Raw genomic sequence first — 144,179 nt, forward strand, 5'->3', positions numbered from 1 at the left:
CTAACTCTGCAGAAACGTTTGTATGTAGTATTAAGAAAATACGCAAAATGTTCTCCAATGGTTAATTTAAGGTTTCAGCCATATAACCGTAAGCTAACTTTCCTCAGTATTTTATTTACACGGAAGAATAATTCCCTTTCAGGCTAACCCAATTAGCCGGTCAGGATTAGCATGGGTCGGTCAGCGGGAGCGTGAAACTGTCCCACACACTTCCACTAATGACACAGCGGACTGCGACGCATGAGCGGGGCTTCCGGCGCCCTGAGCCTCGGCGTGTGCTCGCAGGGTTTAATCCTCCAGCGCTCATGTGGCTCCCGCTGGGACAGCGCTCACACAGACTCTTGCTAATTAGGCAAAGATGCCGTTTTCCGTGGAGAACCAGCACAAGGTCTTCATCTCTAGAGGGATTTTACTCGTTGAATGTAAATCTAAAGCTGTTTTTTTTTTCCCGAAAATTAATTTAGAGGTTTCAAGTGTAAAACTGGCTCTTGGCTCGAGGATAATATCCTTGTAATTTCCAGTGTGATTTGTTATTCCATATAAACTTAGCAAATGCAAAAAAAGTTTATTGTCCGAAAAAAGAAAACAACAGACACTCGCTCAGCCAGGGCCAGTAAATAAACTGGTCTCTAGATTTGAAGTAATTGACGGTGTTCTCCACCAAAATAGAGCGATCCTGTTGAACTCAATTTACTCAGGAAATCTCTAGAATAAACAAAGGAGGAAAGGCAAACAAACAGAAGGAGCCGAACGCCAGTCCACCGTCAAACATCCACCAATCAGAGCTCAGACCCGAAGCCTGACCGTCCTGGACGCTTGCTTGCTGTAAAACACCACAGACTGACCAACGAGTTTCTATTAGTAAAGCAAACAGGCTAATCCGTACGCTACTTTAGCTTTACTGCATGAAGCCCTGAACACTCTTAGAAGAAAAGGTTCTATATAGAACCTTAAAATGTTCTATCAGCGCTACGTATTTGGAACCCCTAAAAGGTTCTATACACTCTTAAAAAAGGGTTCCTCTGGGTTCTATATAGAACCCTGGGGTTCCATACTTGGCCAATAAAACCTTTTACCAAAAAAATGGTGGAGTTCCATATATGAAGCGGGGGATGAAACCATTTCTGGTTCTAAATAGAACCATTTCTTCTGAGAGTGCATGCTTTAATCCAATATTAGCACATGAACTTTAGTTTTCTATGCTTCAACGGGCTAGTCAATCTCATAATTAATACCTTTTTCCAACAAAAAAATAAGCATCACTGAACTTACCTAAAGGTGCTGTATGTAATGTTTTCACTCTACTAAAGCACAAAAAATGCCATAATATGTCTGCATTTATTGATCGAACATCCTAAGTTGCCAATTTGCCAATTTTCATAGTCCAATATGGTCGTTCCTGTTGCGTGAGCTCAAACTGGCAACCCGTGTGAGTGTCGAGTCTGTGGAGGCGGGAGAAACGACGCTCTCCGACATTTTTTATTGGACTGCAGTACCTGTTTCATCCACTAGTTGTCATTCTTACAGACTGCACCTTTAAGCTGGACTGTGACTTTATTTTCTTTTAGAAACAAACTTTTTCGCAGTATTTTCCTGTTATCACTGTAAAGCTGCTTTAAAAACAATCTGTATTGTATCCATATAAAAAGCGCTATATAAATAAAGATGTTTAAGATGCAAAATTTTGTTTTTTGCATTTGAAAATTAAGCATATTTTTGGGCATTCAAAATTCCCTCCAAATTCTCTTGCAGTTGACAGGTTTCTGAGATTAACCCAACAATCCTTGAGAAAAATAGTTCTAATGACATTTTTCAAACATTCCCAGTAGGTTATGAAAATGAATGTTCTATGAACTTCAATTAAAAGATTTTTTTCTTTGTTAAAGGAACATTATTGTATTATTCTTCAAACATTATGGGAATGTTACTTTTGAATGTTCTCGGAATGTTCTGAAACGAGTAGTTACATTTAAAAAACGGAACATTTCCCAAAAAACATTCCATGAACGATGCATGAATAATACTTTTGTGCTGAGAACATTACTAAAGACCAGAACACTTTGAATGAACTCACTATTAAAGTTACTGGAAGAACGTTTGTTCGTAACTTGCCTGAACGTTCCCTGTTCGCTGGATAAGGTCTTTATATTGTCCTTCAGGATTTAAAGCTTCTATTTAAGGACATCAGGCCGCGAGGAACGTGTTGTTGTGACTGTCACATGTCGTTCTCTCGACCCTTAATGAAGAGAGACATGTTTGCTAACTGACCTGGAAAACGAAAGAAAGGATTGAATCAGTGAGAGTATGAAGTGAAACGAGGCTACAACAAACTTAAACATTCTGGAATTGGGAAACACGCTCATTATATAAGACGTTTTAGACATGACGTCTCTCCTCTAGGATTCGACATCAAGGACTTAAACATCTGTGTTTCGTCCTTAATCAGAGCTCAGAATCTGTCAGAGACTCTGAAGAGCATCAAAAGGTCAATGTTTAAACGTCAGATTATAGCTAAAGTTACCTAGATCCATTCGTTTAGAAAACTGCATTTTAAGTGGGTTTTTCACTGAACCGTTTATGATCTTTCTCTGGTAAGAAAGTTTTTTTACTTGGTTTTACATGTAACTAACTTCACAGTTCCTCTACTAATACTATACTAATACTCCAATGAGAGTTAGGTGTTACTCATAGTCAACATAATGTGTTAAATTAAAGGGACCATCAAAATAAAGTGAAACGATATCCTCCCAGCCATGATTTCCTCATTTCATGAGGCGAGCGGCTCTCAATTCCACCGGACAAATCTCTTCAATGGTTATGGTTGTGTTCTGCATTCCTCGCTTTGATCCCGAAGTCTCTGCCAGATTCCTGGCGTGTGGAGAGCAATGGGAGGAGCGGGAGGAATATAAGACACAATACTGGGCCTGTGAGACGGCACCATCTCATATGAGTCGGATTCGATCAGAACAGGCCAGTTGTGTTGCACCAACATGTTTTGACTTGCCTTTTAGTTTAAACATCTAAAAGTACTTAAAATGTACTTTACATTTCCCAACATTAAACATTCCTATATTTTACTTATATAAATGTTCTATATTTTAGTTCAGTTATGTTTTTTTTATTTAATATTTTGTATTTTTAGGGGATTTTATGGTATTAACTTATATTTATGCATTAGTTCTAAATAATCAATTTATTCACTTTTTGTGTATGGGCCTTATACGGTCATAAATCTTGAATGCGTTCAGCTAGTTTGGTCGCTTTTTGAAGTTGCTTGGCAGATTATTTCTGTTGTGAAAAAAGTTTTAAAAAGTGAACTTTAAAAAAAAGTTGTAAAATTGTACGTTTGTTGTTATTAAACATGAACAAAAATACAATTTTCTTTTTTTAGAGTATGAAATACTCTAAACCTGTGAGAAAATCAAAGCCATAAATCTAAACAAGCTGTGCTCCAAATTTGAAGTTGGTATCTAAAAAAAAAAGAGCTTTTAGTCAGATTTAGTTTTGGCGCATTACTAGAAATTTGCATTTATTTTCAATGCTCTCGTTTTTGACCACACAAACTCGTTTAATTAGGGTGATTTTTACAGAAAACAAGACTTTATATATTCAGTCCATGTTGTTCTCCAGTAAACTCCATAAAATCATCATTTCTTTCACAGTGTTTTTGTTTTTTAACTCTATTCTGTTTATGTCTGCTGTCTCTCTCAGACTCTTCTGGTGTTTCTGACATTAACTCGTATCCTCGACCCGACACACAATCCCAGCAGGCCGTTGGGCTTCCTTGTGTCTCTTTCTTTTAAAGTCAACATAAAATCACTCCATAAATGAATCCTAAAATACCTAAAACTCATGCAGTGAGTCATTTCTCCTCATTTTGCGGCATATAAGATGAAGTGAATGCGTTTAAACAATAATTCAGTTCTCCTGATGCGAGTTAAAATGTCACACGAACCAGAATATCAGTCCCATAATGACTGGAAATATATGGCAAGCTGTAAAACGCTGTCATAACTGTATTTTGAAAGTGTGTGTTTATTGTTGAAGACAGATCTGAGGCGTGTGAGAGTGTTTAATGCACTGAATGTGTCAGGCTTGATAAATCTGCGCTGGTTTATATGATGAATGGAAGGTAAAGCTGGAATTGCTGAAATGCTTCTTTCAAACATTTTTCAGGTCTTGACGTCCACAAATAAACTTTCCCGCAGGATCTGAGCTTCTCTTGTTAGACAGTGTGTGTATGTTGAGTAAATTCCAGGCTGTGATTTAAAGGGCTCTGATGAAATTGAGCTCTGGGTGGAATAGCAGTATGGTTCCGGTTTGAGGATTGCTCCTGATGCATCATGGGTCGCTGTCGGCTTCTTCGTTCCCCACGTGTGTTAATGACGGATTATTGATTTCATGTAAATCATGAATATAAACAGGCTAGATAACTCGCCCAGTTATTCACACTGGGATCCATAATCAATACTTTTGATCACACTATTGACATTTGAGCGCTTCGAGTTTGCCGTCCCGCTCGGCTAATTAGCTTTTAAATTGCTTTGAGTGTAAATTTACATAATGTGTATTTATCAGATGCTGATAAATTGATGATGATTTCAAGGCCCCTGAATAAGCAGGTGTGTTCAAAAACTATGACGAAATTCACATTTAGGAGATTATGAACATTTCAAAACTGAAATGGACCGCTACACTGAATCAGGGATTTTTATGACATCACCGATTCTCAACCCATCTGTCCAATCAAATGCCCTCTATGTAAAACTCCGCCCACACATTAATATGAGTCGGAGTGTGGTTTCGTTTGCTCAAACGCTCCAGTTTTATGCCGTTGTCCAACTGTGCGTTGGTTAAGTATAACTAAATACTAAACGCTATTGGCTGTTTGAAAAGAGGGAGGAGCCATTCAATATATCCTGCCTGTTTCAGTGGAAATGACGTCTGTGCAAACAAACACACACTTCAGTGGATTTTAAAAGAGTCGGTCCGTGGTTAACACAAACCAGCACTAACACTAACTGGACCTGCAGGGAAACCCACCGCTGGAAACTGGGGAAGTTGGTTGTGTGTTCAGAGTACAGTGAGCTGAAGTGTGAAGGTCTGATGATTGTGTTCGTGTCGTCAAGACAAAACCCTGAACAAATGTCCTCATCGCAGGAGAAGAGACACGGCAAATGGTTTATCAGAGGAAGACGAGCTCAGAGCAGCTGTGAGAGACACAAGCGTGAAGAACGACAGCATCCATGAGGAATGAGTCGCACACACACATCGCGGTGAAGGAGGAGGAACCTAGAGAGAGAGAGAGAGTGTGTATTTAGGTCAGAACAGATCCACGAGTATTGAGGCGAGACGCTGAACGGCTTCACGATCACATTACTCACTCCAAACCTGCATGACTATCGCCTGCGGAACAGTCTGTGTTTTATGGTTTAGACAATGTTGTTTTTACCTCATAATATCTTACATTCGCTCCATGTTGTTGTCATTCACTCTCTTTCACAAGCAGAAACGGACTTCACACACACACACACCTGGAAGGAAGGATGATTCACAGAAATAAAACAGCAGACAAGTTCAGATGGACATGAGGAGAAATAAACGATGACTCTGAAGCTTCTGTGGGCAGATCTTGATCTCATTCATTCACAGCAGATTTCAGTTGTTACCCACATTAGTCACACACACTCATCAAACGCAGAGCGCAGACCTGTATCAAACCACATCACACACACACACACATCTCTAACATCAACACAATCAGAACGCATTTTTCCCGTCAGCCCATATTTTCCTAGTTTACGGGGATGAGTCCTCACATCACAATGCATGACATCACCTGGGGAGTCAAGAAGTCATCCTGGTTCTCCGTGGATACGAGTGTTTGATTGACAGCTGCTCCCTCCTCCACATCTGAGCATGGGAAAATGTCTGTTTCTCATTTTAAATGTTACTCTTCTTTTTTTTTTTAGAAAAGCAAAAGCAAGAGCCCTGTGTGGAAAGTGTGAGACGTGCCAAGGAGAAGAAAGTTGCTATACACATGCCCTAAAACTGTCAGAACAAATACTCAGTTCACCTTAGAAACTGCTTAGTAACATCCTAGCAACAACTCAGAACTCCAAATCAACCTCTCAGAGCACTCTAGGAACACCTTTGCAACCAATTACCCTAGAAACTGCTTGGCAACATCCTGGCAACAACTCAGAAGACCCAAGCAACGTCCCAGAACACTCTAAGAACAGCGTAGCAACACCCTGGCAACCAATGATCATAGAAACTGCTTAGCAACACCCTGACAACAACTCAGAACACCCAAGCTACCCCCTCAGAACACTCTATGGACAGCATAGCAACACCCTAGCAACAGCTTAGCAACATCCTGACAACAACTCAGAGCATACTTGAGAACTGCCAGGACTCTTTAAGAACTGCATAGCAATGCCCGAGCAACCAGTCAAAACACCCTAAAAAGTGCTTAGCAACATCATAGCAACAACTCAGAACTCCAAATCAACCTCCCAGAGCACTCTAGGAATACCTTAGCAACCAATAACCATAGAAGCTGCTTAGCAACATCCTGGCAACAACTCAGAAGACCCAAGCAACGTCCCAGAACACTCTAAGAACAGCATAGCAACACCCTAGCAACCAATGATCATAAAAAACTGCTTAGCAACACCCTGACAACAACTCAGAACACCCAAGATACCCTTTCAGAACACTCCATGGACAGCATAGCAACACCCTAGCAACCAATGACCCTAGTAACAGCTTAGCAACATCCTGACAACAACTCGGTGCATACTTGAGAACTGCCAGGACTGTTTAACTGCATAGCAACGCCCGAGCAACCAGTCAAAACACCCTAAAAGTGCTTAGCAACATCCTGGCAACAACTCAGAACACCCTAACAACCTTGAAAAAGCATAATCAGAGGTCATGCTAATAATAAACATTCAGAAAATACTGTTTGCTAGAGTCACTAAACTGAGAAGCGACCCACAGACTTTAGCTTGGATTCAGAATTCAATCATTTATAAATCATATTTTTAATTAGATTTTATGTCTATTTTTTTTTTTCATTTTCTTTTTAGGTCAAATTGTAATAATTTCATGTTTTTGTCATTTAAAAAATATGTCTCTATACGATTTACTCATTTTAATTTATCAGTTTTAGTTAAACAATAATAACCCTGCACAGTACTGTTGTAATATTCATACTCATCATGTGAAGCACTGGAGGACTTTAATCTTAGATATTCAAGAGCCTCTTTGGAGAGAGTTTTCCAGAGCACTTGAACCTTTAACCCTCCATTTTATTCCTAGGATCCCCTCACCCGATCCCCTGCGGGTTCAAAGCCACGTGAACCCTGGGCCGGCAGGGTCAAAGGTCACGCTCCACAGGGCAGCAGCATCCATAGACGTTTAACAGCTCAATCAGAGAGCCAGACTCAAAGAGATTATAAATTACTGTGAGGTGTGACGTATTAGAGATGGTAAAATACTATGTTACTATGATAGTGCTGAAGGATACTCTAAAATTTTGCATAAACATTGGACTTAAAAAAAAAAAAAAAAAGGAAAATGGAATTTAAATTACGACAACCACAATAGAATGATCTCAATGCAAGTTCTCACAGCATGATTCATGACTCACGAAAAGTTATTACCCAGTCACCTCTGGGGCAAACGCGCAGGACCGGTTTCTGAAAGATTCACCTCAGGAAAACCAAACGAACACAGTTTTAAGATGTCCGACACGATGAAGCTTTGATTTATGCTTTCAGAAAAAATTCTCTCAGTGTTAAAGGTTGAGCATTTTCTCTGAGCTGAACACAAACACGTTTTACAGCAGTGTGCGTCACAAAGCGTCATTCCCAACATGCTCTACCTTTGAAAACAACTTAAAATCTTGACGTTTTGAACCCTAAATGTGAAGAATGTTGTTTCTCACTCACAAGCACCACTTATAGTACAATATGTTCAAGCTAAAACTGTGTGATTCAAACGCATGCAGATATTATATGCCATTCAATATGGAATTAACAGCAGTTTTAGTCAAAAGTGGAGAGTTGATTGAATTAGAGCTGCTGTTATTTCTCTCACTGTTCTGCTGACTTTACAGAGCAAACAAGCAAACAATTAAACCCACAAAACACACTCTCCTCGGCTCACGGAGTGTGTTCAAGACATTTCACACTCACTGCTCGCTTATCAACACAACTAACAGACTTACTCAGGAGCGAACAGTCCCAGTTGAACATGTTATTGCTTTTTAATTGCAGGCTTTCAATCAATATTCAGTGGAATGATTTGAGACATTAATGAGATCTCACTGGAACAGTGTTTCTCACACAGCCGTATTTCCCTCCTTTAGTGTTCACAGAGTGCATTCTGGGACAGCTTTAATAGCCACATGACTTGATGGATGTGTGTTGGAAGAATTACTCCATACATCACTGTAATAGAGTCCGTCGAGACTTTGACTGCCGACAATTAAACGCTAAAAGCCCCACAAACGAACCGCTTCTGGGAAACACAGACAGTCTTTAGTTACTGCTGAGGGTCAATTAGCCAGTGCTAATGAAATAATCAGACACAACCGGGTCTTAAACCATTCTTAGAATGAAGGAAGTTGTGATGAACCTAAGCATATAAATAACATGCATTAAAACATTTCACCAAACTAAAGTTGAATGTAAAATTCAACAGTTGGCTTTATCTTTCTGTTCAGAAGACCATAGAAAAACACTTTCTATGGTCAAAACCATAGTCAAAACACTTTTACAACTACATAGAAACACCCTAGCAACCAGTCAAATCCCCTTTGCAATCACATAGCAACATCCTAGCAACCATTCAAAACTCTTGCATCCATATAGCAACACCCATAGCAGCAAGTCAAACACTTTTGGAGCCACATAGCAACACCCTAGCAACCAGTCAAAACACCTTTTCAATCACACAACAATGTTTTAGCAACCACTCAAATCACTTTTGCATCCACATAGCAAAACCCTAGCAGTAAGTCAAAACACATTTGGAGCAACATAGCAACACCCTAGCAACCAGTCAAAACACCTTTTCAGCCACATAACAACGGTTTAGCAACCACTCAAATCACTTTTGCATCCACATAGCAACACCTTAGCAGTAAGTCAAAACACATTTGGAGCAACATAGCAACACCCTAGCAACCAGTCAAAACACATTTGCAACCACCAGAACACTCTAATAACCACATAGCAACACCCTAGTAACCAGTCAAAGGACCTTTACAACCACATAGCAACACCCTAGCAACCAGTCAAAACATATTTGCTGCCACATAGCAACACCCCAGCAACTAGATAAAACACTTTTTGCAATCTCCAGAACAAACGAAACATCTTGTTAGTATACGGGTTGATGCGTGGTTGCTAGAATGTTCTGGTGGTTGCAAAGGTGTTTTGACTTTAACTCATTTGCACGAGAATGTAAATTACCTGCATAAGAATTTTTCAACAAAAGTTTGGATCTGAGTGTAGAATGCAGCAGCTGATTTCACTGTTAAAGTATAAGTATCAATCAGCTGGCAGTAAATAATGACCCGAGTGTCTTCTGTATGGGCTCTATATGAGGGCGGCATCACGTCGAGGTCAGCGAGAGCAGCGCTAGTGCACTCCTGCTGAATGAAGGCCCTGTTCCTTTAAAATAAACGTTTACACAGGGCGACACGAGGATTTATGAAGCTTATTTATCATTTATTTTCTTTGAGGGAGGAAAGAAAAGAAACACGACACCTCTTCCAGACTGATTAACCTCAAAACTGTAGGTTAACAACTTCATGACCAGTCAAATGTATATTTGACCGTGGGGAGAGAGCACTGCAGGAATGGAAGTGGACGGTGTGTGTGTGTGTGTACAACGAGATTATTGCCTGGATTCATCATGTCGTACAGCACACAGGAGTCTAGACCACAAACTATTACACTAGACGCTTATTTCCACTCTAGCGTGAATCATTAAACACACACAGAGTGGGTTATTGATTCGCTTTCCTGTGTGCTCAGATACGGGTGTTAAAAATCACAAATGAGACGTCATTCAGTTGTTCATCAGCAATGAGACTGAATGGAGAAACACTCAGATGTTTCTTCTGAGAGAAAGAGCTCTGTAATCTGTGTCTCCTCTCGTTTCAGAAGAGATTCTCCAGCAGACGGTGCTCAGATTTGTCAAAGTCATGATATCAATATTAATTCAGACATTTCTCATCAAATTATCTAATCCACATTAATTGTTAGCTCTGTATTCTATACTTTTTATGGGGAATTTTAGGAGAAATAAAGATTTATGAAAAAGAAACCTTAAAGCAATGAAATGTACATACACATGCGCACACACACACACACACACACACACACAACGTCCTCCTGTGTTCTGCTGGCCTTATATGGACTCGGTGATGTGGAGCGGTGGATATCTGATCTACAACAGCAGATGGAAAGCAGTCGCTAATCATGAACTTACAGGAGAAGGGAAAAGAAGCTGAGTGAAACAGAGGCATGTCCTCAACTCAGCACATGGAAACACCCTAGCAACCAGTCAAAATATCTTTGCAATCACCAGAACATTCTAGCAACCACATTTTGTCCGTGTTTGAGTGCTATAACCGGGCCCCCAGTGCTTCTACCAACCCAGAAAACATGAAAAGTGAAACCTAGTAACTTTGTTCTGGTGAGCCTTTCTCTACAAGCATGTCAAAAAAAAAAGGCAATCAGATTTCGCTCTCCTTCTGATGTATGAAGAGGATCTAATTACATCTGCATGTTTATAAGATTACCGGCCTTTAATCTGCACGCTTATAATATTAACGGCCCTTAATCTGCACGCTTATAATATTACCGGCCCTTAATCTGGACGTTTATAATATTACCGGCCCTTAATCTGAATTTTCATAATATTACCGGCCCTTAATCTGCACGCTTATAATATTACCGGCCCTTAATCTGAATTTTCATTATATTACCGGCCCTTAATCTGCACGATTATAATATTAACGGCTCTTAATCTGCACGAGTATAATATTAACGGCCCTTAATCTGCACGATTATAATATTAACGGCCCTTAATCTGCACGATTATAATATTACCGGCCCTTAATCTGCACACTTATAATATTAACAGCCCTTAATCTGCACAATTATAATATTAACGGCCCTTAATCTGCACGATTATAATATTAACAGCCCTTAATCTGCACAATTATAATATTAACGGCCCTTAATCTGCACGATTATAATATTAACGGCCCTTAATCTGCACGATTATAATATTACCGGCCCTTAATCTGCACGATTATAATATTACCGGCCCTTAATCTGCACAATTATAATATTAACAGCCCTTAATCTGCACACTTATAATATTACCGGCCCTTAATCTGCACAATTATAATATTACCGGCCCTTAATCTGCACACTTATAATATTACCGGCCCTTATTCTGCACAATTATAATATTACCGGCCCTTAATCTGCACGATTATAATATTACCGGCCCTTAATCTGCACGCTTATAATATTACCGGCCCTTAATCTGCACGATTATAATATTACCGGCCCTTAATCTGCACGATTATAATATTACCGGCCCTTAATCTGCACAATTATAATATTAACAGCCCTTAATCTGCACACTTATAATATTACCGGCCCTTAATCTGCACAATTATAATATTACCGGCCCTTAATCTGCACACTTATAATATTACCGGCCCTTATTCTGCACAATTATAATATTACCGGCCCTTAATCTGCACGATTATAATATTACCGGCCCTTAATCTGCACAATTATAATATTACCGGCCCTTAATCTGCACGTTCATAATATTACCGGCCCTTAATCTGCACGTTCATAATATTACCGGCCCTTAATCTGCACGTTTATAATATTACCGGCCCTTAATCTGCACGTTTATAATATTACCGGCCCTTAATCTGCACAATTATAATATTACCGGCCCTTAATCTGCACAATTATAATATTACCGGCCCTTAATCTGCACGTTTATAATATTACCGGCCCTTAATCTGCACGTTTATAATATTAGCGGCCCTTAATCTGCACGTTTATAATATTACCGGCCCTTAATCTGCACGTTTATAATATTACCGGCCCTTAATCTGCATGTTTATAATATTACCGGCCCTTAATCTGTAAGTTTATAATATTACCGGCCCTTAATCTGCATGATTATAATATTACCGGCCCTTAATCTGCACAATTATAATATTACCGGCCCTTAATCTGTACGTTTATAATATTAGCGGCCCTTAATCTGCACAATTATAATATTACCGGCCCTTAATCTGCACAATTATAATATTACCGGCCCTTAATCTGCACAATTATAATATTACCGGCCCTTAATCTGCATGATTATAATATTACCGGCTCTTAATCTGCACGTTTATAATATTACCGGCCCTTAATCTGCACAATTATAATATTACCGGCCCTTAATCTGTACGTTTATAATATTAGCGGCCCTTAATCTGCACGATTATAATATTACCGGCCCTTAATCTGCACAATTATAATATTACCGGCCCTTAATCTGTACGTTTATAATATTAGCGGCCCTTAATCTGCACGTTTATAATATTACCGGCCCTTAATCTGCACAATTATAATATTACCGGCCCTTAATCTGTACGTTTATAATATTAGCGGCCCTTAATCTGCATGTTTATAATATTACCGGCCCTTAATCTGCACGTTTATAATATTACCGGCCCTTAATCTGTACGTTTATAATATTAGCGGCCCTTAATCTGCATGTTTATAATATTACCGGCCCTTAATCTGGACGTTTATAATATTACCGGCCCTTAATCTGCACAATTATAATATTACCGGCCCTTAATCTGTACGTTTATAATATTAGCGGCCCTTAATCTGCATGTTTATAATATTACCGGCCCTTAATCTGCACGTTTATAACATTACCGGCCCTTAATCTGGACGTTTATAATATTACCGGCCCTTAATCTGCACGTTTATAATATTACCGGCCCTTAATCTGGACGTTTATAATATTACCGGCCCTTAATCTGTACGTTTATAATATTAGCGGCCCTTAATCTGCATGTTTATAATATTACCGGCCCTTAATCTGCACGTTTATAATATTACCGGCTCTTAATCTGCACAATTATAATATTACCGGCCCTTAATCTGCACGTTTATAATATTACCGGCCCTTAATCTGCATGATTATAATATTACCGGCCCTTAATCTGCACGTTTATAATATTACCGGCCCTTAATCTGCATGATTATAATATTACCGGCTCTTAATCTGCACGTTTATAATGTTAGCGGCCCTTAATCTGCACAATTATAATATTACCGGCCCTTAATCTGTACGTTTATAATATTAGCGGCCCTTAATCTGGACGTTTATAACATTACCGGCCCTTAATCTGCACAATTATAATATTACCGGCCCTTAATCTGTACGTTTATAATATTAGCGGCCCTTAATCTGCACAATTATAATATTACCGGCCCTTAATCTGTACGTTTATAATATTAGCGGCCCTTAATCTGCATGTTTATAATATTACCGGCCCTTAATCTGCACGTTTATAACATTACCGGCCCTTAATCTGGACGTTTATAATATTACCGGCCCTTAATCTGTACGTTTATAATATTAGCGGCCCTTAATCTGCATGTTTATAATATTACCGGCCCTTAATCTGCACGTTTATAATATTACCGGCTCTTAATCTGCACAATTATAATATTACCGGCCCTTAATCTGCACGTTTATAATATTACCGGCCCTTAATCTGCATGATTATAATATTACCGGCCCTTAATCTGCACGTTTATAATATTACCGGCCCTTAATCTGCATGATTATAATATTACCGGCTCTTAATCTGCACGTTTATAATGTTAGCGGCCCTTAATCTGCATGATTATAATATTACCGGCCCTTAATCTGCACGCTTATAATGTTAGCGGCCCTTAATCTGCAAGTTTACACACACCAGCCGACATTCGGTTCTGCGAGTGCCATTCAGAAACGTGTAAAAGTGAAGCTCTCCCTGAGTCTCTCCACTCGCTGCTGGTTACTCCTGATTCTGGATCAGTGTTGTTATTGCCGGAATCTCTGAAGCTTATTTGCATTTAAAGCAACACACACACAAATAGGCGTGTTTTTGCTCACACCCAAAAAGGGGCAAATTTGAAGAGCTATAATAAATGATCTGGTATTTTGAGCAGAAATTTCACACACAGATTCTGGGGAAACCGTAGATTTATATTACATCTTATAAAAAAGGGGCATAATATGTCACACACAGATAAAGTGCAAGTCTTCTCGTATTTTAGTCAAACTATGGTGATTTTTTTGATTTCATCTGGTCTATAACTTACCTCCACTCCAATCCACAGCCTCCACTCAACAATCCACGTAATTTATGTGCTTGTTTGGATGTATTTTGCTCCCCACAGCAGAAAGTGTTCACTGTAGTCCTGAACTCGCATCAAACTGACAGAAAATGATCTGCAGATGTGCTGAATCTTCACAATATCTGCACACGAGACAGTCTGATGTGTGTGAGACGCAGCTGAAGAACACCGGCTGACGGAAAAATCAAGCGAGAAAGAAACAGCAGGCAATAATAAGCAAAGCAAAAAAACTCAAACAAAATAAGAAAAGCTAAAAAGTACTATTATTCAGCAATGAACAAAGTAAAGTTTTATGTTACAAAAGATTATATTTCAAATAAATGCTGTTCTTTTGAACTTTCAATTCATCAAAGAATCCTTAGAAATAAAATGTATCAGTTTCCAAAGAAACATGAACTGTTTTCAACACTGATAATAATCATAAATGTTTCTTGAATATCAGAGTGATTTCTGAAGGGTCATGACACTGAAGACTGGAGTAATGATGCTGAAAATTCAGCTTTGATCACAGGAATAAATTACACAAATTACACTGGAGTAATATTTCACAGTTTTACTGTATTTTTGTCACTCACGTGTGTGTTGGTTTATCTGGACATCTGGAGCCTGTCTGAGACAAAAGGAGAAATGGGGAACAATGAAGACATTTGTAAGCAGTTTTAATATTTTATGCACAACATTTTGAGATCATGATAAAGAAATGATCATTTTATAAGCTTTTATTTTAGTTTAATTGAGGTCCTATAAATGCGTTATTAATATTTTGAATTAATTTTTATTTGTATATTTTCCATTTTTTACTTTAATTTTAGCTCAAGTTTTAGTAATTTTGTTGTGTTCTCATTTTATTTCAGTTTTTGTTTTAGTGATTTTACTACATCAAGTTGAAGTAAATTACATTGAGATATGCTGGAAAAAATAAGTTTTTTACATTTTACTTTATTCCAGTTAATGTTTATTATTACTAATATATATATATAATTCAATATTATTTATCATTGTTATTTGTATTAGTATATATTTCTGTATTATTATTTAATATTATTATTATTATAATTACATTATAATTACTATCATGTATTTATTATTTTTATAATTCTATTTTTAATTTTATTATCATTTTTCATAATTATTTTATTTATCATTATTATTATTTAATATACATTTTATGATGGTATTTTAATGAGGTTTTTTTTTAATTATTAATCTTTATTTTAAGTAACACATTTTTTTTATTTCTTTTTTTAGTGTGTGTGAACTCCACCAGGCCTGCTGTGATCTGTGAGCTCAGCAGGTCCCGCTGTGTGTGTGTCGGGGCCACAGGCTCCAGACTCGTGACAGCTGGCCCTCGAAGCGTCGGGTCAGGAGCCCACAGGAGCCCACAGCACTCGGCTCTTAATCCTCATCAGATTCATCAGATTAACCCAACCCCTGCTCTCTATTTACACAACATACGGCCTCTCCATGCACACACACACATTGAAAAACTGCTGTTCTGTGCCTGAAGGCAAACGCTCAGATCTTTGGAGGAATCATGTTGTTTATAACACGTTTACGACGGCCCCTGTGACCCTATAAAGCCTGCTGTATCATAATTAATACGCACATTTCTAAACGACCACACAATCCACCACATCTTCTGTCGTCTCATCTGTATGTTTAGATTATATCACTCCAGCAAGACTTAAGACGCAAACTCTGATCAACATCACCAATGCTTCACTCTCTCACTGTCAGATCACGACATTGTTCAAATGAACACATTTTTCGCCAATCTTGTATATGTGCATAACTTCGATCAGATCACTCTAGATTATAATGTGGACTGCTTTGAAACGATGTGTGTTGTGAAAAGTGCAATGGAAATAAATGTGAATTGGATATTTGTACTGGAAAACAAGACAAATTTTTTTTTTGTTCTATATACAACACGATTCCTTCACAATGCAGTTTAATGTGGTGTTTAGAGCTTGTGTGGTTCGTCTGTGTCGTTCCCGAGCGCAGGAATGCTGATCCGCTGTTCTGCAGGATTACAGCGGTTATTGGCTCTGCTAAGTGGATTCTGGTGTGTCCTGTAAGTGTTTCCAGGTGCTGGTGTTTGGAAGTCCTTCAGCGAACAGTGTTTTACTGTACGCGCCGCCATTCTCTCGCTCGTGTGATCATGTGTTCTCCATTTCTCTACTGGACACGCGTGTATGAATGAAACGCTTTCAGAGCCACCAGCCGTCCGGTTATTTGTCCAGAAAGAGCCAATGATCTTATCCAATAAAGAGTAAAAAATATGTACCGCACTGCTGAGGCATGCAGGGTTAACACGTGATATTCATCATTTAAAGCTGAAATACACTTTTCCAGAGAGGCTGAAAGAAAGTCCTATTGGCGTGAAGCCTATATACACTGCAAAATATATGTTTAGGGAAGAGATCTGATAAAGATGTGAATGTTCGTCTCTCAGGAGACTTCAGGAATCATGCGATTATCCAAACTGGTGCAATTCATTCTGACTCAGTTTAGCTGGACAGCGTTCTCCACATGTTTCTCTTCTATAAGATACAGTGTCTTATAGATGTAATGAAACGTGAATCACCCAGATAGCAAACTGACATTGAATCAACGTGGAAATATGACATCGAAACAACGTTGATCTGACATTGTTTTGCTCATCGAATTAACGTTGAACCAACGTCAGACGCGTCATTCTTTCAAAACTAACGGAAAATCAACTTGAAATCAACGCGTTGTTTCAACGTTATAAGCAAACCAATTTTCGATTTTCATTTAGCTTTGAAGAATGCCGCGTCTGACGTTGGTTCAACGTTAATTCGATGAGCAAAATCAACGATGTTTCAATGTCATGAGAGACGTCGTTTCCACGTTGATTCAATGTCAGTTTGCTGTCTGGACAGAGAAACATAAACTCTCGTCCTCCTGATCGACAGCTTCTGTCTGACACGGTCCTGCCGGGGGGAAAAAATCATGCTTTTGTAAATCATTATGACAACGCAAAGTCGAAATGATGACATACTAAGTCATAACTATGAGATGAAAAGTCAAAATATGACTTAAAAAGTTGAAATTATGACAGTCAATCAAATTATTTCATAAGAAAATCTCTGAGAACACCGAGGTAAAATCACTGTAGAGCATACTGTCGTTTATTTAACATGATGTTGCATGGAGGCTGACTGGTCATTGCAAACACAAACGTCTTAAACCAAAAATAACATTTATTTTATATGACTTTCCTCAGCGTTTCCAGAGAGTTCAGCTGGTGTTTTTATATCCGTCACGGGTTTATCTTTAATGAGATTAATCTCTTGCATCACACAGGCTGGGTTTGATTTCTGCGCTCCTGCCAAACACATTTTGATATTTCTGTAATTCATGGGAAGATCATTTGTTCCTTAATCGGAGATTTTTCATCTAAAGCACAATAAAGCAACAGAAAAATGTTTCTCATTTCCACACAGGGACACAATCTTAATAGTTTCCTGGTAACATTCGTGATACTGTACAATAAAAGGAAGCTATTTTTAGATGTCGTCCTGGAGAATTGATGTTTTTGGCATCAGACACCAAAGAAACACTATTTTCTCAGTCTAAAGACAAATAAATGAACCCGATGTCAATTCATTTCAGCCTCTTTAACCTCCACTCAAAACCATCATACGACACCAGATAACGCCTGTTGTCATAAATCACTGAATTATTTCATGCAACAGCGAGAACATGTTATTTATATTGGTTGAGCTGAGAGAGTACTACAGAAAAAGGAAGAAAGACAGGAGAGATAAAGAAAAACAAACAGGAGAGTCTGTGGCTGTTGATCTGGGATAATGGTGTTTGTTGATATTCGGAGCGTTTGGCAGCGAAGCTCGAAGAAACAAGAGCGTGAAGTTTGATTCAGAACTCATCTGGAAAATATTACGACAGTGCGATTCAAGAGCAACACACGCGCACACACACACACACTTCAGTCCTGTATCGAGATCAGACGGATAATTGACACTGACCATCACACACACACACATATATAGCAGATGGGCTTCAGCATGAGGTCACAAACAAATCCCAACATGTTTGATGAGGGATGAGATCTGAAAATCACTTTTTACCCTGAGATCATTATGATCTGTATATACAGTCTCACAAGGGCACAAAACACACCACACACACACACACACACACTATTGAAGCTCAGGAAGCCAGGGTGGGAAAAACAACTGAAACAGACGAGTGTTATTTCCTGAGGTTCAAAGTGAGAGAAAATGACTGACACACACACTCTCACTCACTGAAACACTCACTCACTCACTCACTCACTGAAACACACACTAAAAACACTCACCACTCACTCACACAGACACTCACTAAAACACACACTCACTCACTCACTCACTCACACAGACACTCACTAAAACACACACTCACTCACTCACTAACTCACTGAAACACTCACTCACTCACACACTCAAACACTGAAACTCACTCACACTCACTCACTCACTCACTGAAACACACACTAAAAACACTCACCACTCACTCACTCACTCACTCACTCACTCACTGAAACACACACTAAAAACACTCACCACTCACTCACTCACTCACACACACACACACACTGAAACACTCACTCACTGAAACACACACTCACTGAAACACTCACTCACTCACTGAAACACACACTCACTCACTCACACACTCACACTCACTGAAACACTCACTCACTGAAACACACACTCACTCACTCACTCACTCACACTCACTGAAACACTCACTAAAACACCCACTCACTGAAACACACACTCACTCACTCACTGAAACACACACTCACTCACTCACTCACTGAAACACACACTCACTTACTCACTTACTCACTCACTCACACTCACTGAAACACTCACTCACTGAAACACACACACTCACTCACTCACTCACTCACTCACACTCACTGAAACACTCACTAAAACACTCACTCACTGAAACACACACACTCACTCACTCACTCACTCACTCACTCACACTCACTGAAACACTCACTAAAACACCCACTCACTGAAACACACACTCACTCACTCACTGAAACACACACTCACTCACTCACTGAAACACACACTCACTCACTTACTCACTTACTCACTCACTCACACTCACTGAAACACTCACTCACTGAAACACACACACTCACTCACTCACTCACTCACACTCACTGAAACACTCACTAAAACACTCACTCACTGAAACACACACACTCACTCACTCACTCACACTCACTGAAACACTCACTAAAACACTCACTCACTGAAACACACACACTCACTCACTCACTCACTCACACTCACTGAAACACTCACTAAAACACTCACTCACTGAAACACACACTCACTTACTCACTTACTCACTCACTCACACTCATTGAAACACTCACTAAAACACCCACTCACTGAAACACACACTCACTCACTCACTGAAACACACACTCACTCACTCACTGAAACACACACTCACTTACTCACTCACTCACTCACACTCACTGAAACACTCACTCACTGAAACACACACACTCACTCACTCACTCACTCACACTCACTGAAACACTCACTCACTGAAACACACACACTCACTCACTCACTCACTCACACTCACTGAAACACTCACTAAAACACTCACTCACTGAAACACACACTCACTCACTCACTCACTCACTCACACTCACTGAAACACTCACTAAAACACTCACTCACTGAAACACACACACTCACTCACTCACTCACACTCACTGAAACACTCACTAAAACACTCACTCACTGAAACACACACTCACTCACTCACACTCACTGAAACACTCACTAAAACACACACTCACTCACTCGCTGAAACACACACTCACTTACTCACTTACTCACTCACTCACACTCACTGAAACACTCACTCACTGAAACACACACACTCACTCACTCACACTCACTGAAACACTCACTCACTGAAACACACACACTCACTCACTCACACTCACTGAAACACAAACTCACTGAAACACTCACTCACTCACTGAAACACACACTCACTGAAACACTCACTGAAACACACACTCACTCACTAAAGTATTGTCTAATTTGGTAATATTAGGCTTTTTTTGAAAATCAGCACAACCCAATGTGCTCTGGTTGTGATTCAGTGGGTCTGAGGTGTGTCAGCATTGTGTGTGTAGGCCGTCAGATATTTACACACGAGTCTGCACTTCCGTCTCACACACACAGTGGATGATGACATCACTGGGTGGCAGATCAGGCCCTGACAACAGCAGGTCACACACACACACAGAACGGGGACCGGGGATTAAACTCTCCATCTGTGGATCACTGGAGCTCGACCTGCAGGGCAACAAACGACATGCATTATTAATGTTTTCACTCAAAGGTCTGTGTTCTCATTACATGTATATGACATTTGGGTTAAACAGATATAACAACATTTTACTCATTCTTTTATCATCATATTGGATGCAGATGTCATCAGCTCATATTTATAGAGAAAATGTAAGAAATAATAATAATCACAAATCACATGACAAAAAATCTGTAAGAAAAAAAAGCATTTTATTTTGAAAGTGTATAAGTTCAAAAGAAAATTCTACATTAAGTGTTTTGAAAGTTCAAAAGTCTAAATTTCAAAAAAGATCAAAACTGTTTTTTAAATTTTATAAAGTTCAAAAATCCTAAATAACGTTTGAAAATTTGAATGTTCAAATTATGTTTAAAAATGTGAAAGTTCAAAAGAAAATTCTACGTTTTAAAATGTTCAAAAATTTTAAATTTCATTACATTTGAAAATGTAAAAGTTATAAAGTTCTAAATTTCATAACGTTTGAAAATTTGAATGTTCAAACAGTGTTTGATAACTTGAAAGAACAAAAATTCTAAATTGAAAAAACTTTTGAAAGTTTAAATTTTAAAAATTCCTAAATGTCATAACATTTGAAAATTTGAATATTCAAAACAATATTTAAAACTTTAAATGTTCAAAACAACATTTGAAAGTGTAAAAGCTCAAATGAACACCTGGACATTCAAAAAACAGTTTTGAAAAGTAATAACCCAGGCGAACCTAAACTAAAATCCTCTCAAATGTTGCTTTAAATAAAACCAGACTTTCAAGCACATGTCCACATGTCTGGAGAGAAAGGTTTGTAGCGGTAGTGTTAATAGTGAAAGCTAGCTAGCGTGCGAGCGGCCGTAATGCTGCTAATCCCCGGCCCGGCTGGCATGAGGAGGGCAGCAGGGGCACTAATGTGTCTTTCACACACTCTCTGACCCGCTGGGTCTCTTAGACCATGAAAAGAGCCATCCGGTCAGTGACTGAGCCCTGCGCTCAGCATCAACACTTCCTACTCAATATCAAAGAAACATTAACAAGCGAGTATAAAAAGATTTATTCGGACACAGAGTTTCTATAATGCCCTAGTGGACACCTATAACACCATATAAACAGCATAGCAACACCCTAGCAACCAACTAAAATACCCTACTGGCAACACCATAGTAAATGCACAGCAACGCCCTAGCAACCACTTTAAATTACCCTAGTGAACACCTAGAATAACATAGTAACTGCATAGTAACTCCCTGACAACAGCCCAAGATAGCCTAGTAGCCACCTAGCTTTGCAACTGCATGGTAAATCCCTAGCTCCCACTCAAAATATCATAGTCACCATCTAGAACACCATATTACCTGCATAGGAACTCCCCTAGCAACCATGTAAAATATCCCAGAGGCCACCTAGAACACCATAGTACCTGCATAGGAACTCCCCTAGCAACCACCTAAAATATCCCAGAGACCACCTAGAACACCATAGTACCTGCATAGGAACTCCCCTAGCAACCACCTAAAATATCCCAGAGGCCACCTAGAACACCATAGTACCTGCATAGGAACTCCCCTAGCAACATGGCTTTGCAAGCTCCCACTCAAAATATCATAGTGACCATCTAGAACACCATAGTACCTGCATAGGAACTCCCCTAGCAACCACCTAAAATATCCCAGAGACCACCTAGAACACCATAGTTACTGCATAGCAACTCCCTAGCAACATGGCTTTGCAAGCTCCCACTCAAAATATCATAATGACCATCTAGTACCTGCATAGGAACTCTCCTAGCAACCAACTAAAATTTCCCAGAGGCCACCTAGAACACCATAGTAACTGCATAGCAACTCCCAGCAACCACCTAAAATACCATAGTGAACATCTAGAATACCATAGTTACTGCACATCACCTTCCTAGCAACCAACCAAAATATCCCAGAGACCACCTAGAACACCTTAGTTACTGCATAGCAACTCCTTAGCAACAAATTAAATACCACAGTGACCACCTAGGACGCCATATTAACTACATTGCATCTCCCTAGCAACAAACCAAAATAGCGTAGTAGTCACCTAGAACATCATAGCTTTGCAACTGCATGGTAAATCCCTACTGGCCATACTGCATAGCAACTCCCGCGCAACCACCCAAAATACCCAAGTGGCCAACATAGTAACTCTGCATAGCAACTCCCTAGCAACCACCCAAAATACTCGAGTGAACACCATAGTAACTGCATAACAACTCCCTAGCAACCACCCCAAATACACTCAAAAGCTCTCCCATTTCCTTTATTACATGCATGATGATCTGATTTCTGAAGGCCGTCTGGATTCCTGGAGCGTCAGCATTCCTCCTCCCGCTATTAAAGAGAGGAATGGATTAGCGAAGGCAATAATCTATTAGCAGCCGTGGGCATCAGTAAATCCCCACATGAAAGAGCCCGATGTTCCCGTCTAACGCGCTGTGACAGCAGTATAATGGAGGAACTAAACAAATCCCTGTCGTCTTTTTCGGGGCTTCAGAGATGTGTGGCTGAAGCTCCAGCTATTTGTCTTGAACAGCGAAGGATTTGTACATCCTTATCAAAACTCCCGCAGTTAAACGTGTTCTGTGTGAGCGGGAGGAATGTGCAGACGATATATGATGCTTTTACAGTAGGATGGAAGATGCGTTTAAAGTGTGTTTAAAGCTGGCACAGATACACTCTCCAGCTCTGTGTTTATGAATTATCAAGGCCAAGTAAATATTCCTGCTCAGGTTTATATACATTAATGCACTCGCGCTCATCCGTCAGTCAGATCTGAGAACGGGGAGTTTAAAACATCAGGATACATTAGGCTTGTGTGTTTGAAACTTTTCGGCTACACAGCACCATCCTACTGTAGGCAAAGTGGAGTTTTGTGTATTATATCTAAACATTCTTAAATCAAGATACATTTACTTTATATTCGCTTTATATTCATACTATATACAGTAAAGGTAATTGCATTTTAGCTTTAATTTAATTCAAAAGTGCATTAAGTCCAAGTGCATTAAATAAGGTTAACAGATACAACGTTTGATTTGAAAAATGAATTAGTAAAACATAATATTACGATTAACAAATACTGTGAACATCGGCAGAATAAATGAGGATAAATCTGTCAAACGAGCTTACTTTGCCTCATAAGTTTCATGTTTTGAGTTACAGACTGTAAACAGAAATAAAAAATGCTGTCAAATCGAATAATCGCGATTAATCGCATCTAACATAAAAGTTTGGAAATATTTTGTAAATATATAGTGTGTGTGTATATATATATTGTGTACATTACATACATTATATTCAATGTGTATCACGATTATTCGATTTGACGGAATCGAATAATCCTGATTAATCACATGTATCGTAAACGTTGGTAAATATATAAAGTGTGTGTAAACACGCACTCACAAACTTTGTTAGATGCGATTGATCACGATTATTCGATTCGACAGAATCGAATAATCGTGATAAATCACATCTAACGTAAGTGTCGGTAAATATATAATATATCTGTGTTAGCACACACACACACACAAACTTTATATTAGATGTGATTAATCGCGATTATTCGATTTGCCAGCTCTAGTAAACATCCATTGCACACAGGGCTGAGTGTGAAGCCCCACCTCCTCATTTACATACAGCTACAGTTTGAGAAGATCAAGTGTTCAACGCGACTGTTTTTAACTGTTGTAAAAAATGTTTTAGTTGTTTGTATTAAATACCAGGGAATTTGTGTCTCGCTCCCACAGATGCTCCCGGTCCTCTGAGCGTCCGACACGACTCAGGCTTTGATACCGTATCATGTGTTCAGGAAATTAAAATCAGAGGCTGGACAGGAATCAATGCGTCGACCTTATCGACAGTGAGCTGAACAAATATTCCCATAATTCAATTTGAGTCGGTCCACAGCTGAGAATCTGGCCCGTGAAAACAACAGAGGTTAATCAAACAGAGCCGGGCCACATGGAGCGAGCAGGAGGCGGGAGATAGCGCTGCTGTGCGTGGTGCTGGTCTGCAAATGACTGGAAACAGAGGAAAAATGTGAATGTTTTATATTGAGATCATTATATTGACACACAAACACTTTTTTTTTTTTTTACCTGTTTAGGACTTTCTCAAAGAGTTAGTCACGTTTATCTCAAGCATGAACTCGTCACTCTCCACTCCACATTCCCATCATGCTTTGCTATCCAGGTGCGAAACTGAAGGTACTAATTTAACCAGCTGACCAAAGCATTCCAGGTGAGCTTCCCATCAGCCCCAGCTGCTCCCGCACGTGAACACCAGGAAACACACACACACGGACATCATTTCATTCACAATAACATGATCAGTTCATCACCAGGGTCTGGAATAAACCACAACAACACTGTTTTTCTTGATTGCAATGATCATAATCCATCTTACCATTCACACCACATTCCTGTACAGGCCTACTGCATCCTGCTGAAAGCTCAAAATAAATTAATAATAGATATACAATTTTAAAGTCCCCGTGAACCGGAAGTTGCAAACGATTTTTCTCCAGTGCTGTGACGTATTTCCAAGTGAAACGGAATATTGAACAGAGGGCAGGGTTTTACTCTAGCGCTCCTCCTCTCCATCTCTCTCTCATAGCAAACTAACGGTTTGAGGGGAGTGGTTAAGCGTTTCCCCACCCAAACTGTGAAACCTACGTCATCAGAAAAAGAAACCATTCCAGACCGGAAGTAACTTTTCAGATTTTGATTAAAGATTACTAAGGTAAAACATTTTTTAATATATATTCACTTGCACGGATTAATTGTTCACCACAAGACTAGTAATATGCGCTAACAAAGTAAAGGTTCAATTTTGATTTCACGGGGACTTTAAACTAAACTAAAACCATTTTGCAGTGTTGAAAACAGCTTGACTGAAAGCCAATGTGAATGTCACTCACTACCAACTAGAAATGCGGGGAAATATAATAATTACAGATAACGTACCTGGTCACTCGATGATTATCTATCTGAACATTAAAATGACACGCCACAAACTATTTGCACAGATTATACATTAATTTTACTGAAATATCTCGAGGGGTATTAAAATATCCAGTATGTAAGGATAATAAACGTGTGTGTGACTCGTGAGCACTTCTGCCTGTCGGAGCAGTTTGTGTTTCAGCGCGTGATTGATGACGCTTCACCCCGTCAAAGGAAGGGTTACGGATCGCGGCAAACAACCGAAAATTATTTCCGTATGGACCGCCATGCTCAGCTCGAGTCTTACATGTTCTCATGTTTACTGCAGCTGACATTCATTTACTCTCTCTCTGGAATGTGAAGGAGAAAACATTAATTTACATCATGTGACGTGAAGAGCTCGCGGTTCACTCTATGGGTTCACTGCCCCCTGGTGGCGACTCGTGTTACTGCATGTACATATCCAGAAAAATTAATATCGACACACACTTGCATTTCAAATTCTTGTTTCATTCTGTTGAATGAAATACCTGATAAAACTATAAAGCGTCCATATATTTACAGAAATCCTTATAAATGTGGTCCCCCCGCCCCCAATCCTATGCAACAATTTCCCAATAAAAAACATCCAAAATGAACATATTTCATTTTATTACGACGATCAGCATTAGTACAGTGCTGTAAATCCATTACATTGATACATTCTCAATTACATGTTTACTATAGCACCAAAGATGAGGATTTCATTATAAAAAAACACTGGATTACTGTATTGAAAATATCTTTGGGCAACGAGTGGAAAACAAGCTTCGTTTTTTTCATTCCACCAAGATGCAAAACGTCAATCTTCACACTTCAAGTATGAATATTAAAAATACACATTTCACAAAGCTGAACTGTTAATATACAGGTGTAAATAACGTCTACACGACTCTTGGCACACAGTGCATCATATAGTCCTTTAACTTCTGATACAGACCTTATATAGTTCAGTTGTCTATCAACACAATGATAGTCAAAGGTGTGTTAGCTGCTCGTAGATGATCCGTTATAGGCTAAAACCGGCTCAATATCCTTCAACTTATATTAGCATACATTACATAACCAAGCAGACTTTGGTTGAAAGCGGAAAGTCTACTTAAGCATTTAAAATACTAATTCTCAGGTATTTACATACAGTAAAGAAGCATCCAAGTCAAACTAACCGTCCAGCTGGAGGTTAAAGGTCGATTCAGTAGTAAAAACAGCACCGTTACACACTGTAAACCTTGTTAATGACACAAGAAAATGATCAATATTTCATAATACGCGTTCCTGTCATGACGTAACATCACGTATGTACATTTAATTACAGAATAAATATTGTCAAACATAAATAAGGTACAAATGCATGATTATGAGAGGTAGGGTTATGCCATTTTAATTCGATCTACTTTAATCTTCCCTTCTAATAAAACTTCAGTGAAGCTCGTCTGAGCACTAAAAGCACTAAATCTGGCCCATTTAATGTGTCAAATTATGGAATTATATCTGAATGAGGATGGTTATAGAGTCTCCTAACTTGTCTATTAGTTATTAAACGAACCCAGCTGGTTTATTTAATTATTGCTTCGCATTGTTCTGTTATCAATCAGATTACTAACCGATTAAAAAAAGCAAAAGCACATGCTTGATCAGTTTGCTTTCAGCACCGTAAATGATGTCAGCATACTATTAAATATAATTAAAAACTATCATATATTAACTAGGACAATCTTTTACATTTTCAGGCATTTTACATTAAAGACGATCGTCAAGATGAGGAGATTTCAGTAGTGCTAGTCTGCAATGTTTTCTGGATCAAATGTAGAAAACATTCAATTATTTATATTTTCATATCAAGCTGATTGCTGTCGTCAGGCTCCGTTTCTCTTAAACGACTCGTTAACAGTGTGTGTCACATGCAGTAGTAGTTCATATCCATCTGGACAAACGGCACATACTGAATTATAAAATATTTAGAAATTGTTCATAAATCCCTTTACGTCAAAACTCTGCCCAAATAAAGGATTTGAACGTTTGCTACAACCAAAAAAATAAAGATACGCGCTCTTACACTATCGTTGCAACCAAACAATCACAATTTGGTTCAACGTGATCTTGACTGACCAGATCATTAAATAACAAATCAGTTCTGCATCCTGCATCCTGGTTCTGGGAGAAACTCACTTATTTGGTTCTCTCGATACTTTTGGGACGTTGAAATGCTTTGCGAAGGCTTACCGTAGCTGCCAGACGTTAAAGAGAGACGCATAGTGAACGCATTCACGAGAACACGAAGGACAAAGTCATGTTGATGTTTCTCTCACTGGATTTCGACAGAAAGTCCAGTATGAGGATGAGGAAGACATTTCCCACAGAAGCCCCCGCAGCGCCCGTAGATTCTGCTGCCGTCCTGCGAGACGCGGGAAAGAAACAATACAATAAAGATTATTAAATCCCTGCATACATCAACAACAATCATTTTAGTCAAAATGGCTATCAAATGCAATCACTTGTAATATGATTAAATTGCTTATCATTTTTAACCAATAGATGGCGCTGTTACCAAACTGATTTTGTGCATTATCTTGGCATCATGACATCACCATTTGAGAATGGTTTGCAAGTTTTTGTTGTCATGGTCTGAAGAAAATCTGAGTCGAATTTGGTTAAAATCAGACAAACACTCATACAGCATTTTACAACAAATTCAAAATGGACAATATGGGAAAATTGTGTATTACTTGACTCGGTATGCTGGCGTGAATAAAAAAAAACAACAACCAAAAAAACAGTTTTATGATTTTTGCCCAAACTGTTAAGAAGTTATGAGGAGAAGAATATTGTAGAAGTTAATATCTCCTGACCAGTCGGTGGCGCTGTGCTGAAACTCATGTATCCTCAGGTTATGCTTGTGATGACATGTACCAATATTCGTCTCAATATGCCAAAGAGTGGCGCAGATACAGCATTACGGTCATTTTGACGTGCTCATCATTCACATGTTATTCAAGAACGGTTTGGTTTATCAAAAAGCATTTAATAACTTCAGGACGGTCTAAAGATGATGCCATCTTTGGTGACAAATCAGACAAATCGTAAGGGATTTTTTTTGTGTGGAAAATTTAAAATGGCCCTTCCAGTTCAAAAGTTATTATATTAAACGCAAACTATAATCACAAACTCCGACAGTAGGTGGCGCTAGAGGGATTGAGTCAGAGACTCCAAATTTGCTGTGGTTAATGTTCAGTCTGTCCTCTCGACATAGACTCAGGAGCGTGAAAAGAAGAAGAAGAGGAAGATGACGACCATCTATAACAATAGTCCCGTGTTTGATAAAGTCATGTGGTTTCTCACCTCTGAGCGGTGAACTTTGAGTGTGACGTAGTTGCCTTGAGAAACCCATTTAGTGGATTCTGCGACCTTCAGTCCCGTTCCACTGAGATTTATACTGAACTGACCCTAACCAATCAGAGAAGAAGAGACAATTAACACAAACATTCGCTGACCATTTCACTTCTGTTACAGGATGTACACTACTGATCAATTAAAAAATGTATTAATATCCCCACTGATAAACCCCCCGCCAAATCCAGCATAAGCTGGTCGGCTGGGTTTAGCTGGTCTCTCAGGCTGGTTTCAAAGGGGTTTTGGACACTTTCTTCGCTGGTCAAGCTACGAGACCAGCTTAAAACCAGCTAAAACCAGCTTGGCCAGCCTGGAGGCCAGCTTAAACCAGCTCTGCCAGCCTGGAGGCCAGCTTAAACCAGCTAAAACCAGCTTGGCCAGCCTGTGAGACCAGCTTAAACCAGCTTGAACCAGCTTGGCCAGCCTGGAAACTAGCTTAAACCAGTTTGGCCAGCCTGGAGACCAGCTTAAACGAACTAAAACCACCTGGAGGCCAGCTTAAACCAGGTAAAACCAGCTTGGCCAGCCTGGAGACCAGCTTAAACCAGGTAAAACCAGCTTGGCCAGCCTGGAGACCAGCTTAAACCAGCTAAAACCAGCTTGGCCAGCCTGGAGACCAGCTTAAACCAGCATATACAACCTGGTTTCAGCAGTGTAATTAATGCTTTCCGGCTTAGGCTGGTTGACTGGTTTAAGATGGTCAAGTGGCTTCTAAAACCAGCCTGCTAAACCAGATGGAAGATCAGCTAAGGCCAACCAGCTTTTTTTTAGGGGGGTTTATTCATCAAGGACGCATTAAATTGATCAAAAATGGCATTAAAGACATTTATAATGTTAAAAGATTCTATTTCGACCTAAATATGACTGCTTTCAACATTGATAATAATCACAATTTTTTTTTATTACTGTATTTCTTATGTCTATTTTTAACTATGTTTTACTGTAGCACTTTGAGATTTGGTGTCAAATGTAAAGTGCCTTACAAATAAAATGTATTATTATTATTATTATTATTATAAATGTTTCATGAGCATCAGATCGTCATATTAGAGTGATTTCTGAAGGATCATGCGACACTGAAGACTGTAGTAATGATGCTAAAAATTCAGCTTTGATCAGAGAAATAAATTACACTTTATTATATATTCACACAGAGAACAGCAGATTTACACTGGAGTAATATTTCAGATTTTTTCCTGTATGTTTTGGAGCAGAAGAGACTCTTAACATCAGTGTTCTCCCACAGAGCTCGTCGATTAGCCAGTGGATCTCTAGCGCTGTACCTGAGGACATTTAGCGGCGCTGTAACAGTCTCCAGCGGACGCGAACGGCACCGCGCGACCAAACAGCGTCTGACTGAACCTCACGTCAGCCGCTGAAACACCGTAAACACAATCAGAAGTTAAACACAATCAAAACACAATCAGTTTACTGTTATACTGTAATATTTATTTATCTATCCACATATGATTTTTCATGTTATCTGTTTAATGTTAGCTTTGACTGCATGTGTGTGTGTGTATGGTACAGGTAACGCACTGATGATGCGCAGGGTGGGCAGATGGAGCCGCACGCGCTGGAACACGGTGTAACCGGCCGAAGCGTAGTCGTTCCTGCACTCGCAGTCCTGCCGTCGGCTGCCGTTATACGGGCACTCGAACGGGTTCTGGAGCCTGAGGAGAAACGGGAATACATCTGTTTCCTCAGTGGACAAGAGTTTGGAGCAATTAATTCAATCAATCAACTTTATTTCAGACACAAAGGTCCATAGAGACAACACAGTACAGATATTTAAATAAATAAATAACAATACAAACAGTTAAAAACAGTAAAAAAAATAAAATAATAATAAATAAATAAATTTTAGATGTTTAAATGTGGTCTTATTTGAACAGAAATACTGTAAAAATGATGTAAATCATCTGTTTTCTATGTGAATATACAATGAATTATGATTCATTATTGTATTATTGATTATTTTGATTATTAGTTTTAATTAAAATGATATTTTATTTTGAGCCAGGGCTGCAGTGTGTTCAGTGCTCAGTGTTTCTCAGGTGTGTTTACCTGTACCCGTACACCTCTGAGTAGTTGTCGGTCTGGCCGCTGCGCAGCGTCACGTACTCCTTCGGGAAAGCGCTGTGCATCTCGGCACAATAAACGCGCAGGATCTTGGAGCGAACTGTGATGTGATGTTCTCCGTCTCTCCTGACGCCTCCCTTCACCTGGAGCTGCCGGCAGCTGGAGTGGTGTTCACCTGAGCAACACACACACACACACACACACACAGGTAAGCTCACAGAGTATCCACGAGTGTGAAGCTGCGTCTGCCTCAAACTCACAGTCGGTCTGCCTGCAGGTGGCGCTGGACTCACACACACACAGTAGACTGTAGACTAGACTGACTTATACACACACACACTCACAGTCGGCCTGCCTGCAGGTGGCGCTGGACTCGGGCCGGCTGGACGATGAGCAGGTCTCAGCGCCGACACACTCCACCTTCCTCCGCATTACTCCAGCGCCGCACGTCTGAGAGCACTGAGACACAACACACACACGTCAGGCACATAGCACACAGAGAGCGAGCTTGTGTATTGCATTATAATATTTGTGTTACTCCCAAAAAAGTAACTAGTTGCGTTACTTGGTTACTTTCTATGGAACTTTTCTATGGTTACTTTTTATGAAAAATAATGCGTTACAATATTGCGTTACTTAGTTCCTTTTTATGAAAAGTAATGAGTAACATTACTTTTCCGATACTTTTTCTCACCTGTGCTTTTTTAAAACAACAAGAAAAGTCCTGTTTTTGGCAAATGTTAAGGTCGTTTCACCTCAAGTTAATAGAAAAAGTAATTGATTACGTAACTCAAGTTAGTTCAAAAAGTAATCTGATTATGTAACTGCAATCTGATTATGTAACTCAAGTTTCTTGAAAAAGTAATCTGATTACGTAACTCAAGTTACTTAGTAATCTGATTACGTAACTCAAATTACTTGAAAAAGCAATCTGATTATGTAACTGTAATCTGATTACATAACTCAAGTTTCTTAGTAATCTGATTACGTAACTCAAGTTACTTGAAAAAGCAATCTGATTATGTAACTGTAATCTGATTACGTAACTCAAGTTACTTAGTAATCTGATTACGTAACTCAAGTTACTTGAAAAAGCAATCTGATTATGTAACTGTAATCTGATTACGTAACTCAAGTTTCTTAGTAATCTGATTACGTAACTCAAGTTACTTGAAAAAGCAATCTGATTATGTAACTGTAATCTGATTACGTAACTCAAGTTTCTTAGTAATCTGATTACGTAACTCAAGTTACTTGAAAAAGCAATCTGATTATGTAACTGTAATCTGATTACGTAACTCAAGTTTCTTAGTAATCTGATTACGTAACTCAAATTACTTGAAAAAGCAATCTGATTATGTAACTGTAATCTGATTACGTAACTCAAGTTACTTAGTAATCTGATTACGTAACTCAAGTTACTTGAAAAAGCAATCTGATTATGTAACTGTAATCTGATTACGTAACTGAATAATCTGATTACGTAACTCAAGTTACTTAGTAATCTGATTATGTAACTCAAGTTTCATGAAAAACTAATCTGATCACGTAACTCAAGTTACTTGTTGGCCCTCACCTGACTCCAGGGGCCGGCGCTCCAGGCTCCAGCTGATGGACAGGCTGGGAGTCGACAGGGTCTGCTGTCGATCGGCCGGCGCTCGCTACACTGAGAGAATGACTGCAGGTCAGACGTCAGCTGGAGGTCAGAGGTCACGGCAGAGCAACGAACCGCCCGGCGCTGGAGTCCAGAGCCGCAGCTCACCGAACACTGAACACACATCAAACACCCTCATCATACAAAAGCACTATAATGCGTAAGTGTTACCATGAATTTTTACAATTATTTGTATTACAATTATTTTATTAAATAATTAATTAATTAATTAAATATTATTATTTAACTAACTTTATTAACTAATTATTAACTAATTCAGATTTCTTTTATTTATTTATGTGAATTGCAGCAGCAAATGAAGGATTTCATTAATTTAATATCTATTATTTAAATTTTATGTGACTTTGACGGAAATGAAGGAAGTCCATTACTTTAATTTTTATTTATTTATTTATTATTTGTTGTGCGTTTTGTGTGAAATTGAGTAATTTTAACATGTATTTATTATTTTATTTTATATGAATCAGAGCAGAAAGAGAAGGGATTTAATTAATCATTTATTTATTTTATTATTTATTTAAAACAATTAAGTGGAATTTGAACAAGTGAAGCTTTTTATTTATTTGAGGGACAAATTTCATTATTTATTTATTATTTAATTTTTTTATTATGTATTTATTAATATTTTTAAATTTCCTTATTTTTATAAATATGAATGTATTAATTTTTTTCTGTGAAATGGCACAACAAGTAGTAAATTAATTCATGGATGTATTTTTTTATGAATATGAATTTGAACAGCAAGTGACGAAATGTATTTATTCTAATATTTATTCATTTTTTATGTACTTGTATGGGAAAAGCAAGTAAAGAAATTGCATTATTTTAATATATTTTTATGTTTTTTTGTGACGGAGGTATTTCAGTTATTCATTTATTTTACTTCTTTTTTTGTGAATTTATTTAATATGAATCTGAAAACTGTCATCATACATCAACATTTGTGGTCACTACATTATTGCCACACTTCCCTTTGATAGTTCATGATTTTGCTCTGATGTCAGAATCAGTGTGACTGAAGCATGAGAAGCTCAGGCTGATGCTGTGATTGACACACACACACACACACACCTGACTCCAGGCTGCAGTGACCCACACGTGCTGACAGGTGGCGCTGTGACAAGGCTCGTATGTGTGAGGTTTGGCTGAGACGTCACACAAATGATCAGGAACCACGCTCATCCCTCCGTCCAGACAAATCACTGACCTGGACCTCATGCCTCGTCCACAGGTGGCGTTACACTGGAGACACACACACACACTCATATTATTATTATATTATTTGATCTGTCAGTCAAACAGATAGTCCCGCCTACAACTCTGTTGATTGGTTAAGAAGGCAGAACTCTAAAATGAATAATTGCCATAGTAAATCATCTGCTGGTATTTAAGGAAGGATGAAGTGTTGAGATCCTCCAGACGAGGGCGCTGTTGCACCATCACAGCTCACACACACACACACACACACACACATAAACAGCAGAAACATCACTCAGCTGTGTTATATCTGAGCCTGTCTGAAGTCTGAGCTGTTGTTCTGGAGATGATCTTATCCCACAAGCCCTCAGCCGAGGGTCACGGTCACATCTCCTGAGCTAGGATCAGCGAGATCAGGCAAACAGCCTTTCTTTCCTTACACACATTTTTACAATACTTTCCCTCTGATTTCGAGTGAAGTGGGACTTTTATTCTTGATTTTCTTTGATCTTTCTATACACTGAAAAGAATGTGGAAACAATTTTCACACTGCACACATAGTGTTTTAAATTTAAAAATTTGTATAAAAGCATCTTTATATATATATATATATGTGTGTGTGTGTGTGTGTAATAAAAAAAGAAAATAAAAAATGTTTTTAAATTTTAAAAACATGTAATAATAATAATAATAATAAATAAATATTACATGAACAAACAAACAAACAAACAAATAAATAAATCTTGATCTGCTCAGGCTGGGAAATCCCCTTATCAGCATGAGTGTAACGTGTGTGTGACTGTGTGTGTTACTCACGTCCCGCCACTCATGAGCCATCCAGCTGTGTGTGTGACACCCGGCGAGGAAGCAGGAGCGGATTGACACGGGACGCACACGCTTGTCACACAGGTCATCCCTGACCTGACCTCTGACCTTTAACCTGCAGAAGACCTCGCGGGACTGAACGCCAGCGCCACAGCTCACCGAACACTGCACACACACACACAAGCGCATGATTACGAGACGTCTGTGTTACAGCACTGGTGTAGTGTGTGTGTGTGTGTTCTTCCTCTGAGAGGTCATGATTGCTTCCAGACGTGGGGAATGACGGGGTTAAACTGGACGACCCATGTGACCCAACACCTCAGCCAATCAGAACACTGGGTGGATTCACTACATCTGGGGTGCGTTTCCCAAAAGCATCGCTGGCCAACATGATCGTAATCTTCACTGAACTCTGCTGCCCAGTCGGCCACGGGAAACTATTGCACTCACTGCCATTAATCAGATTAGAAAACTCACAGATTGTGTCTAGTATTTGACAAGGGGAAAAAAATGCGTTTAGAAAATATTAAAATATAATATATTTATTGGAAAAATATGTGTTTTTAAAATGGAATAATACGGAAAGACCAAAGAATAATTAAAATAAATAAAACCATCTCGAGATTAAAGTCAATATAATGCGAGATTAAATTCGTTAAATTATGAGAGAAACAGTCAAAATGCAATATCGAGAATAAACTCATTACATTTAGAGAATAAAGTCGTGTTTAAAAACGTAAATTTTGTTACAGTTTTATTTAGCATTTTTAGAAAAGTTTAAATTTAGAAAAAAACTGTTAAATTTCGAGAAAATAAAACGTTGAGAATAAAGTCGTTTGAGAAAAAAAATGCGTTCAATTTCGAGAAAAAAAAAAGTAGAACTAAAATGTAGAGAATGCTGATGGAGGACATGATGGATCACTTAGTTTAGACTTCTATAACCGGGTCTGTTCGTTCTTGGACTACTGAAAAACTTTTGATATGACATACAGCACTATTGCAGATATTTATTTATCATTGCTCGGCTTCCGTAGGAAAAATCCTTAGTTTTTGTATAAAAATATATTTTATGCCAGTAAAACACATGTATAACAACAACAACAACAAAAAACATATAAAATAAACTGTATTGAATTGTTTTCTGACAAACAGGAAGTGAGGTCACGCACCGCTCTCCACTGATTGGCTCTCCAGCTGGGGCAGGGTCCCGCCCTGCAGGCCTTCTGTGTTCTGGGCCGGTTCTGATGTGCGCAGGCCTCGTCCTCCATCTGGGTCTGATTCTGGTCCACACACACGATCTGTCGCTCTTTTATTCCCTTCCCACAGGACACCGAACACTAGAGAGAGAGAGAGAGAGAGAGAGAGAGAGAGAGAGCATCAACAACAGTGTGCAACAATTCATACCTCATTCATGTCTTTTTCCCAGGCGATGGGAACCACAAGCCACCGTGTTCTGCAAGCGATGGGCTTAAACTCAGACCAGCGAAACCATCAACACTCATCTGGAACCAATAACACAGAACATTCTGCAGAGGAACAGAGGAGACATCCAAATCCGGACATGAGGCACTACGAGACTCACATCTGGGAAACGACATGCATTAAAGATTCAATTAAATTTAATTAAATAATTAAATTAAATTAAAATTGAAACAACGTTAGGTAAAATCAAATAAATATAATTTTTACATTTTTAAATAAATATAAGACAGCTTATTACTGGCACTTGTGTACAAGTACTGTATGTTCATTCACTAATAATAAAAAATAAAATATAAAATGCCAAATGAAACAAATGCAAAATAAAAAACAATAAGGCATGACATAATATTGATAATTTTGGTATAAAAGCATCTGTGTAAAAGTTCTGTGTTCATGATCTCCTAATAAATAAAATAAAAATAAATTAATATAGATATAAAAAATAAATAAATATAATCCTGAATGCAATTAGGCGACCGTAAAATAAAATAAAATAAAATAAAATAATTGTATGAAGCCTATTTTTTGAGTCCTTAAATAGTTTATATTAATATATATTAAATAAATATATAAAATGTACAATAATAATATATTACATATTTATGTAGTTTATAAGAGTGTGTGAAGCAGGGCGGGGCCGAGAGCTGTGGGAACGGAGCGAGTGTTAATGAAACACCGCACTCTAGTCCCACGGAGGAGCTCAGGAAGGACAAAAGCAGAGAATCGTCAGGCAAGGACGAGAGAGGACTAGATATTATTTTATTAGGAGGACTGGTTTTACTTTTCAATTTGAAATTAATATGAGCTGGATCTTCTTCAGTTGCCAGTTTGGACTTCAACAAAAGATCCCAGTATCTGTTTCCACGTCATGGAGAATAAAAGAAACAGGTCTGAGCAGCACTAAAGAACATCCACACACACACACACACACACACACATCATAAACAAGGTCATTACAAAGGTATTTTAAACACAGGGCTGCAGTCTGCCAGCAGCACAACACATCAAAGACCACACAGATAAGTGAGCAACCATCAGATACACACACACACACACACACACAGAGTAATGGGCTCGGGTAAACCACTCCTCAAAACTCCTAAAGGAAAATAGGAGGAGAAACGGGGAAGAAGGAGAGACGGCTGAGAACAGTTAGTAGTTACTCAGCTTTATGAGGACACACAACTGAAGGATGATCTTCATCTTCATCAGAGGACAGAAGAGAGAGAAACAGGAGAAAAGAGGAGATACGGAAGAATCAGGAGGAGGGAGGAGAAACAGGAGAAATGGAGGTAAAGATGAAGATGTTTACTGCAGAAACACAGCATGATACACACACTGATCTGCAGTCACACTTCTAATGCATGAATGTGTGTTTATTTCTCATCATCTGACTTTACTGAGGCTTTACTGAACCCGAAAGTTTATTTAAAAAAAAAAAAATACATATATATATATACATATATACAATTTTTTTTTAATTTATCCTAATTTAAATGATTATTTTTTTAGAATAAGATTTGTTGCCTTTAAAACTTAATTTGTTATATCTAGATTTAGATATAGATATATTATATATTTGTATTATATATGAAGAGTTCAGATGCAAAAGCCTCTAAATGCCATTTGAAATGTTCTTCTTTAATGATGATTTTTATCAAACTTGTATATTTAAGTTCAGTAATTTCACTTAAATGGCAATGATAATTACCTATTAATTGTTATTTAAGTGAAATTACTGAACTTAAATATACAAGTTTGATAAAAATCATCATTAAAGAAGAACATTTCAAATGGCATTTAGAGGCTTTTGCATCTGAACTCTTCATATGTTTTTATTTGTTCAGACAGGAAACAAAAATGTGCTTGTCAGGCGTATCAGAGTAAATAATGTCAGACTGTTTATTACTCAGACACCAAAAAATGCATGAGGTCCATAACCAGATCCATGTGTGTTTGAACTCAGATTTGTGGAAACGAGTGTTTTCTGTGGATGTATCATCAGTTCTGCTCACCGTTCCCCTCAGAGAAACTCGTCTGTCTCAACAGTCACTCATTACTTTTGTGAACAGAACATTTCTCAAAAGTTCAAACAATCTACAATAAATGTATTTTCCATATATATATATATATATGAAGAGTTCAGATGCAAAAGCCTCTAAGTGCCATTTGAAATTTTCTTCTAAAATGGTCATTTTTATCAAGCTTGCATATTTAAGTTCAGTAATTTCACTTAAATGACATTTAATAGGTAATCTTCATTGCCATTTAAGTGAAATTACTGAACTTAAATATACAAGCTTGATAAAAATGACCATTCTAGAAGAAAATTTCAAATGGCACTTAGAGGCTTTTGCATCTGAACTCTTCATATATATTGCAGTGTATATAGAATCATTTTGTTTAATTTTTTACTTAAATTGTATTAAATTAATACACATTTCATTTAATTAAAAATATATTTACATTAATATGAAATGACATTAAATATAAATTAAATATTGACATTTTATAAATTAAAAATGAAATCGAATAATCTAATTTGTTGATTTTAAATGTAATTAAATCAATAATAACGAGTGATCAGAAACGGCATCATGTCATTATTAAACAGACTCGTGTAAGATAACGCAGATACTGACGACACTGAACAGATCAGATTCATACACAGATCAGATTAAGCACGTGATGTGTGAAGTGTTTCCAGGACTGGTTTAGATCTGAAGTGCTGACGTCACGGTGAGTTCAACAAAAGAGTTCACAAAGTGTCAAGAGCTCACCATGATTATAAATGGATATTGAAGAGCATATTTCAGCACACTTCTCATAGCTGAGATTCATTCCCGTTGCAAAGCACATGAGGATCAAGGGTCTGCATATGAAAACCACATGAGAGGATCAGACTCTTCAAAGATCTCAGTAAACGTGAAGCCGACGTTCACCACACACACACACACACACACTGATCATCATAAACACACGCTCTGTCTGAGAAGTGAACGTGAGACGACAGCTGGTGAGATCTGCACATCAGTAAATCACCACACACACACACACAAGAGGAGAACGGACACACTGCGATGAAACTCTGTAAACTCGAACTCACAAAAACTTACACTCCTGTAAACACGTCTGAACTATCATTATAGAATTCATACAACACCTTTTTGAAAACAATAATTCATGGAGTTCATGGAGAAATGTTTGAGGAAAACCTTTCAGTGTCACCGTTACATCAAATTCCACATAATAAAATAACATAATCCTTGAAATTATATAAATCAGTGATTTATATATTAAATAAAAATCATTAATTAAATATTTAACTATCTAAAATATTATTTAAACATTTATATTATTTAAAAAATGTAATAATATACAAATAATTTCTTTTTTTTTACATTTTATTGTAAAAAATTATTATAATATAAATAAAATATAAATTATACATTTGATATATTCTATCTCTATTTATATAGAATATTATATTATATAAAATAAAATAATTTGCATAAGTATATATATATATATATACTATTTTGATATATATATATATATTACAAATATATTTATAATTTCTTAAATTATTTAATTTTAAACATTTATTATAATACTGGTACATAAATTATAATCTATAGAGAATGGAAAATAATGTTTACAAATTCGTATTCAATGACATTATATATGGGTTTTTTTTCTATTTTGTTATAATTTATTATTTAAATATTTCATTTGAAATATAATTTTAAATAATAATAATTTATTATTATTATATGTCTTTAAAGCTCAGGTGAAGCTGCTCTTATATCTTATTTGTATGTGTGTTTCGGGAGTGAGTTGAAGTCAAAAACCCATGACTTTAATACGTCATGAACTCATTTCTCCATCAGCAAGGTTTTGTGTGTGTGTGTGTGTGTGTGTGTTTACTCCTTCAGACATGAAGTGCTGCGTTTGTTCAACCATATTTGGCCCTGGAGTGAATCTGTGTATCTTGAACTCATCACATATTTAGAGTCCAGACCGGAATAGTTTATGCTTCAAGGATACGTCTAAATGAGTCCAGAGTGAATCTTCCTCATATTCTGCAGCCATTATAGGAAACACAATATATCCAGACACGTTGAGTCAGTCCAGTATTTCAAATAGCTTGCCATATTTATATTCTCGTATTAAAATGATCAACTGATTCCTAAACAAAAAGCCAACAATCATTTTTATACTATTGAAGTATTTGCAGTCTTTGACTCGTTTTGTGTGATTGAATCTGATGGTATAGTTTAATCATTCCACACAGCCGCGGATGAATCACTGACTCAGATAAATCATGACTCGGATGAATCATGACTCAGATGGATCACGACTCAGATGGATCATGACTCAGATAAATCACTGGCTCAGATGAATCACTGACTCAGATATATCACTGGCTCAGATAAATCTCTGACTCAGATGAATCATGACTCAGATGAATCACTGACTCAGATAAATCATGACTCGGATGAATCATGACTCAGATGGATCACGACTCAGATGGATCATGACTCAGATAAATCACTGGCTCAGATAAATCTCTGACTCAGATGAATCATGACTCAGATGAATCACTGACTCATATGAATCATGACTCAGATAAATCATAACTCAGAAGAGTGTGAACGATTGATATGGACAGATCTGGGATGCTTTTCTTTACCATTTGGGATCCAGACGAGAGCAGGACTGGACCGGGACTAAACCACATGAATCTTCAGTTCTAGACAGGTTTACAGTTGTTAACCACTTAAACAACATGTTTTCAACGAAAATATTGTTCAAATATATCACATTCCAGTGTATAAATGATCTTTCAGTGAGATGTTGTTCGGCTGCAGTACCGAACGCTTCCACTAGAGGAAACTCGTCTCATTCATTTCCAATGAGTCATTTCTGACTGCAAGGAGCACAAGTGTGACTATTTTTTTTACAGGACCATTAAACCTGTTCAAATCATGTCCATGATATGTGTGTGTTCACAAAGAAAGTGCCAAAACCTTAAAGTTTTGGACCGTTCTGATGAAGAAAAAAATTCAAGAAAAATCGATTTTTCTGTCTAAACTGCCGAAGACCTGCTGAGGGTGAAGTGAAACCAGTCGACTGAGCTCTACTACATGAACTTTGGCTTAATTTGAGCTGAAGACCAGTACTAATCTAGACTAAACCTTAGAAACTCTTCAGATTCAGATTCAAACAAAGAAGAGAAACATTAAAACATCTTCATCAGATTCTCATCTTCTGTCCATCAGAAACTGAACCAGTGAGAGTCTCGTCTCAGAAAGCTTCAGGAGAATCACAACTAAATACTTCCAGATCCTCCCCCCCCCCCCTCTCTCTCTCTCTCTCTCACACACACACACACACACAGCTGAGTTTTCTTTTCAACACTCAAGGAGAATCACAACTAAACACTTCCAGATCCTCCTCTCTCTCTCTCACACGCACGCACACACACACTCTCACTCACTCTCATTCACACTCTCACTCTTACCCACACACCCTCACTCACACTCACTCACACTCACTCACACTCACACTCTCTCACTCACTCTCTCACTCACACTCACTCACACTCACTCACACACTCACTTACTCACTCACCCTCTCACTCACTCGTTCATGCATGCACGTTCGCTCACACACACCTGAGGATTCACTGCAACAACGGAGGAGAATCACAACTAAACACTTCCAGATCCCTCTCGCTCACACACACACACACACACATTATTACTGTGGGTAATTATTGAGGGTAATTTATGCTGACTGAAAACTCTTTCGACACTCAGACAGGAAACAGGTCACGTTAGCATCTCACACACACACACACACACACACACACACACCGCCTCTCTTCCTCTCGGTCTCTCTCAGGTTCTGCTGAAATAATAACCTGAGAACAAGAACTTTAAATGAACAATTATCCTTCAGCTTACAGTGCAGATGCTCACTCGAAGCGGACACATTTAAAATGCTATCTCTATTAAAAAGAGTTTGTTCGTATTAATATGTAGGTATAAAGCTTGACAAAAGATTTGTGTTTAATGTACATATTAATAACTTGTAGAAAGAACATCGCTAAATGTGATCTTATTGCACACTTTTAGGGAAATGACCTTCTCATATTTCTATATGTAGTTCTTGCACTAGATCTGCAACTTAAAGTCCAGAGGGATTGTCTTATTAATAGACTGGTGTGTGTGTTTGTTATGTTGTTCTCTTGTGAAACTTTGTCTTGTAATATTTCTATGAGATCTTTCTGGTTTATATAAAGGCATAATTAAACATTAAATCACATCCAGATGACCACAGATGGAAGGTAAACTGCATAAGAACATCCATATGTTTCTGTACTGAGTTCAAGATTAAAACACAGAGTTTAATTTGTGGGTGAATAAAACTGTTTTTATTTACCGTTTGCTCGTCATGTTTAGTGGTTTACATGAGCTTTACTGCGTAATAAAACACTGGCGACGCTGGATCCTCGACAAGAGCGCAACTAACACCGAGAGTGCTTTCTGGTGAGTGTTCATATAGAAAATACACTGAAAACATTTTTTTTAATCTTTTATTATTTACATTATTTACCTAGAATTACAATTGTAAAATTGATTTAAAAACTAAACTGATGTGCTGTGTTGTGTGAATCACTTCTGCATGTTTTCTTCATATCTCAGTTCTTAAATCAATGGTCAATCTTTTGTTTGGGGAACATATTCAATATTAACTTTTGCCTCAATAAACTCCTAATTTATTGATTATTAATAGTTAATAAGGTCATTGTAGTTGTTAAGTTTAGGTTATAAGAGATGTAGAAAATGGTCATGCAGAATAATGCATTATTATGCGCTTTATGATTAATAAACAACTAATATCATAGTAATATGCAAGACAATAAGCAAATAGTGAGAATTGGACCCTAAACTAAAGTTTTACCAAATGAATATTTCATTAATTGTATTTCATGAGGTAAGTTACCATGTTTTACCATAATAAGAAACTGCATTATAACACTGCAATATAACTAACAGTTATTTTTGAGGTTCAGTTCAACAATACTCGAATCACACTCATAAATCCCACATGGAAAACATCATCTGAACATAATTTGAAACTTCGGGCCGACAGATTTCGGAAAATCTCCTATTATTCGAGGGTTCTGAAGTTATGATTTATGAGGGACGAGAAACAACTTTCCTCACACACACATCAACGGATTAAACGATGGAATAATGACTCATAATGCAGAGAATGTTTGCAATAATCAGAGAACTGAAACTGGTGTTTAGAGAACACTTATCGCTGTGTGTGTGTGTGTCTGTACTGTAAAAAAATATTTTCAAGATTTGTTATCACAACATATTTTCTTTTGTCAAATCAACTTTATAATAATTTATTTAGTTGAGATAACTTATTATTTTGAGTTTCTGATGATTAAATTAATCTCCTTCATTGTATTAACTCACTTTTTCAAGTTCAATGAACTTAAAATTAAGGCAACCAGGTTACTTACTTTTTTAAGTTAAACCATCAATATTTTTTTACAGTGTGTGAGAGAGGAAATGAGTGTGTGATTGTGTGAGAGTGTGTGTGTGTGTGAGATATTCTCTCATAAACACTATTAATATCTTCAGTAATTGTTCTTCTCTGTCTTGATGTGAGAATGTTTCGATGTGTGTGACAGAAACACAGAGGAAGATCATCATGTTTCTGCAGTGTAACGAGTTCATCATTAAAACACTTGGATTTTAATCGGTTATTTGTTCGACTGAAACTCGATGCAACACAATTGTGGATGTTTGTTTGTCATTTAAAACTGATGGGACACTTTTGCAGCGAGACTGAAATATGAAGATGCTTTTAAGTGCAACGCAAACCCGTCCTGAGGCTGTTCGTCTGTTCTGACTCGATGAGTAACATTAGCTTTTCTTAATGCATGATGCTATTAAAATAAAATTAGGTGAAAGATCAAATATGCTTGTTTTGAATAAGATTGCATTTTATATATTGCATAAATATATTTTCATATCATTCAGATCCCTTTTAATTTGAATTCAAGATTTGTTCATTTTTTGTTTTTATTTTATTTATTTATTTTATTTTTAATTTAATGTATATATAAAGTTTTTATCACTTTTATTTCAGTTGTAGTTTTAGTTATATTTATACATCAAGTTAAAAATTAGAAGTTTTGCTTTTAGTTTTAGTTTTATTTTATTTAAAGCAACACGTTTTTTAGGCTTTTAGTTTTAGTTTCAGTTAACTACAATAACCCAGATATATATTATATATTTTTATATTAAAATGCAAAAAAAATACATGATTGTTGCAAATGTACGATTATTAAGCACATTAAACTCCACATAAACAGCATTTTGATTATTCATTTTTGAATGATGAAGCATTTATGAGCTTATATTAATTAAGAGTCTGACTGCAGAATTATTATTTACTTATAATAAACTAGAGAGCAACAAGTTAAATAAAAATGGTGAATGACTTTACATTGATTGACAGCAGTTATACACTCATACACACATTAACTGTTCAGATGTGACTGATTCCCAACAGACTAAGAGACAACACAAGTGTTCACAACCTTAATGTATTTTAATCATTTTTACAGTGTGAAATAGTTGTGGAACAAACTGAGCGGGAACAGATCATGTGAAAAACAAAAACATACATCATGTGCGACGATGAGAAGATTCATAAGCCGAGAGAAAGAAACGAGAACATGATGAGCCGAAACAGGGGAAGAATAAGAGACGAATGCCAGAGAGATATCATCAGTGGATCAGAGGAGGAACGCATTATAAAAATTCAGATAAATATACAGTTATTTCATGGTTCATCATTTAACAAAACAAAACATGTCAAATCTGCAGCACTGAATCTCCTGATGTAAACTAATAAATAAAACCAACAGAAATCCTTCAAACATATATAGAAATGGCCAACGGTGACCAAACATATGGCATGAAAGAGGTATTTGTGTTCTGAATCTGAGATAATAAAGAATAGTGTGATGTGTCAGACGGAAATTAATTCACACTCAAGTGTACGTTTTCCCGTCCGGCCCGAAAGTGTCCTCGAGATTAAAGCACATCAATGAAAGTCCATTCCTTCCAGATTTATCGTCATTAATAGTGGATTATAAGAGCTAAAATGCTCTCAAGGTTTAGTTTGCAGAGACCGACTGCAACCAACAACGCTTAACACGCACATTATGAGTTCAAAATATTGATACAACAATATTGGGTAACACTTTACAGTCACATTAGTTAATGCATTAAGAACTAACAATGAGCAATACATCTTTATAGCATTTAGTAACCATAATTTTAGGTCATCAAAATGTTTATGTTCATGTTAGTTCACACTGCATTAATTCATGTTACCAAAATGACAAAATTTATTTCAATGTTTTAATTTGATTTGATATTTTATGTAAATAAATTATATTTATGCAGTAGTTATAATCCATTTATTCACGCTTTGAGCCATAAAGTCGTGTTGATATCTCAAAAAATGAGCTTTCAGTCAGATGTTGTTTTGGCCGCAGTACCGAACGCTTCCACTAGGAAATTCGTTTCCCATTAATGTTTCATTGCACTCATTTCTGACAATTTTTTTCGGGAATTATCAAAACATCCCAATTATTTATTATTCTTTTTTTTGCGTGTGTATTCACAAAACTTTTACCAAATTTCGTACCATTGCGATGAAGTAAAAAAATTCTAAAAACATAACATTAGACAAAACAATGAAGTAGACAGTAATTAGTGATTCAATCCTTATTAGCACCAGATCTCAGTGTTCATACCTGAAGATGAGCAGGTGGAGATAAACGAGTACACTGAGTCGAACAACCGTGCAACTTCACAGAACGAGGCTGACATCTTTGGTCGTTTAATTTTATTATATTTCTACGGAGACCCACACATGACATGCGTGAACATTAGTTTTAGTATATAGTATATCGTGGCCATAAATTAACACAATAAAGGAACGAATTATTAAAGTGTGCTGATATATTAGTACCGTAGGAACGGTTTAAGTAAATTTAATTTAATATTTTGTTCCCTTGTTTTATTTTAAAATAACGAGGGAACGAATTATATTGTGAGCATGATTCACTTAAAACAAGGGAATTAGTAAATATGTTTGTCCGCATGTCATGTGCAGGGCTTCGTACATTTCTGCTTACTTTTCTTAATATTTTTTTTGCAAGTGCATTCGAGACGAAGACTGAACGATGAGGTATTTCTTTCATTTGTCAAGTTTTCCTTGAGTGTTTCAGTCCACGTCGTAGTATCGCAACATTTGTCAAACCGCTATCTAAACATTGATATGTTTATATCCACTGCAAAAATATCAAGCTATTTGAAAAATGACGGCAGGTTGTGTTTAATATTTTAAAAACTAATTTCACATCACAAACTAAAAACACTGACAAAAAAATTATTTTCCTCTGTACAAGTCGACGTCAGACCACGAGCACCAGTTTAAAATTATTAAATAATATAGATATATATAACCGAACTTAAAAATACTCATTCTGTACAAAGATACAAATATAATATACAATAAATGGCTGCTGGGTAATTGTCATAATAATAATTAAAATATTAAACTCTTATACACAAATATACACTTGTGTTTTTAGATTACAGAACCTAAGACTAACTCAAACTCGAGTTTTCATACGAATAAAATCGCACGAATGGTTCGTGTTTTTCTGACAATGCAATGTCAAAAATAACGTTCTTCCTCAGCGTTTCTGTCTCGTTTTCCAGTTTCTTAAATCAAGACACATTTACTGGAGAATAACAATGATTTAGGATATCAATGTTTCAATATTTGAACTGGAACACAAGACAAAAAAAAAAAGAGGAAGAACATACTTGTTTTGCGGTGTAATTTTTAAAAATGCTCAAACCTGTGTGTGTTTTAATGAGTTCCTGTGAAATCTGCCAGTGTGGCCTAAAGATTCAGTCTGACTTTCATTATAAACAGAGAGTAAACGGCTGAGGTTTGCTGTTTCTGAACCAAGCTCAAACGGTACGAACGCAACCTTTAAAGGGGTCCTATAATGCTCCCTATTACAATATAGGTGCAAAACAGATCGTTTTTTTTATAGCATGATAGAATTGTATTTTTTGAGAGTGAGCACCGTTTTGTGTGTGGGCTCTTTAAATGCAAATGAGCTGCTGCTCCCGGTGCAGGGGGCGGAGCTTCAACAGCCCGTTGTGAGCAGAGACATATAGAGCCCTTTGATGCGAGGCGGGTTTATGTCTTATTTTAGGGTTTGTGATGTCACTAACCCGGGAGGAAGTTTGTGTAGTCCCTATCAGTCATTTGTTGTAGTCCTTAAAAAGTGATTTCACTTGCTTTAGTCCTCATTTGTAAGTCGCTTTGGACAAAGGCGTCAGCTAAATGAATAAATGTAAATGAAACATAATGAACCACCCTTTAACCGGTGATGATTCTGTGGGACAGGAGGGACACACACACATGCACGCACACACACACACACACACACAGAGCTGCTATCGTACCGGCTTCCACGGGCGTCTGAGCCACAGCGAGCCGGGACAGGGCTGGCCGTTGCACTGCTCCACATCCAGAGGTTTCTCCAGAATATCACAATTCTGCTCGCTCAATCGCTGACCGTTCGGACGCTGGCAAACCACCAGTCGAGTCCGCAAACCGCCACCACACGAGCTTGTGCACTACAGCAGAGGGAGGATATCACATTATTATTATTATTAAAAATAAATATGAAAAAATAATCTTATTATATAATAATTAATAATTTTTTTTAAATATGATTATTGTCATTATTATTACTATTATAATAAACATTATTTTTCAAAATAATTATTTTAAAATAAATTTAAATATACAGTTATAATAATAAATAAAATAATATTATTTAAAATGTATTATTGTTATTAATATTACATTACTATAATATTATCATTCAAAATAATAATTATACTATAAATACAAATTATACATATACTATTTAATACATATAATAATAATAATATAATTATAAATAATTGGAATACTAAATACAAATTCATTTAAAATAATAGTTATTAAATAAAGGAAAAATATATAAATAATAAATATAATATATCTAAATATAGTTTTATAAATATAATAATTATTATTCGTATTATTCTAGTGAATTCAATATTTCATATTTATAATTATTATTTATTTTGTCTCGTTGAGGATTATAAAATAATACACAATAGACAATAAAATAACTGTATTATAAATAACTAATAATATTTATCATTAGTACTATATTATTATACTATTATTGTTATAAAATAATACAAATAATAATAATTAAATATTGATTGAGTTGTTTATTTAAGTGTCAAATACCTTTTATGGTGCCCAGCCCTCATGGGCTTATTAAACACAACAGCTTCACACATATCACCAAAATAGCCACGTGATTTAAGACAGAATCTCCAATATAGTATAACTAAACCACAAAAATAAGTATACATACAAGTAGAGATGACATACAGGAAATCATACGGGATACAGAACACTTTGCCGTAAACACCAGGCTTTTTCTATAAATTTTGTCAAAGCAAAAACATGATTAAATAAATAATAATAACAATTATTACTTGTCTATATTTAGACTTTTTGGTAGTGAATTAATAATACTTCATATTTACAATCAATATTTATCTTGACTTTAATTAATAAAATAATTATTTAGTTACAATTATTATTATTCAAAATTAATATAAATAATTTATTTATATATATATATTATTTTTTAATTTATTTATTTATTTATTTTTTACCTCACTAGCTACTTCAGCTGGGCGGGATTTTAATTGTTAATCATATTAAGATGAAGTCAGGATCCCCTTACATGAATATGATTTAATTAGAGTTAATTTGACTCCTCATCATTATCTTCATCAGTGAGTCTCACCTCTCCCCAGACGCCGTAGTTCCAGTGAGGACAGGGTCCCGAGTTGCAGCTCTTCGATTGGTCGGGTTTGACCCTCTCATCGCAGTGATTGGTGCTTCGGCCATCAGCGTCCTGACAGACCACGACCCGTCGCTGAGATCCGCCTTCACACGTGCTGGAACACTGAACACACACACACACACACCTGTCTGAGCAATGCACCACTAAACCAAACCACAGTTTGAATGCCCATTCAACACATTTACTCTCAAAGTCACATTCATGTAACACGGAAACCCAGTGATGCGTCATTGATTGTGTACTATATTAGAGTGAATCTGTACCTGTAAATATACTGTTCATTAATAAACTCTCTTCGGCTCATTTTCTCACATCAATCCCAGCGGGAGGTCGACGTCACGTGACTTTCTGCATAAACTCATGTTCCTACAGCAATTTACCGTCTCTTTACAGCCTGCATTATCTTCATATGTTCAGACAAACAACACTAATAAAACCCTCACACTGTGAGTAACACACACACACATTCTGGATCTCATCCAGTCCCAGCATGCATCTGGGCTTTGGCAGCGGATCAAAGCAAATGGGCACATGTGCTAATGAAGTGAACTGAAGTCAGACGACACAAACTCTGGTGATGAGCTGAAACGTGAATGCAAACGAACAGGATGGACACACGCTCCTCGCGCCAGCTGTTCTGCAGGAAAACCACTGACATTAATGAGGACCGTGATGTGTGTGTTGCCCTCACCGCTCCCCACGGGCCGGTCCTCCACTGGTTCTCTGCGGGGACGTTCCAGCTGTGGCTGCCGGGGTCGGGGGGAAAGTAGGGCTGGTTGTTGGGCCAGTGGTAGGAGGATTGGCAGGGCGCTGACACACACTCCTGCTCAGTGCTGGGACGCTCGTCCGGTGCACAGAACGAATCGTCCACCTGATGGTGATGGTTCATACACACAACCCGCCGCGTGGACCGACCCACACCACACGACACCGAACACTGGGGAGCACACACACCAACCAGATTTAAAACGATGGCATGGATGATTGGATGGATGGGTGGATGTGTGTGTGTGTGTCTCACCGGTGTCCACTCTCCGTCCCTCCACTGTCCACAAGGACTGAAACACACAGTAGAGTCTGCGGGTCGAGGCAGGAGCGAACAGGACGAGTCTTCAGCAACTCCACCCTGAGCATCTCTACAGCTGACGTAACGCTCACGCCGGCCCTCGCCACACGACACGGAGCACTGAACACACACAAACACACACATTTGATACATCAGGCTTTTATAGTCTGAAAGTAAGGGGTGATGTATCTCAGAATAAACCCGAGATACAAGGTCCTCATCAGCCTGAAGGAGTTTATTATGAGAACACACACACACACACATGCACACCTGAAGGGGTTTATTCTGAGATAACAACCGGCTGGATGTACATTAACGGACACTTTCCACATCAGTAAATAATTAAGACACGAAATATTGGTCTGAGTTTGAATATTTTAGGTCTTTAGGGCTTCGCGGAGAGAGCAGTTTCAGCGGCGAGATCAAACTAGACGGACGTTTAAGAGATCCGGTATACACAGTCATAACACTGATTGCAGCATTTCAACGCATACATGACGAGATAAGAGATTAAACTGTTTTAAAATTACATTCTTATATTCCAACAGTGTACAAAACAATAGTCACAAATTGGCAGCAGCTGTGTGTGTGTGTGTGTGTTACTCACAGTCGTCCATGACCCGTATCTCCACTGTGTGTGCCGTTGACCCGGTTCTGCTGGTCTTGGTGTGTTAAACACTGATGCTGAGCGAGGACAAACCGACAACTCACAGTCCTACACACACACACACACACACGTATGTCAGATTAATATGTAATAGATTAGGTTGTTCGTTATACGTAAACTAAGTCAAAAGTTTGTAAAAAAATCCCAAGGCTGCATTTATTTGATCAAAGCTACAGTGACTACTTGTTTCTTCTGCAGAAGAAACTTATTTCAAAGACATTGACATTCATAATTATTCCCATCTTTTGCCCCGGTGTGGATGCTGTGTTTGATCACCTGACTGTCTCGAGGTCTGGCGGCCGCGTTACACTCCCTGTCGTCCAGCGTCTCACGGTACGCTCCCGACACACACCTCACCGCACGCATCTGATAGCCCTGACCACAGCTCACCGTACACTGCAAAACACCACATCACACACTCCAAGCACTGGAAAATGAACTGATCGATAAAAGTGCATCTATCCATGATAAAAGTGCATCTGTCATAATAAAAGTGCATCTATCCATTATAAAAGTGCATCTGTCATAATAAAAGTGCATCTATCCGTCATAAAAGTGCATCTGTCCATAATAAAAGTGCATCTATCATCATAAAAGTTCATCTGTCCATCATAAAAGTGCATCTATCCATCATAAAAGTGCATCTATCATAATAAAAGTGCATCTATCCATCATAAAAGTGCATCTGTCCATCATAAAAGTGCATCTGTCCATGATAAAAGTGCATCTATCCATCATAAACGTGCATCTATCATCATAAAAGTGCATCTATCCATCATAAAAGTGCATCTGTCCATCATAAAAGTGAATCTATCCATCATAAAAGTGCATCTATCATAATAAAAGTGCATATATCCATGATAAAAGTGCATCTATCCATCATAAACGTGCATCTATCATAATAAAAGTGCATCTATCCATCATAAAAGTGCATCTATCATCATAAAAGTGAATCTATCCATGATAAAAGTGCATCTATCATCATAAAAGTGCATCTATCATAATAAAAGTGCATATATCCATCATAAACGTGCATCTGTCCATGATAAAAGTGCATCTATCCATAATAAAAGTGCATCTATAATAATAAAAGTGCATCTATCCATCATAAAAGTGCATCTGTCCATGATAAAAGTGCATCTATCCATCATAAACGTGCATCTATAATAATAAAAGTGCATCTATCCATCATAAAAGTGCATCTATCATAATAAAAGTGCATCTATCCATCATAAAAGTGCATCTATCCATCATAAAAGTGCATCTATCCATCATAAAACTTCAAAAACAGAAACGGCCATTCACTGCCATTATATAGCTTGGAAGACCCAGGAATTTTTTTTATATAACTCTGATTGTATTTGTCTGAAAGAGTGTCATATACACCTAAGATGATTTGAGGGAGAGGGGCTAATTTTCATTTTGAAGTGAACTAATCTTTGATCAAACACACGCGACAGAGCGAGCTGGTGTGTTTCTCACCGGACTCCAGCCTCCGGTCTGCCAGGACGCACATTCGGGACGCTCACAGACGCCCAGCGCCGAGGGTTTGGTGTTCGGGTCACAGCGCTGCTCACGCAGCTGCTCGTCTCCCAGAATGCACTGCACCTGCCGGTGTCGCACGCCCTTCCCACACGTCGCCAGACACTGACGGGATAGAAGTAACGCTTCAATATAATATTTTTTAAAAAGCTTTTATAGGATTCATTTGTTCTTGTTCCAGAAGCGTTTCACTTGGATATACGGCACAGTAGAGGAGAAAAGACGAGCACATCATCTGTTGATGTTTGAAAAGTGTGGTAGGAGTTCTTGGTGTCAGTACCTCACTCCACGGGCTTGCGCTCCAGTCGGGACAGGGCACGTCACTGCAGGGTTCACTCACGACTCTCTGATCATCACACTCTCGCTCCGCCAGCCGCCGGCCCAGATTGTTCATACAGAACGCCTGTCTCGTCCGAACGCCTCGTCCACAGCTCCTCGAGCACTGCGAACACAATCACAACATGTTACACAGAATCAGGAGAAACACCACATGCGAATCCACAGATCCTTGTGTTAAAGTGATCCTCCAAAAATTCATGATCGCCATGAAAAAGACTATAGATTCATGTAAAATTAGGTGGAAATAACTAAAAGTAAATATAAATAGTACCTCACATTATTTGTACTTATTGTAAGTAGTATTTATTGCTATTTGTATTTGATGTAAATATCCTCTGCGATGGTAATGTGTTTTCTACTTTGTTTTTATGACTCTTAACTGTTTTTCAAGGTGTTGATTGAATTGAATGGAAACTAATGGGGGGGGGGGGGGGGCAATTTGACCCCACCACACAAGACATAACAAAATGTGTACAGCCTTTCCAAAACACATCGAACCTTCAGTCTTCAGTCTCACTTCCAGCTGTAGGTTTGTAACTAATTTGCATAATGTAAGCCTCTGGTCTTGATTGGCTAGACTGGGCCATCTGACCAATCAGAGCAGAGCAGCTCTCAGAAAGGCGGGTCTTAAAGAGACTGAATCCTTGATCGATCACTTTCAGACACAGAGAGAAAAGAGCTGATGTTGCAGTGGAGATTGAGGAAATTTGACCTTGAATGCATTTTGTAGGAGAATCGAAAACAAAAGGAGCAACATTTGAAACTGCATCGGGGCACTTTAATAAGTCAGAGTATGATCTGTGTGTCACCTGAGACCAGGCGCTGTATTGCCAGCTCTTGAGCAGACAGTCTCCGTGACAGGCCTCTCGAGTCTGTGGTTTGGGCAGGTCTGCGCAGGCACGGCTCTCCACACGCTCACTCAGACTCTTGCTCTGACTGTAGCGCATACACAACACGTCCAGCGTACGGGAGCCCGGACCACACTTACTGGAGCAGTCGCTGCGGCCCGCCACGTGCCACCTGAGGACCACAGAGAAACCTGCTCAAACGTCGTCCCACAGACATCAGTGCTTCGGGTTCTTCGCTTTTCTGTTGTGTTCACCGTTTTAGCCAAGAAACCCAAAAGGTTTATTTGCATTATTTGCATGTCACACTCTCCCAGCTAATTAGGTGCTGAGACCAATGTATCAAATCAAAAAGGTCTTCAATAATCTTATTTACAACTTCAAGAAATCATTTTTTACACTGGAAATGATGTGTGATTATATTGAATGTAAAAGCTCGATGACGATGGAGAATATTGTGATGTGATGAAACTCTCAAATTCACAGAATATGGATGCACGTTGCCATCATATTTCAAAAGGATTACACAATATTTTAGCTGAAGATGAGATGCAATTGCACTGACAATAACTGAAGGAAAATCAGGCTTAATCACCTAGAAAGAAATTAGTTATTCCAAACCAAGGTCACCTTTGTTGATCAATTCAATATCAAATCAAACATTTAAAATGAAATTGAAAAATAAATATATTTCAGTGTTTCTTTTGGTTCTACACTAGAATAAGACACGGGAGTTGCTGTGTGGATGTACCTGAGTTCGCAGTCGCTATTGCAGTTCTCTGTCGCTCCTCTGGGTCGAGGAAGATACTCGCACCTCTGATCCGAAACCACCAGGTGATCGCTCTTACGAACACACACCGCCTTCTGTCGCCGCTCACCTGCAGAACAACACACACATGTGAAGCGCAACAGACTTCTCTTTAAACTACAGAGAAACACCAGAGAGTGATGAGAAAGAGATGAGAAACACCAGAGAGAGATGAGAAACACCAGAGAGTGATGAGAAAGAGATGAGAAACACCAGAGAGCAATGAGAAAGAGATGAGAAACACCAGAGAATGATGAGAAAGAGATGAGAAACACCAGAGAGAAATGAGAAACACCAGAGAGTGATGAGAAAGAGATGAGAAACACCAGAGAGCAATGAGAAAGAGATGAGAAACACCAGAGAATGATGAGAAAGAGATGAGAAACACCAGAGAGAGATGAGAAACACCAGAGAGTGATGAGAAAGACCAGAGAGTGATGAGAAAGAGATGATAAACACCAGAGAGTGATGAGAAAGAGATGATAAACAACAGAGAGTGATGAGAAAGAGATGAGAAACACCAGAGAGAGATGAGAAAGAGATTAGAAACCCCAGATAGTGATGAGAAAGAGATTAGAAACACCAGAGAGAGAGATGAGAAACACCAGAAACACCAGAGAGTGATGAGAAACACCAGAGAGTGATGAGAAAGACCAGAGAGTGATGAGAAAGAGATGAGAAACACCAGAGAGAGATGAGAAAGAGATTAGAAACCCCAGATAGTGATGAGAAAGAGATTAGAAACACCAGAGAGAGAGATGAGAAACACCAGAAACACCAGAGAGTGATGAGAAACACCAGAGAGAGATGAGAAACACCAGAGAGTGATGAGAAAGACCAGAGAGTGATGAGAAAGAGATGATAAACACCAGAGAGAGATGAGAAAGAGATGAGAAACAACAGAGTGATGAGAAAGAGATGATAAACACCAGAGAGAGATGAGAAAGAGATGAGAAACACCAGAGATTGATGAGAAAGAGATGAGAAACACAAGAGAGTGATGAGAAAGAAATGAGAAACACCAGAGAGAGATGTAAAAGAGATGAGAAACACCAGAGAGTGATGAGAAAGAGATGAGAAACACCAGAGAGTGATGAGAAAGAGATGAGAAACACCAGAGAGTGATGAGAAAGAAATGAGAAACACCAGAGAGTGATGAGAAAGTGATGAGAAACACCACAGAGAGATGAGAAAGTGATGAGAAACACCAGAGGTAAGTATTTAAGGACAGAAAACCAAAAGTGAGTGCAGGCAATGGCCCCAGAAATAAAGCAGAACCTTGACACATGCGATTGCACTCCTGCCACGGGCCCGCCGGATCCCAGCCGAACTGCTCCCGCTGCTCCTCGATGGGAATACTGAAGGAATATCTGACGTCAGGATTATACAGGTTTCCCACACACAGAACCTGAGACGACAGGAAGATCACAAGCCTGTCAATCCAACTATAAGCTAACTTAAAATATAATAGAATAGAACACTGATCATATTATCTTACACCATTTTAAGTATTTTACCAATTATTTACATTTTTACCAAAGCAGTGTGGTTGTAATCAGACAATAACAAATTACAGTGATGCACAAGATATTTAGATGTTTTCTGCTCTCCCCACCCTCAATGAAATCTCATTGGTCTAAATCTTTGCTGTGGTTTTGTTTCCTTTCGCTGTAAAGGTCCTTGCTCAGTGAGTCCGAAATACTCGTTCGCACGTTTCAAAAGTTCCTTTCATAACTTTCGTACGTTATTAATTTTTTTGAATCAGGTTCAATTGTCTATCCGTAGAAAGCATTTTGATTGTTGTTTTGACAATTCAGAGCCACTGAATGACCAATACGAATAAACACATAGAAAACTTTTAGACTCAGTGTGCAAGGGCCTTAAGTCTTGATGCCGAATTGTGTCACAATGCACTTTTATAGTGGTTGTGTTTGGTATTTTCGACTTGCCTGCAGCACAAGCTCCTCCTCAATCCGTTGTGTGCAGTTGATCCGTTCTACTGTGGTGTTGGATCCGCTGTACTCAATCTCTGCTCCCTTAAAGCTGATTTCCCTTTTAAACATGGACACCACAAAGTTCCCGTTGAGGAGAAAGTTGGACTGACTGTCAGACAGAGCTGTAGATCAGAGGACAAAAAGGACTGACGGGTGTGTTTCCAAAAACCATCGTTAGCCAACTATGGTCGCAAGTTCCATCGTTATCAGCAGTTCAACGAGTCGGTGTTTCCCAAAACCATCGTTCCAACGAACATTCACAAACAGCATTGCAGAGGAGTGTGTTTGAGCGACAGATCTCAAGCTGCGGTTTGAAGCAGTTTCTGTTTTCATGACGTGGACGCAATAAATCCTTGAGACAAATAAGCAATCGGACATTTAGTGCAATCTGTATCTTTTATTTAGAATACATTCAAATTTCATTTATGTCTTTTAATTTGTCAAGAAATTTAAATTGTTTTTGAAGAGTGAGCATGTGTGTGTCCTCCATCTTAAAAAACGCAGTTGAACGACCAATTTATGACAATATGGTTTCGGGAAACAGTCGTGACTCGCTAATGGATTTCTCCATTGATGCATCGTATGACTGTAGAGAAGCAATGAGTTATGGCAGTGTGCGAGAAACACACACTAGTTCAGATGTCATTTGGTTTTCTGTTTTTCTGAATGTATTTGAGTGTGTGTTCTTGATTGAAGAACCATGCAAATATCCTAGCAAGTGAATATGGAAATCCTTCAGAATGTCTAGCATATATCAGAGGACCATAATATTATCATCTGATATCATCACTGTAACACTAGTGTAATCGGGTCTGATAATGTATGAACTGAACTCACCGAGGTAGTTATCATCTTCTGGTGATCCTGAGTAGCTGACCTGCTTTATATCTATGTTGGTCGCACCAGCAGGAATCTGAACCACAACGTTATAACCTAAAATAAGAGAGTGATGAGACCAAGTTGAGAAACGCCAGATAGCAATGAGAGACGAGATGATAAACACCAAAGAGAGATGAGAAAGAGATGAAAAACACCAGAGAGCGATGAGAAAGAGGTGAGAAACACCAGAGAGCGATGAGAAAGAGATGAGAAACACCAGAGAGGGTTGGAAAAGAGATGAGAAACATCAGAGGGTGATGAGAAAGAGATGAGAAACACCAGAGAGCGATGAGAAAGAGATGAGAAACACCAGAGAGGGTTGGAAAAGAGATGAGAAACATCAGAGAGTGATGAGAAAGAGATGAGAAACACCAGAGAGTGATAAGAGATGAAAAACATCAGAGAGTGACGAGAAAGAGGTGAGAAACACCAGAGAGAGACGAGAAAGAGATGAGAAACACCAGAGAGGGTTGGAAAAGAGATGAGAAACATCAGAGAGTGATGAGAAAGAGATGAGAAACACCAGAGAGCGATGAGAAAGAGGTGAGAAACACCAGAGAGAGACGAGAAAGAGATGAGAAACACCAGAGAGTGATGAGAAAGAGATGAGAAACACCAGAGAGTGATAAGAAAGAGATGAGAAACACCAGAGAGTGATGAGAAAGAGATGAGAAACACCAGAGAGTGATAAGAAAGAGATGAAAAACATCAGAGAGTGACGAGAAAGAGGTGAGAAACACCAGAGAGAGACGAGAAAGAGATGAGAAACACCAGAGAGTGACGAGAAACAAATGAGAAACACCAGAGAGTGACGAGAAACAAATGAGAAACACCAGAGAGTGACGAGAAACAAATGAGAAACACCAGAGAGGGTTGAGAAAGAGGTGAGAAACACCAGAGACTGACGAGAAACAAATAAGAAACACCAGAGAGCGATGAGAAAGAGATGAGAAACATCAGAGAGTGACGAGAAAGAGATGATATAGACTACAGAGTGATGAGAAAGAGATGATATAGACTACAGAGTGATGAGAAAGAGATGATATAGACTACAGAGTGATGAGAAAGAGATGAGAAACACCATAGAGAGATGAGAAAGAGATGAGAAACACCAGACTGATATTCTCACCATATTGTGCGTTGTTGAAGGTTCCAGCGATTGTCTTACATGATGAGTTGTCTCCTCCACAGACACCACACTTATCATTTCTTGCCTTTGAGTTCAAAATGTGGTCACAACCTGCTTGCTAAGATACACACAAACACCCACACACACGCACGCACATGCACAAACCTTATTAATATCATGGTATATTAATAAACTAATAATGCAACACCATGATATCAAAGTATTAGCATTTTTTCTATGTTGTTTCATACCCGACAGAGGCCTTGTACACAGATGTCATATGTGTCTGGTCCACACGGTGTTCCATCAACGACTCGATCCCTCAGCTGATAGTATGCTATCGTCCCCGTGACACGACAGAAAAGTTTACAGCGATCTTTCATCAGAACTGAGAAACAAGAGAGATAAGTAAGAGACGTGAAACAACTTAGATATTTTAGTATTATAAATGAGTTTTTAAAAAAGAAATTAATGAATTTATTTAACAAGTATGCATTAAATAGATGAGAAAGAGATGAGAAACACCAGAGAGAAATGAGAAAGAGATGAGAAACACCAGAGAAAGACGGGAATAAGATGAGAAACACCAGAGAGTGATGAGAAAGAGATGAGAAACACCAGAGAGAGATGAGAAAGAGATGATAAACACCAGAGAAAGATGGGAATAAGATGAGAAACACCAGAGAGTGATGAGAAAGAGATGAGAAACACCAGAGAGAGATGAGAAAGAGATTACAAACACCAGAGAAAGATGAAAAAAAGATGAGAAACACCAGAGAGAAATGAGAAAAAGATTACAAACACCAGAGAAAGATGGGAATAAGATGAGAAACCCCAGAGAGTGGTGAGAAAGAGATGAGAAAATACAGAGAGAAATGAAAAAGAGATTAGAATCCCCAGACATTAATTAGAAAGAGATGAGAAACCCCAGAGAGAGATGAGAAAGAGATGAGAAACATCAGACATTAATGAGAAAGAGATGAGAAACCCCAGAGAGAGATGAGAAAGAGATGAGAAACATCAGACATTAATGAGAAAGAGATTAGAAACCCCAGAGAGAGATGAGAAAGAGATGAGAAACCCCAGAGAGAGATGAGAAACACCAGAGAGAGATGAGAAACACCAGAGAGAGATGAGAAACATCAAACATTAATGAGAAAGAGATGAAAAACACCAGAGAGAGATGAGAACGAGATGAGAAACACTAGACATTAATAAGAAAGAGATGATGAACACCAGAGAGAAATGAGAAAGAGACGAGAAACACCAAAGAGTGACGAGAAACAGAAGAGAAGGTGAAAAAAAGACATGAGAAGCACTAGAGAGAGACGTGAGAAACATCAGAAATACAGTATATGTTCGTAATAGTTTTATTCAGCAATGTTGCATCAAATTGATAAAAAGTGACATTAAAGACATTAATAATGTTACAATTTTTTTAAACAAATGCTGTTCTTTTTATTCATCAAAGAGTTCTGAAAAATAATATCTATCCCAAAAATGTGAAACAGCTAACACTACCACATCGCTGATTGACTTGCATTTTTAGTTATTTAGATTACTTAGTCCTTTGGTAAAACTGCTGTACATGAAAACAGTTGAGCTCTGAATGTTAGTATCTTTAGGACACTCTCTCTCTCTGCCCTCCAAAAACATGTCAGAACATCAGAGAGTGTTTCTGATTGGCTAATGAAGTGTGGCATGTTCGTTCTGAAGTGTTTTTCTTTGACAGAGACTAATGTGATTTTTCTATTTCATCTGTCAGAGAGTAACTGTAGAGCATTCACTCCAGATAAAAGCATCTGCCAACTGTATGAATGCAGTCGAGACACTGAATGTGAGCTATTGATCAGTGTTTGTCGATCTCAGCAGATTTGAATTGTGAAGCACCGCTGTAGGGCCTGATTATGAAAGTGTGTGTTTGAGTGTGTGTTCTGTCAGGTCAGAGGTCAAACACACTCACTGCCGCTGTACTTCGGCACCCAGCGGACGGTTGGCGGGAGTCCGTTGATGTTGAAGTGTTTCCCGTCGAACTGCGCGCACTGCTCTTCCCTGAAGTCCCTCGGGCCCCGGGGACACGGATCCGTCTGACACGAGCGGAACCTCATCCTGCGGCCCACACAGAAACGCCCTCCGTTCCTCGGCCTGTGTGCGAGAGTGTGTTAGAGAGAATGTGATCACAAAAACGCCATACTTTCCTTGGCCTGAGGACGACATAGAGTGTGTGTGTGCTCACTCAGGTTTATTGCAGTCTCTGGTTGTGCTGCGAGTCCCTCCTCCACAGGTTCTGGAACACACACTGTACGGCCCCCAGGGGCCCCACTCACCATGAACCGGCTTCATGTCCATCTCCTTATTCACACACATGCCGTGCCTGCAGTGCTGCAAATAGACACACACACACACACTGGATCATGTATATCTGACAGTACAAGCTCTCGTGACTCGTCTGTGTTTGCTGTCATCGGGGTAAACGTCCAGTTTCACGCAGTAACCGAATATCTCGGTCGAGCTGGAATGCAGGACAGGCTGGCGTCGGTCTCGCTGCGTTACGCTGGCCGTCGCTGGCTCACACACACACACACACACACAGAGCTGCTGCTGCTCGATAAGGAAACCCAAGCGGATAGATAAGAGCGACAGAACTCATTACAGTCTCTCTCTCTTATGATATTCACATCGAAAACATCTTTTCTTTCAAACCTCTTATTGCATTTCTTGACTCGTTCATCACTTTTTTTAGTGATGATATCAGATGATGATACTGTAGTACTTTATACCATGGTATTGTTTCATGTGCTTACACACACTACCAGTCAAAAGATTTTTAATGCTTTTAAAAGAAGTCTCTTCTGCTCACCAAGGCTGCGTTTATTTGATTAAAATTATTAAAAAAAACAGAAATATTCTGAAATATTATTGTAACGTAAATCAGCAGTTTTCTATGTGAATATATAGTAATGTGTAATTTATTCTTGTGATCAAAGCCGGATTTTCAGCATCATTACTCCAGTCTTCAGTGTCACATGATCCTGCAGAAATCCCTCTAATATGAGGATCTGATGCTCAAGAAACATTTATGATTATTAATAGTGTTGACAGTTATTTACATTTTTATTTCAGGATTCTTTGATGAATAGAATGTTTTATATATTTACTATATTTTCACATAGAAAAAATCGATTTTAAAACATAATAATATTTAATAACATTATTGTTTTGTATTTTTAATCAAATAAACACAGCATTGGTGAGCAGAAGAGACTTATTTTTAAAAACATTACAAATCTTACTGATTCCAAACTTGAACGGCAGTGTACAGTATATACATAAGTTCAGATTTACCATGGTACTATGATGACACATTTTGTGCCAGAAACATGATTGTAACATGGTAGTTTTTGAGGAAACTGAGGCGTCTCTCCTCAGCAACCCAATCTCCCTCTACAGGAAACAGTTATCCGGGAGAATACAGGAGTCCGGGAGACAAGCGTGAGATCCGGTGTCGCTCCTCATGACTGCTTCATTCATAACTCTGTGTGTGATATAAATCTCTAACTACAGGGCTTCTCTTTCACCTGATAACATTAAAACGTTACACAACAGCGTTCTGCTGGTATTTACAATTACAGTCATTACACAGTGAAGAGAGTTCGCTCAGAGATCCAGAGCCGAGACTCTGCTCACGAACACCGTTCCCGCGCATGAGGTGCTCGGGTCACCCTGAAGCTGGGAACGCCATACACCTCGCTCAGTAGTTTGTGTGTGTGCGTGTGCATATCACAGGTCTGGTGTGCTTTTGATTTTGTCTGACGTGATGTTACTGAGAACGAGCTAAATATGGACCGAACTGCTTCACCGCATCACACACCAGTGTTTTACACTCCAGGCCACAGATAAACACACGCAAATGCTTCTCTGGAGCAACATCACAAAAAACACATTCACACTCGACACAGACACACTGCATCTCGACACACTGCAACTCGACACACTGCAACTCGACACACTGCATCTCGACACACTGCATCTCGACACACTGCAACTCGACACACTGCATCTCGACACACTGCATCTCGACACACTGCAACTCGACTGCATCTCGACACACTGCAACTCGACACACGGCAAATCGACACACTGCATCTCGACACACTGCAACTCGACACACTGCATCTCGACACACTGCATCTCGACACACTGCAACTCGACACACTGCATCTCGACACACTGCAACTCGACACACTGCATCTCGACACACTGCAACTCGACACACTGCAACTCGACACACTGCAACTCGACTGCATCTCGACACAGAGGTGCAGTCGCACACTGCAACTCGACACACTGCATCTCGACACACTGCAACTCGACACACTGCATCTCGACACACTGCAACTCGACACACTGCATCTTGACACACTGCAACTCGACACACTGCAACTCAACACACTGCAACTCAACACACTGCATCTCGACACACTGCAACTCGACACACTGCATCTCGACACACTGCAACTCGACACACTGCATCTTGACACACTGCATCTCGACACACTGCAACTCGACACACTGCAACTCGACACACTGCATCTTGACACACTGCATCTCGACACACTGCAACTCGACACACTGCATCTTGACACACTGCAACTCGACACACTGCAACTCGACACACTGCAACTCAACACACTGCAACTCGACACACTGCAACTCGACACACTGCATCTCGACACACTGCAACTCGACACACTGCAACTCGACACACTGCAACTCAACACACTGCAACTCGACACACTGCATCTCGACACAGAGGTGCAGTCGCACACTGCATCTCGACACACTGCATCTCGACACACTGCAACTCGACACACTGCAACTCGACACACTGCATCTCGACACACTGCATCTCGACACACTGCAACTCGACACACTGCAACTCGACACACTGCAACTCGACACACTGCAACTCGACACACTGCAACTCGACACACTGCATCTCGACACACTGCAACTCGACACACTGCAACTCGACACACTGCATCTCGACACACTGCAACTCGACTGCATCTCGACACACTGCAACTCGACACACTGCAACTCGACACACTGCATCTTGACACACTGCAACTCGACACACTGCATCTCGACACACTGCATCTCGACACACTGCAACTCGACACACTGCAACTCGACACACTGCAACTCAACACACTGCAACTCGACACACTGCAACTCGACACACTGCATCTCGACACACTGCTGATATGGAGAATGAGGACACATATACATAATCATTGGCTCACCGATCCAACGAGTAAGTGTGTGTGTGTTTGTTAGATGATTGTAAATGCTGGTATTGTAGAATAGACTCGGACCACCGGGAGACCTGAGAGCTGTCAGAGGCTGAAGCGTGTGTGTGTGTGTGTGTGTCAGTGAGTGTGTGAGTGAGTGTGTGTGTTAGATTGTAAATGCTGGGATTGTAGAATAGACCCGGACCACCGGGAGACCCGAGAGCCGTCAGACGCTGAAGCGTGTGTGTGTGTGTGTGAGTGAGTGAGTAAGTGAATGAGTGAGCGAGTGAGTGAGTGTATGTGCGTGTGTGTGTGTGCATGTGTGTGTGTGGTAGATGATTGTAAATGCTGGTATTGTAGAATAGACCCGGACCACCGGGAGACCCGTAAGAGTCTGAAGCTTTAAAGGCATTCACTCCCGCTGCCATCTTCATGTTTACAGGCTCTTTGTTAAGTTGAAAAGGTGCTGTGGGAGAGAGAGGCTTGAAAGAGGCTCACAAGAGGAAGAGAAAGAAGGAGGGGTAAAACTGAGCACACACACACACACACACACACTTGCCATATGTATGAGCTGTTTGTTCTGCCAATAGAAGCATCTGGGCCCGTCGTGACCTTCAATTAGACTCTTGAAGGTGTGGAAACAGCCTGAGGTGTGTGTGTGTGTGTGAGAGAGAGAGAGAGAGAGAGAGAGAGAGAGAGAGAGACATGCTGAGGTGCATGTGAGCTTGTCAAGATTTGCTTTTAATTGAGAATGCAGTGAGATATTTGAAGGTCGTGTGAGAAAAACCAGCACATCTGCTGCCAACACATGTTTTCAATTTGTGACTTTCACACACACACACACACACACACACACACACATACACACCTTTTGAATGGTCAAATTTAGGTAATAAGGCATATCTAATGTAATTGAAATCATGATGAAAAATTTATGGGGCCAAAAAAACAAAAGAAAAATGATGCCCATTGTGGGCGTTGTGGGAATGTCAGCTCTACAGAAACAGAAGCGTCAGAAGTGTGTTCTTCTGTGGTGTGTTTACCGTGCCCTGTAATCGTGAACACACACCATCAGTGGAGAAACACCACAGGAAGAACACCTCTCTGTTTGTCCTCTCATTTACACACACTGGTCTCTGAAACACATTATCTCACCTCTCCGTTCGTCTTCTCATTTACACACTCGTTTCTGAAACACATCATCTAACACACAGAACTCTCACAGCTCTGGGTTAAAGGTCAAGCACTCGCACATGATTCTCATCAAACTCACTCTATTGATTTCCCTAGTTCATGTTCCTGGTCTCACGGAGTCTCACTAATGTCACAACTTTCTTTGCGTCTACTGGATGGATCAATGGATAATGGATGGATGATGGATGGATATGTATATGGATGGATAAAACGATGGATAATGGATGGATGGATGTTGCATGGAAGGATGTTGGATAGATAGATGGACAGAATGATTGATGAGTGTATGGATGGATGGATGGATGATGGATGGGCAGATGGATGGATGGATGTTGGATGGATGGATGATGGATAGAAGGATGGACAGATGGATTGATGGATGGACAGATGGATGGATGAGTTTTTTTTGGATGGACGGATGATGGATGATGTATAGATGAATGACAGATGGATGGAACAAATGACAGAACGATTGATGGACGGATGGATGGATGGAACGATTGAATGATGGACAGATGGATGGATTGATGGATGGAAGGATGATGATAGAAGGATGGATGATGGATAGATGGATGGACAAATGGATGGAACAAAGGACAGAACAACTGATGATGGATGGATGGAATGATTGATTGATTGATGGACAGATGGATGGAACAACTGATTGATGACAGATGGATGGATGGATGGATGGATGGATGGATGGATGGATGGATGATGGATAGATGGATGGACAGGTGGATGGGACAAAGGACAGAACAATTGATGGACAGATGGATGGAACGAAGGACAGAACAATGGATGGATGGAGCGATTGATAGACAGATGGATGGATGAATGAATGAATCGATAGAACGATGAATGGATGGACAGAAATATCATGCATCAGAATCATACAAGTATGTGATTACAAACACTTCTAGATTTCATGTCAAGCTTTTTTTTGTGTCAGAAGTGATATCTCAGTGTCGCCACAAGAGGTGCATCATCATCAACATCATCATAATCATCTTCATCATCATCTTCATCTTCAACATCATCATCAGCATTCTTCTTCTGTGGTCAGTTTCATTTTCAGAGCAACTATTGCCACAACACAACAACAGTTTACAGAGACGTTTGCGAAGCACGTTAGTTCAAATAGTTTAAACTGTTGACAAGTTTATAGCTAACGGAATAATAATATAAGTTTTGTTTAATGGCAGATATTTGAATAAGTTTGTCACCCTCTTGAATACACACCTGAAGGATGAACATTTGCATATGCACACTAAGGATAATTCCTATGCCAGAGCCGATGATGTGCGTTCCTGACTGTTGGTGTGTGACATGTGAACTGAACAGCTGATGTACTGAAGTCAATCCCTTTAGATCTTAATGACAGACTACAACCCACAGAACAGGAGGCGCACACGTACACTACACACACACACACACCGTCACTGACCGAAAAAACACACTTTTATCCTCAAAACATGTAGAAGCGCACAGATGTCACACCACAAACCACATGTTGAGGATTGTATGACATCATCCTCGGAGAATCCTTCAAAATAAACCAACAACACATCACCTTCTATATATGCTTTTTAGTTTTTAATAAACACTTCTAAAGTATAACATCTATCATCTATGTCTTTCTGAAGCATGATTTCTTATCATTTACTTTAAGAAAATTGCATCCTATATTTTCCCTTTAATGATGCATTTAGAGCATAAAAACTGTATTATCACACACTAAGTAAATAAAAACAATTTGAATAACTAAAAAGTAATTGCATCTTAATAAATACATTAATCGAACCAGATAGTAACTGACTAATTAATACTTATAAATCAGTGTATAACGGATTATGAGCACATGCGGATTGAAAAAGCAAATGCATGACTTATAATTTATAAAAATAATATAAAATAGTAATACTTATAAATAAGCATAGTTGGAGCTTTAATTCATAATTAGCAAGCTCTTCATAGAAGGTGTTATACTACAACGCTTCACTAACCTGTTCTTAATCGACTTGCCTGGTTAAATAAATGTGAAACAAAATACGCAAGCCATTCGACAAGCGACAATCAGCACGATCGCACCTTCACCTCGATTACTTGGCAACCGCGCCAACAACTCAATGGTGAAAATCAGATCCTGGGCCGCCGATACTGGACGTCTCGCTGGAAACACGTGCAGATTAGCAGGAGAAGTGACAAGTGATCCACACGGAGGAAGAACGATCCCAGAACTAGCTGCCAGGAACCCCAGCCAACCCGAAGAGCCGCGCCAACAAACCCTGCGAACGCCAGACGTTTACAAGACTCCAGTCTCCTTCTCTAACTGCCGAGACGAGGAAAGGTGGAAGGTTGTGCTGAGCCCAGGCCGGTTACACACACAATAGTGTCTATTGTACACTACACTTATTGGAAGAGGAACCGAATACAAGCACAATTATGATTTGACTTTTACATTTACAAGCGTCTTTATGGGGATACTTCCATTGATAAACCAGCTAGCTCCCAGTTTAATGCGTAGTCGCCATACTGCTAACTTAACTTTCCCTGCTGAAAACATCAGTTTAGACAACTCAATTAAAAAACAAGTCCGAGGTTCGTTAGTTAAGCAAGTTAAAAAGCCTTATTACACGGCTCTGTGGAATACTTGATTCTGATTGGCCAATCGTGCGATATTCCCAGATAACAGCCGCTAAAAACAGAAACATAGGCTCAGTATTTCGTGTCTCATTATGTACTTGTGTATATCATTGCGTACATTATGTGGCAAATATCTGTGTAATAAGCGGGATAATGTACATCCAGTCGGTTGTTATCTCAGAATAAACCCCTTCAGGTGTGCGTGTGTGTTCAGGCTGATGAAGACCTGATCCTGATCACTCAGTCGGGTTTATTCTGGCTGGATGTGCATTATCTCTTATTGGGAACTCTGGATCTAAAGCAAATTCTCCAACGCCTTCATTTATAACCGTTGCGTCGAACAAAACAGGCCATTTGTCATTTATAAAAACAGATGAAGGAAAACCACTTTAATATTCATTATGAGTCCTAATCATAAATACTATGCATGTTCACAACAACAGTTTAAATAAATGAAAGAATGATTTCTGATCTGATTCATTTAGACTAAACATGCCATTCTCATTAATAGAGTTAAAGGAGTAGTTCACTTTTAAAAAAAAAACTTTTGCTGATAATTTTCTTACCCCCATCCATGTCATCCAAGATGTCCATGTCTTTTTTTCTTCAGTTGAAAAGAAATTAAGGTTTTTCGATGAAAACATTCCAGGATGTTCTCCATATAATGGACTTGAGTGGGAACCAAACAGTTCAATGTCCAAAAGACAGTTTCAGTGCAAATTGTTCAAAGGGCTTTAAACGATTCCAGACGATGAATAAGGGTCGAAACGATCGCTCATTAAAAAAAAAAAAGGTTTAAGTTTTATAAGCTCAAATGTCGCCTTGCTCTGTTCTGTGATGCGCGTTCGTGACTCTCCTGTTTATCAAAATGAACGAATCTTTTCCAGAGTCAACTCGTTCATTTGTTCGTTGAATAAACCAACGAAAAAAGTTTCGTTCGTTTTGATAAACGAGTTCGAACAGGAGAGTCACAAACTGCAAAGTAAAACGAAGCGTCGTAAGCTCATATATGGTTCAATCTTCCGCTGACTGGGGTTATCAATGCAGGTTATGGCGTACGCACGGTTTTGAATATTATTTGGCTTTTGGGCTCACATACATTTTTAGTAAGGATCCTACACACAGTTTTATTAATGAGACCCCCTGATGTTTACAAGACAGTGTTTTTCTTTAACCGGGGTCAGATTAAATACACTGTTAGATGCACAATAGTGTCTACTGTACCTGAAACAAATACAAGCACTTTATTTACAAGCACATTTACTGGCCATTCTGCACCTATAAATGGACTCCATTAACCAGCCAGTTTAACACAGTCTCCACCAGCTCTCAACTAACTTTACCTAAAGGTTGAGTTTTGCAAAAACTCAAGTTAAGACGCCTGATTGGGATGCCAGGATCTAAACACAAAACCATGTTGGTGGTCTTCTCAACAGGGTCTTCACACCCCCCCCCCCCCCCCCCCAGTTCTCGTGCTTTTGAAAGCCTTCGGGAGCACGTATTCATGCCGGCTGGGCTCTTCAAAGGAGCCTCTGGATGGCAGGCCGCTCTCCCTGGAGATGACAGGAGCCGGATTGACTGCGAAGGGAGGGAGGGAGGTGTCGGTATTTATAGATGGCAAGTGATGGGACGCCCTCGTTAGCACAGGGCTCACTGAGCCGGATGACAGACAGGCCGCTGGGGTCATGTGACCACATTACTCACTCCAGTGCCCTGCGAGACAGAGGATGAACGAGAGGGAAACTGTAGGAGAGGGAATCAAGGACAGAGAGAGGCCGAGGGCCGAGGGGGGAAAGTTTAGGGGACCACAAAGAATCAAAGCAATTATGGGTCCATCACGTCGCTCTTCTGCAGCTCTGGTAGAACTCGTGCATTTCCCGAGTACCATTTATGTACACAGTGGTCCATTTACCAGCTTAAACGGGATCAAACGGACGATGTTTGGAGATAAATGAGAGAGAAGAGAGACAGAGAAAGATATTTTGAACAAGCCTTCGTGAGGACCTTCCCACATTAAAGAGCTCGAGACAGGCAGGTGAGCCGAGACCGAGAGGCACTTTTCTTTCAACTTCTGCCACTTCAAACGGCCCCATGAGGAGGTGACACCAGGCACTCAGCACCACAAACAAAGGTGCAGGGGCCACGAGGGGTAGGAGCCCGACAAAAAAGACCCTTTGTGTCCCTGTTTTTGTAAAGAGTCACGCAGTAACTATTCCGCTTGGCATGAAATATAACAACACTCCTAAACTGGTGGGTCGTGATTCAGCTCTCAATCAGCAAATTATATAACATTCGAACTCAGACAGGAAAGTGCTGTATATTAAAAGGCGCAGTAAGATTCACTTCCTATCTATTCTGTTGAAAAGCCATGCAACTGATCAGAAGTTTGGCTCAAATTCATCTGTCACTTGGTAGAAGCTTGTCAAATTAAACAGATGTCAACATGCACTGGTTTACCATGTATAAATGTCCAGTTTTAGGAAATGTGACCAAGGTGGCATTAACTATGAGATGAAATAAGGATATTATTATTGGTATTAATATTACTATTGGTAGACTAGAGTATGCAACCAACATAATATAAACATTTTTTAAATGAAAATATTAATAACATATAATTTATGTTATTGTGACATAAATGTCTAAATAATATATAAATAATTGGGCTGTGCAAAAAATAAAATAAAAGTCTGTGTTTACATAATATATTTGTGTGTGCTGTATATAATTATTTTGTATATATAAATACCTATGCATGCATGTATATATTTAAGAATTATTTGCGCTTAAATTCTGTATATGTATATAAATACATAATCTATATTATATAAATATAAATATTTTATATTATATACGAATAACACATTTTCTTAAATATATACATGCATGTGTGTGTATTTATATATACAAAATAATTATATACAGCACACACAAATATATTATGTAAACACAGACTTTTATTTTGGATGCAATTATCCGCAATTAATTTTTGCACAGACCTAATAAATAATATATTATTTCAGTTATATATTATTTAATATATTAAATAAAGTAATAAAATATAAACAACAATGAAAAACCTGCCATGAAATGTTCTGTTCCAACACCGAATCAAACTGATTATTAGACAAAAATAGCATTATTGTTTACTTTTGTATGATACGCAAATTTGGCTCTAATTTTGAATTGCCATCTAATGTAAAATCTGGATCCTGAAGAGAAACTGGTTGCATCCCCAAATGAATCTTTTCACATAAATCTCTTCATGTTGTTTGTGTATGAATGTTAGTTTGGGCAAACACTGCTTTTTTAAAAACATTACAGTCACGAGAACACTAAAGGATTAATAGATACGATTAAAGCACTAGTCAAAATGGGAGGTCTGTTTTGCTAACGAGCAATGATTATTATAAGTTTAACACTGACATGAACTCTTTCATGCCCTTGTGGCTTTAATCAGACGACAGCGAGAACAACGAACAAACGCGGCTCGCTCTCCTTCCTCCACAGGGCTTCACGTACTGCACGGCAATCCCACGGTTAATGAGAACGAGAAAGGTTTCAGCTTTCCCATCCACTAGCCTGATTGAGGTTGTTTTGGTTGGATTAAGATACTGCCTACCTCAGTTAACATTTGATTCACTCAGAAAGGCTTGTTCCAGCAGTTTCCCTCTGCAGTTAAAGGGTTAAAAATAAGGAAAAAGGACCCCCTCCGTCTGCAGCTCTCTTCTCTGAATGTAGTGTCTTTTGTGTTGCTCTAAACCCAAGACTCTAAAACTCCTCTGACCAGTGACCCACTCACCCACATCGTAAAGAGGTTTGGGGGTCACGGGTTCACAACAAGGTGAGCTGTGGGTGGCGTTTGGTTTCAAAGGCTTGATACTTCACCTCGGTTCTCAGCTCTCAAAGATCCAAATGTGGCTAATTAGCATTGCATACGAGAGGTGAGAGAAAACAAGCTAAGATCTCAATACCTACAGGACAGACTCTCCAGTTTATGTACACCCTCTATATTTTCTTTCCCAGATTATCTTGTAGCTCTTGTCGTTCCAGTTTGTTAGGCATGGGATTAAACAAATACCCCTAAATGAATCTGACTCAGTGTTTAGGCTGCTAATGTCACAGGCAAGAATGAGTTCTCGAAGTAAACCAGCTATGCAAGCTCACGTTACCATCCTCATCAGCTTTGACATTTCAGTTTAATGCACGATTGAGCGCCAGACAAAAACACATGGATGAAAGCGAAGGGAAAGTGTCTTACCATGCCATTGCCACATTCGGTCCCATCAGCGAGAGGCATGTGTTGCGTTCGACATCCGACATTGCCCTCCGCACTGGTGCACCAGAGACGCTTGCACTGTTTCTGCAATCGGCAAGAGTCACTTCAGTCAGAACTGGAGAAACAATGACTTGAACATTGGTAAATCAAACCCTTCCCACGTACCCGAGAGTTCCCTTGAACCCATTGACTAGAAGAAATAATGAACAACAGGAAAACCAAGCGTAGTCACGTTAGTCAACATCACGTCCACATCTTCATATATAATCTCCTTCAGTATTATCAGCAGCTACGCGTTCCTCAGGAGCTAATTACCCTACACCATCCCCAGCTCCACCTCTCGTCAGTCAGACATTTGGCATTCTGATTTCTCTTGAATCAGACTAAATTCTCGAATTATGTTGTACATTAAAACATTGAATTAATTATATCTGCAATACATTCATATTGGTTCTGTTTTGTTCACCCTAAGCGGGGTTATTGCTGCTCTCCTGCTCTTGTCCATGCTAGGATAACAGAACAGAACCAGACCACCAATCCAAACTGTATGCTAATTGTCAATCGTATTTGACGATAGTGGTCCTGACAGAAACTGCAGAGATAAAGACTTGAACAATAGTAAATCTAACTGTAGCAAGCAGGGCGGGGCCAAGAGCCGTGGGAACGGAGCGAGGCCGGATGTGCAAGTGCTAATGAGCGCCACACTGGACTCTAGTCCCACGGAGGAACTCAGGAAGGATAAAAAGAGGAGTGACAACAGTAAAGGACCAGAGATGACCATGTTCTGTTTTATTGTGTTTATATGCACCAGATTGCGTCCATGAGGGGCTGCCGCTTTCCTTTCAATTTGTTGTTTGCTTATTTAGTGATTAAAGTTTTACGTCGAACTTTTACCAGTTCCCGCCTCTTTCTTCCCTGAACTTGAACATTGTTACACTAATCCTTCTCAAGTACTTTAGACTTCCCTTTACACCGGTAGAAACCTAAATACAGTTGGGTCACTAGTATGGATTCAGATGGTTAGTTAATTCAGCTGTGAAACTACAAGAATCCAATGACTAGGGAAAAATAATGGGAAGAAATAATGACTTGAATATTATTAAAACCATCCCAAGTACCTGTAAGTTCCCTTGACTTGGGTACAAACCTAACTACTGTTGGGTCATTAGTATGGACAATGGATTCAGACGCTTAGTTCATTTAGCTTTGAGACTACAAGAACCCAATGACAAGGAAAACCATTTAGAAATAAGGACTTGAATATTGGTAAATCTAACCCTTTCCATGTACCAGTAAGTTCCCTTGACTTGGGTACAAAGCTAAATACAGTTGAGTCACTAGTATGGACAATGGATTCAGATGGTTAGTTAAATGAGCTTTGAGACTACAAGAACCCAATCACCAGAAGAAATAATGAGCAACAGGACAACTAAAGAGGAGTTGGGTTGACAGTCTCCCTGGTCGTTAAATGACTAAACAGACTCCCAAAAGGATGACAGAACAATGCAAAAAGGAACACCCTATCAGGATCTCTTGCTAACAGGGTGGTCACTAAGTTAAGGTGTCACTGATACAGTACATTTTGAATCCATTGTCGAAGTATATTTAGATGTCGTACCATGAACGGACAGACTTGGTAGCCGGGACCGAACATGAGTTCACACTGCCGGTTGGCATTGTAGACTTGACCTGGCAGCTGGTTGGGAAGGTTATACATCCGGCCTGAGGGTTCGTCCAGGAGACATTCACCATAACCGGTGCTAAGAAGAAAAAACAGAGAGATAAACACATTTAATCAGGTGATAGCTTTCTTCATCCTGGTGTATACCCTCAAAAGCCTGGGGTAAGTAGTATAATAAAGTGTCCTAGCAAGCAATTTTGCCTTTAAAAGATGTCTAATAGCCGTCCAAACACATCCTTGACGTCTAGACTAAAACAAAATTTAATAGACGTCTAACCATCGCCCAAGAATAGACTAGTCATCAACGCATATGACATGATACCAAACACCTTGCAATCACTGTTAACTTCGCTTAGATGATGGAATATCATACATCTCGCAAGTTATTTGGGCAAAAATTACATGTAACCAAATTCAAGGTTATTTTGGCTAGAAGTGTGTTACTCATAGCCGGACTGTATTGGTTCTATATTTAACCAGAGAATGTCTAATTGAAGAGAACTGGCACTGGCTGGTAACTTCTGGTTTCTGGACTGGCTGCAGTAACATCGCGGTCAAGTGCAGAATGAATGGGAGTCAATGGGGTTTCACCCCCAGAAATCCACTTTTCTCAGGATGTAATTTTTTGTCAAGTAATTTGAAAGTTGGATTCAAAAGGGAGGGCTAAGGTAATACACATTGCATTTTTAAGTTCACTTATCTGTTCTAAAAATCCGTTCAAAAATGTGATGACGTCACACAATAGCAGAATGCTAGCGTGTTCCGCCCAACAACGGCCTAACCTGTAAGACATCGAAAGGACATAAGTACTCGTTCATTCGACTTTTGGCCTATAATCTACATTGAACTTGCGGAATCAACAATAAAATCTATGTTGATTCAACGACAAGCAGGTTTAGCCCCATAGACTCCCATTCATTCTGCGCTCGCCCGCGATCACCTCCAGTGGCATTCTAATGGAACTGCAACCAAGATGATGCACAATGGGGCTAATAGGAAGTGCCAAGGCTCTCCGTTAGACGGGCTCTGATTTAACCTAGATGGTGAAATGATAGCTATTGCTTGCTGGGATTTGTTGTTATTTTGCATCAGTTGTCAATGGATAATTTGAATGCAGTCTTTTTGATTTCACCATGCATCTGAAGGCCAAGTGTAAGAGGGTGGCAGCGTTGGGTGGTCTGCTTTGTTACCTGCTGATAACTGATTGAATGGACTTAGACAACACAAAGGCCTCATTTCAATGGGGGAAAAGACGGTGTTCTCTAACAATGGTGGGTCTCCAAGAATCAACACAACGGTGCCAAAACCAACATTTCAGCACATCAGTCCAACACGCCTTCAGCTCCGGCTACGTCATGACATATATGTCCCGCCACACCCTTCCTTTGAAACACATAAAAGAGCTACAAAAGAGCAGCTGTACATTGAAGCTCATTGAATTGTTGGGCTTAACAACTCTGAATGGCTCTTTCAGTCGTCGGCACCAGAGAGGGAACAAAACAAACCTCTTGACAAAGTCCTTTCTCCGTTTGCCTTCCGCATGCTCACCTTTCTGCACGGGAGAACGGAAACTGAAGCTCAGAATAGCCGTGTGATGCAATTATGTGAGTTCTTGATGTTGCTGGTTCGATTTGTCCTTGGCTTTGAGACTAAACACCTGTGTCAGTTTATTTTACCTCGCTCACCCTCTGAACAACCTACAAAAAACCTTTGTCTTTCTGAGGGGAAAAACGAACACTACTCGAGGGGTGTCGTTTTGTGGGACTCATTTATCCATCAGAGTTACGATGACAGCGCAGAGAAGCGGCGTACGCTCTCGCCTTTCCGCACCTCGTCATCACCAGTTATGAGTTTGCTCATAAAATCAGCAAGACTGAAGCTGACAAAAACCTTTCACAGGAGTATGTCAGTCCAAAGCTCTTAAAGAGCGATAAGATTACAGTAAACCGAGACCATCAGATCTCTAAGTATCTCTCAGCTACACTCAAGTGAATGTGAGTGTGTGAATTCAGACTCTTTCACATGATTAGAACTGCAAACAATGAATACTGAACAATATGCATCCTTACACTAAAAGGCAGTTCGCCCCAAAACGATAGTTGTGAATTAAAGAACGTTGGGGGTCCAAAAGAGTTTGGAGCCCATTGGCTTTTATTATATAGACAAAAGGACAAAAAATATCTTATTTTTGTGTTCCACAGACACAAAGTCAACATACAGTAAGGGGGAGTAGATGATGCAAGAATTGTATTTTTAGAGGATTTATCCTTTTAGGGAAGGTTTATCTATATACCATTGTATTATTGTGGTTCTCCAACGAACTGCATTGCAAAAAACATGTTACTTTTTTGAAAGAACATTTGTGCTTATCAAATGTTGTGGTTGATCAGCGAGCAGGTTTCTTTGAGTTCAGGTCAGGCTGCGCCCTTCTGGCACAGGCATGAAGTCCACACCTGGAGATCATTTGGGCGGGTTGGTAAAGTGAGTTTATTAAGGAAAATGACTCACAGTTATTATGACTGAAGGTTTTTTGGACATGTACCATGGTACCTTGGAGAAACAAATAAATATCATGGTACATAAATACACTAATCATTCAGTACACTGGTATTAGTGCCATAGACACCATCGTTTTCTCAGTTCTGTTGACAGATTAAAGGTCTTTCAATGTCCATACGTCATTCTAGCCCACATAAAAATAACATTCATATATTTTCACCACTTCATAAACACATATAACTTCTATAAGACGTTCTGTGAAGCATGTCTGAGCGAGCAACAGTTACCGACAGTCAACCGGCCTCATTTTCATTAGTAAAGTGACGTTTTGGTGCAGATCCAAAGGGACTTGATATATTGTGAGTTTTAGCATGAGAATCAAGCCGGTAACGGTTGATTCGCCCTTGAACAGAGCGGGAACAGAACGAGACGTTCCTCATTTCTCAGACATTCAACAGCTGCTTCTAAAAGGCTCAATGAATGTCTCAGCTAATTATAAGAGAAGCGTCTCGAGTTGGCGCTGTATTGTAGGTCAGGCCGTGGAAAATAACAGGATTTGCCAACATTTAGGACGTGCAAACTATCTTTAATGCGACCAATTCAACTGCACATTTCAGTAAATGTAGTTTGTTTTTGTTCTCAAAATCACAGCTTTTCCAATAAATCGATTATTGCATGACAAAATTCTCCACTGTTTTTTGTTGTATAGTAACTTAACAGCTGAGTACACCAAGTTAATGATCAAACATGCTAATCTAAACTGCCTTGGGATTCTGAGAAGTCATTAAACGATCAGAAAAAGCAGTACCTGAGCAACATAATATGCTTTACAATGCAGCTGTGGCTTGACAAACCATTGCCATATGATGATAAATACTACACTGAAGAAACATGTGCCTCAGTCTTGTTTTCCAGCACAAATATCTAACCATTCTTAAATCAAGAAAAACAATCACTGAACATGTTAAGTCTTGTTTGTGCTTAAAACAAGAACAAATATCTGCCAATGGAGTTCTCCCTTTCGAATTAAGTTTATTTTTGTGACCCCACTGGCAGATAATTGTTCTTGTTTTAAGCATAAACTAATTTTTCAGTAAGCAAGACTTAATAACTTCAGTCATTGTTGTTCTCCAGTAAACGTGCCTTGATATAAGATGTTTGTTCTGGAAAACGAGACTTAGGAAGAACACCATGTTTTTGAAGTGTACAGTCTCGTGTAAGTGTGTGTGGTGGATGCAGTGTTTCGGTGAGTGTCTGTTTAATCTCCTCACAGGAGAGTGTTGCGTCTTGAAGAGCTCTTAAAGATTGAATGGACAGTCAAAACACAGAAGCACTTGAGGTTTCTGCGGCTCTGGAGGACTCTCAATGCTTCGAATATGCATGTGCTTTCCTCTCATCAACACATCTCTGTCAAGAAAACAGTTTGTGATCAATTCTTTATATTTTCTCTATAGCAAATAGACAGCGAACAGAGACATTTGGGGAAAAGACCTAAACAAGAAAAAATCTCAGTATCTTCTCAATGATATTTAACTCAGATAAGCTGTGAAAGAGCAACGTTTGAGCAATAAAATTGTCCTCCTACTGAAGAAGTCAACGAAACTATCAAGCAAAGGCACCTGACATGAAAACGACTGTCTTAAAGTCAACATAAACATGTTTATGAAGCATTTTACTGATGCATTTCTGAGTGAAAGAGTGATTGAGGAACAGATACAATTTTATTGACTAGTCTAAAGTCTAAAAAAATGCTTTTAATTACTTTTGACTATTAGTGAAATCCTTTACTTAAGGTTCATATTTTAATAATTTAACAACACATTTGCAAGTTCAAGATTCTCTAATGTTCAACTAATAAACATTGGTATTATTATTCATATATTTAATTGACATTTTATAATTTCATTAATTATTGGGTTTAAAAATAAAAACTGTCTCGTTTTCCAGCACAAATATCTAAACATTCTTAAATCAGGATACATTTACTGGAGAAGATCAATGAGATTGTTTAAATAAGATTTAAGTATAAATTAAGTTTCTGACCCCACTGATATTTGACAGACATTTGTTCTTGTTTTAAGCATAAACAAATTTTTCAGTAAGCAAGACTTGTATCTTCACTCATGTTGCTTCTCCAGTAAATGTATCTTGATTTATGAATGTTTAGATGTGTGTTCTGGAAAACCAGAGCCCGTGCGCTGGTCACCCGTGATCCTAACCCTGATCAACAGGCGTCTCACCGGCAGAGTCACTGGAGCGGCGAGAAGATCAAAGCGTTGAGTCTCCGGAAAATCTAATTATATCTGACACTTCCTGTCTGAAAGGGAAGCGGCCTCAATGAGCCGTTGCCCCTGGTTACGGTTGCCGAGGGCCAAGCACGACGGCCACTAAAGGCCTGTTTGTCCGGCACCTCGAGAGAAAGCAGACGACAGTGAGACAAGAAGAGCAATTTTGAGCTCTAAAGAGCGTGACCTGTTGAGGATTTGCTCAAAGGTCATTTTAACTTTAAAAACACAACGCTGACATCTGATATTACACCAGTGAAGGCCTGCTGGGGAACGGCTGTGTTCTGGGTCATGCTTAACAAGATGCAGCTTAAAGGGATAGTTCACCCAAAAATGAAAACTCTGTCAGTAATTACTTACCCCGCAAGACTTTCGTTCATCTTCGGAACACAAATTAAGATATTTTTTTTATTAAATCTGAGAGCAGGATCACTCCTCCAATACAGAAGCACTGCGCAGTTACACAACGAAAACTCACTGATATTAAGAGCTAAGAGCATGATGTCACTGATAAATATAGAGTGTAATGTCACTGATATATAGAGAGCGTGATGTCACTGATATAAAGAGCTGAGACTGTGATGTCACTGATATATAGAGAGCGTGATGTCACTGATATGATATATAGAGAGCGTGATGTCACTTATATATAGAGAGGAGCGTGATGTCACATATATAGAGAGAGTGATGTCACTGATATATAGACCGTGATGTCACTCATATATAGAGAGCGTGATGTCACTGATATGATATATAGAGAGCATGATGTCACTGATAAATAGAGAGCGTGATGTCACTGATATGATATATAGAGAGCATGATGTCACTGATAAATAGAGAGCGTGATGTCACTGATATGATATATAGAGAGCATGATGTCACTGATAAATAGAGAGCGTGATGTCACTTATATATAGAGAGCATGATGTCACTTATATATAGACCGTGATGTCACTCATATATAGAGAGCGTGATGTCACATATATACAGAGTGCGTGATGTCACATATATATAGAGAGCGTGATGTCACATATATACAGAGTGCGTGATGTCACTGATATATAGAGAGCGTGATGTCACTGATATAAAGAGCTGAGACCGCGATGTCACTAATATATAGAGAGCGTGATGTCACTGATATTAAGAGCTGAGACCGTGATGTCACTGATATATAGACAGCGTGATGTCACTGATATATAGAGAGCATGATGTCACTGATATATAGAGACCGTGATGTCACTGATATATAGACAGCGTGATGTCACTGATATATAGAGAGCATGATGTCACTGATATAAAGAGAGCGTAATGTCACTGATATATAGATAGCGTGATGTCACTGATATATAGAGAGCGTGATGTCACTGATATATAGAGAGCGTGATGTCACTGATATATAGAGAGCGTGATGTCACTGATATAAAGAGAGCGTAATGTCACTGATATAAAGAGAGCGTGATGTCACTGATATAAAGAGAGCGTGATGTCACTGATATATAGAGAGCGTGATGTCACTGATATAAAGAGAGCGTGATGTCACTGATATATAGAGAGCGTAATGTCACTGATATAAAGAGAGCGTGATGTCACTGATATATAGAGAGCGTGATGTCACTGATATAAAGAGAGCGTAATGTCACTGATATAAAGAGAGCGTGATGTCACTGATATATAGAGAGCGTGATGTCACTGATATAAAGAGAGCGTAATGTCACTAATATATAGAGAGCGTGATGTCACTGATATAAAGAGAGCGTGAGGTCACTGATATATAGAGAGCGTGATGTCACTGATATAAAGAGAGCGTAATGTCACTGATATAAAGAGAGCGTGATGTCACTGATATATAGAGAGCGTGATGTCACTGATATAAAGAGAGTGTGAGGTCACTGATATATAGAGAGCGTGATGTCACTGATATAAAGAGAGCGTGATGTCACTGATATATAGAGAGCGTGATGTCACTGATATAAAGAGAGCGTGATGTCACTGATATAAAGAGAGCGTGATGTCACTGATATAAAGAGAGCGTGAGGTCACTGATATATAGAGAGCGTGATGTCACTGATATAAAGAGAGCGTGATGTCACTGATATAAAGAGAGCGTGAGGTCACTGATATATAGAGAGCGTGATGTCACTGATATAAAGAGAGCGTGATGTCACTGATATATAGAGAGCGTGATGTCACTGATATATAGAGAGCGTGATGTCACTGATATAAAGAGAGTGTGAGGTCACTGATATATAGAGAGCGTGATGTCACTGATATAAAGAGAGCGTGATGTCACTGATATATAGAGAGCGTGATGTCACTGATATAAAGAGAGCGTGATGTCACTGATATAAAGAGAGCGTGATGTCACTGATATAAAGAGAGCGTGATGTCACTGATATAAAGAGAGCGTGACCTACTCCAGGAAGTCTGTGACGTGTTTGCGGCTGCATTTGGACCAGGACCAGGGGCTGGTGTCGTAGTTGAGGATAGGAGCCATGACGTGGAACTGGTGCTTTACTCCGTTCTCTCTGCACTTCGGACTGTCATCATGCGGCATGTTGAACCTACGACACACACACACACACAATCCAAAGCACTGAGTTCATGCACTTCCAGGATACAACACTGTGACTGTACTGAATAAATACCACCACTGCAAAACATGATGTTCTTCCTCAGTGTTTCTGTCTTGTTTTCATCACAAATATCTAAACATTCTTAAATCAAGATACACTTACTGGAGAAGCAACAAGATTTTTTTTAATGTACAAATGAAGTGCATTTGTGCTTAAAACAAGAACAAATATCTGCCAATGGGTTCAGAACAATAATCTTGTTTTTCCTTTGAAAAAAGTTGATTTTTTGACTCCACTGGCAGATATTTGTTCTTGTTTCAAACTCTTCATTTTGATACATTTTGTCAGTAAGCAAGTCTTAATATCTTCAGTTGTTTTGCATCTCCCATAAATGTATCTTGATTTAAGAATATTTGTGCTGGAAAACAAGACGAAAATACTTTGGAAGTTACTATTATTTATTTACTATTATTTTGCAGTGTACCATATACAAAATCCATATTTATGTTAAGATACTGAGAAAAAATCTTATCTTCTTAAGTTCTTATATCCAAAAAAACACATTTGAACCGTGGCATTTCCGTTAGTGCCGTGATGTGTGACTGTCAACATAAAAACAAAACCTCTTTCATGGCAGAAAGGAAAAATCCGGAAATAAAGTCCGGAAATAAAAGCTTTATTGAGAAGAACTGGCGTCTGAAATAGAAACGCAGTGATGTCAGAGTCCAGAAACAGCTGTGTGTACGCAGATCCTTCACACTCCAGCTGTGCGGCTTAATACACACCTCATACACGTTTCATATGTCATATTCTGTCTGAATCGGTTTCATTTCAAAAACATGATGATGATCAAAAGAGTTCTATATAGAACTCTAGGATTCTTGACTCAATTTGTAAGAACCCTCGATATAAAAAAAGTTCTATGTAGAACTACAGTGTTCTTGACTCAATTTGAAAGAACCAAAAGGTTCTGTATAGAACTCTAGGGTTCTTGATTCAATTTTAAAACAAAAAAGGTTCTATATAAGGAGAAAATGTCTTAAATGACTGAATACTTCTTTCATATTTAAATTTTTTTTTATTAATTAAGTTTTTTATTTATTTAATTAATGAATTAAAACTAAATCCATGATGGGAACCCACTAAAAGTTTCTATAGATGAAGCACCTGACAGAACCCTATAAAGTTCTATAGAACCTTCCTTTCTAAGAGATACACTAAACATGCAATTTGAAAGTAGAAAAACTGAATGAGTATTTTCTCTGTAAAACATACTCCAATAATCTTTGAAAATATGCAGCGCACACGTGTTTCATCTGGAGGGCAGATTGGAGATGTTGCTGTATTGTGCAATGAAGGGCTTCCTTTGGACATTTGCTTATGGAAAAGTGGATTTGTGAGGCGGTTTGACCCCGTCGTCCCACTGCATGGATTCCCTCCGCATGACTATCATTCTTACACACACACGGATCCACACTGCTTCGTTTATACAGAGAGAAACAGTGATGAGGCCGTGTTCTGAGCTCACTAATATGACTAATATGATCTTCCTCAGTGTTTCTATCTTGTTCTCCAGCACAAATATCCAAACATTCTTGCATTTACTGGAGAAGAACAACGACTGAAGATATTAAGACTGAAAAATGCATCAAAATGAAGTGAGTTTTTGCTTAAAACAAGAAGAAATACAACCCAATGCAGTCAGAAAAATCAACTTAACTCAATGGGAAACAAGATTATTTTTCAGACTCCATTGGCAGATATTTGTTCTTGTTCCAACCACAAACCTTTTACATTTTTCAGAACTCAAGACTCAATATCTTCAGTCATATCTTCTCCAGTAAATGCCTCTTGATGTAAGAATGTTTGGACATTAGTGCAGGAGAACGAGACTGAGGGAGAGCGTGATTTACTGCGGTGTAAGCGTGAGGTCTGTGTTGTGTTCTGAGATGCGCCGAGTGTGTTTGAGAGAGACTCACACGTGTCCCAGCTCGTGAGCGATGGTGAAGGAAGTGCTCAGGCCGTTCTCCTCGCTGATGGAGCAGCTCCGGTACGGGTCGCACATCGTTCCCAGCTCCGCCAAACCTTCAGGTGCACACACACAACATTAGTCAAGTCTCATTCATTTATTCAGCGCTTTAACAATTTAGAGTTTCACAGCAGCTTTACAGCGATGATAGGAGATTGCAGTAACAGGGAATTAACTAGAATAAAGTTATTGTGTTTTGATTGATTCACTTCCGTCGCAAAGATCATCAGTTATTAACTTAGGGGCCGTTCTAATAGAAAACCCTTAACATGCTCCGGCCGCTCACTCACACACACACACACACAACAGTGTCTGGAGCTCGAGAACACAAACTCTGAAATAGATTATCAAGTGTTGAACATTTTGAAAAGCGTTATCATCTCCGTGTAAACTTCAAAAACGTGAACCTGTGAGAACGCTACATGTGTATTGCGTGTTCAGTCTATAGGTATGCGCGTTTGAATATGCATATATATTTAATTTTACAAACTGACCTCAACAAATCACTTGTCCACCTTAAAATTCATAATCCAGAATTTTTTTGTCACTTCCGCCTATCCATGTGCATTTTATCCATGAATCCAGTATCCACCACTTTTTCATTGGAGGGATCGCTGGGACGCTTGGATGAGATTGCGGGCACTAAACACCTGCAGAGGTCCTGCACAGGCCCCTGGGTCTGTGCATTCATGACCACAGCTGGCCCTGTGTGACGAGCCGATGACAGGCCCATCAAGCTCAGCCGAAACACTGGTTCTGCTTCAGGAACCAGACTTCACGACAGGAACCAGATGAAGTGACACACTAATGAACACACTAATGAAAACGTCCTGTATATGGCCTATTATTATGAAAAACTAAAACATATGTGAAAAGATATGCAATATGCTGTATGACAAGAGCTGTTGTCACTTGACCAACAGGACTCAAAGATATTAAATTCATTAAAGAAAAACACCTGTTACGTCGCATTTTCAAAACCATGTTTTGTAACAGCGCCAGTGTAATATATTAGTGTAATAGTGCCAGTTTGATTTAATTCTGACTTATTCTGAGAAAAAATATATTTTTTTTAAAATACGAAATAATACATTATGCAGATTTAGAAAGAAAAAAACTCATTTTCAAAGTAATTTGAGTTAGAAAAAAAAAAGCTAAGCACAATAAGTTTTAAATAATTAATTTGCATTTTTAAAACTTTTTATTAATGTGTGCCAGTCAAATCAAATTATGGGAAAAAGTGCTTTCACACAACTACACTGAAAAATTATATTTTTGCACTTTCAAAGCATTGTGCGAGCATTACCCAGCTGTACTTTACAGGTCTGGATGAAACAAAGTAAACCCTTACCTAACGTGTCACACTTGTCTTTTGCCCGACAGATGTCCTGCCTGAGAAACAAACACACTCATGACACAACACACACTACACAAGTGTTTACGCTTTAATCAAGTTCAATCCACTGCGTCGTAATGAAAATCATATGATCAAAGGTTTGACTTAAGTCAGGAAAGGTTATGAGATCAGAGGTCAAGTTAAGGTCACCTGGTTATGAGAAGGGCCGTGTCATGATGACCTGGGTGACTGTCGTCCAAAACATTGTGGCTTTGTTGCCACGTGCAGAAGTTATGAAGTGTCGCAGTGGCATAGAAGTTTATATTCGGTCCTTCCTGAGGAAAAACACACACTTTGAACAAGTTATCATTATCGAATTAACAAAGCGAATTATTAGAGTTGATCGGAGCAGAATAATCACTCAGATGTTGCTCGTTTATGTCTCAGGACACTATTATTTCACTGATGTACCAAGCCTGTTTTTCCTAAACTTCCACACTAATGAGTCAATTCAGATCATTTGATGAGAGATTATCGAGATCATATTGAGATCTCTTAAGTTCTGATGGCAGACTTTGGGTCTTGAGCAAATCTGAGCACATTTTGAGACATTGTTTAGATCACGTCTCAAACTGTAGAAGAGACGTGAGAAACATCTGAGACTTCAGCAAAAGTCTCCATTTAATCTCACTGCTGTCTAGGAGAAACAACTGAGAACACAAAGAGATCTCATGTTGCTCGTTTATGTCTCAGGACACTTAATGCATTATTACACTAAAGTATCAACCTTGTCTCAAGTGTTTCCCCTAGACTTACACATAAATGATAAAGTTCAGATCATTTGATGACAAATTATTGAGATCATATTGAGAGTTTTGATGACAGTATTTGGGGTCTTAAGGAAATCTGAGCACAGTTTGAGACATTATTGAGGTTGAGAAATTACTTTTTCTTTTTCTCTAGAGACACATGTGGCTTCTCCATATAATCTCATCTGGAAGAAACCAATCAGAACTTAAAAAGGTCTCATTTGTCTTTTGTCAAAAGGATGTTTTCTGATGTACCTGTTCATTATGTATGACGATGAGTTTGACAATCATGATGTTGATTAGGTTTCCTACACTGGGGTCTCTGTAGATGGCAGCAACCTGAAACAAAAATACCCATAAACCACTGGTCTTCCAAACTGTAACGCTGGGTGAACTAAAAAACAAAACAAAAGGAGAGTTGGATCCAAATGCAGAAATTGTTTTAATAACAAAAAAAGCATGACCAACCAGATCACAGAATGAGCATCACCAGACACATATCCAACAAAGGACAACACCAGACTATGGCCACGTTTACACAAAGCCGGGTATTTAGCAAAACGAATATTTTCCCCCACTCCGTTTTCAAAAATAACATCGTTTACACACCCGCATAAATACGCCGTCGAGCGCCATCATAACTATGCCAAACCTATTGGCGGCAGTGTAGGGGTTAAGGATAAAGCCATTCAAGCCAATCAGAATCCTCAGAAACGACAAGAGAGAACCTAAAACGCCGTTTCTCCCAGTTCACACGACAACACATAACTGGCATTTTCAGAAATCTCCACTTTGGCGTTTGTTTTTAGAAATAATCGTTTTCAGTGATAAAAACGCCGTTTTCGTGTAAATGAGAGGGCAAAACGCAGAGAAATATCTGCATTTTCCCATCGTGTAAACGGGGCCAGAATATGAGAAACACTGGGGTATATACACACTCAAGGGGAGATTGGCAAACAAGACACACCTGGGAACATTTAGGAACTAATCAATAAGATAAACTACAAAGGACTACAAACTTGGCACAGAACTGGAAATAATGTCCGCACAAGACATAAGGAACACAAGAGGAACACAAGACAAGAGGAACACAAGATAAGGGGAACACAAGATAAGGGGAACCCAAGACAAGGGGAACACAACACAAGGGAAACACAAGACATGGGGAACCCAAGACAAGGGGAACATAAAACATGGGGGACCCAAGACAAGGGGAACACAAGACAAGGGGAGCACAAGATATGGGGAACCCAAGACAAGGGGAACACAAGACAAGGGGAACACAAGACAAGGGGAACAAAACACAAGGGGAACACAAGACATGGGGAAGCCAAGACAAGGGGAACACAAGACATGGGGGACCCAAGACAAGGGGAACAAAACACAAGGGGAACACAAGACATGGGGAACCCAAGACATGGGGGACACAAGACATGGGGGACCCAAGACAAGGGGAACACAAGACAAGGGGAACAAAACACAAGGGGAACACAAGACATGGGGAAGCCAAGACAAGGGGAACACAAGACATGGGAAACACAAGACAAGGGGAACAAAACACAAGGGGAACACAAGACAAAGGGGACAAAACACAAGGGGGAACACAAGACAAGAGGAACACAAGACAAGGGGAACAAAAGACATATCGAACACTAGAAAAAGGGGAACACAAGACAAGGGGAACAAAACACAAGGGAAACACAAGACATGGGGAACCCAAGACAAGGGAAACACAACACAAGGGAAACACAAGACATGGGGAACCCAAGACAAGGGGAACATAAAACATGGGGGACCCAAGACAAGGGGAGCACAAGATATGGGGAACCCAAGACAAGGGGAACACAAGACAGGAGGAACACAAGACACGGGGAACCCAAGACAAGGGGAACAAAACACAAGGGGAACACAAGACATGGGGAACCCAAGACATGGGGGACACAAGACATGGGGGACACAAGACATGGGGGACCCAAGACAAGGGGAACACAAGACAAGGGGAACAAAACACAAGGGGAACACAAGACATGGGGAAGCCAAGACAAGGGGAACACAAGACATGGGGGACACAAGACATGGGGGACCCAAGACAAGGGGAACAAAACACAAGGGGAACACAAGACAAAGGGGACAAAACACAAGGGGAACACAAGACAAAGGGGACAAAACACAAGGGGAACACAAGACAAAGGGGACAAAACACAAGGGGGAACACAAGACAAGGGGAACACAAGACAAAGGGGACAAAACACAAGGGGGAACACAAGACAAGGGGAACACAAGACATGGGGGACACAAGACAAGGGGAACACAAGACAAGGGGAACAAAACACAAGGGGAACACAAGACATGGGGAAGCCAAGACAAGGGGAACACAAGACATGGGGGACACAAGACATGGGGGACACAAGACATGGGGGACCCAAGACAAGGGGAACAAAACACAAGGGGAACCCAAGACAAAGGAGACAAAACACAAGGGGAACACAAGACAAAGGGGACAAAACACAAGGGGGAACACAAGACAAGGGGAACACAATACAGGAGGAACACAAGACATGGGGGACACAAGACATGGGGAACCCAAGACATGGGGAACCCAAGACAAGGGGAACACAAGACAAGGGGAACACAAGACAAGGGGAACACAAGACATGGGGAACACAAGACATGGGGAACCCAAGACAAGGGGAACACAAGACAAGGGAAACACAAGACAAGGGGAACACAAGACATGGGGGACACAAGACATGGGGAACCCAAGACAAGGGAACACAAGACATGGGGAACACAAGACAAGGGGAACAAAACACAAGGGGAACACAAGACATGGGGGACACAAGACATGGGGAACCCAAGACAAGGGGAACAAAACACAAGGGGAACACAAGACAAGGGGAACAAAACATAAGGGGAACACAAGACAAGGGGAACACAAGACATGGGGAACACAAGACATGGGGAACACAAGACATGGGGAACACAAGATAAGGGGAACACAAGACAAGAGGAACACAAGACAAGGGGAACAAAACACAAGGGGAACACAAGACAAGGGGAACACAAGACATGGGGAACACAAGATATGGGGAACACAAGACATGGGGAACACAAGACATGGGGAACACAAGACAAGAGGAACACAAGACAAGGGGAACACAAGACAAGGGGAACACAAGATATGGGGAACACAAGACAAGGGGAACACAACACAAGGGGAACACAAGACATGGGGAACACAAGACATGGGGAACACAAGACATGGGGAACACAAGATATGGGGAACACAAGACAAGGGGAACACAAGACAAGGGGAACACAACACAAGGGGAACACAACACAAGGGGAACACAAGACATGGGGAACACAAGACATGGGGAACACAAGATATGGGGAACACAAGACAAGGGGAACACAACACAAGGGGAACACAACACAAGGGGAACACAAGACATGGGGAACACAAGATATGGGGAACACAAGACAAGAGGAACACAAGACAAAGGGAACTGTTGATCAACCAGAGGCTCTTAGTGGTCACTAAATCCAGACTAACATCCAGGGGTCTTTTGTATTTAATGATTGTTCATTTTGTACAGCACATTGGTTTTAATTGTGCTTTATAAATAAACTGAAATTGAAATGTATCTACTGAATCGTGTTTGAGACGTTTTCCTGCCCAAAAGTCAAATGTCCTGCTCTAGATCTTCAACATCTTCCAGCAAATCCTTCAAATCCTGTCGTAAAACTGAGGCGATCCAAGCGGAAGTCATTAGTTCACCATAAATACCATGTTTAGAAGAGGCCAAAGGGGAAACTCAGACAGACTGATTCAATTACAGAGAGAGACAGGCAGCTCCACTATAAATCACCGTCAGACACACTAATGCAGGCTTCTGATTGGCCGAGAGGACACGCCCACACCACTATGACATCATCAGAACAATAAGACTCAATCTGGGGTTTGTTTCCCATACAACACCATAACTCGCTGCTTCACTACAGTCGTACGATGCATCGTTGGAGAAATCCACTAGCTAGTCACGACTGTTCCCCAAAACCATTTCGTCGCAAATTGGTCGTTCAGCCATGTTGGTTAATGATGTCACGCAGATGGAGGATTAATAACTACTATAAATGAATCTGTTCGAGATCGAATTATTGCAAGATGTTTTGCTATAAGTTAGACATGCATCTCGCGACCATAGTTGGCTAACAATGCTTTCGGGAAACGCACCCCTGAACATAAAAGGCAGTATAATGAACTAAATTCACTCTGAATCTCCAGTGTGAATGGGCTCTCACTCTTGCCATGGTATTCTCTGAAGGATCTGGTGTAAATATTGTCCATATGTTGTTTTGAACAGTTTTTACTCATTTATATCTGGATTTATACCCAAAAACTGGCTCATTCATTTAAAATATATGGAGCGAAGTAGAGCGGGTGGTCAGAAGACCCCCTGATGGATCGTATCAAAGCACGGCCTTGTGGGTAAAAAGTCCAGCCAAGTTATTATGGAGTAAATCAGTGCATGAGGTATGGAACCAATTATTGATTAAAACTATTTAATAGACTTCAAAAAGACTGAACGCTCATGAGACCCACAGCAGATTTATGAGCTCAAAAACAAGACAAACTACAGATGCTTTCTCTAACAATAACACATAATTCTAACCTGATTACAAATTTTATGGTATAAGTATATTATGGTATAATGAAAAGAATAAAATGTTGATTTACTTACTACTGACATGATTGTGAGTATGTAGTGCTCGAGGTTTGGGCCGTGGTGCCGGAGCATCTTGGTGTCGGCCGTGACCATGAGCTCCACAAAGCGCGGGTACGATAGGAAACGCTTCTTGCGTGAACGGGGAGCGCTGGAATCCTCTCGGGAACGAGCCGAGCGCTTCCGCATCGTTTCCTGTATCGACATCACTTCCTCTTCCAGAGTTCTGTTGCTATGGAGACTGATGTGATCGTTGTCGTGATGTTCTGTGGGAAAAGAAACACCCTTTTACTGTGTTACAGCACAAATTAAATCATTATATGATACAATATATTATAATTTAAATAATAATAATATTTTTCTAAATATATTTACATAGAAAAAAAATGTAAATAAATGATTCATGTGATATTTTACAGTTTATATTAAAATTTTAATATAAACATTACCATTTTTTAATATTTCAGTTTCATTATTAATACTATACATATTGCAATATACTGTTATAATAATAATATTTATTATTATTATTATCATTATTATTGTTGTTTTATTTCTAAATATATAGGTTACATATACAAAAAATAATGAGTTTCAATATAATACTTTAACTATTATAATATATAATAAAATCATCATCAATAATATCAAAAATAATATTGAAACTGAGACGTTTCCTCTGCAAACAGTGTCTTTGTCAGAAAACATCAGTGTATTTTTAGTCTGAGACTTTCTGTGAGATACTGTGAGGCCGGAGGAGGAGCGACTGATGCAAGCGCTGATACACGCATACACACCACATGTGAGATTACATCAGAGCGGCTCGTGCTGGAAAACTGACTCCAGATCAGCTGACAGACATGATGCTGAAGCCCTGACAGAAACCACTGCACTGAGGCATTACCTTACAACACATGTGTGTGCAGATCTGGGTCTAGTGAGTGAACAGAGCGAGAGCGCTGCCAAACACACACACACCAAACACACACCTCCAGAGAATGAAGACGACACGCTTTACGAGGACATCTGCCGTTTGTTTATTCACACACACACACCAGCCCTCTGTAAACCCAGCGCACGGGTGTAAACTAAACACACTCATGCTCACGGGACAGTCGCTTTGACACAAGCCTGGACGTCTTCACACACTCTGAGCTGATCTAAACATGAGATCACTGATGGAAGGAACCAATAAATCATGAGAATGAGACTTTAGTTGAAGTCACCGGGACAGTCATAAACACACACACTGAGACTGGGACAATCATAAACACACACACTGAACTGTGTGTCACACACACTGAGACTGGGACAGTCATAAACACACACTGAAACTACTAAATAATACTAAATGTTACTTCTAAATTTACTGGTTACATTCATAATAAATTACATTTCAGAGTTTCATTATAATCATTAAATATTACTATATACAATATTAATAACAATAATAAGGTCATAATAATACTACTGCTTATTCTTAATAATAAGTATATTATTAGGTATATACATTTATAAAACGGTTAGTTCCAATCCTTGATTCTGGCCAATAGCTGTGCTTTATTCATGATAAAACACGACTATGACCGCTTTACCCAACGGCTCCATACATCACTGCGCAACACTGCTTTCATGCATATTACACATTGGAGCGTCGTTGCTGTTCACGGTCAGGGACTATTTTTTTTTTTTTTTTACTCATTTTTTTTTAACTTTAATATTTTATTATTTAATATTGTGTGGTAACCATTTATCGTGAATTACACACTCCTGAACGGCTCTCTCGCTGTCACACCTATAAGCATTAGTTCCATGTGTCGCTGAACGCAAGAGAGACTCTCGGGAGCGTAAACATCACATCCTTTCGATTTTTCCCTAATGCTTCACATACAAATCAGTCAAAGCTTTCACAGACAACCAAGGAAGTCTCTTTTTTTTAACTTTCGTTACAAGCTCATACATTTGTTCTTACATATACATACAGCCCGTTTAAGATGTTCAAACATCCGACTCTACATAAACTCGACATGGTTTTGAGCTTCTCTGGTGACAGCGAGTGTAAACGGATCCACATCCAGGTGTGGAGATGAAGCACTTCAACAGCCCTTATTATGGAGACGCATCTCTCAACACGTCTCACGACGAGCCAGACGCGAGATCAGCGCTGAGGAGAAGCACAGAAACTCACCCGTGCCGTTTTAGCATCACTTTTAATAACATTTCGACAATGTCAATATTCCCTATATCTCACAGATTCTCATATCACATCACTGGGACTGATCCCGAGCTGCACTACAGATGTCAGACTGCGACCCGTTTGCTTTAGAGGACGTTTATCGGTCAGACACACTCATGAGATCTGACGACAAACATGGCCCGTATCTCGTGAGAACAATCGCTTCAGAGATAAAGATACAGCGTTTGTTCTCCGCCGTTGTGTTTCAAACGAGTGCTTACAAGGAGATGACGAAGGCAAAACCACCCTCATCCTCTGGAGTCAGCAGACACAAACACACCACAACATGTCCATGCAGGAGTGAATTCACACGCCTCAATATCAACTCAATCGTTTCTCATCGAACGATCTTTACATTTATTTCACAGTTCTTACTTTCCTTTTTTATCAGTCTGTAGAAAGTGTGATCAGATACGGCTTGTCCACTTGCTGGTGATCTTTCTGTAATATCAAAGATACTATATACTGTTCGAACTTGGATGAAAATGATTGGACTGAGAGACTATCTGGGATAGTGAACCACTTTAGGGATGCAGGATCCCTATCCCACTCGACAGATAAAGCGATGTGGAAATTCGGTTCGCGTAACAACCCCGAAGTGATAAAATAAAATAAAATTCTGTAACAAAATTTATAGGCAAGACGAGTAGTTTGTTTAGGCATGGTTGTAGGGGATTACAAACCTGCGCACATATATTCAAACGCACATAACTATAGAATCAATTCTTAATGCGCATGTGAACGCCATCAGGTTCAGTTTAAAAGGATAGTTAGACGTAAAGACGATATAAATACTGTTTGTTTTCTCACACAAACCGCTCGTTTCGTGTCTTAGGCCATCAATGTGTACTTACATTTACGAGTCATTAAATCATGATTAATTTTGACTTCTCTGTGCATGCTCTTCGAGGTGATGACCATAGACCTGCATTATATGACTAACAGAAAAGAACGGTTTGACCTAAAAATATCAAAATTGAAAATACTGTGGAAACAAAGACACCTACATCTTGGATGCCCTAAAACATATCAAAAATTAATTTCAAAGTAAACTATCCCTTTAAAGTCTGTTTAGAGGGAACATTGTCGTCATTTAATTACAAATGATCATTTCACCGGAAGTGAATCAATCAAAACTAACTTTAGCTGGAAAATAACATTATTCAAGAACCGCTATAAAACCAAACCTGTTACCTTAAATTATATTAAGTTTATCTCCATAAAGCTGCTTTGAAACGATCTATAAATGAGGTATATACTGCTATATAAATGAGGATGACTTGACTAGACTCTGTATGAGCAATGCGCACTAACTGAGGCTGGAAGTGTTTAAGTGACCCGTCTCATGAACTCTACCGTCTGGAAGAAAGTACAGAACTCTCTTTTATAAACCGGTATCAGTTAAACTGAAAGTGAATGGTGTGTATTAATATGTTTATATATCAGGTTTTGGTGAAATGCTGGCTATGGTGTCCATTAAGCACATTTCATTTAATTCCTTGACCAGTGATTCGTTTGGGCAGAAAACTCGAAAACATTAAAGTTGATAAATAAACAAAACCCCTGAGAACTTCATTAGTTTACCTCATAAAAGAGTAAAAAGCAACCTTTGAGCAATACACATTCAGGGAAGCATAACGTCATCGCCAGTCCACTTGGCATTGTATAAACTGGGACAGTTGGCACGATCCAAACACATCCCATCTTCCCTTTCATCCTCCTCGCTCTCTCTCTCTCTGTCCAATCGTTGCTCTGGTTTAAGACAAGACTCCTCTTTCAAGCCAGACATAAAGAAGTGCCCCATCACTGACCCTCACAAAGACGGCTTTATGTGTCCGCACAACCTGGAGAGAAGAGTCCCTCGAACCAGAGAGCCTCAACACAGCAGCTCCAGCTCTTTTAGGAGTTATTAACACATAATGAGAAGACGCCAGTCTTAGTTTTCTAACCAAGGTTTGAGGATCACTGTAGTTGTAATAAATATGGGCGTTACAGAAGGTCACATGATCTGAATATGAAATTTTTACACAGTTTTTAAAGAGTCTTTTTGACTTGTTTTCCGGCTAATTCTTGAAAGATGATAAAGGGATATTGGGTTTGTATTGGGAACAGTGATGGAGAAAGTAATGCGTTACAAAAGTGCATTTCTCCCTAAAAAGTGAAAAAGTAACAGATATTTTGAACTACATGTAAAAGTAATGCATTACTTTACTAGTTACCTGAAAAAGTAATCTGATTACATAACTTGAATTACTTGTAATGTGTAATATCATTTTTGTAGTGCATTCGAGTTCACTGAAACCCTTTAAATGGGTTAGTTTAGTGTCTGCAGGCTCAGATCACTGAACACACAGACCCAGCTGTGTGTCATGCACAAAAACAATTACCAAACTACATGAAGCGCTTCCCCCATAAAGCCAGAGGATCCTGGTTAATCTGTCTGCCTTTGCAGCATTCATCTGGAGAGCTGCCACTCCTCAAACACAAAACAAACAGAGCCGCTCTGAAACTGAGCTGTCCTGGCAACTCTGAAGCCAGCGAACGCACTACGCCAGATTAAGTCCAGACGGCAGCGCTGGCTTGGGCGTGTGTGTGCCGCGAGCGAACTGAGCTTAAACGCTTCTGGATCTCTGGCACCGGCGGGAGGAGAGGCGGTGGGCGGCAGGTGCACGAGCGCACAGGTGATCAACCTCACGCACGACCCTTTAAAGGGGGGAGTTCATCCAAACATGAAAATTAGCCCATGATTTACTCACCCTGAAGTCATCCAAGGTGTACATGACATTCTTCTTTCAGACGAACACAATTAGAGTTATATTAAAAAATGTCCTGGCTCTTCCAAGCTTTATAATAGCAGTGAATGGCTGTCCAAGTCCATAAAAGTGAATCTATCATCATAAAAGTGCATCTGTCCATGATAAAAGTGCATCTGTCCATGATAAAAGTGCATCTGTCCATCATAAAAGTGCATCTATCCATGTTAAAAAAGCATCTATCCATCATAAAAGTGCATCTATCCATGTTAAAAAAGCATCTATCCATCATAAAAGTGCATCTGTCCATCATAAAAGTGCATCTATCATCATAAAAGTGCATCTATCATGAAAAAGTGCATCTTTCCATCATAAAAGTACATCTGCCATCATAAAAGTGCATTTATCATCATAAAAGTGCATCTATCCATCATAAAAGTGCATCTATCCATCATAAAAGTGCATCTGTCCATGATAAAAGTGCATCTATTCATCATAAAAGTGCATCTATCCATCATAAAAGTGCATCTATCCATCATAAAAGTGCATCTATCCATCATAAAAGTGCATCTGTCCATCATAAAGTTGCATCTATCATCATAAAAGTGCATCTGTTCTAGGGCTGCAACAACTAATCGATAAAATCGATTATAATCGATTATGAAAATCGTTGTCAACGAATGTCATTATCGATTAGTTGGTCTGATTACGTCACGGGGATTGTTTACATGGAACATGCGCTTCTTACATGCGCTTCATGAGGCGCACATGCAGTCTCTCTCCCTCGCCGCTCTACCCTGCCTCGCGTGCGCAACACGGACGGTTTGGAGCACATTATCTTCTGTCTCGCATGCGCACTCTTGATTCAGTGAGTTTGAACTAATTTGCGGGCATCAGGAAACCGCTATCAATATGCAGCATACACGAAAATCAGTCACCTTTCGGTAAATTCGCCGTTTTGAAACCAAAATAGGTGACCTACGTTAATCGTGTATACTTTATGAAGCCATACTATAGTATAATGTGAGATAGAAATGTATATTTAAGTCATTAAATTCAAGTTAACCTAAGCTTTTCCCTCCACTGCGGCTGTCAGTCATTCTCTATTCGGTGTTCAAACAGCGCGTCGCGTTACAACAGTTAACATGATGAAACTCTTTCCAAGATGATTCAATGTTATTATTATAATTGATCCGTAGATAAAGGTCTATGATGGTTTTTCTATCTTGCTAGACTTTTATTGCTGTAACTTAATCACTCTCTACTGAGTGTCTGTTAGATCACAACACTAGAGTAGACTCGGCGCACTATAATTGTTCTTCACGTGCACAGTAGCCTAACTGAAATTTAAAACTGTTAAAAGAAAAGACTTAATAAACTATTGCATAGATACAGTATAATACACAGTCAATATGTCTTTCTCTTTCCTTGATGCTTTTAACTTTAATGCGGCGGACACTGAAGAGCTGCGCGCCGCCGTGTGACTCCGTGTTGCTTCAAGCGCATCATTCAGCGCTCGCGATGAGCATAAGCACTTAAGCACATAAGCACAGCGCTTTCATGATCATGTCATAATACTTTTGCGCAATGAAAGTTTATTAATAGCCTTTCTTGTTCTGTCCTATCTATTATATTTTGCTTCCTCACTAAACAGCTGTGCTTTACATTTAAAACAGTTGTGCATCTGATTTTTACGATGTTTTTCATGAATGTATAACAACAATACAAAGAGCAATGTGTACGTTTTACCAGAGTTAGTGCTACACTTATTGTCTCTTATTTGTTCCCCACTAAGGAATTTTTTTTCACTAAATGTTCAGATTTTATAAAATTATTGTGCACTTGTGATATTTCTAGGCTAAGTTTTGCAGAGTTATCCACTAATCTAGTTTACAATAGCATTTTTGTCATAGGTTATGGTCATATATATTTTTTTATTTGTTGTTTTTCTTTATAATGAAGTTGTCTGTATTAAGTAGATTGTTTAACACACAAAAGAGTGTGGTTTTTAGGGTTTTATTTTGCTATAATAAACAAAAAAATGGAATATAATTTTTTTATCTGATTAATCGATTAATCGAAAAAATAATCGTCCGATTAATCGATTATCAAAATAATCGTTAGTTGCAGCCCTAATCTGTTCATCATAAAAGTGCATCTGAATATAATGCCATTATAAAGCTTGGAAGAGTCAGGACAGTTTTTAATATAACTTCAATTATATTTGTCTGTCAAAAAAGAGTGTCATAACACCTAGGATGACTTAAGGGTGAGTTTAAATTTTATTTTTTGGGTGAATACCCCTTTAAGGCAACTAAGGCATTTCAGCCGCAGCCATCTTTCAAACAGCTGTTTCAGTCAAATCTCTTTGAATGAGAAAACATCAAATTCTCCAAAGCTGTATTCAATTTCATATCTGAAATGCCAATGAACTCAGCTGCAGTGACGCAAGACTTTACTAGCCAGCGATTGGCTGTTTTATTCAGTTTAATTTATTTACAACAGTTCACTAGTGACTTAAAAAATCAGTCTTTATTCTCTTCAATAATTTCAGGTCAAAAATATGTTACACAACTGAGCTCTGAGCATCTGAGAGCATCAGTGTGTATCAGGAGAGACGCAGAGTAAGCGAGGTGTTAAACAGCAGATAGAGTGACTCATTTGTTCGGCCGTGACATGCAAGGCTTTGGAAATATTTTCCAGCAACACCCTGCAGTCTAATACATGCTTAGATCTTTGCCTTTCTAACCACTTATGCTTTTTAACGGGAAAATAAGCCACAGAGAGAGAAACCACCAAGTAAAGAGCCAGAACACTGTAGCAACCACCTAGCAACGGTAACTAGGGGAATTAAGTTTTGTGAACAAACTTTGATGCTGGCTTGAGAAAAGCCTAGCTTGAAAGTTGGATGGGTGGGTGGGTGGGTGGATGGGTGGGTGGGTGGGTATATGGATGGATGGATGGATGGATGGATGGATGGATGGGTGGATGGATGGGTGGATGGGTGAATGGATGGGTATATGGATGGATGGAAGGGTGGGGGATGGATGGATGGATGGATGGATGGGTGGGTGGGTGGATGGATGGGTGGGTGGGTGGATGGGTATATGGATGGATGGATGGATGGATGGATGGATGGATGGATGGGTGGATGGATGGATGGGTGGATGGATGGGTATATGGATGGATGGGTGGGTATATGGATGGATGGATGGGTGGATGGATGGATGGATGGGTGGATGGATGGGTGGATGGGTGGGTGAGTATATGGATGGATGGATGGGTGGATGGATGGGTGGGTGGGTATATGGATGGATGGATGGATGGATGGGTGGATGGGTATATGGATGGATGGATGGATGGATGGATGGATGGATGGATGGATGGATGGATGGATGGATGGATGGATGGATGGATGGATGGGTGGATGGATGGATGGATGGGTGGGTATATGGATGGATGGATGGATGGGTGGATGGATGGATGGATGGGTGGATGGGTGGATGGATGGGTGGGTGGGTATATGGATGGATGGATGGATGGGTGGATGGATGGATGGATGGATGGGTGGATGGGTGGATATATGGATGGATGGGTGGGTGGGTATATGGATGGATGGATGGATGGATGGATGGATGGATGGGAGGATGGATGGGTGGGAGGATGGATGGGTGGGTGGGTATATGGATGGATGGATGGGTGGATGGGTGGATGGGTGGATGGATGGGTGGATGGGTGGGTGGGTATATGGATGGATGGGTGGATGGATGGATGGATGGATGGATGGGTGGATGGATGGGTGGGTATATGGATGGATGGATGGGTAGATGGAGGGATGGATGGATGGATGGGTGGGTGGGTGGATGGATGGATGGATGGATGGATGGATGGATGGGTGGATGGATGGATGGATGGATGGATGGATGGATGGATGGATGGATGGGTGGGTGGATGGATGGATGGGTGGGTGGATGGGTGGTTATAATTTATTGGTTATCATTATTGTGTTAATAATGTTGAATGAGAATAAGTTCCTCTTGCAGGATCTCTTCTCTTCTCTGAAGATGAGGGCGGGGCTTTAACCTGTCACTCACATGAGATCAGCCAATAGCAAACCACAACCATCCAATCAGCCAATCCATTCCCCACACACACAATCAAGCCTCGCCCACATTTGTTCTTGTTCCAGAGGCGTTTCGCTCGATATACGGCACAAAAGAGGAGAAAAGATAAGCATATCTTTCCTTTCATGACTGTAATACAGCAACACTGAATCGTCCTCTTCAAAGCGTTCAGTATCTGAACATCAAATCATTATCAGATTGAACCAAAGGCATCTTCAGCTGAGCTGTCATCCTCATCTCTGATGCACGACCCCGATCCAGCAGAGATGAAGAGTTCACCACAAACATCTTCATTTACACCCCAACTATTATTTCATACGTCTAGGTTGAGCAGTTGCCCGGTGTAGAATATGGCCGCATCATAGTACCTATTTTATTAAAGTCACACAGGTTTGAATGACATGTAAATAGATCAAAAACTTCTTGAAAGAGGATAAATGAACGTGAGAAGCAACGCTGCACATTGGGTTTGTACTGGGAAAAAGTGATGGCGTTACTTTTAAAAGTAATGCGTAACAATATTGTGTAACTCCCTAAAAAAAGTAACACGTTTTAACTAAGAGTTTCGTAGTTACTTTTGTAGTAGTCACTTTTGCGCCACTTTTCCTCACCTCGATGAGCTTGATTGTTTATTTTATAAAAACAAACAAAAAAGGTAAATGTAAAGGCCCTTTCAGACCAAGATCTCACTAAACGCTTCTGGACCGAAGGATCTCCAGTGTTTGTGTGTGTCGGAGACTTCTGCAAAGTGTGTGGAGCTGATTAACTTTCATTAGATGAAGAATTCCAATAACCGGCTCATAATGAAGACGCTAATCCTCACAATAAGCACACGCCAGCAAGCTTACAGCGCTCCGCTGACAGTGGAAACACTGGCTTAGTTTACGCACGAAACTGACCCTGAACAGTCACATATCCGTCACATTAAGAGTCTGAGTCTATCCTCGTCTCTGCTCCAGCGATGGCTAACGGAGATGTGATGCGTCCCAATACGCCATCCGTCCTAAATAGTGTTCGAAAACACGGCCCAAATCGTAGTATGTTGAAATGAGTATCCAAAGATACCGTGTATCCAGATCCGCGAAAACGCTAGCGGCTAATATTGCCCACAACTAGTGTTGGGTAAGTTACTCTACAAAAGTAATGAATTCTATCGGATCTATAGTTAACCAAGACGTGACATGATGGCTATTGCATGCTGGGTATTTTAGGGCGCAGTAAGTATTGGAATAGCCTGAGGCTGTTACCTGAGGAGGTGCAGGGCTGCGTGTCATGTGACCCGGTGTCTGCGTGTCTGTAGACCAGGTGAGGTTTGTTGTGCTCTTCCTCATACTCGTCTTCATCAGCGCTCAGCAGCGGCTCCATGAACACCTGACCGCTGTGTGTCGTGAACGTGCCGATCTGAAGAAGAACAGCAGAACAACACACATGAGGATCCAACGATCCCTTACTTTATTAAGTGATCAGACACGCAATATTCACCCGCTGGAAACATCTATTATTATTATTATTATCTGCAGATTCATTTCACAGCAAACTGGAAAACCAAAACATCTTTTATTATGTGGATGTTCCTGCTGTTTTATTAAAGTGCTTTTAAGGCGGTCCACTTTATACCTAACAACACCTTATGTCAAGTGGCATATAAATACATAAATAAATAAATAACAGTACAAAAATCAACAGTAAAAATAAATAAATATGTTATATTAAAGGGGTGGTAAAGTATGATTTCAGTTTTCTAACTTTAGTTAGTGTGTAATGTTGCTGTTTGAGCATAAACAACGTCTGTAAAGTTACAACGCTCTAACATTTGCGAGTCAGCTCAAACTTTAGCACCCATCTTTTCACATGCAATAGAAAGTCACTCTGTGTGCATCTCACAACAGTTCCTATAGATTATCCTGACAGAATATGCTAATTGAAGATAGTTAACTCCAACATAAATTCATCAACTAACCATTCAGAGACGACCTGTTGTATTCTACATGTTGTCACTTCTTCTTGAGTCTCTCCATCTTCGACTGACTCCGTTTTAACATAAAAGGGAGAACAGTTTCTGTCATTTTAACGTGCCGTGTCTGCGTGAGGTAATCGCAGCTGATAACACACGCGAGCTCTTGAAACCCCGCCCTCTGCAGCAGCTCATTTGGATTTAAAGGGCCAGACACAAAACGTTGAGTTTTTGCAAACCCTCAAAAATTGACAACTTTAACATGCTATATAAAAATATCTGGGGGGTATTTTGTGCGAAAACTTCACACACACACACACTCTGGGGACATCAGAGGTTTATTTTACATCTTGTGAAAATGGCATTTTACCACCCCTTTAAACAAAATGAGTTAAAAATTAAAAATGGTTAAAAGTTGACAAATGAAAAGTAAAAAAAAAAAAAACTACAATAAAAACTAAAATAATAAAATAAATAAAAATTATAGTAAATATATATATATATATATATATATATATATATATATATATATATATATATATATATATATATATATAAAGAAATAAATAAACAAAAAGTTAACAAAAATAAATAGTGAATGAAATAAGTTTAAGATTATAATATTAAAAATGAATAGTAAAATAAATAAATAAATATTGCAAAGTTAAAAAGTTAATAAAATGAACAGTACAATAAATAAATAAATACAAATGAATAGTAAAATAAATAAAAATAGACAGTACATAAAATAAAAAAGTAAAATAAAATAAATCTAAATAATATAAATGAGCATAAATGAATGTTAAAAAAGACTAAACAAATAGGCCTAATAAATATTGAGGCAAAATGATTGGCACTCCTTTATGATCCCATCACGGTTTATCACCACGGCAACTCGTGCAAACACAGATTCCACAGTCCACACACACACATACACCCGACGGGAGCCGCTTGTTTCAGGACACGGTATACTATGGAAAACATACCAGCAAATAATGAAGTGGAAGAATGCTTGTGTTTGCTTGAACGAATGGAAACATGTTTGACATGAACTCTATTAGTTTTCCAGCGCGTCACGTGCCGCTCTACATGAACATCTAGATCACAATCTCTGTCAATCATGTCACGTCACCGGCCTGGTATTCTCTTCCCTCGGAAACAAATGTCATTTCTGCCTCGTCCCACGGCGTGACCTTCACATGAAGAGCCTCTTCCACAGAAAGACACTATTACATCACACACCGACTGCCAAACACACCAGATGACACCTAGAAAACCACTAAAAGTATCATAGCAGTCGTCTCTGTGATCAGTGCACTGTATCTGACAGATGTGAGGAAAGGCTTGAATGTTGTGCATGTAGTTTTGAATGACAGCAGAGACGAGTAAAAGCGTCTCATTAGGATGATGTCACTCAACACAGCCTTCATTAGGCCGGTTCACAGGATGAGTGTGTAAATATTTCCGTCTCAAACCTCCTGACAGGCAAACACTCGCTCAGAGCCGATGGAAACATGACAGAGCTGTCCCTTCACACACGTGCACTCGCACAAACACACACATATGCCTGAGGATACAGGACTGATGGACACACACACACACACACACACTCATTCATCTCATGAAATCGGTCAAGAAAAAGTCTAGCTTATATTGTATCACTATCAGCAAGTACATTTTGCAAAAAAAATGAAGATAAAATAAATAGTCTATTTTTAGGACCAGTGAGATTTTTTGCATTGTGACATTATTTATCATATTAATTAAAAACATTTGCTCTCCATTTTTATATGAGATTTAAATGACACAAAATTTTTACTTTATTTTTACTGCAAAAAAAAATGTAACTTACTTTTTTTTTCTTCAATTCTGCAAACTATAATTATGGTTAAGTATATTTATATAAATATAACACTGAATTGGTAGAAATAAATATATAAAACATTAAGCAAAAAGTATTTTTACTGGGCTTAATTTTGTAACAGGCAAAATGTAATTATATATAATATATATATATATATACTGTATGAAGAGTTCAGATGCAAAAGCCTCTAAATGCCATTTGAAATTTTCTTCTAAAATGACCATTTTTATCAAGCTTGTATATTTAAGTTCAGTAATTTCACTTAAATGACAATTAATAGGTAATCTTCATTGCCATTTAAGTGAAATTACTGAACTTAAATATACAAGCTTGATAAAAATGACCATTTTAGAAGAAAATTTCAAACGGCACTTGATATATATATATATTATATATATATATATATATATATATATATAATAAAGGGTGTAATGTGAACATTTTATCTTCACATTTCATTAATGATTTTTAGTTGTATATATATAAATTCACAATTTAATATTATAATAAAAATAGATATTTAATGTTATGATTCATCCATGTACTTTAGTATGACATATTTGTGTATAATTCTGCAACTGTAAGTCTGTCCAGATCAACACTTCAGTTTCCCTGTAAACTCATCGGCTGGTGCCAGCTGTGGGCATCAGAGGTCACCCGAGGTCACTCACACACACACACACACACACACATCTGTCCTGCAGGTTATTACGCTCAGGTGAGGACAGATGCTGTCAGCGGTCTGAGGAGATCAGCGCACCTGACCATCTTATTCTTTAACACACGCTTTCTGTGCACTGAAGGATTATGGGTCGGTCCGTCACATCACTGTCACTGATTCTCTCGCATCCCATGATGCAATGCTTCTGACTCCTAGAGTCTCTGTCCTCTGTTCGCGGTCTAGCAGGACTGGAAACTGTTGAGAAACGGACATCGGTCGGCCCTTTCTGAATCTGATGTCAAGCCACATGTGTGTGTGAACTGGGTGCAGTTATTAAACTGATCAGATTACAAAATCAACTAAACGGTTAAGAATTTCAACTTGTTTGTTTATTTGTGGTTAAGGGGAAAATAGCAAAATATGAAAAGAAAACAATGTAAATAAAAGGATTTTTTTTTTCAATTTCAAATAAAAAAAGTCTCTTCTTGACATTTTAACATAAAAATCATAATTTTAAAATGGCAAATAATGCACTAAATATGACAGTAATATTTATTATAAATTTGACAGTAATGTTCATAATTAAATATGGTTAAAATCTTATTTTTTAAATAATTTTAACATGTTTTTTGTTCAAAACTATTTTTATGGCGAGAATTTTTTGGAAATAATATTAATAACATGGATTTAAAAAAAAATACAAAAGCTTTTAAAGTTTATCTTCAATTACAAGGAAAAGTATCAAATTAATTCCTGCCTCTGGACACTGGAAACAAAAATCTACATGCTTCAGTTTTAAAGTTGTTAAAGTTAAAAACAAAATACCATGTTCTAAAAATCTATTTTAAAAAAAAGTTTTTAAAGTTTGTCTTCAATTAAAAAAATCTAAAACTAATTCTGGTCTCTGGACACCATTAGAAATATTTTTTTTTAACAAAGAAAACAAACTTCTTTATGTCTATGTTGCAACCCTCCCTCAAGCTGTTTACGACACGAGCGGGACGAAACGTGCGTTCCTGACATGAGAGACTGATGAACGACTTGATGCGACCCCGTGACCCCATCCGACTAAAGAGCGTCCTGCAGGGACTAACGACCTCTATTACCTGAGATCACTAATTACTGGTGAGTGTATGCGAATGGGTCAGGAGCACATCCTCAGAGACGCCCTGAGGCCGGCCAGCCAGAGCAAACGGACTATATTTGACAGACTAGACAGCTGGGTGTCATATGAACCGAATCACATCCGTCCATTCTGTCCCACACCAGTCACTTCTCTAAAATAACTAGCAGTCATGCTTAAACACACAGTCATGCCTTGAGAAGAATAATTCAACTAAAACAAAGCCTAATCCTCACAGAGAGAACTAATCCTGAACTCATGCAATTACCAACGAGCTTCTCGCTAGTAAAAACTAGTCAAAAAAACTTTAATTAACCGCTTCACTTCTAGTAATCTGCTGTGACATCACTAAAAACAACCAAAATTGACAAACACTCCAAGTTACTAGTCACCAGCCCATATGTTTACCCTGACAGCAACATAGTGTCGGCCCAGATCCGGCCCACATCTGGAACATGAGTTTATGCTCACTAGTCCAGTCCATTATAGGAGAACAAAGGTGAACAACTCAACAAAACCAAAGCCTAATCCTCACAGAGAGAACTAATCCGGCATTCATGGCGGTATTAACGTAATTACCCAGAAAGCAACACTGTGTCGGCCCAGATCCGGCCCACATCTGGTATACTTGAAAGTCCACCTGTACCGGATCTGGGCCGACACTGTGTTGCTGTCTGGTCTGGTTATGAGTTTCCTGCTAGTAAAAACTTGAAAGTTGGAAACACTCTGACATATCTGCTGTGATATCACAAAAAAACAACCAAAAGTGGAGCATTTAGCAGCCTGTACATGATACTAGTTACCAACCTACATCTAGTAATTTAAAACTAAAATATCTAGCAGTTTAATTATGACAATTACAAGTTGAGAAACACTCTGACTAATCCCAGTCAACTATTGCGACATCACAAAAAAATAGCTAGCAAACACATCGGGCCCTGTTTAAAGCTCACGGTGCAAGTGCACTCAAGTCGTCCGAATCCACTGTTGCCAGTTTCACGACGGGATAAATGGTCGGCGCTCCCGGCGCATGATCTAAACGGGTCGTCTCTATTCTCTTAACGAGTAATGCGTGTGTTTTGGGCTTAACATTAAAATTAACCAACCGGGGTCTCTTCCATTCCCTTTAAAAGCCAGTTGCGCCAGTTGAGTGTGTGTGTGTAATAACGCGGGACGCGGGTTGTGGACCCGCCTATTGGCTCATACTAACGCGCTCTTTAAATAACAAAACAAAAACAGCGCCATTGATTTAGACCAGGTTAAATAGACACAGTCGCCTCAAAATATCAACAATGCTCCTAAACACTGTTCTCAGACCAGCAGCCTATGGGTGCACAAATGCATTTGCTATTTACACAACGTTGAGCAGGACCTGAAAATGATAGTAGCGTCGGGCTGAAACTAGCAACAACAAAAAAACACTTGCCTGGCGCTGCATTGCATTACTGGTTAATTACTAAACCCAGATCTTTAACCACAAACTCTCCAGTCCATTTTCTCATGCCATTGTTGAACTGCCCAGACAGCAACACAATGTCGGTACACGACATCCAGTACACGAGGATTCCACGCGGCCCAGATGTGGGCCGGATCTGGACCGACACGTATTTGTGATGTTAGCTAATAATCCAAGTTAACATCACAAAAAAACAACCAAAACAAAACACTTAATGCTACTAGTTATCCAGACTCTGAGTTAATACTCACCACTCCAGTCCATTCTCACATGCCCTTGTTGAACTGGTAACTATACTCATGGCTCTCATTGCAGAACACGAAATCCAAGGCGAGGAGTTGGATCCAGATCCTTCCATATACCTAAACCGACCCATCTCCGGCCCCTGACCCCTAATCCCCTTAAATCTGGATCTAACTCCACCCCCTGGATCTCGTTTACTGCAATGAGGTGCTACTGCATGAAACATCACATCAGCTGACAGATCTCTTGATACTCACTAGTCCCGTGCAGAGGCTGAAGACGGCGTGGTGTTCGCTGCGGGCGTTGACGTGTCCTCTGAAGAAACAGTGGCGCAGGTCGTCTCCGCGCTTCTCCTCGTCTCCCAGATGGAGCACCGTGTAGGCCGGAGCGATGAATCCCGAATCGGCGGTCAGGTTGAGGTGAAAGGCCTGACCGAACGCCTCGATCCGGTAATGAGCCCTGGAGATCTCCGCGTCAGCGCTACGCCTTCTCCTGCGGTAATGCTGTCGGTGCGGGAACGACTCGCCAAAATCATTCAAGCGCACTGGAGTGACGATCTCATACGACGACAGCTGTCTGATGAAGCTCTCTGAAACACACCACACATCAGTGTTACATCTCAGATGTTCATGTCAAATCAGGCTATTTAATTGGCACTGATGGTTCCATGAAGAAGCTTGAAAGTCTGTAGCTCAAACAGTAGAGTAGCACAAAGGTCATCATGGGTTTGATTCCCAGAGAAAGCAAGAACTGATAAGAGTGTTAATGTGTACTTCGGATATAAGCGTCTGCCAGATATAAATAATGTTCTTTACTGGGAACCTAAATGGCAAACCTTTATTTTCAAGAGTGTGTCGTTTTTGGACACTTGAGTGACTCTCGCCAGATTTGAATCAGCTGGTGTTGATGTGCTTTGAGTGGATGTATGAAGTCAAGTTCACACAGGTGTCCTAACAGAGGAACCACAGGTATAGAGAATCACACTAGCTAACCACAAACAAACACAATCCTTTACAAAACTACATCTATTGATATAGCATTTCAATCCTACAAACTTCTCTCTGTCAGATGTTTAGATTGTAACGTGTCTTTGTGTATCTTTCTTTATGATAAACTGCAATTTCTTTGGGGTTTTTTTTTTATCTAATGCAATGACATTCAGTCATTTTGAGTGTCTAAATACTTTTTTGGGCTAATACATATTTACTAAACATTTTAAAGACGCATAATACACTGCATACAGTTTGTAACTGAAGTGTCATTCATCGAGACAATATTTAGAATGCAAAACATACACAATTACGCGATATATAACAGCACACTAATCTGTTTATATGCACAAAAATACATTTTAAAATGTATTGTCATAGAAACCAAAACAAAGTGCTTATATAAGCCATTGTCAACCTATAGATTAGCCTGACGCGTGTCTGAGCTGGTTTTGTGAGAGTCTTACCTTGTTTGTGGTGGAGTTTGTACGTGTGCGCGGTGCGTAAAAGCGCGGAGAGGTGCCACACGAGTCCCAGCAGCCGGAGCGCAGGACCCCGCATGATTCCCCGGCCTCTGCCTCTCTCTCTCTCTCTCTTCGGTTCCCCGGGGCTGGAGCGTGTCTACCGGCTCTCCTCCTTCTGCTGAAACACGATCCGATCCGCCGTCATTCCGTTAAAACACCCGCTCGGACCCGCTCATCTCGCGCACGGACCCGCTCTCAGTCAGTCGGATCGGTGCCAGCGGGCTTCTTTTTTTTTTTTTTTTTTTTTTTCGCTCGCTGGCTCTCCATAGGACACCCCCCTAAACACACACACACACACACACACACACACACACTGAGGCTCTTGTCACGCCCCCCTGCTCTACTGTAGACTCTAGACTCGACCACTGAATCAAACTACGTCAGAGTTCATTTCACCGAGACACAATAAAACCCGCAGCAGTGACTGACCGCGACCCGTCGATAAACACAATAAACATCAACACAATGAGCTGTTAAAATAAAAGCTGCACCGCTTTACATGTTAGTAAATTAATCAAATCAAACTAAGTTTATCAAATGCTCAAGTTTCTAAAAGACAGACAGACAGATAGACAGACAGATAGACAGACAGATAGATAGATAGATAGATAGATAGATAGATAGATAGATAGATAGATAGATAGATAGATAGATAGATAGATAGATAGATAGATAGATAGATAGATAGATAGATAGATAGATAGATAGATAGATAGATTTTGAATCCTAACAGACTGTTCAGAAGCATATGCCCTGATTATTCTCCGATCGCTGTGAGATGTGCAGTGTCTGTGTCCACATGTGTGTCTCCCTCGGGACACTTATTAGTGCGCATTAAACGTGCACTTGTTCTCCCGCTGGCTTTACAATCCACGTCTCACCCTGTGAACGGCCTGTAAACGTTCCTAACGCAACACATATGAAAATGCTCATTAAGGAGAGATATTATTAGAATAACACACACACACACACACTAAAAAAATGTTGGGTTGCTTTAACCCAAATGTTGGGTTAAAAATGTAATTTAAAAAATTACATTTGAAAGTGAAAGTTGAAGTTGGGTCAAAATTTTAGATTACAGTTTTAACCCAATATTTGGGATTGTCCATATTTTACCCAAATTTGGGTTAAAACAACCCATTTAGAGTGCAGTCTCACACACATTATAGTCGAATATCATATTTTATCATTAAAAATCTATAACAAACTTCTTTTTGAGAAGTGTTCAGCTTATAAAGTGTATGTCTGTGTTGATATTTCATATCTAATGCATGAGAGTGCGCGTTAGTGGTCGTGGCTGACTGGACTATGGGATGTTTATAGGGCTCAGTGTGTCTCTGCTTCACTGACTGCGTGACAAAGGCCTTTCGTCCATCAACTCACATGTTGGGACTCATATTGCGGGACACTCACAAGCTTCCGATCCTCTCACTTGACCTTTGACCCCTTGAGTGCCCTTTGACCCTCAGCAGGAACCTGGGAAACCGTTTGCGTAAAAAATTCAAACTTATTCTGCAATTCAGCCTGAAATATTAAAGAAAGTTTCATGAAGAAGAAACTCATAAGTTCTGAGGTTTCAACGGTCGCTTGATGTGAATGTTCAAAAAGCAGTTAGAGTGTGTTAGAGTGTGTTTATGGCCACAAGGAATTTAAAAAATTGCATTCGATAGCCAAAGAGATCATCTTACACATGCACTTCACAGTCCAAACACACTGTATATCAGTAACATGCTGAAGACCAGATTTATTGTGTAAATTTGTTAAGGCAGATTTGTTTAACAGCGTGCCAGAGGAACACAATCCTGCCAAGTGTGTGTGTGTGTATCAATAAGTATGTGTTTGTGTGAGTGAGTGTTTGTGCGTGTACGTATGTGTGAGAGATAGAGTCAAGAATAACGATAACTATAGGCTAATAGCGTTCTGTTTATTGTAAGCTAACTGTAGTTTTGTCGTCCGTCACTTTAAAGCAGGATGGATTCTGATTGGCTCTCAAAGTTTTTATCGTTCATCGTCTAGAAAAGTTGGTTCTGAAAGTGATCATAGTGATATCGTTTCTCTGTGCCGTTATCATATAGTTGTGCTGTGGACTCTGCTTTTCTTTATACACTTAGAACGATTTTTCTTTCTTTACCGTAATCGTTATAGTCACCGTTAGTGTTATAGTTATCTTTCTTGGTGTAAACGAGCCTGTACTGTGGCCTACTATTTTTGTCTCGTTTTCCAGTATACAAATATTTAAACATTCTTAAATCAATATACATTCACCCAAAATCCATCTACCAACCACCCGGAACACCTCAGAAACTTCTAACACCACTTTACACAAACACATTTTTTCCTGCTATTTGATCTTAAGCTGCTTTAGTGGATGTTTGTTTGGCGTTGCGGCTCTTTCTCGTCTCCTGAATCGCAGACGTCTTCTCCACTCGTCTTCCAGCACTCGGCTCAGTCACGGCTGGCTGCTGCTAAAGCTGTCTGCACTCGTCTACATGTGGAAGCTCTGACCTCAGCTCAATGGCCTCAGTAAATATGTGCTGTTAACATTACTGACACACCTTCTTGCTTTTGTGTGCTCGCTATTTAAACTTGTGTTAATGATCGACCCCGCTAAATGCTTCGGACAATGATTGTGCAATGATGCACAGCGGTGTTGCATGTTTATCATATTATCGACTAAATGAAAGTAAAAAACTACCAAAACTCTGTGCATTAAAAAAAAAAATCAGAGCATCATATTAAGGCCTGTTCACACTGGGACGAATTTCACGCACGATATTCGCCAACGTTTAACGCCTCGTGACTAAACAAAGGGCGCCAATGCTGACACCGACGCGTAAATGCGTCATTTTTAAAAAAAAACGCCTCGGATTCGTTTTTTTAGTTTGACGCTCTGCGTCAAAAACTATCCGACCAATGAGATTGCCGCTTTTGCTCACGTGTTTGGAGCTTCTGACGCTACAGTAAAACACAACTTGGGGGCACTCAACCATAGATGTCTTAGGGCGGAGTTTCTATCGTCATCACCGGCGGCCATCTTGTCACAGGCAAGCTGATGTAAGATGAGTGGTCAGCACAAACACAAATACTCTTATCTCATTGAAATCTTGACGGATTTACAAATGGTTTGGTTTCTTACAAACGTTATTAACGAGGCTATAATTATCTGAATGATTATTTATTTATACACTTATTATTCATAAGTATGCTGTGTCATAACTACATCTCTGACGATCATAACAAACCAAACCGTTTGAAAGTCTGTAGAAAATGGAGCAAGTTATGGTTATTTAAATAGTACATGTAACGTTACCATTAACACAATGTTAGGAGTAAGCGAGCTACCTGTGACAAGATGGCCGCCAGGTGCAGATGTCGACCTCCATTGGCCAACAGGGTGGACGAGATATCTAGCCTTTATATAAATATCTATGCGCTCAACGGTCTTACAAGCGAAGTGGGTGTTGAAGGCCTGTTCACACCGGGACGAATTTCACGCGCGATATTCAACGAGGTTTAACGCCTCGTGACGCTGCCACAAACACTGAAAATGCCTGACGAAGACGCTTGGTAAACAAATATCTCAACGTTCTTAAATCAAGGTGAAGATTTATATCGGATGTCTTTTTGCTCCTTAAAGGATTTGTCAACTTTAAAATTAAAGTTTACTGATAATTTTCTCTGCCGCACGTGACGTCCTCCTAGATGTTCATGTCTTTCTTTCTTCACTGAGAAATCAGGATTTCTCCATAATAGTGACTTCAATGGGGTCCAACAGGTCGAAGGTCCAGATGTGAGTTTCAGTGCAGCTTGAAAGTCTCGACACGATCCAGCCGACTCGGAATAAGAGTCTGATCTAGACAAACCAGCGGACATTTATAACAAAATAAACTAACAAATCCTTTACGCAATTGTGTCTTGATTTAAGAAAGTTTAGACTTTCCACTGAAAGGCACAAGACACAGAGTAAGAAAATCATTTTTTTTTTTGCAGTGTTTGCAGTGTGTAAGTCTCAAAGCAGGCGCCAGGCTTGACACCATATTCATCCATTTTTACCATTCAGGAAAACAAGAGACCCAAGACAGAGTAAGAGAGGAGTTCTTGTGAGATTAAGTGTTTAGGATGGATGGGCTTTAGATGCACTTAATTTAAAGTGAAAAATGCTGAGCCTCAGGGTCAAGTGAAAGATCGAGTCAGTTAGTCAGACGCTGACGGCCTCTCCGAGCTGAGCCAGCAAGAAAATCAATCACTTTCCAAGGCCTATAATGAATTACATTAATCCTTCTCGAGCTAATGGAATGAGATTCTGACGAGGGTTTCAAGACAAGTTTATAACAGAACAGTTTCAAGACAAATTTATAACCCTTCCACCTTCATACAGGTGTTCTCATGGTCCGAGATCAAGAGCTTCAGTCACCTGAAACCAGCGTTTCTCCTCGGATTAAGTCGCCCGTCGTCTTCCGTCCCGATTCCACATCCCTCGGAATGCGAAAGCCTGTCAATTCTCTTCCTATCCTTTCAGAGGCGAGTTCCCAGGCTTATCCCTGAAGACAGATTTGCGACGCTGTCAAAACAACTATCCTGAGATCTAAACTTCCCACCCCTGTGGTCTTACTCAACCTGTGGCTTTAAGAAGGGTGAGAAAGATTCCTGAAAGTGGATTTGTTGACAGTACGGCCTTCTATCCCGATGGCTCTTCGCATCTGTGAAAGAAACACACAGAACTTAAAGGGCGAAGAGAAGTGTCAGTCAATCAATCCTGCTGTTTGACCGTTCATTGGTCATATTTACTCTCGGAGAGTGTGTTGAATAACTTAGATGGGGCTAAATAAAGATTGTTTGCCATTGTACGTACAGGAAAAGACTTGTTGAAAGAGCCATCGGTGTAAAAACATAAGCATGTGTCAGTCCTGTCAGGGTCTTGCTGAAGCTAATTTTAAACTTTACATGAACCTCTTTTGAGTGAGTTTACAAGCTCTAGATCCTTTGAAGAGGGCAGAGGACACTTGTACAAAGCTAGTGAAACAGTTTTACATGATTTAACCTCATTGGTCAGTATAGCTGACCCGAACATGGGGTTAGAGTAACTTTCCAAGATTTAGCTTCTTTCAAAGTGCCAAACGTGCAGAAAGTGTCAATGATGTGGATGGGGTTGAGTAGGTTTCCACTTCGGAAACTTCCATGTGCGCAGACAATTTCCACGAACTTAATGCGGCTGTTTTGTTCAGATCAAATTGGCAATATTTTCCATTTTTTGGAGTTGGGTTGTAGGACGTTAAATATCATGCAATGGTGTCGACTCTTTGTACGGCGATAAATATATCACATACAGTCGGCAAGTCTTTATTTACAAGCGGCAAAGAAAACATTAATGGGAAAATACAGTTTGCGTCAACAGAGTTAAAAAATAATTGGACAGTTTCAACTTTTAAGTATGTTGAGGGTTTCCAAAAAAGATGATTTTTTAATACACAAGGCCATGTAAATTTAATGTGCAAGGCTTCTGGTGTAATTCGCTACCAGTTATTTTACCTGTACAAAAACAATCCGTTGGCTGCTTTATATTACAAACTGAAATTTGCTGTCATATTTTACTTTCTCAGTCGCAACACAAATAGTTCTACCATTTACTGGCTAATGAATCTCAAGTCTCATATATTCACAGAAAAGCTTATTTCCATTTTGCAAAATAAGGTGGATACAGTTTCCGTGATATAATACCACCCCATCCAGGACTATAATTCTGCTGAGTAAGGAATACTAGGATATTTTGAGTGCCACCGGATGGATGAGATCTGCAAGAGCTAGTCATTTTTTACACGGCTATGCTTAGCTTCTCATGCTAAACCCAAAGCTAAAGGTTTGCAGATAAATGCTATGATAAAATGCTTATGTTTATGTGCGTGGATTCAATCAAAGCGGGTAGCATGTGAAGGCAGGGCTGCGGACACACCGCAGGCTTCAGACTCTGACGTCGCACTGAACGCTCTCAGGTTTCAGCCTGACCAGCAGCTGCTGAATTCTCATGCACTGGCCTCACGCGGGAGAGGTAGACGTCGCCCACCGCTGATCTACAATCAGTTCCTCTAGCTCACATAGTGACCCTGGTTAGGACAGATGGAGTTAAACTGGCTTGAGATCAGCTATGAGAAACGCATTTCAGATGCATCTGGAGTCCCTGTAGTCAATCCTTTTATCCCTTAAAACTCATCTTTAATCACCAAAATTAGATATTTAAACGTTTTTTCCTTTAAAAAAATATTCACGGTTTAAAATAGCTTGAGTGTAACTTGACACCCTTGCCTCATTTAGTATACACGGCTCTATGAATATGCAAATGAGCCCCACCTACACTCTCTCAGCTCAGAGATCCACTGGTTGACGATCACACGTTGATCTGATTGGTTACAAGGTCGTTTGTGACGTCAGAAACACCAGTGATTTCAAACCGTGTTTTTAAGACTGTCTTTGGTTCACTGCAGTTTTAAAGAGAAAATACTGTTGACTTTGAATTTACACATGGTTTGTCTTATTCAAGGTTCAGATTACACGATTTTAGCCCAATTTTGGCACGATCCATTTGACGTAGGGTGTCGTGGGGATTCGTAAACGGCAACGGGCGTCGGGACGCAAGATTCGATCGTATCATCTCGTATAGTGTGTCATAGTGGGCGACAACCTACGTCGCGTCTGCGATGATTCACGACAAAAAGACTAGCATGTTTAATGTTTTTAACGGTCGTCCACGACGGTTCCGTCACATGTATGAGGTTGACCAATAGGAGCACAGAAGCTTTTCCGTACACAACTTTCAAAAATGGCAAAACGAAAGAGAGACGATGGTGCTAACATTAAAACTAAAAGAAAAAATATATAAGAAAAAAATATTTTACCTCAAGTTCTCTTTGGAGGATTGACAGCCCGTTCTCTCGAGCAATCCAGGAACGTGTCCATTGTCGGATTTTCTTTCTTGTTTTACTCTTTTCTGAACACAGGACAGCCATTACAACACTCACCGCTTCATCCATCGTTTGTTTACGTTAATTTCCAGAAGTCACTCGCTAATAGTTTCCGTTAAAGACCGTTAAATATGGTATGCGATGACTGGTCAGGAAGCAACGTGTAGTCTGACATGTGTCTTGTCCATGACACAACAAAATTTAAAGAGTCAAAATCACATAATCTGACACAGTGACTATCGTAACAGAAAAAAAAAATCGTGTAATCTGAACCAGGAATTAAAGCGTATTTAATTGATACTACAATAGTCCAACATATAAGTGCTATTTTTTTCCTTATTTACAGGTGAAAACTGTAAATTTTAAGACCCTGTGATTCATAGGTTGCATGACAGTTTAGTATGGGAGTCGTCAGGGTTTCAGTGCACAAGATCATCTGAAAACCAATGACATCTTTACAAACAGCCAACATCTTTTAATCCCCCTGCTGATTGCAAGAAAATGGTGAAATAAGAAAAATGTGGACCCTTTTTGAGTAAAGTAGCTTAATTTGTCGTCTTATAATCCTTGAATTGTATCGTTGGCTCTTTGACGAATTGCTTTTGTTGAAAGCAACTTTCTCACAGTAGGTCAGAGGTGGTTAAAAGGTTTCCAGCCATCTGTGACCACATAGAAACAAGCTTGATTAGCATTTGATCCCTAACCTATAACTGCACCAAACCACTGGAGTAGCAGGAGAAAAGCATGCTGTTAAACACAACCAACACATTAACTAAATCTATTAATGTGATTTCCACCGAGGCAGAGCCGTTTCCTTCATAATGGCTCTTCTCCTGCTGACTGTTTCACAAAGTGGAAAGAGAAGGAATGTTGCCTCATTCCCTGGAGGCAACAGCCGAGACAACTGCTGCTCTATTTGTGAACTGCAACCAAAATAACAAGTTAGTGTATTGGACCCAAGTGGCCAATCAGTGGCTAGAACAGGGGTCAGCGTCCATTAGAAGGGTCTAAGTGTTGCTAATGCAAGCGAAGGACCTCAGGGCTGGCTAAACATGGGTCGTCTTGCACAATCTGATCTGGCCCTGAAGGTGTTAGAGAGGACTTATTTAGAGAGGAAAATTGTCTCTAAGATAGCTAAAAGAGGGCAGAAAAGTGATAAAAGCATCCCATTTGACATCTCTTGGGATTCATTTGTTTTTAATTAGCCATGCCTGCTATGATAATGATCTACAGATGTATGCTATACTAAAAAAGGAATGCTTTAACTTTTAGTATTAATGATTACGTTCATGACAGAGTCCAGATCAGATGTTCGGCTGTAAAAAAGGTCAATTTTTCAAACCAAGCTCTTTCCTATGAAAATTATCGTTTATTAAATGTCAGATTTTGACTGTACGTCATGATGTACAAGATCATCGGCTCTGTTTCCAAACCTAGTGAGCTGGCTTGCTATCTTGTCTACATAGCCAGCATCCTACTTTCTACAACCTAGAAATTTGATTATTCAAATAGCAATCCACAGAATAGCGATTTTTACGTGAGGGCAAAAAATATTTGCTAATTTTCACGTTGGTCGACCGAACTCACCAAGCTGACCAACGGAAAGTTGCGTGGTTTGTAGCAAGCTTCATACATCCCCATGTTATTGCCGAGACAAATTGACCTATTTTTGCCAGTAAAATATCGCTAATGTGACCGTACTTTAATTGAAATGGCAAATTATGTAAAACACTACTTGTGTATTATTCTAAGCAATATTTCCCTGATGATATGCAATGCATTTTGTAATTGCTTTCTCCAGATAAACCTATAGTACATGATATGCGGACAAAAAGCTGCTTAACATTCAGAAATACCTTGAAAGGGTTTGGTGGTATGTGTACAAATTTAAAACCCAAATTAAAATGCAGAATCTTTGTTAAAAGTGAAAAAAACCCAAGAGATTTTCTCTGGAGGAAACCCTAAAAACACATCTGACCCACAAACATAAATCCCCAGGCTGTCAGGAAGACCAACTCTCGGCTGTTTAGGGGAATTAAGCATATTTATCCTCTTGTGGTCTTGCCTTGTATATCAAAGCCTGCAAAATGGGTGATGAACTCAGTATTTACATTTTATATGTTGATGTGTACATATCAATAATGGAAGTACATGACTGCATGTTTAGAGAGCGCGGAGCCAAACTCTTTCATTGCAGTAATTTCTGGTGCACCTCACCTGAACCACTTTGTGGGACTGAAAATTATGGTTAGGGCTCCGGTATCTGCTTACATAGGCCATTTAGACTACTTCACCAAATCAAAGAAAAGCCTGTATCCATTTGTCTGAACTTGTAGACCCTGTGTGCTGAATGACATTCAGAAACACAAGCCAAACCACGTAAACTACACAAGTCAGAGCTTAAGACTGTGTCGCTCCATTGTATTTAGCCATGTACATTACCCATGACCACCTATGGTGCCTTGTCATCTTGAATATATTTGTCTGCACACTTTTCATTTATTGTTGTTTACAAAAGCAACCTCTATACTAAATTTGCGGAGACATTTTCTCTACAAAATTTCCCAGGGGATTCCAATAGGAATCTGCACAATTGGCTTTTTGTGTGAGGGTGAAAATTTCCCCACACGGTTTTTACTCACATTCAAGTTGATCAGCGAATTATCAACGTTGAGCCACAGAAAACTGCTTGGTTTGTAGATAACAATTGTCGGAGCTGTGCTACATACACCCCCAGATAGCAAACTGACATTGAATCAACGTGGAAATATGACATCGAAACAACGTTGATCTGACATTGTTTTGCTCATCGAATTAACGTTGAACCAACGTCAGACGCGCCATTCTTTCAAAACTAACAGAAAATCATCTTGAAATTAACACGTTGTTTCAACGTTATGAAAGCAAACCAATTTTCGATTTCATTTAGCTTTGAAGAATGCCGCGTCTGACGTTGGTTCAACGTTAATTCGATGAGCAAAATCAACGTTGTTTCAATGTCATGAGAGACGTCGTTTCCACGTTGATTCAATGTCAGTTTGCTGTCTGGTCCTCTACACTACTAGACTCTTTTGCATGCAAAATCTTGCTAAATTTGCATCATGCTGCGGACTATGATTCCTCAAAGCATGCATCTTGTTACAGGTGAAAAAAAAAAAATCCCACAGATGCACACTGAAGGAAAAACCTGAGCCAAATCTAGAAACTTGAGGCCAGTAAACTACATTAATGCACATGACAACCCTGCTTACTGGTCAAAAAGAGTTTGCTGATCCAGCAAAAGCTCCCCTCGGGAAATGAAGCACTTTGGTGGAGACATCCAATATCAGGATCAAACCACATAATTAAGAAGTGAATGGGCCAATAGCCCAACCCAGCTAATATCTTTAATGAGTCTCTCTCGTATTGTTGGAGAACAAACCCAACCCAACCTTGGCTGCCAGTTAAAAGCAGGATTACTCAACTAATCCCTGGAGAAGTGTTGGACCGTCTCCTTCAGCTGGAGTGTTTTTCAGGTGTCTGCCTGCATCTGCTGATGCACACATTAAACCTGAAGCACATCGTGTAACATTTACAAAGAAAACCACAATTCGTGCTGGGGAAACCGATTAGGGATCTCACTGGCGTTACGACTTCTCAATGTCTGATGAACTTTGGTGCACACAGTACTCAAAATAAGAGGATATCTATCCATTTAAAAGCATTGTTATAAAAAGTAGCATTGCTGATCCTGATTTAAAGTTCTTCGCGTCTTATCCATCAGTGTGAATACTTTTAAAAAAATTAGTTCACTTCAGAATAAAAATTTCCTGATAATTTTCTCACCCCCCCCCCCCCCCCCCCCCACCTTAATCCGTACATATTTATTTCTTTCTTTCTTCGGTCGAAAAGAAATGGAGGTTTTTGATGAAAACATTTCCGGATGTTTCTCCATATAGTGACTCCAGTGGGGTCTATCGGGTCGAAGGTCCAGATGTGGGTTTCAGTGCAGCTTCAAAGTCTCGGAATAAGAGTCTGATCTAGACAAACTAGCCGACATTTATAATAGAGCCAGACCGATATATCGGCAGGCCGATATTATCGGCCGATATTAGGCATTTTCCAAACTATCGGTATCGGCAGTTATAATGGCCGATAAATGAATATTTCAAAAATAAATTAAAAACGGACGAAACACGCTTGAACCATGTCATGAGTGTTGGAGTTGTATAGTTTGTCCACCAGAGGGCACTCTACACCATCCCTGTTGGCATCACTCGTTTATAACGCGCCACACATTCTGCAAACTGCTGATCCAGCCAGATTTGGGCAGAGAGAACCAGTTATCCGCGAGTGAGATCATCGGTGAAGTGTGTTCATGGTGAGTTGGTCACATTATCATATTATTTTAGTTAAAACTCATACATAACTACAAATAACTAATGTTAGGGAAATCTGTTAATGTTTTGTTGCACGTTTCTGAAAAAAAAATATATCAGCCGATTATCGGATTTTAAAACCAACAAATATTCGTATCGGTATCGGCCTTCAAAATCCTTTATCGGTCGGGCTCTAATTTATAACAAAATAAACATTTATATACTTTTAACCACATATGCTCTTCTTCCTCTAGCTGTGATGCGTCATCAGGTTGAAAGGTCACACATGTTCTTGTTCAAAAAGAAAAGGGTAGAGTGAAAAACTCCTTCTCCCTAAACTTCAAAATCGTCCGAAATCGTTGTTTTACCTTTTATTTATTTATTTAGTAAATAGCGTTTGCACATGGGCTTTGTAAACACAGGGTCGGTTCTTACGCCTACGTCACGCTTGACCTTACAACCTGATCACGTAATGTGTGGCATGTCGCAGAGCTAATGCAAGACCAGCATTTGTGGTTAAAAGTGTTTATTTTCTTATAAATGTCCGCTGGTTGGTCTAGATCTGACTCTTATTCCTCGGCTGGATCGTGAGGCTGCACTGAAACTCACATCTGGACCGCCGACCCGTTGGACCCCATTGGAGTCGCTATATGGAGAAACATCCTGAAATGTTTTCCTCAAAAACCTTCATTCCTTTTCAACTGAAGAAAGAAAGACATGAACATCTACAGTAGGATGACGTGAGGGTGAGTAATAAGTAATACGTGTAAGACAGGCCTATCGCTATTGGACAGCTTCCAGGAGCCCAAAGGCACAGAAAACTGATTTTCCACATGCTTAGGAAAGTCATGCTTTCTGTCCGATGTCCTTCAATCCAGTTCCTGAACTGCTCTTAGGGATGGAAACTGCAACCTGTTGCGTTTTTTACGATCTCTGCGGGCAGTGCGATACATTACAAACCCAAAGTATTTGATTATAGCATCTGTGCGTTAGCGATCTATGAGTGTGCCACATATGTGTGTGATTTAGGAGCAGAAGAAAGCAAGCCAAGAGCAAACTTGATATTATCATCAGCGTCGTGACCAGCTTGACTCACTCAACCGAGCCGCGGTTCCAAAACGCTCTGTATCAGCCTAAATATCTGTGTTAAAGTCGGTTTCGGCATACTTGTAACAAAACAAAAGCATGTTTTCATGACCGAGCAAGACTATCCTCCTTAAATGGTTTAGAACTAGTTTAAACACTTTAGCCATGCAATGAGGTGTACTTTCGTTCAATGTTTATGTAGAACAAATTAAACAATTGAGTTTAAGTGCTGAGTGCATTTAAGTGCATGTTGCAATGTGCTGTGCAAAGATAATTACAAGTGTTGTGAACATTAACGGTCTTCTGAGACTCTACAATCTGGACGCTTTTCACATTTTTTTTAAGGAGGAGCAAAATTCTCTTCAGCGGAAAGGTCACATGGGAATTCGGCACAGGTGGTTTTCATTTTCACCCTCATCTGGAGAATATGTGCTCCTTCATCCAGACTTCCCTCTCTCTCCTCATCCTTTCCTTTAGCCGGCGCTCGGACACCTTCTGATTGATTTCATTGAGTTCGTATCCTCACCTGCGTTCCTGGGTTGTAAAAGCTGCAAATCTGTGACGGATGAGAAAGAGGTCACTGACCAACTTATTTGCTCAGAATGACAATAGACCTCATAGTAACTTATCTCAATGGGTTTGAGTTCAACTGGTTTACCTTGTAAAGACCTGTTAGCATTCCCATTCATCTCAATGGCAGCTCCTTTGGTGGTGCTGGACCTCCGAAAGTACGTGATCTGTATGAAAACGGTGATTTATATGTTGCTTGCAAAAAAAGTAACACACTGACAAACTTTAATGGCTATCCAAGATGAAATATGCTTACCTGTTTATCTGACCAAACGCGAAATATTTGTAATGTTGACACCTTAAAACAAAACCAATGACCATAAAAAGTGCTCAAAGCCAATCAAAACCCACCATCACATGTAGCACTTTGTGTTAGTGCCTGTGTACACGTGTGGATTTTGCAAGTGATATTACTTGAATTTCTGCACCTCCTGTAAAGAAATAGAATTGATTATTATTATAATCAATCATAACAATACAACGCAATCAGTCAGGCTGTGAACTACCCGCTGGTTTATTTATAGCCGAGACAACGATCCAAATGTGCTAATGAAGAGAAATAATTCGAATCAGATCTATTACTTAACTTTAACCAGGGAGAGCAAACCGCACACAGCTTCACCCCGAGAAACTCTCACGGTCACGGTGGCCACCTGAGCGGGACATCACATCTGCTCTGAATTACTGCCGTGGATCACAGGACCCAATGTGGCTCACATTAGGGAAAGCCATGGCGCTGCCCGGTCGGAAATTGATTCCTATTCTGCGCAGGATGATCTAATTACTCGACAATTCTTCAGTTACGAAGGCTTGACCAATAACATCCCACAAACTCCCCGCAACCACAGACGCCTCCCCTGTGTTTGTTCAAGACACCCCTCGACCAAACACACACACACGTGTTCTCTCTCACTCATCTGTGCACATTAACATTTCTGTAGTAGATTTGACGTGACCGCAGGCGCATTGATTGAGTTTTGGAGTGTGTTGGTATGAAATTCATTTTAAATCTGGTTTTATTTGGTTTACTGCTGTCAAAGGCTGATTTTAATTATGTTTATACCCATTTTATTTGAGACTTAACATTTTTTTCTTCCTCTACTTCAGCTGTAAATTTGCCTGCTAGACCTCTATTGTAAGCTTATTGTAAATGTATGTATATATTTTTATTGAATTTTTTATTGTATATAAGTTTATTGAAGTTTATTGAAAGAATTTCTGGTACAGGATTACACAATCCTCTATTCCAGACTTTAAAAGATACAAACTAGATATATATACATATATACAAATTCACATTTTGATTTTTTTTAAAGAAAACACATTCATTTCATAAATTGTCAAACATCCTAAATAAATTACATCAAATTAATTACTTAGTTACAGACAAACTTTATAATTATACATAACATGTATAAATATGTATGTATACAAGTAAGTTTGCATGCTTGTATGCATGTATGTGTGTGTGTGTGTGTGTATGTATGCATGTTTGCTTGAATGTATTTACATATGTATGTATGTATACAAGTATGCATGTAAGTAAGAAAGTATGCATGCTTGTGTCTGTGTGTATGTATGCATGCTTGTATTTATGTACAGCATGTATGTGTGTGTGTGATGTATGTATGCATGCTTGTATGTATGTATGTACGTATGCAAGTATGCATGTAAGGAAGAAAGTATGCATGCTTGTATGTGTGTGTATGTAGGCATGTATGCAAGTATGCCTGCTTGTATGTATGTATGCAAGTAAGTATTCATGCTTGTATGTACTGTATGTATGTATGCATGAATGGATAGTTTGTATGGATGTATCTATTTAGGGAAGTATGGATGAATAGATGGATGGATGTTTTAATAAGGGGCATAAAACAGCATCATTGCAGCCGTCAACAGTACAGCAACAATCTTTAAATAACGTAAATGTACATTATATTACTCTAAATAAACATTGTAATAATGCAGAGGAACCTCTAAATGATGTCAACGAATCAAAAGCGCAGTGCGATTTCAACGTCAAGAGCACTTTCAATCTTATTGAAATCTGATGCAATTTGCGTAATTCGCCTGTTCAGCCGGAGTGTGTGACGTTGGGAATTCGGTGTGTGTGTGTGCCCTTCAGATTTCCGAAATGATCCCTAATGCCGTTTTATCAGGTGGGCCTAATGAAAGGATCAGTGCTGTATCCTGACCCCGGGGACAGTTGAAAGAGCCCCTTCTCCCAGATAGCAGGCGGTAATGGCTGAAGCTGATGTTATCTGAAGGAACCCACAGGAAGGAACAAAGACGGACACACACTCACTCGCTGTTCTCGCTCTATGTCTGATAGGCCTCCTTTCCATGCGTGGCGTCCCTGCCAACAACTGCCTAAAATGGGCCTAAAAATGTAATACATATATGGGCTTCAGGTGTAAGAGCTCCTTAAGGCCACAACATATAAACACTACATTCAGATTCATCAATCAGAATGAATTCAGTCCGATCGAAACAAAAGTTGTGCATGTAAACGTAGCCAGTGTTCGCCAACGCTTTTGCGCTTGCAATGCACCGGCCAAGGTTTCCTCCCGTCTCTTTATCCACGAGTGCCTCAGCAAACACAGATAAGCGTCTCCCGAGTGCACCTTTCCTCCCGGGAGAACTCCCTGACCCAGTCGCGGTGGGTCGTCGCATGCGCTCCGAATGCTGATAAGTTTCCCATTCATCTCGTCCGCCCCCCTCGCCGCCCCACAACCTCTCTTTCACTTCATATTTTCATGCCGTTCCATTGACTTTCTCGTCCTTTCAGGCGGTTTTTAATCCCGGCCTCAGTGTCCAGCTAGGCCCTCCACAGAGCTGTCTTTATTCTGGGCTTATTGCGCGTCCGCTGGCTGGTTTATCTCCGGCCCGCAGAGAGTCTTTTCAGGCCTGCTCTTAATGACCTGGGGAAGCTCACATGCTCGGCTTCCCAGGACTGCAATAACCCGATGAGGTCAGGGTGGAAAAAGACAGGGAGAAGGGAATTAAAAAGATAGGGTTTGACAATCTTGCTTTGGGAGGAGTGTGTGCACTTAAAGGAATAGTTCACCCAAAAAGTTGTTCAGAGTGACCATGACTGTCAAACAGTTGCTCAGAAAAAGAGTTGCATGCATTTGACAGATGCTTGTAGATATACACTTTATAAGTGCATCATGCATCAAACTGTGCTCTGCTGCTTCACCAAATGAAATGAAAGCATAGGGGTTACAAATGAACAAATAAAGGCTTTTGGGTTTTTAAACAAACTAAATGAGGACAGAAGTGTATTTTTTGGGATGCATGAATCTATTCTCACCTTCAGATTTGGTGAAGGAGGTGCAGATGGGCTCCGGCATCAGGGTCGGGATGATGGTCAGCTGAATGGTTGCATAACACACTATTGTAGTGACGTGACGTGGTAATGCTGTGCTATACTGCAGGGCTCTGAAGGTTATCCGGCAGTTTAGTCCTTGCAATTTCACTTGGGAACAGCGAGCTGTTTCTATATTTGTCCCTCAGCGGTTACCGCATACGACGCAACTCACCAACAATGGGTCCTTTCATGCGTAATGCGTGGTCTACTAAGACTAGAGAGCAGGATTGAAAATCCTAATTATATAAAAAACAGGCTTAAGAGCCATTACCCCACAATGACAAGTGCTTGACTGTTGCAAAAAAAAAAAAAAAAGTTGACTAAATCTTTTTGGAGATGTCCTCAGAGGAGAAATAGACTTGTACAGAGCAGCAGTAATATAGAAATACTGTAAAATAAATAAATCTAGTAGGCTATTGCGATCTCAATTATATTTGAACTCGTTCCCCACCAGCGTTTTTGAAGGAAGTTTCCAGCTATCGCCAGTGTTTTTGACCATTTTCACAAAGGTTTTATGCCCCCTTTGCTGAATGAATATCTGAACATGTAATATATCAAAAGAAGGGCTTCTGCTTTTAAACAAACAAACAAAAAAAGTTCTATTTTAGATTCATGCATTTTTTTATTAGTACTTGAAGGGGTACGTTTCATTAAAAAGCAACATTTGGAGCAAATATTCAACCCATATACAACCACTACAGCAATAATTTTATCGACGGGCAAAGTTTGCACAGAAATGTATGATTTTCCCATCCTCGCCTACCTTGTCTTAAAACTGATCATACGACGCGACGCCTCCTCGATGGCGATGCTTTGTCGACTACATGCTCTTCTTGTTGTAATGACGCATGCGGCGGCCGCGGTGCGACACTGGTGGCGTGTGTTGCCAGATTGGGTGTTTTTTCCGCTACATATTAAGGCCTGTTTTAAGTGTGTTTATGGCTATGGAAGCTTGTTTCCGCCACTGAATAAAAAAAAAAAAAATAAATAAATAAATAATTGCGACTTTTTATCTCACAATTGTGAGATATGAAGTCGATATTCTGAGAAATAAAGTCACAATTGTGAAATAAAAAGACAGAATTGAGACTTTTTATCTCACAATTCTGACTTTATATCATGCAATTGTGACTTTATATCACGCAATTGCAATGTATCACGCAATTGTGACTTTATATCCCACAATTGTAATATATCTCACAATTCGGACTTTATATCATGCAATTCTGACTTAATGTCACGCAATTGCAATATATCACGCAATTCTGACTTCATATCACACAATTGCGACTTTATATCTCACAATTCTGACTTTATATCATGCAACTTTATATCATGCAATTGCGACTTTATATCACGCAATTCTGACTTTGTCTCGCAAGTCTGACTTAACACGCAATTGCAACTTTATATCATATCACGCAATTCAGACTTTATGTCTCGCAAGTCTATCACACGCAATTGCGACTTTATATCATGCAATTCTGATTTTATATCTCGCAATTCTGACTTTATTTCTATATGTAAACTCGTTCAATGAACGCGTTCAGGCACAACACTATATCTGAAAGATCTGACAACTTACAAAGAACTGCCCTTAAAGTCTTCGTTTTCTCAACTCAAACAGCAGTTAATGACCTTTTGTTCTTCTCACTGCACAGAAAAAGAGAGCGAAATGCAAAGAAACCTTGAACTATCAGAATTGCATCTTTGCAAGTTGAAGTTCATTCAAATCGCAAACCTCAACTAAATACTGTAGCTAACATGAGCTTAACTAGCAAACACCCCCACTTAAAGGCTTTAAATATGATGCATCGCAGCACAAAATATGAGGTTCAGTCGTTCACAGCGCTAATTAGCCACTGATAATTGGCGAGAGTGTATTGACGGAGAGATTTGGGCTTGTGTTCAGTGTTGCTCTCTCTATGAATCGAGTCGTTTCAGTTGTTAGGCTGCTTATCTGCATCAGCGCTTTCATTTATTACCAAACTCAAGAAACAAGGAGCGTCTGACTCCCAACCAGCTCGTGGATCAATGCTGGGACCTTCATTGGAAAAGAGTGAGAGAGTTTCATCTCAAAGATGCATTTCCTGTTAAAGCAGGAAGTTGGGGGAGGGGTTATCAAAGGGCTCAAAAATCCATTAAATAATAAGCAGGTGCATAAATGCTAATTTAAATCTAAACAGACTTTTAAGTTTTAAAAGCACAAACTTTATGTTAATGTTAATGTTGTTTATTCAAAGATGTTTGAGAACAAGATAAGTTAAGGGCTCATTTTCTTTCCAAAAATCAAAAACCGACCAGCTATTTCAGTATTTTTTATATACTATCATAGTACTTATAAAAAAGCTTATACAATTTCCGTTTTGAAATTGTTATGAGCTCTTTCTATTTTATTAGTTTTTTATTTGATTTCTAGGCCTATATAAATTATTTTTTATGTCTGTTTAAGTCATTTTTAGTGCTTCAATTTAAGTAACTTACTGCAAATAACTGAAAGTTTTTTAAGTTTCAGTCATGTAATATTAATATTGTACGTATTTCAGCTTCATTTTAATTACCAAAAATGATTTTAATAGGTTAAATTGGGCTAGTTTTGATCTGCTATGTTACTAGCCTAGCCAAGGCAAACCACAGAAACAATATCTTTAAGTAAGCCTATACGTTTTTCATTTAATATTTACATTTTGTTTTATTTCAGCTTTATTTCAATAACCAAAGCTGCTTTTCATCAGTAATATAACAAATCTAAAGCCGCAGATCTGCCGTGTTACTAGCCTACATCAAGAAAAACCACAGAAATATATATCTTACATATTTCAACAATGTAAAAAAACTTGATGAATGATTTCCAAATTACACAGCTGAGGAACAAAGTGTGTATGTGTGTACATGTCGAGACGCCACTTTGTGCAAATATCCAGATAGTGTCCGATTTCTGAATCCGTGGGATCTGTTTTCTATTTGTGTTGACAACATGAAACTTTATTCAAGAACAAAGAACAATAAAATGGAGAGAGACAGAGAGTGTGTTTTGATATCCACCGATTTTAATTACCGAATCTAAACGGGGGAATTCCATAAAGTGATGAATTACAAGATAAAGTGGAAAGCGGTTTAAAGGGCCTCCATCAGGGATGCACAGACATTCCCGTCGTCTCCGGGTGGGATGGCGTCACTTATTCCATTGGAAAATCAATGGAAGTGAGCCAAAGTTTGTAATCCTGCTTGAGTTGGTGTTTGAGGAGCAAAGACTGACAGGAGATCATCAGGAGCTTTCTGACAGAACATCTCACTAACACCTCAGACACATTCACTGTGAAGCGTGTGTGTGCATCTCCTCCTAAACATACAGCAAATCTTTCTCTTAGATGTTAGCATGTTCTTAATCATGTGATCAAAACAATATACACACAAATATTGGGTAAAACAGTGCATTTAAAATGCGATTCAACCGTTTTTTTACTGACTGTGGATTAGAGAAAGTAATATATCAATAATCATGCCAACCTGAGGGATTTCTACAGTGCTTGTTGCAATGCATTGTGGGACTGTCTTCTCACGCATGAAGACACTCTCCGCTCCTCAAATACATAAAACACTAGCCTCTATATGATTTATAGTATATAATATATAATTTATAATATATATATATATATATATATATATATATATATAACAAACACCCTAGCAACCACCCAGAATACCCTAGCAACCTCCTAGCAACACCATAGCAACCACCCAGAACACCCTAGCAACCGCCTAGCAACACCCTAGCAACCACCCAGCAACCATCCAGAACACCTTATCAACACCCTAGCAACCAACAGAACACTCTAGCAACCACTCAGAACACCCTAGCAACAACCTAGCAACACCCTAGCAACCGCCTGCCAACACCCTAGCAACCACCCAGAACACCCTAGCAACCAACTAACAACCCCCTAGCAACCACCCAGAAGACCCTAGCAACTGGGTGGTGAGTTTTGCCACTGGAAGCACCACTTCACATTTTCTTCTTCTATATAGTGTTTCTTGTGTAAAGAAAAAGCTGTACTTATTTATCCATTGCATTGCAAACAAGCAGAAACGATCCACTACGAGGTTTTACCAACAGTTTGAGGATCTAATGGAGTCTCAAGCTCAATTTTATATACTTAAGTTTTCATTGGTTAAATATTCGCAAAAACCCAGAGACAGGTGTTAAGGGTGAGCAATAGTAGTGATTTATGTGAAAAAAAGACGAAATATGGAGATTTTGAAGGTTTCTGACCGACAGCGACACGAGTGCCTGTTAAAATGCAACTATCAACCCAATTAAATCTTCACTCACATATTTTTCCAGGATTGTTGTCGAGAGTCGCTCTCTCGCTGATATCTGATGATTCTGGAGTTAATTACTTAAAATGCAATTTATCATTGTGCAAGAAAGAGACAGCATTAAGCGTTTGTGTCGGGTTTTGTTTTAATGCTAAACATTACAGTAGAACTGCATACATTACGAACCGCCCGGACACGATGTAGAACCTCCAATCAGAGGTTCCCCGATCTCAAATGATTATTTGATTGGTTAAAATTAATTGCTCTAATCTTTTATAGACATATTCATATCTATTTTTTTTTTTTTGCCAAATTGTTTAAAATTGTCATTTTGAACAGAAAAATAGCAATTAGATTCCAAATTGTGCAGCCCTTGGACATATGAGGTGTGTAAGTGAGTGTTTGCATGTGTGTCTGTGTGAGAGTGAGTGCGTGAGTGTGTGCATGTGTGTGTGGCTCAAGGCCAAGCATGCAGTCACGTCTGGAGGTTAGAGTGTAATTTCTCTTGATGTTCTAAAAGGTGTCATTAACACATGACCTGTGGAACCTCTCTTAACCTCATGGCTGAGGTCAGAGGTCAACCGTTTCACTTTGTAATGTGAGTGTTGAGCTGGAAGAACAGAGAGATCACTGATATAAAACTCATATCCAGACGCTGAGTCACACATGGCTAACGTTTCTTCTCAAAGACCGAAACGCATTTAATCTACATCACAAGCTAAAATAATGCTTCTTGACAGACTAATAATACTCAACAAAAACTCTTACAAAAACAGTTCTGTGATAAAGGCATGGTACTTAAATATAGAATATCCAAACCTTTTTGCCATCAAAAACGCTTAACCACAGTTCTGTGTTGAAGTCTATTGAAGTCTTTAGTAAGAGCAACTGGACACTATCTGAGATGATCAGATGAAGATCTCAGATCTAAAAGTCCTCAATAAACATCGAGTGTCATAAAAGCCCAAAACTTGTCTGGGATCAGCAGTGAAAGCCTCAGGTGTGTGTTCCTGTGCATCTCTGCTTGAGATCGATGGTGGATCAGGAACGGATAGGGCCGAGCAAACACACGTGTGTTGGATAAGATCTACACACCCTCGCTGAGTTTTATCATTTTTTGGATTCCATTTTGTAATGAAAAGAGCATGTCTAATTATTTTAAATCGTGAAACTTAATAAAAAAACATAATAAATGGCAATAAAAAATGAACAAAAAAAATGAACAGTTGTTTTTTTCCAATTCCATGTTTTCTAAATTGTTATTTCTTCTGCAATTTAATGGTTTAATTAAAATGTTTCAATTAAGAAACATGTCTCAATAATTTATTAAAAATGTAACAAAACGTTTTATTTTACGGCCCTATGGAATCCGCTTTATTTTTCCCAAATTCTGTTATTTTTCTAGATTAAGTTTTAATGAATAAAACTTTAGCAATCAAAAAGAATGTCTAATTCATTAAAATCATGACACTTATAAAACTTAAGAACAATTTATTAAAAATGCGAGAAAAGAAAATCACATTTCTAGGGCCCTGTATCTTTTTTCATAATTACATTTTACTTTTCCTAAATTCTCTTTATACTGTTTAGCATGTTTAGCACGGGCTATATTAACAGTAGCCCGTGCTGTGATTTGATTAAGTGTAAAACACAACTTTATTTTATTGAATATTCACATATTCATCCTGAAAAAGAGCTAATAATTTGAATTAAAAGAATTAAAAACATCTTCATTCACTCGATTTCATTTACTCTATAATCTGATTTCGGGATCATTGAGACCGGAGAGATTTGGCGGAAGGGAAGATTTTCAGTGAATAACAACTTGAGATCACTAAGCATGCGTCCAAATGATTAGTCTGAATGCTTTAAAGCTTCAACCTAGCATCTCTGCAGCGGTGAAGATTGCTATCCGGCTAATTGAAGAGTACATCTAAAGAAAGTTTAGTTCTGCTCTGGAAGTGTCAAACAAACACTTCAGGAAAGAGCAGATTACAGGGATGTGGATTACACTGAACTCTTCGGATGAAAAGCTAACGATGCGCCATCTTTCGCAGTCGCTAGCATCTCATTCATTTACTACAGCGATTAGCATGGTTAAAGCTGGAGGGTGAGCGGTTTTATAAGATGCATTCATGGACAAAATCCAAAACGGTGTTTGTGAGATTCATACCTGAGAGAGCTTGATTAATACTGTCAAATAAGAGGTTGCTCATTTGTTCTGGAATAGCTAGCGCTAACAGCAGGAGGGGCATAAACCACTTCCAGATCCGGTGTAGTGGAATAATCAGATTGTGACAGCGTTAATACCGCGGCCAGTGTGTTTACCGCAGTAAATGACTCTTTCAGACGACGGGGAGTCTCCACAGCTCACGGCCCACAGCCTTCCGCTCCAGCGCTGGGAATCTCGCTCTCACGCTCTTCCACTCCTCCTCCTCCTCCGGAATTACAGAATCCTGGCATTCCATGCAGGATCCAGGCCGGCACCCGAATGACTCAATCATCACGGATTTCTGCGTTAAATTCCACCGTGGAATTCCGCTATTCCAGACCAGGCTCATTATGATTATTAAAACTAAAAAAAAAAAAAAAGACGTTACTTTAACTATAATCAAATTAATAAATATATTTCAAATAGATGCCGAGGCAAGATTTATCATTTTAATTTAGTTTTAACTTGATGTACTAAAATAACAAAAACAAAAAATAAGTTACTTTTAAAAATAAAATAAATTAAATAAAAATAAAAATAAAACCTAGATGCCAAGGTGACATTTTTACTTTTAATTTAGTTAAATTTGATGTAGGCTACTAAAACAATGTTACTTGAAATAAGATAATGTAATAAATAAATAAATATACAAATATTTCAACTAGATGCCGAGGTAACATTTCTCATTTTATTTAATTTAATTTGATGTACCAAAATGACTTTAAATAATTTTAAAACTAAAACCAAAAAATAAAACACTGTCATTTCATTAAATAAAATGTAACTGAATTTAGATAAATAATTATATTTAAAATAATTTGTTTTAACCTGATGTAGGCTACTAATAATGAAAATGAAATTAAGAAAAGCTCAAGTTTAGGCAAACAAATCCACCAAAATGAGTAAAAACTTGAACTAAAAAATATACGGTGGCTGTAATAACACAAAGCATCAATATCAGAGGACAGTTTAACTTGCATAAACACATTTCGGTACACTTTGTAATGTTGCCTTGTTGTTGTGAAAGCGAACCAAGCCAAGAAGAAACTGCGACATTGTGAAAATCCAAGGCTCTGTTTCGGAGCAAAGCAAATGATCAACAGGTTGAAAGGAATGAGTCTGGATTACAACGCTTCGCTGCTCTAAGTGTGTGTTTCATTCACTGCAGGATCGAGCTCTAATGATGCCACACATGGAGGCTGTTGTTTGTGGATCAGGAGACGTGGCATGAGGTGCAGTCTACCAACCCTTATAAATTTAACATATAATTAATATTACCCCACACCATGACTGAACCCCATCTACCCTCTCTGAGGCAGTCTCCAAACACACCTAAAGCTGCTCCAACACACTAACACTTACATAATAAATCAGCATAACATGTCTATGTTTAGAATGTTCAATTTTGCAGAATGACATAAAAAATGTTGATGGCCGATGCATATACCGATATCTGGCCGATATTAAACTGATAATCATATATGAGTCATTACAATGTTTCATGTAAAGGGGACATATCATGAAAATCTGATGTGCTATGGTGTCCCCAGTGCTTCCAACAACCCAGAAAACATGAAATCGTGAAACCCACTAATAAAGTAAAGCCTTTCTCTGCAAGCATGTCAAAAAATAAGATGATCAGATTTCACTCTCCTTCTGACGTATGAAGATGATCTTATTATAATATTACCGGCCCTTAATTAATTGCATTATTTGGTGCACTAGCTTGTTAACGTAGTCACTCTACAGATTAACTAAATGAGTGCATGTCATATTGCTTTATTAAACCCAAATTTCCCAAAACATAACGCATGAGTACCCTATGTCTGAACTGCTCAGGTGTCTCGTCCATTGCAGATCACAGCAGTGACACTGAAGAGCTAAAACACACTGGAACCCAGCGCTGTGTTTCTCACTGATTCGCTGCTTTTGTCACACAGCCCTTTTATATCACAAGCTAAAGACTCTTTGAAGACTTTCATAAATCCAGCGGCTCTGTTTGTTTAGCTGCTGCGTGTGTCCGTGCGTCTTTTCAAACTCCAGACTGTGGAAAGCCGAGCAGATTGTGTTTGTACATCCGTGAGAAGGGCCGAAACCTGAACAAGGGATGAAGAACACAGAATCTACAGCGTTTCACACCGTTTATGTCAATTCTAGTCAGGCGAATGTAAACACCATCCACAAAAGCCGTATTTCCTCGACATCACAAAGAAAGCATTAGCAAACACCCTTTCAAAGACTTCATGGCTTCATTCACTCATTATATCACTGTAAGACTTTTCCATTTGTCTTACTGTGGCTTTATAGATATAATAGACTGCAGGTATGATATACAACAGAACGGCTGCATTCGGTATAATACACTATAATCCATTATTAAGAAATCTTTCTTGACAAAAGTCAAGATAAAACCACATAAAATGTAATTATACATGCTAAAACGGATCATTTGACAGCACTCACTGAATTGAACATGCTAAGTTATGAATGAGGTCATGTGACCATTACATTTTTAAACATTTATATTCCATAACTATTTAAAACATAAACAACAATAATAGTTGTTGACCAAATAATGATGGTGATGCAGAGAAATTATTATTTACAAAAAAAATTAAGGTAAAAAATAACACATAAAACGCCTTAAACTACATAGCAACACCCTGTTAACCACCAGAACACCCTTAAAATGGCAAAGCAACATAGTAAAAAGTTCAGAAAAAAACATAACCACCCAGAACAGCTTTCAGAAACAAATTTCATAACAAATATATATATATATATATACACACAGTATATTAAAAATGTTTTGAGGAAAAAACACCAAAAAATGTCCTTGATATTAACAATATATAAATGTATAGTTAAAAAGTCTGAGTGAGAGGCGAACACTAAATAAAATAACTCATCCAAAAAGCTGATTCAAACTTTCTATAATGAAGAATATTAAATGTTTTAACTATTATAATCTATCCTTCAAACTTTAACTTTATCCTTCAAACTATTCTTCGTTTTTCTTTTAATAAACACATGAAAAGGGAACAGAAAAGTTTTTGAAATTGAAAAACCATGCAATATTATTGAAAAACATTGATCTAAACTATCAATGCAATATCATGACAGAGAGAATCACTATATTGAATCTTCTGATCGTCTTCTAGAGAGACTTCTTGTGATGCGAGTTTCCTGGATTACATCATAAAGAGACGCTTCAGTAACAGTGATATCTGCCCATCAACACACACACCACAGTCATCATGAACGGGGAACCCTGGGTTTATTATAATCAGTGATCGGTCAGCACTGGAGGGAGTGATTTGTGTCTAATCAGAGGTCACCGGCTCAGTTCCACTCCCCTCTGATTCCCACAGTTAAGCCCTGATCAGCTTCACTGACTAGTTCTGCCCTTTAGCCCTGACTTCAGATCAGTCTGAATGCTTTAGGTATAGATGTAGACCCCTTATTAAGCTCTTATTATGGTTCCCTCCATATGCTGTGCTTATCAAATGAACAACGGCAGGACTGTCAGGGTCAAAGGTCAAAGCAATGGGAAATGTATAGCATGAGTGTTCGCTAACTCTGCAGTATTAAGATCAGATGTTACTAGAAATGCTGTCAAAACCCCTAAAAAAGGCCAGACACTTTTATGACATGATGCAAGAATGGTCAAACATAGCTAAAACCAAACAAGTGAAGCTGTTTTCTTTTTTACAGCGATGAGATAACATAGAAACTGCATGAAAAGTGGTCAACACCACATAAAATACCTCAGCAATGACATAGCAACACACTGGCAACCTTAACAAACAAACAAACATATACAAGTCCTTAGCCACACCCTGATAACCACCCAGAATACTATAGAGGCTGCATAGCAATGTGGTAGTAAGTTAAAAAAAAAAAAAACTAGGCAACTGCATAGCAACGCCCTGGCAACCACCCAGACTAATCTAAAACTAGTATAGAATCATTGTAAAAAGTAAAAGCCACATGACAAAACACACTGGCAAAAGGCAACCACCCAGAATACTCTAGACACTGTATAGTAACATGGTAAAAAGTAAAATCCACATCACTCTCAACTCCATAACAATACCCTGGCAACAAAACAGAATACTCAAGAATTCTGCTATTTGTTTTCAGAAAATATAAAAATTATTCAAATAAAATATGTTGAAAAAATATTTTGAGTAAAAACTGAACAGCATAAATAATAAAATAAAATAAAATACATGAAGTACCTTAGCAACAGCTTAGTAACCACCCAGAATACTCTAGGAACTGCATAGCAATGAGAACCCACACAAAAACCCTGGCAACCACTGAGAAACGGAATGGCAACATTCTAAAAAGTAAAAAAAACAAAAAAAACATAAAACCTTGGCAACTGCATAGCAACACCTTGGAAACCACCTACAACACCCAATCATAATGTTGAATTTTGCACAGGCAAACTCTACTCACATGTTCAGAAAACATACAGATTAGCATTTCTTTATTTTAAAGCTCACTGCTGCCCTCTATATGCTGTTGGGGAAACTACAGAAACACTAATAATATAATCAAATAAGAGCACATTCACCGTGGTTCTTTACGTTTTCTTTACTGTAAGCTGTTTTCTGTTGTGTGTTTGATCAGGGTTGGAGCTAAACTCTGCAGGGACAGTGGCCCTCCAGGACCGAATTTGGGGAACCCTGCTTTAAAGCATCAACAACTCTAATGAAATCCATCCCAGGTGTTCAACTTTACTTTTTCATTAATGAAATGACATCACACGTGCACCTGGAGCCCCGTCTCAGTCCAACTTCCCATCAGTTTCTTTCACACTACTAACATATAATCTACTTACTTTTCTGCACAGATGCAGCCATGTAATTATTTGTTTAAAGATATAAACGAGCCGAAAGGCCCTCTGGTGGTGTATACATTAAAACTATGACAGATGTGTATAAAACATCCTCTAATACGCTAAAGCCAGCTGTCCCGAGTCAATGGGCCACTGCGGAAGTCTTTGTGTTGAAGCAAACAGTCCAGCTTGTGTACGGCTGGAATCATTAATGTAGTTATGTGTGACTTAAAACAGGTCAGGATTCAGGGCGCATCCTGTTTTCTGAAAAGCTTTCTCAATGAAGCAGGAGGATTTTGGCATCCAGTCTGAAGAATACAGATAGAACGAGAGAATATCCTTCATGAATAACCCTGTGCATCTGAGAGAGAAGAAAAACACTCTTGCTGTCATTGTACATCTCATTCACTCAAGCTGCCTTAAAAAGAAAAATATTTTCAGCACGACAACCAATCGACAACAAGTTCTTTAGGGGTTCTGAAGCATGGCAACCAGCCATAATGATCTAAAAACTACATAGCAATGCCCTGGCAACCACACAGAATAATCTAGAAACTGTTTGGCAACATTGTAAAAAAACAAAACAAAAAAATGCCTTGGCAACACCCTGGCAACCACCCAGAATAATATAAAAGCTACATAGCAACGCCCTGGCAACCACCCAGAATAATCTAAAAACTACATAGGAACACCCTGGCAACCAGCCAGAATCATCTAAATACTACATAGCCCTTGCAGCCACCCAGAATAATCTAACAACTGCATAGTAACATTGTTAAAAGTAAAACATAAAACACTGTAATATACCTTAGCAACACACTGGCAACCACCCAGAATAATTTATAAACTGCATTGCAACATTGTTAAAAGTAAAACAATTATAATAATCTACACGCACAAAAAATAAAAACTCAAAGCAAAAAAGCAACTGCAGAGCAACGCCCTGACACCCACACTGAATTACCAACAATCTGTTAACGTGGTAAACACCACTCATTTAAAAGTAAAGATTCTTCAACGGTTCTGCAGCCTGACAGTATAGTAAATAACCATAAATCAAGAATGATCTTTTCAAGCAAATTACTAAATAACTCTCTTATAGGTTGATCATGAAATTTATTACCATTAAATCCTAAATTTTGATTAATACCCCACTGTATGTACACCAGTGATTGCACATTTCTGTACACCACAGTGTTCTCATGGTGAAAGACTTAAACTCAATTCTAGTACACCACCTAGTGGTCAAACACATACACTGCAACAGGCTCCTGTTCGCTTAACTATAATCTTTTAAATCTATTCATTTCATTTTAGACACAATTGTGAAAAAAAAAATAGTAGTAGTAGTAAAAATAACAAGAAACATGTGTGTGTGTGTGTGTGTGTGTGTGTGTGTGTGTGTGTGAGAGAGAGTCTCAACACTGTATACATTAATATCAGTACAATGGCTCATAGAGGACTATGATTGGTCCATCTTGACCAGCATTAGTTTCAAGTTACAGGCCCCACACACAGACACATGGGCCTGACTATAATTCAGCAGAATTAAGGTAGGCAGGTTTGGATGACGTGAAGGAGAGTAAATAATGACAGATCTTAAATGTTTGCATGAACTATCTTTTTCAGAAGGCCTACTCCTTGATATTGTAATAAAGTAAATAAACATGATTTTCCTCCATGCAGCTCCATGAGATAAATCTTACTGCTCAGTATACAGTTTGTTCAGTGCACAGTTTGGATCCTTCAGTAAATCAGAGAGCATCTTGACTCCTGATCCTCCCAGACGATTGAATCTCAGATCCAGCTCTTTCAGGTGTGAGGGGTTTGAACGCAGAGCTGAAGCCAGATAACCACATCCTTCTCCTGTCACCTTACAGCGCCGTAATCTACAAACACAAACAGAAACAATGAAGATATCTAAGACTGTGACATCAGAACACAACAAACGCTTGTTAAAACTTAACTAAACAATTACACATCCATTTAATTTATATAGCCTACTAATGAGATCTCTCTCATTTCAAAAACTAGAAGTTCTGCTGAAAGGAGAATATGGATCTATACAGCCATCTTGCAGATACTGAGGCAGAGATGTTCACAAGTCTTTCATCTGAAATTTGAGATTGATGCACATGCTTGGTTTGTGTTAAGCGGTTGCTGTTTGGAGCTCCGTCAAATTGATTCATAATCCTTGATTTTCTTCTTTACACATTTATAATCAAGCAGTTTTTACTTTTACAGCATGCGAACATATCGTCGATACTATACCTTATAAAGACAATCGATTTGCTTTGATATCGCTACTTATATCCAACTTTACACTACTAATCTTTTGCCCGCTAGCATTGCACGCATGGCCTCTCGATCGTCTTATTTAACGTTATGCCCATATCACTGAAAGGAAATGGGTTCTATCCAGGATTTCACTCCTAAATTAGTAGTGATTTTAGTAGTATCACTACTTATTTTTTGTTCATCTGTTAGAATGGCGAATATATCGGATGTGTGTCTAACGTTACCTCTGAGTGCAGGTGAGGGCACATTTGAGCTAGATTTGGTACAGTTAGAGCTGGAGTCCAAGGAGAAGCAGATCTGTGATCTACTAGAGTGGCAAACCGAGCTGCGAGATCGGCGATCAGCGCTCAAAACATCACGCGCCGATGCTCACAAGCCTGCACGGGTCCGGGTCCAACTTTTGAAATGTACGACGGGTCCGGGTCGGTTCGGTGAGGTCATTATGGGTCTATTCCGGATTGGGCATGAATTTTTGAACCCGTGAAGACCTCTACCTGGGTGATCCCACAGCGGAAGACACGAGCCAGGACCAGAGCAAGAATCTCTCCACCCCTCCCGGCCTTCAAGATCTCCACCCGGAACCGCTTCACCCCTCTACATGAGTCGGAACGCGACAACGGCGTGATCATCGGAGGTTCCATTGTCCGTCATGTCCGCGCTACCTCAGGTAAAGGTAAGGTACGCACTCACAGCTTTCACTGCTTAAATCAGTAATAAATTTCCTCCACGCAGCTCTACTACAGAGTGGTTCATGTAGGTTGTCTAAAAACCGAAAGGTTGGTGGTTCAATCCCGGTTGCACCTGACCAAGTGTTGAGGTGTCCATGAGCAAGACACCTAACCCCAGCTGTGTGTGTGTTTGTGTTTGTGTGACACCTAACCCCGGCTTCTACCGACGAACTGGATGGCGCCTTGTATGGCTATGAATTAGTGGGTGAATGGGAGGAAAAATGTAAAGCACTTTGGTGGCCGTTGTGTCTTTGAAAGTGCTATTATAAATGCAGTCCATTTAACAAAGGAAATCTTTTCCTTCACCCAGCTCTACAACATAATCTTTCGACATTTCACTCCCCTGTACATTTGCATATGGTAAGACTGAAGACTGAGATTCATCTTATTGCTCAACATACCTGAGTTTATTCAGTGCACAGTTTGGATCCTTCAGTAAATCAGAAAGCATCTTCACTCCTGCGTCCCTCAGATGATTGAGGCTCAGATCCAGCTCTCTCAGGTGTGAGGGGTTTAAACACAGAGCTGAAGCCAGATAACCACAGCCTTCTTCTGTCACATTACAGCGCCACAATCTACAAACACACACAGAAACAATGAATATCTCTGTGAGAAAGAGAGAGACAGAGTGTGTGTATCCGATATGACAAACAATCAATTTTCTTGTCCCTAATAGTCAACATAATGCAGGGGAAAGTGTAAAATGAACTGCAGCAGTGGTAAACTTGCATCATAAAACAACAACACTCGAACTATAAATGTTAAAAACAATGTCTTTGTGCATTTATTTTGTGCACTCTATTTTAGTGGATGCAACACTGAGGTATTTCTGTATACGAACTGAATGAATCTCAGACCTCAGTATCTTCAGGTGACAGTTTGGGCTCTTTAATCCATCAGAGAGCAGCTTCACTCCTAAATCTTTCACGTTATTTTCACTCATGTTCAGCTCTATCAGAGGTGAGTTTGGGGTCTGCAGGGCCAAAGCCACAGTTTCACAGCAGGTGTCATCGAGAGAACAGTTGGAGAGTCTGTAAAAACAGGATGTCCATGACGGGTACAGTATTGTGAGTTTATCTTGTAGGAACAGTGTTTGTAGTAACAGTGATAGGTTATGTCATGTTCTCTGTGAACATTCAAGATTTCGGCAAAACTGTAAATGTAAATAAACATAAATGTCATCTATTCTGGAACTGATATGACGGCCAAGTGAAAATATCATTTAAATTAATGCCTATAAAATCACTGTTTAGTAAATACACTTTAGTAAATACAGACTTTACTCTCTAAAATGAGTGAAACAATGATACTTCACACTGCATATTATGCTAAAGTTGATTTACAGAGTTAAAAACAACAAGTTTCTTACGTTGCTTTTCTGCAGCATCTCACAGCTGGCAGGAGATTCAGGCGGCCTCCCCCTGATGTCCTGTACATACTCAGATTGAGCTCCTCCAGCACCTCCTCTGACATCAGAAGTACATAAGCCATCAGTGAGTACATGGAGGACGAGAGCTTTCTTTCTGGAGATGATTTGAAGTATCTGTGTATTTCTGTATATAATAAATTGTCATTGAGCTCCAGTAAGCAGTAGAACAGGTTGACTGAAGTTTCAGGTGAGATGGAATTGCTCTTATAGCTTTGTAATTGTTCTTTAATGCGTTTGGTTATTTCTGTGACGCTTTCTATGCTCTTTTCAGTGAGTGTGAACAGGCCGCTGAGCAGTTTCTGATTTGATTCCAGTGAAATGCCCAGCAGAAAACGTAAAAAAAGGTCTAAATGTCCTTTCTGACTTTTCATTGCTTTCTCAACAGCCTTCTTTAGTAAATCATATAAAGCAATATTTTTGACTGGCTTGTCAATGTTGAATGGTGTTTTTCTAAGGAAAAACTGCAGCTCGTCCATGTTCTTGTTCAGGTAGCAGAGGAACACGTGGACGGCAGCGAGGAACTCTTGAACGCTCAGATGCACAAAGCAGAAGACCTTCATCTCATGAAGTCCAGCTTCTTGCTGAAATATCTCAGTCAGCATTCCTGTGGACTCAAAGTCTTTACCCACATCAATACCACATGCTTTCAGATCTTCCTCATAGAACACTATTTTTTCCTCCTTCAGCTGTTCAAACGCTAGCTTAGCTAACTTCAAAATCATTGTTTTATTGGAATCTAAGAGCTTGGTACGTTCTCTTTCTGTTTTTTTGTCATGCTTCTGGTTCTTCATGTTCATCTGTATCACCAGGAAGTGGATGTACATTTCAGTGAGTGTTGTGTAGATGTACTTTGCATTGTTCCCCATAGGGGCGTCCTGAAGAACAGTGGCTGTGATCCAACAGAAGACGGGAATGTAACACATGATGTAGAGACTAAGAGATTTCTTGATGTGTGAGATCATTCTGGAGGCCTGAGTCGTATTTTTGATTCTCTTTTTGAAATACTCCTCCTTCTGCTGGTCAGTGAATCCTCGCACCTCGGTGAACAACCCTACAAACTCGGGAGGGATCTGGTTGGCTGCTGCTGGTCGTGATGTCACCCAGACGTGAGCTGATGAAAGCAGAGTCCCGTTCACAAGATTTGTAAACAGTTCATCTACAGATGTTTGCTCCTCAACACTCGTCACCGTGCCACTGCAAAAATCCAAAGGCCGACTCTCATCCAGTCCATCAAAGATAAACGCAAGCTTCCTATCATATATCTTACATATCTTTGCTATTTCCAGGTCATTCAGTTCAGGATTAAATCTCTGTAGAAACTCATGCAGACTGATCTCTCTGTCTTTAATGCAGTTTATCTTTCGGAATGGAAGCAGGAAAACACAGTCTATATCCTGATTGGCTTTTCCTTCTGCCCAGTCCAGAATGAACTTGTGCACTGAGACCGTTTTTCCAATGCCAGCAATGCCTTTAGTTAACACAATCTTTTTCTTATTTTTGTTCAGACTAAATATATCGTTGCATTTGATTGGCCTGTCCTGTGATTTATAGGGTTTAATGGCTGTATCAATCTGCAGAATCTCATGTTCTTGATTTACTTCTTTAAGATCGCCCTCCGTAATGAAGAGTTCTGTGAAAACATCCTTGAGATGTACTTCATTTTCCCCTTTACCCTCAAAAATGTGTTCTACTTTCTCCTTCATGTTCATTTTGTGAGTTTTCAAGAATTCCTGGAGCCAGAAATCTGTTATGCAAAAAAAATAAATATACAGGAAATGGTGTGAACAAAACAACATAAACAAAATTAAACACAAAGTTCCCTTTCAAGGGAACTTCGAGCTATTTAAAGTGTTTTGAGTTATTCGAGCTATTTGGTATTTAAATTCATAGCAGTGAAAGCAGATGTTGTGCACTAAGATCAATATAGCCTACATAAAACAAGCTGAAATAATGTCTGACCCCACTTGTAAGGCCGTGTGTAAGGTTAATTCACCTTGTTTTCTTGTGTGTTTCTCGACTGCTTCTGATGATTCTTGCACTGTGAAGAAAGAGAATGAAATGAGACTTCATGTTCATCAAAGTATCCTGAAAAATGCTCTGCATCATGTTTCCACACTTCATTAAGCAGCACACGTATTAAACTATTAAATAATCAGCATATTAGAATTATTTCTGAAGATTATTTATACAAGTAATGGTGCTGAAACTTCAGCTGTGAAACTTGCTTTTATGGCAACATTGGATAAAAAAAAATATTTAAATAGAAAACAATTTTCTTTAATTGTAATATTTCACAATATTTTAACTATTTCTAAACATATAAATGTTTTTTTAAACATACATTTATATGAATCTATGCTATTCTCTATTCCTTCATGTTTTAGTATACATTCAAATAGAAAAATTCATTTAAATTGCGATATTTCACAACATTTTAACTATTTCTGATAATTAAATGCAGCCTTTGTAAACAATAATCTTTTTTTGAAAATAATCTGAAAATGTCTCTATGCTGCCTCTCGTTCTCTATCATTTCCTTTATTACCGTCAGTCCATTTGTTCTGTAAGTCTTCAGCCAGCTGGTTCTGGTTCATCTCCCCCAGGATGTCCAGTGTTTTCTTCACAGCTTCTTCCAGTCCAAAACACTCCATCATTATATCCACTATATCAGTGACATCCGCCTTCTCCAGTTTACCAGCTCCTACGGCTCCATATTGCCTTAAGAACCACTTAAATTTCTTCAGATCACGTTCTTCCAGGTCTTCTAGAGTATGAAGCAGCAACTCAGACGCCATAGTCTTTCATGAACTGTTGGAGCAAAGGAAAAGGAAAAGTATTTAGATAATTGCACATTTAGCAGATATTTATGCAGTATGTGCAATTAAATGTGCGTAATGAAATGCCGCTGTGGCCAGGTCAACTATTATGAAGCAATTTTTTTTTTTACTTTTAAAGGGTCATGTCAGAGAGGGTCAGAAAGCACACCCTGTTCATTTTCTTTATTTTATAAAGCACACTGTTTTCTTTCGATTGTAAGTGGTGGACACATAAAAAGTAGACATTTAACAGTTTATTTTTTCATATTTCTTAATGAGCATTAATAACAGTATATATTGCTGCTATGTGAAAAAAAAATCCAGCACTGATGAGTCATAAAAAAAACTCACAGTGCACTGCATACGATGACGATTTTAAATCCGGAAGATAAAAATAGCGGGAAAAAAATTCAACTTTTATCATTTTCCCCCTACTATTAAATCTAACAGATGCTAACGTTGTCTTCAATGGTGTTCAACACACATACCTCTGTTAAAATCTCAAAAAAGTGGGTTTAGGGTTTCATGACCCTTTAAGGTCTAAAACGAATTCTTCAGTTTGTTATACAGTTTAAGAGTTATTAGCTTATTAGTAGATAATTGTGTCAAAAATATTCAGCTGAATGTTAGTGATTATTGAGTCTCAACGTGATTAGATTTCCGAAGTACTTTCACATTTTGTCATTCTCTTCTTGAAAGACTTGTCTTTTACATCTCAGACCAGAATGGATTACAAAAATAACGTGACACTGAACATACTATACGTTACTATTCTTAATAATTCAATTTAAAAAATATGATTAATGGAAAAAATAGTCAGCAGACACCAGAAACACTCACTTACACTCAGAACCTCGATTCAGGCTAGTAAAATCCGATAAAGATCTATTAGTTGTGCTGCATGAATCTTTTGTGATCACTGGAAATATGACAATTAAACATTGGTCAGTAGATTAAGATATTTCCTAACTTACCTTCAATAATGACAATATTTGCAGATGTTTATTTGTCATCTGAAATGGCACCTCGATCATCAAAAGCACATCAACTTCCTTTCAC

At 39.1% G+C, this 144,179-nt stretch overlaps 2 protein-coding genes across 3 annotated transcripts in view; both read right to left on the minus strand.

Annotated features, from left to right (window-relative positions):
* Positions 1–26,458: 26,458 nt before the first annotated feature.
* On the minus strand, positions 26,459–108,373 carry LOC120460377 (A disintegrin and metalloproteinase with thrombospondin motifs 20). Of its 2 annotated transcripts, XM_039648121.2 has the most exons (38): positions 108,075–108,373; positions 106,876–107,207; positions 100,565–100,718; positions 90,223–90,470; positions 85,733–85,816; positions 84,879–85,003; positions 84,684–84,724; positions 83,283–83,388; positions 81,145–81,291; positions 73,884–74,025; positions 72,248–72,349; positions 61,089–61,234; positions 60,816–60,997; positions 59,104–59,240; positions 58,853–58,970; positions 57,682–57,777; positions 56,800–56,966; positions 56,129–56,258; positions 54,794–54,920; positions 54,007–54,217; positions 53,139–53,300; positions 52,799–52,963; positions 51,593–51,712; positions 51,257–51,364; positions 50,605–50,769; positions 50,275–50,520; positions 49,524–49,685; positions 48,109–48,282; positions 36,202–36,369; positions 35,024–35,197; positions 34,082–34,252; positions 32,912–33,103; positions 31,680–31,794; positions 31,321–31,510; positions 30,793–30,926; positions 30,537–30,628; positions 29,203–29,307; positions 26,459–28,258 (listed from the first exon to the last, which is right to left on the minus strand). In XM_039648121.2, the coding sequence occupies exons 1-38, from the start codon at positions 108,166–108,168 to the stop codon at positions 28,169–28,171; spliced, it is 5,622 nt and encodes a 1,873-aa protein (XP_039504055.2). In that variant the 5' UTR covers positions 108,169–108,373; the 3' UTR covers positions 26,459–28,168. The 2 variants fall into 2 exon arrangements, with proteins under 2 accessions (XP_039504055.2, XP_088983548.1); XM_089127422.1 differs by lacking the exons at positions 106,876–107,207; positions 108,075–108,373 and adding an exon at positions 101,278–101,417.
* A 23,507-nt stretch (positions 108,374–131,880) lies between these two features.
* The window catches only part of LOC148965094 (NLR family CARD domain-containing protein 3-like), a 13,327-nt gene continuing 1,028 nt past the window's right edge, over positions 131,881–144,179 (minus strand). The window contains exons 1-7 of the mRNA XM_089127583.1: positions 144,095–144,179; positions 142,850–143,112; positions 142,298–142,342; positions 140,245–142,048; positions 139,733–139,906; positions 139,277–139,450; positions 131,881–137,738 (exon numbers count right to left, since the gene is read on the minus strand). The exon at positions 144,095–144,179 is cut by the window's right edge and continues 1,028 nt beyond it. Coding sequence (XP_088983709.1) covers positions 137,552–137,738; positions 139,277–139,450; positions 139,733–139,906; positions 140,245–142,048; positions 142,298–142,342; positions 142,850–143,099 — 2,634 coding nt within the window. The 5' untranslated portion in view covers positions 143,100–143,112; positions 144,095–144,179 and the 3' untranslated portion in view covers positions 131,881–137,551. The remainder of the gene's footprint in view (positions 137,739–139,276; positions 139,451–139,732; positions 139,907–140,244; positions 142,049–142,297; positions 142,343–142,849; positions 143,113–144,094) is intronic.

This window comes from Pimephales promelas, chromosome 25 (assembly GCF_988280905.1).
Source record: "Pimephales promelas chromosome 25, fPimPro1.hap1.1, whole genome shotgun sequence".
Classification (NCBI taxonomy): Eukaryota; Metazoa; Chordata; class Actinopteri; order Cypriniformes; family Leuciscidae; genus Pimephales; species Pimephales promelas.

Excerpts from the sequence above, each read along its gene's own strand:
- LOC120460377 (XM_039648121.2), bottom strand. The coding sequence starts at position 108,168 with ATGCGGGGTCCTGCGCTCCGGCTGCTGGGACTCGTGTGGCACCTCTCC. Across the intron at positions 74,026-81,144 it reads CACGTCACAGACTTCCTGGA|CACCGGTTATGGTGAATGTC; the intron begins GTAGGTCACGCT and ends TTTTCTTCTTAG. Across the intron at positions 33,104-34,081 it reads TCACTGCAGCCTGGAGTCAG|TGTTCGGTGAGCTGCGGCTC; the intron begins GTGTGTGTGTGT and ends ATGTGTGTTCAG.